Source organism: Nannobrachium achirus (genome assembly GCF_963921795.1).
Source record: "Nannobrachium achirus genome assembly, chromosome: 13".
Lineage (NCBI taxonomy): Eukaryota > Metazoa > Chordata > Actinopteri > Myctophiformes > Myctophidae > Nannobrachium > Nannobrachium achirus.
The window spans coordinates 38,885,991-39,030,169 of record NC_137833.1 but is presented as its reverse complement, the minus strand read 5'-3'; the positions used below and the strand labels follow the sequence as shown (position 1 = coordinate 39,030,169).

The 144,179-nt window shown below is 43.9% G+C and overlaps 3 protein-coding genes across 3 annotated transcripts in view; all 3 read left to right on the top strand.

Moving 5' to 3' along the window:
• LOC308296929 (protein FAM53B-like) overlaps nt 1–37,940 on the top strand; it is a 43,690-nt gene extending 5,750 nt beyond the window's left edge. Inside the window, exons 2-5 of the mRNA XM_080740284.1 lie at nt 10,633–10,928; nt 13,285–13,339; nt 17,116–17,954; nt 36,605–37,940. Of these exons, the coding sequence (XP_080596410.1) occupies nt 10,848–10,928; nt 13,285–13,339; nt 17,116–17,954; nt 36,605–36,943 (1,314 nt within the window). The 5' untranslated portion in view covers nt 10,633–10,847 and the 3' untranslated portion in view covers nt 36,944–37,940. The remainder of the gene's footprint in view (nt 1–10,632; nt 10,929–13,284; nt 13,340–17,115; nt 17,955–36,604) is intronic.
• Nucleotides 37,941–76,565: 38,625 nt separating this feature from the next.
• On the top strand, nt 76,566–100,960 carry LOC308297296 (NK1 transcription factor-related protein 2-like; the record flags this gene model as incomplete). The annotated part of the gene is made up of 5 exons (XM_080740709.1): nt 76,566–76,637; nt 88,361–88,457; nt 98,252–98,331; nt 98,513–98,738; nt 100,323–100,960. 5 exons carry the CDS (start codon nt 76,566–76,568, stop codon nt 100,958–100,960), a joined length of 1,113 nt encoding a protein of 370 aa, XP_080596835.1.
• A 16,899-nt stretch (nt 100,961–117,859) lies between these two features.
• On the top strand, nt 117,860–142,335 carry LOC308297031 (carbohydrate sulfotransferase 15-like). Its single transcript, XM_080740411.1, has 10 exons — nt 117,860–117,891; nt 117,971–118,061; nt 121,962–122,071; nt 129,835–130,507; nt 131,116–131,455; nt 132,405–132,548; nt 134,079–134,235; nt 137,278–137,434; nt 140,408–140,555; nt 142,053–142,335. Exons 4-10 carry the CDS (start codon nt 130,049–130,051, stop codon nt 142,229–142,231), a joined length of 1,584 nt encoding a protein of 527 aa, XP_080596537.1. The 5' UTR covers nt 117,860–117,891; nt 117,971–118,061; nt 121,962–122,071; nt 129,835–130,048; the 3' UTR covers nt 142,232–142,335.
• The last annotated feature ends 1,844 nt before the right edge of the window (nt 142,336–144,179 follow it).

Genomic DNA, 144,179 nt, shown 5'->3' with positions numbered 1-144,179 from the left:
CTTGCAGATCTACAAACTCGCGCTGTGAGCTAGATCTGCTATTTCTTTTAATAGTTAAAGCATAAAATAATGGTTAAAGTGGTTCAAATCTAAAGTGACACAGATTTGCGTTCAGGCAAATGGGTTAAACCAGCCCAATAGTTATACTCCAGTCTCTAATCCTAATTCAGTCCAACAGTTATACTCCAGTCTTTAATCCTAATTCAGTCCAACAGTGGCTGTTGGACTCTAATCTGGATCTGGTCTCTAATCTTAATGTTAATGTTTCTGTGCTGTTCGAACAGAGATATGATTGACAGCCGTTGTTGCCACAGAGGCGTGTTTGTTTCCTGCGTTAGGGAAGAGGAGTTTCCATGAGCAGATGAAGGTGAGGAGTCATATCATTGCTGTCGGGCAGAAACCTTGTATCTCCATTTTTCAACTTTTATGGTTTTATGGTTTTTCGTAAATGAATGCCATACTACAGAAAATAGCCGCTCAAAACGCGCTGCACACGTAGATCGTCTATTTTCACTACTTTACTTTCTTTCTTTTTTTTATATGAAAGGAACGGTTTTTGGACACACAAGGTTTCCACCCGACTGCAAAGAAAGAAAAACAGAACCTGTAACCAGTGTGTGATTCTAACATCACATAAGGGAGTGACCAGACTGCACCCTCAGGGTCTTGGTTTTAAGCTTGGAAAAAAGAGAAAGCATCACTTGCATAGATTTGCTAGTCAAAATAAACCGGCGTACTGACACTGTCTGACTTGTACTGAAGTGATCTCTGTCTGCGTTTCATGCAAAGCTTGGGTGTGGCGTGTGTGTGTGTGTGCGTGCGTGCGTGCGTGCGTGCGTGCGTGCGTGCGTGCGTGCGTGCGTGTGTGTGTGTGTGTGTGAGTGCGTGCGAGTGCGTGTGCGTGTGTGTGTTTGTGTGAATGCACGTCTGTGCTGGAAAGTGCCTTTCAGCACAGTGAGTTCCCCATAGTACTGAGTGACCTCATGTTTTGTCTTTCATTGTGCAGCATCATCCTAAGAATGCTGTTTTGAACAACAATGGTTGGCATTTCTTTTTTTTTATTTTCCTCAGCTGCATTGGCTTGGCTTTCTCCCAGTGATGCATGTTCATGGCAAGACCACATAGCTCCTGTCTGAATCACACAGGATTTGATTGGCTTCTGGGCTGGGCAGCCTAAGAGCTGAGGCGTACTGCACTATTACAGCCCATGCAGTTTAAATCAGCTCAGACTGTCCAAACTACAATATGACGTCATTCAGACAGAGGTTTGTCATAAAGTCGGCTGTTCGGTGCTGCCGAGATGTTGTGAGGCCCTGTATACCGAACTGATTTAAACTGGGCTCTAAAATTGGAGTATCCATACTATAGTATTACACCCCCAGAAAATAAGAGAAATTACAGTTTATGTTGAAATACATGCATGGACAACAGCCAAATGTGCCACATTTACAGAACCTGTTTTCCACATTGTGTCAGAGCCTAAATGGTCATCTATTGGCCTGCCTCACCAAGTTGCACCAATTCTACAGCATGTGCTGATGGCTACACCTCACACACACCTTAGGTTTAATGTGTTGAGTTGGACATAATTCATAATTCTTGAATGCTAGGAGTACAGTGGAGATATGCGTGTCTTGAAAATCCTCTGTGCATGAGGTAACCCTATCATCACAGCAGTGATAATTGTCATACTGTGCCTCGAGGCTCCAGGCCTCTACCTCTAATATAATTACTTCTTTAGAGTCGGGTGTGAATCATTCAACATGTGTTATACACAACGCACCTGCGACAACAGCACCAGGCTGACCAACTGCCTGGATACCGGCGCAGGAATGAATCTCGGCTGCAGATGAAATTATTCAGGGCAAAAAAGAGTGATCTTATGAAAATGTGGAACTACAGGAGGTGAAGCCATTCTCAAGTTCACCCCAAGATCTGCAGTGGTGCAGATCATATACGGCCTACAGACGTATTCAGAATGGATATATAAAATGCATTATGGACCTTAACAGCACTACACTTTATACCGAGAAGTTAAGTTAAAGGGCCCATATGGTGGAAGTATAGTCTCCATGAATTTTATAGCCGTCTGTCTGACACTAAGCCACCCCCCCCCCCCCCACACATACACACACAGACACACACACACACACACACACACACACACCCCACATGCACCTCCACAACAGAGAAATTGTGGTATTATGTAACTGCCTCGGAGGGCAGTGCCACTTGATCCACTGTCTGTAGATTGGTGGTGACAATCCACATACGTCACCTATTTGCACAGTATAGGAGCGGGTCCCCTGATGGAGCTCCGCGAGGGGGATTATGCTGTCCTAGTCTGTTCTGGAGGCTCTCATGTAATGTATCCATGATGGATTAGGGCTCTGGTTAGTGTGCACAGAACAGAACAGGCACTCATGGGGTAATGGGAGAAACCACGGGCGGAAAGGCAAGCAGTGACTGGGGGTGGGGGGTGTAATTAGTGGGGTACCTGATGTATGGAGATTCCTGGCATGCGCGGGTCACCCCAGGGGGCGAGACGAGAGGCCTATCTTGCCTACTTATGCTAGAACTGAAACACCTGATCCAGATCGCGCTCCAGTTGAGTTATTAAGAGTGAGCTGGGCTGAGACTCGGACCATATCCCAGACATGATCTTAAAGTCGTCTCAAAGTGCAGAGAGTGCTGTATTGGCTTTGCAGGCTGTAGCCGTGCAACAGAGCTTGGCAAACAGTCTTTGTTCAGGTGTCCAATGTCTTAACACTAAACACCCAACTGATAAGGAAATGATGAGCTGTCCTGCTGACATTATTCTTTATTGTGGGGTCAGGTCTGCCTCTTTTCCACGTCTAGAAGTGTCAGCTTTGACCTCTGTGTTATGCACAAGGTTAAAGTCTGTCTGACCACGCGTTGAACTCACAGCAAGAATGTAAGCTTAACACCTGTTGTTGTGAAGTCGTTTAGACAAAAGGTGGCCCTGGGAACAGTTGGGAAACCCCATGCTGCCATAATCTATAACTTATTCAAGAATCATGCATTGTTAGGTGCTGTGACTAATACAGCACATTTTATGATCGCAGAGATATCATCTAAAAACCCATCTCATTTAAGAATATACTGTGATATTGTTGGCAAGCCCAAGCACACCTCATATTTGCACTGATATATTGCAGCATACTTGAAAATGTGGATGATAAATTGGGATGGCATTTGTGTTGGCCTAGTTTAGCTTGTTCCACCCTTAAGTGAAATATGGATTTGGCCAGTATCTGATTCTGAAGTAAAGTAGTTTTCACAAGGCCTTGTGCTTGTGGATTTCCTCTGTTTTCTGTGCTCATCATGTGTTTGCTAATGAAATCAGGGTTGTACACTGTAAGATAGAGCAGCAACATGTGACCACAGGGGAAGCACCACCCTATATAGACCCACACCATATGGGGAAGTGTGGATGCGTATATCGTCGTTGTCGGGTGGAAACCTCGTACAGTATGTCCGCAACCGTTCGTTTTGTGTTTTCGTTTAAAAAAAAAGATTTAAAGTAGGGAAAATAGCCGATCTAGATCTTGTTGATCGGCTATTTCCACTAGTTTTGTGCAACAGTCTTGTATGATGAGGCAGAACTTTTACAAATTTGAAACTTGGAGATACAAGGTTTCTGCCCTACAGTAACAGTATACTATAAGTGCATGATATTACTAACAAGGCAAAGGGAGGGGGGGCCGTTATTATTATGAATCACTACAGTGGCTTAAACTTGGTGTGTTCTCTTCAAAGGTGTGTTTGAAGTTCATCCAGTTTTATTTCCTCCTCCTCCCACTTTTCGTGCTGTGCCTGACTGTTGTTGCCATGGGTGACTGCTCACCTTTCAAAGATAAAAAGGGGGTAAAAAAAAGACAGGAGATGATTTTAACCTGCTCATCAAGTCTGGAGATAAAGGACCGGCTGTTATTTGGGCTCGAGGTTCACAGTCACTGTCAGAGCATAACGTTGGACTGAATGAGCCCTTCATTGTTTATGCGCTTCTGAAGCTCCAGTTGCATGATGGGGTGGTGTTGCTTTTTGGACAAAGTATCCTCCCCCCCTCCCTGTCAGCGGCTGCTAGGGTGATGGCCAGAGGGTCTTTTGGTATGCCTTGACCTCCTCAGGACCATTTTTACGACCTCAGGGCTCAGTATATGAGAATGGAGTGGCTGGGTGTTAACCCTTCTTTGACCAAAGCACACCACAGACTTTCAGAAGAATGCTTCTCACTTTATCACACAGGAAGGCCACAAAGCAACATGTGATGATGCTGACAAGGTGAAAAGACCAAGGTGTCAATATGCTTTGTCCTGTGACTTATTCAACCACTTTCAGCCTGGCATCCCAATTTTGGGCATGTCATATAGGCGAAAATGTTCAGAATAAAAGCTAAAGTGTCAGATCTGCTTTCTCATAATGCATTGCGAAGCAACACATTGTTGTGAGCTTGAAGATCGGCTATTTCTTTTTTAAACCCGCACACCCATTCTGCACTGTTGGTTTAATTCTTTGATCCCCGATTGTTTAATTATTTTAAAACGAGGCGTCTCCATTCAATTGAAGCCACTGATCAAAGGCCTGACACCAGACGCGCTCCGCACAAGTATGCTGTAAGCAGAGCCAATTGGTGATGGACACCAAACACCCTGTCACAGCACTTCAGGGGGGCCCAAATAGGCTTGTATTCATCGGCCTCCACAAATCTCTGCCTGGGCATGGAGCCATATTATCTTCACTGCCCTCTCTAATGCCCTCCTGAGTCATTGACTATTGTAAGCCAAGGGGCCTGCTGTCTGCACCCCAGCTTACACAAACCAAGAAAATCTGTTTGGGATTACCATAAGGTATAAGTCCACTATGGAACCGGATCCTGTTTAGTTACTTTCCCTTAACAGCAATTTAAAGGCCCAAATGCAATTATGATCATTGTTTCCACACACTATTTCAGTCTGTGTGGAGGCTGGACATTTGTTTTGCTGCAATGAAATGTGATAATTACAGAATTACTGATGCCAGGTTTTAGGAACTGAATTAGGACAAAGAAAATGGGGGTGTAGCAAACTAAAAAACAAAACAAGCCAATGAACATATTCACATGGCGGACATTTTGCTGTGCGTGTGATGTATGAAGTGTACGAATGTGTGTGATGATCATGTATGAAGTGTACGAAGTGTGTGTTATGTAGAGATCGAATCATGTGCGTCTCGGGAGCCACATGGGAAAGGCATGTCTCCTCCTGTGTGGATCTCAGGCTTCATGTGGGGTAAAAACGTAAGCCTGGCAGTGGCAGCATGCACAATACATTTTGGAGCTTATCGGTCAAGTCGTTTGCAAGATTGACTCCAGAGTAGAAGCCTGACAAAGTTTGAGAACCATAATGATATAGCAACATTTTTAATCAGGATTTAGAAGAAATTAGTAGATAGATATATCAGTGGCTCTCAAACTATGTCATGTCAAGGACCCCCAAAATGATATGTATTTGGCTGCGGACCCCCATCTGAAAATATTTTGTTCCAGGGACCCCCAGAAGCAAATATTTGAGTTAAAAATGTTCACTCTGAAATCTTAAGCTAGATGCAGAATAGATACACGTGTTCCAGACAGACTGACCCTCTTACAGACGGCTATAGCCTCCTGTAGAGCCAGCCATACCATAAAAAAAATCACACTCGTGTGAACTGAGCGGTGGTGTGTGTGTGTTTGTGTGTGTGTGTGTGTGTGTGTGTGTGTGTGTGTGTGTGTGTGTGTGTGTGTGTGTGTGTGTGTGTGTGTGTGTGTGTGTGTGTGTGTGTGTGTGTGTGTGTGTGTGTGCAACAGCGCCCCTCCCTTAACATGTGTGGTCAGAAAAGGTTACTGCAGGGCCAGGCTACGGACACGGAGACATACATACAGACAGACAAACAGACAGACAGACAGACCCACACACACGGCCACGTATAGGAGCGTTGTGACCACCGCTCAAAAAGGGCTGCCTTGTCACTGTGGAATGACCTGATTTTATTTCTCATGTCATTTCTATAGTATAACATGGGGTTAGGCCACACATATGGGAATTCTCCCATATTTCACATATTTAAATCCATAATTACGTCCAATATCAAGATATACCGTAGAAACTATTACTATTTGTATTGTTTCTTTCAACAGTGGGAGGGGAAAAGGATCACCCCATGTCCTTAACCTGTGTTACTGTAGTTACTTCTGTAAATGTAGACAAAACATGGAGGAGACGTATTGTGTAATTGTGAAATTAAGGAACTTTAAGAGAAAATGTGACATATTGCACAACTCTAGGGTAACTAAGAGTAGCCATTAAAGCACACTGTGTGCAACAGAGATTTAGTCAGTGGTCTGACCGACAGAAGCCCTGTTGCTCTCCCCATTAAGCCGTCCATGTCTCCATTGCAAGGAGTTGGTTCGTTAACTAAGCATGGCTCCAGGGTTGAATTCACACTCTGTTTGCCCTCTCCCATGACCCCACTCGCTAGTCGTTGCACACACACAAATGCGGGCCGGCACGCACAATCGCACATATGCGTGTTCTGTTCACTGTACGTACGCACACACTCACGCGCACGTGCACACACACACACACACACACACACACACACACTCGCACGCACGCACACAGACACACACTCGCACGCACACACACACAGGACAACCCAGTGCTGTTCCGGCCTTAACGGAACGCGTCACACTTCCTAACTCCATCAGTCGAAGAATACACTGTAACGATCTTTACACATGACACATGATGACCCCCGGCCCCAACCAACCCTTCTAACACACACACACACACACACACACACACACACACACACACAAACCCCTTTTTGCTACGCTGCCTCGTCCATAACTCAGTGTCACTCCTAATCAGTGAAACAATCTGTGAAACTGATCATGAAGAAAACATTCCCTCCGTCTCCTTAAACCAGCAGTACTACCAGCCCCCCAGGCCCGGCCTGTGGAGGCCCGGCCGGTCGTGCTCCGCTGACTCGCAGGGATAAATGGAGATAATGGGAGTCATATGCTGGCAGTCGGCTTCGGGCTGGGCCCACAGACACGAAGCATTAGGAGGCCTCCGTGTAGTCATGGGGCTGGAGAGGAGAGGAACAGGCACGTGCATCCCATAGACATCAAAGGGGGCTTGAGCCCCTGCCCTTGTATCCATCTGTAAAAAACTCCAGGCCATGAATGCAGTTTTTACTATGGTGAAAGAAATTGATTATACTTAGTTCAGTGTGGTATCAGGCACCGAAAATAGCCGACCTCCAAGCTCACAACGCGTCGCAATTGTGAGCTTGGAGGTCTGCTATTTCCAATATTTTCACCAAAAGGCCCTTTTCGGAATTTCAGCCCCTGCCTCTCTAATATTCTCTGCACGTCCCTGGAGAGGAATGGCGAGGAGACATGGAGATGACATGACATGAGATGAGAATGTGAGGTAACAGCAGTGGTGTAAAGTAACTAAGAACATTTACTTAAGTGCTGCACTTAAGTGTGACCTTGTTGATCTGCTATCTTCAAACATTTTTGCACTTTTACTTTTGGTATTTTGATGCCAACCCTTTCATACTTTTGCTCAAGTACATTTTGAATTTTGGACTTTTACTTGTAAGGGCACGCTCACACCAAACTATACCTATGAGAGTGGATTCCCGATTCCGCCAATGCATTTCAATGAGAATGAAGCGTTTTTTTGCAGAAATCCTCTAATGGCAGGAAACCGCTCCATTCCCATTGAAATACATTGGCGGAATGGGGACTCCACCCTCATAGCTACTTTGGTGTGACCGTACCCTTACAGAGTATTTCTACATTTCTGCATTACTTTTACTTAAGTAAAACATGGGAGTACTTTTTCCATCACTGGGTAACAGGATACACATAGAACTCAGCTTAATACCCACGGCACGCTTGGCCTGTAGGCTTCACCCTTCGGCCTTGCCCTCAACCATATTATATAAACCTTTACAACCATCACTTAACTCCAAATTGCACATTACAAGAGGTTGGAGAGCATAGCAGTTCTGGAAGTCCCATTAGCGCAATGTGTTGCCACGCTGTAGAACGCTGTCATTAGCAAACAGTTGATTGGAGGATCCGAGCCGCGTGGCTATCCTGTAATTGCCCGCTGTGCAATGTGTTTGGTGGTTGTCTAATGAAGGGGCAGACCCCACGGCCAAGGTCGCCTGTTGCTATTCCTGCTCTGCGTGGGCTGAGGATCCAGCCGAATGTAGCCTACACCAGTGGTTCTCAAAGTGGATTCCAGGGACTCTGTGGGTTCCTTTAGGGGGATCTAAATCGACCCATACAAGTCTGTAACTCTGACAGGGTACAAATGGAACCAATGGACACTAACAGGTCCATTTGGTTCCTTTGTACACTGTCAGAGTTAAGGGAAGACCTTGAAATTTGAAAGTTTGAGAAACACTGGCCTATACAATAAAATATTTGGTGTTAAGTTAACTCTGAGAGTGCACAAAACATTTGACCAAATGGTTACATTTGCAGAAAGACTTTTATTTAGGTGCTTGTTTAAAAAAAGAATGACTGAGGTTTCATGACTCTGAGGAAGATGCAGTAGCATCGAAACATCAGTCATTCTTTGTTGTACTAGGACCTAAATAAAAGGCTTTATTTGTCTGCTCCAGTGTCTCTCTCCTCTGCAAACTTCTGTCCCCGCTCCTGTGATATACCGGACTACCGTATATACTGTAGGCTGAGGAGCGCCGTAGAATCCCTTTGTTCTCAGGTTACATTTGAACACTCTGAGAGTTAAATTAACACTGACAATTTAGTTGTCATTTATCTACTGCTTTTCCTGCGTACTAAGCATACTTGTCTTGTTGTGACTGTGTACAACCAACATCTGCAGGTGCAGACGTTAAGAATTATTTTTGTTGCTAGTATATGGGGAACCATGTATTGTTTATGTTCGCTTCTAGTCCACCATCTGTATTTGCAGTCAACCAGTCAGCCAGTGATGAAACCTCAGCTCTCCTGCATCTTGTTTTTCTGTTTGTTGGCCGTCTGTCATCATGTGACTCTATGGTCCATTTCACTGTGTTTGGATCTCCGGCTGTTCTGAGAGTTGTTGTTGTTGGACATTTCAATTGTCCGTGTATGCATATAGCAGCTTGGGCCGAAATTAAGGAAATTGTTGGTAGTAGTAGTCGAGGATATTCTAAAATGTACTAAAACTAGTGAAGTCAAACGTTTCTTTCTGTGTAAAACATTATCCGAGACCAGAAGCAGTGGTCGAGAGACAATCATATTTGAACTGGGGACCAAATTTCCTCCCAAATAATCATAGGCTATTTGAACAGGTTTATATATTGTTAGTTTTATATACTATACCTAAACCTGAGCGAGGGCTGGGCTGTGTTTAGACCCGTCTCTCTACTCTCCACACCCTCCAGCCAGACACGCCTACAAGTTGGAATCCTCTTTCCTCCTACACTGGTTGTGCCTGGAGCAATGGTGTGGCGTGATGGAAAAAAAGGTACTTTGGCACCTAATGTCATGTACCACCACCATGATGAGCTAAATAATGTCCTGAATATGAGCTGGCCAAATAAGAAAACACATAGTCACACATTCCATCAACGTGTTCCTTCACTCCCAGCTTCACATCGCAATGGTTCTCAACCTGTGGTTCGGAACCCCCAGGGGGGTCCCCAAATTATTTTGGGGGGTCCCCAGAGGATTAACTTAATGTGCAACATTGTTTTCTCACTCAACAGTAAACAAACCAACATAATGTTTAAGTTTATAGAGGGTATCTGCACATTTCTAAAGTGACAATTTAAGGACTTTTTAACTCATTAAAAGCCAATCCCGCGATGTCGCGGGAAAAGTAATAGAGTATCTATAGTGCCATCCACGCGATGTCGCGGGAAAAGTAATATATTACTGTAACGGCGAGTAAAAATACCTAGTACAATGGCCGACGCTCCGGAGACGAAATCCGCGCTGATTTGTCATCATCACGGCTCCACGAGCACACAATAGTCATCCCATAACATTGAGGTGGACGGCCGATCTCATCTTTAATGTCCATTATCTCAAAACTACACTTTAGAAGCTAGGATGGAGGCAGATGCTCGCTTATTTTACACAGTTATAAAAGCTCCCGGTCGGCCATTACACAACTCCACGTGGACACGCATCGGTTCCGGCGCACGATCCGATGACGTCAGACCGGAAGTACTTCCGGTCTAGACTTCTGGCCTTCAAAATAAGACAGCGGCCGTTAATGGGGCCGGGAGGGGGCACTCTGGACCCCCTAATCCGTTAATGTCCTGGGCTCAGAATGAGTTAATACCTCTAAAACGACAAATTAAACATTGGACAAATTGTCAAATATTAGAGGCAGAAATTGTGAAAATAGCCGATCTACATGCTCACAACGCCTCGCAACGCGAGAACCATGTTATCTTAGTGCTCGTCAGGGTGGGGGGTCCCCAGTTAAAATATGATTATTTTGGGGGTCATGGCCTGAAAAGGTTGAGAACCACTGGGTTAGGGTATACGTTGACGGATGTCTCTATACTTAATCATGTGTCAATCTTCTTATTTTGCCTGTATCAACACAGGGATTGGCTGAAGTGAGACCGAGCCTCCTCCACCAGCTCCACCGCCACCTCTTAACACACGAGGCCTGCTGTATATCTCTACAGACAGATGGGAGGTCGTCCGTCTCTCATCCATTTCCCCCAAATGTGCCGTCTGTCCTCCGCCAACATGTAAATATGGCTTCCCATGGCCTTCTTCTGCACTGCAACAGACTGGAGCTGACCCACATGTTACCATGGTGATCATCCTTTCCAAGACCCTGGAAAAGAAGAAGGGTGTGAGTGATGTAAGGTCCTTGGATGGTGAGAGACTGCTGGTAAGAGAAGCTCCTTTTTTGCCTTTTAGACTTTCCCTCACAGCAAGCCGGCCAGGCATGTGCACACATACAGTAGACATCAAAGGGGGCTTGAGCCCCTGCCCTTTTATCCCTCTGTAAAAAGTGCCCTCTCCAGACCATGAATGTAGTTTTTACTATGGTGAAAGAAATGCAAATGCCCTCTTTCCATGCCATACCTGAAGGCAGCATTCAAGAGAATTGCCTTGTCCAAACTCTCCTGAACTTGAATGCATCATCTTATGTTGAAAGAATTGCCCTCTCTGTGTAGAAATCCATGCCTTTACACCACATCTCCAGTATTGACTTGATTAACTCATTGAGTGCCTATCCCGAACTAGTTCGGCTTTATTATCGCATCCCAGAGTGCCAATCCCGAACTAGTTCGGCTTTTTAATTAAAAAAAAAAAAAAAAATTAAAAGAATTGTTTTTTTTTTGTCCTCTGTTTACAGAGGACGATATTTGCCGATATTTGCTGATATTTACCATCCACTCCAATGCAATCCAGGATCTTTAGAGCTCATTTTCTCTGTTTTTTCTCCCATGCATGAGGTGTGCAAGGTTTAATCATGGCTAAGTTGACGAAAATCTAAATCTAAAATGCTTGGTAGCCAATAGCTAACTTCAAGCTAACTTCATCCTCTTCCTGTACATGCACAAAGGAAAGTGTTCTGGCAAGTCATGGCTCCAGGGCTTGGGCATGCATTACCAGCATATCTCTATTATTCTCTGGTCACTGGGCGCCCTCTAGTGGTGATAGGCTGGCATTAAATGAGTTAAGCTTGTTCAGTGTGGTATCAAGCACCGAAAAAATAGCCGACCTCCAAGCTCACAACGCATCGCGCTGCGACGCGTTGTGAGCTTGGAGGTCTGCTATTTTCGATATTTTCACCAATAAGCCCTTTTAGAAATGTCAGCCCCTGCCTCTCTAACATTCTCTGCACATCCCTGAAGCCGGCTGATAAGTATGGCTGCTGTCAGGGCGACGCGCGGCGTCTCAGATGTTAAACAGTAGTTTACGTAGACTCTGTAATGTGAATAGGTCAGCAGTTACTGCTCATTTCCCACTCGCCACACACTTGCACAATGTGAGTAAGTGCGTCAGACCACAGCCTCGTAGGCAGTGGTAGTTAGGTAGAATCAACGTTACGGAGCCATCATTCAGGCTGGCTGCGGCAGAGATGTCGAATAAACCACACTGGTGCCTCTCGCTCGGCCATCCCTTGTTGTCTTTCCTGAACTCTCCTTCTCACTCCGCGTTGACCTTGAGCGCTTAATTAGACGTGAGTTGTGTCTTGGCAACTTTACAATACAGGCAATTGTGGCTCTTGGCTACAATGGCCTGTATTGTGGCCACACTAGAGCTCCAGCGCAATCAAGGTCTTAACTTTTGTGTGTGGCCTCAATGGACTGCAGGTTCACCTAAGTGGAATAATATTTCCTCTTCACTCAGCAGTCGGTGATATAAGAAGTCTGAGGCTGGCGTGTGCTAATCCTGAGTATCCTCAGTTGAAATCAGTCGCGTTAAATTGTTGTTACATAATCACGAGTCTTCATTTTGGACTCCTATCTTGTCCGGTGCCCAACGCGCCGCTGTGGCGATATATTGGCAGTGACTGAGGGTTAGTTCATGAGATTGTCCCTTTGTCCAGTGTGCAGACAGACAGCCACCACCCATTTGCAAGGAGTGAACTGTGTTCACGAATCAACAACTGCCAGTGGTGGAAAAAGTACTCAAATGTCTTACTTAAGTAAAAGTATCAATACTGCAATATAGAAATACTCTGTTACAAGTACAAATCTGGATTTCAAAATGTACGTCGAGTAAAAGTACGAAAGTATTGGCATCAAAATATACTTAAAGTACCAAAAGTAAAAGTACAAAATGTTTGAAAATAGCAGATCTACAAGCTCGCGTTGTGAGCTTGTAGATCTGCTATTTTCACATAGCCTAGGTATACAATAGGGCTAAAGTGGATTACATTTATATCTGCAAAGTAACTAGCAACTAAAGTTTTCAAAGAAGAGTATTGGAGTAAAAGTACAACATTTGCCTCTGAGGTGTAGTGGAGTAAAAGTATAAGTACTGAAAACTGGAAATACTCAAGTAAAGTACAAATACCTCAATACTGTACTTAAGTACAGTACTTAGAGTAAGTAAATGTACTTAGCTACTTGACACCACTGACACTGCCAGAGGGAAGCACAGACAAAACCCATCAAACATAATAAGTTCTAGTAGGGTGGTGCCGTTGTGCGGCAGAGTAGAATGCATTTCGCTCAACCGTTTGGTTCCTCATTGCATCTTTGTCTGTCCCTCCGTCTGTCCGTCCACAGCGCGAGCTCCACACCATGAGCAGAGGGACAACCCTCTTCTCCTGTGCTACTGTGGGTGAGTGTATGCCTCTCTCCTCTCCTGTTATCCATGGCAGGGGTTTTCAAAGTGGGTGACGGGGCACCCTGGGGTGCCGCGACGGCAGTCCAGTGGTGCCGCGAGATCATTTGATAATATTTGGAATTTATTTGGACACTTGAGAAAATATTTAGTATCATTTTAAACTTGAAGTGCAAAGTTATTTTAGTCAGTTCTAACCAAAATGGCTATTATTATCTCAACGTTTTCCTCGCAACATAATCACTAAAATATCGTCACTGTCGGGCAGAAACCTTGTATTTCCAAGTTTCAAATGTGTACGTCATTTGGTAAAGCAAATGCGAGGCGTTGTGTGCTTGTAGATCTGCTGTTTTCACTAGTTTAGTACACTTTATAGATGATAAATACAAAACGAACGGTTTTGGACACACAAGGTTTCCACCCGACAACGATGATATGCTATAAATTTAAGGTGCTGGGAGTGAAAATTATAATGTAGGGGTGCCTCGGATTAAAACAATATTCATGGGGTGCCCTGAGACAAAAAAGTTTGGGAACCCCTGATCTATGTCTACCCTCTGCCGTCAGGCTCTGTTCTGGTTCAGCACCGATAGTGGCACAGGTCTAAGGGCAGCAAGGTCGGTGGGTCAGTGGTGTTTAAGCCATTCAGGCCTAGAATTATTGAATGCTTTAACTATTGACAAATAGCAGATATACAAGCTCACAGCTTGTAGAACTGCATGCTATTTTTTTTAAAAGCATGAAGATTTGTGCAAATCTTTGAATATTCGTATATATTTTTTAAAGCGAACATTTGTAACTCAAATATTTACTTCTGGGGGGTCCCTGATACAATATTTTGAGATGGGGGTCCATGGCCAAATACATACAGTATCAAATACAAAGTTTGAGCACCGCCGACATAGAAACATATCTTTTTCAAAAAACCTTAAAAGGATTCAGAAGACACTTATAGAATCGGGTCAAAATATTCAAAGAATTGCACACATTTTCACGATTTTTTCAAAAATAGTAGATCTACAAGCTTACAGCGCTGTGAGCTTGTATATCTGCTATTTTCTAATAGCTAAAGCATAAAATGATACGCAATAATGCGTACCCAAGGAGTAGTTCACCCAGTATTGATTACTCACCCCATGGGGACTTGAATGAATGGATATCTTTTTCTTAGTTGTTGTCGCATTCCTAAGCCTTTTTGATTAGTTTGATTTGGTTAGTTTAGGAATGCAACAAAAACTAAAATATCCATGAATCCATGAAGTCTCCATGGGGTGAGTAATCAATAGAAAAAAGTCATTTTGGGGTGAACTATCCCTTTAAGAAGTAGTACAAACCAGGAGTTTAGTGTTGTTTCAAATAACTGTACACAAGACCTGAAGGTTGTGCTGGTTCAGGTGGGAACTCCATTACCTGTGTACTGTTTTTATTCACCATTTGCACAATGTAATCTCACACACAATGCCCTCATGATTTCCTGATAAGCAGAACTAGTATGGTCCTCCCCTTCTATAACGGGCTCTTTGTTTATGCCCTTCTGCCACACTCTCATGTCTCCCTTTATCCCTTATTGTCACTCATCTCTCTGCCGTGTGTAGCGAGCACCTGCCGCCACACAACGTTGCACGCCACCCTCGTGGGAGTCAACTGTAATTGAACGCACTGTTGCCTCTGTCAACAATTTCCCTTTTAGCTCTGTCGGTGTCGCAGTAACTGTGTCCCTCATTGAAAAGACACGCAACTGTAAAGTCAAGTGGCCTGCTATCACACACTGTCATCTTATGCATGGGGGCGGTGACATCACAGGGACAACAAGTCTGTCTTCGCCGTCTCTGTTGTTGGTACTACTGACATTAGCACTGCAGTATGTACAGTAGCATGTCTGTCTTGTTAGTTGAACGAGTGTTAAGTTCTTGTCCTGCTGGCTTCTAAAGCAGGGGTCTTCAATGTTTTCAGACCAAGGACCCCTTAGTTGAGAGAGATGAAGCAGGGAGGGACCCCTGCTTCACCTTTTCATAGATTCCATATAGTTTCATCGTTTTGACAGCACAATCATCAGTGTATTTTGGATTCATGTCAATTTGTGTTTTCAGATATTTAACCACTTGAACCATCAATACTTAATAAACTTGACCTTTCACTCTGTACTTAGTCTGCTTTTTTCCCCCTCTACACCAAACCTCTTTGCCAAAAATAGCCGATCTACAAGCTCACAACGCCTCGCAGCGCGAGGCGTTGTGAGCTTGTAGATCTGCTATTTTTGGCTAAAGTTCTCCAAATATAGATGCTAGGGTTCAAGTGTTTAATAAAAAAAGGAGAAAAAAAAGTTTTATCACACAAAGATGGACCCCCTGTAGTAACTCTGAGGACCCCCTAGGGGTCCCGGACCCCCTGTTGAAGACCCCTGTTCTAAAGGACTGACCTTTGAAAATCCATTCTCTCCTTTGGAAGTTGTTTTCCTAACATTCTTTTTAGGTCATCACTCTAGCCCCCGTACATTGTTTGTTGGCCTGAAACAATGATTTCCACCCACCAGTGTATGAGAGTGGGGGCCATAATTTGAGACAAACATCCCAAAGGATGGGTCTTGGATAGGGAGAAGGTGTTTTTTGCCAAGTGCGTCAATAGCCCTCCGTGTTAACCTGTGTCTGGGCTTGAACAGCTATGGCAACTACGGCACTGCACTGTAGGTGTGTCGTTGCCCACAGACATATGAGAGATTCCTTCCTGGTTATGGTGAGACAGCTTAATTTCTTCCATTCAAATGGAAGGCAAGTCAAGTCACATACTGGTTTACTAGTCTGTACCTAGACTATCGTACTATAGGGAGTGCCTAGCTAACTGTGAAACCAGTAGAGATCAGATCATAAAGCTGCATTCAAACAGGAGTGGAAAGTCTAGGAAAAGTATGGAAATTATCTAGCTTTTAACTGTTCTATTATGGCCTACCTGTTGTTCTACAAGAATTCATTTTCACAAAAGTGTTTTGCAATGAAGCCGGATTTATTCATCACATGAGTTTCACTTCCCTCATGATGTCAGATGTTTGTTTTAAACCTTGCTTCAGTTACAAGGCTAACTACCTTAAATCACCTGTACTGGGTGTTCTATGGTAAATATCCCTCTTCTGTTGTGTCAAGATTATGTTCTCTGTCTTCTCTATCTTCCTCTCCTGCTGACAACCTGTCGTCACATCAATCTACATCTGTGACTCTGCTGCCATTTTCCCTTCTGGCCTTTGTGTGTGTGCCTACACTGTAAAAGCCTGACCCTTATGGAGCCATAAGGGTACATTTGGTTTAATGTGTAGACTTTGCACGGCATTAAATGAACACTCAGACTTTTACTGTGTACACGGTGAACTCTTTCCAGAAGCTATTATTGTTTCTCATGGCTCACACAATGCCGGTTACAGACAGACAAACATTGTAGACCAGTGGTTTTCAAGCTTGTTGTGCCCAAGGCACACTAAAGGGCACGTCGGAATCTCAAGCCACACCTGACCTGTGTTCATATCTGTGCAAAATAAGCGTGAGCGTTAGAGCGTTAGAGCGTGAGTGTGTGAGTGTGTGAGTGAGTGAGTTTGGTGCTTTATCTGATAGATTGCAATAATAATGTGTGGTTGGCATCTTGTGCCTTGGCACACCATTTGGAATTGGGAAACGCTGTTAGACATACTGAAAGTAATGTGGTTTATGTTCCTGTGATAAGAGTGTAATAGGATTGGTTCCTCAGATTGGTTCCTAACATGCTGTGTTCATTCATGGCTGTTGCAGAGGCAGATAGGTGGCTGGACCTGCGGCGTGGACCTTCTTGCCAGTCTGGTCCTAGTCTGGAGAGCCTGTGGGACGTCCTGCCCGAGCCGTGCCACCAGAACAGCCACGACTGGGGCAGAGAGGCTGGCAGCGCCATCTCTAGCCTGATCCAAGACCTCACCCTCGGGGACGGCAAGCAGGGCGGCACCCTTTCCCGCGACGCAAATGCCAACCCCACGCCTGCGGCGCCTCCCAGCAAGCGCCAGTGTCGGTCTCTGTCGTTCTCCGATGAGTTTGGCGGTTGTCGCCCGTGGAGGCCCCAGGGGTCCCGCGTGTGGACAACGGTGGAGAAAAGGAGGTGCCACAGCGGGGGGAGCGTCCGAGCAGGAGGGGGCATGGGGTTTTCGGGTGGCCATTTCCCGGCTATGCAGCGTAGCTCCAGCTTCAGCCTGCCCTCGCGCTCCAGCAACCCTGCGGATGGAGCCCTGGAGCTGCCGTGCTTCACCCAGTGTCTGCCATCGCATCCCCTGTTCACCGCCTCCACCGTCTCGCCCACCTCGCCTCCCGCACTCCACTTCCACCACCAGCAGCACCACCATTCCCTTCGATCTCTCTCCCTCTCCCACGAGCAAATCAGCCTGCTGGAGCTCCACAGAGAGGAGGCGTCCGAGGCCAGCTCCCCGGACTCCACTCCGGAGCTGGGGAGGCGAGCAGGGCAGACCGCCGTCGGCACTGGGGGTCTGTCCCGAAGCCAGTCACAGCCCTGCGTGTTGAATGACAAGAAGATCGGCATGAAGCGCAGGAGACCGGAGGACGCCCAAGAGCAACGGCCTTCCCTGGACCTCGCTAAGATGACTCAGGTTAGTTTGGAAATACAGACACAAAGCACACGCAGTTGAGTTCCTAAGCACGAGGGACGATTGGACATGATCTTGATTTCAGGGGGCAAATCATTAAGGTTGAATGGACTTTATTGACAAGAATGGAAGCATACAATATAGCAGGCAGCAGAGACATATGAGCAATATATATATAGCAATACGGTAGCATCCTATAGCCTAAGCAGCAGCATCCTATAGCCTAAGCAGCAGCATGAATATGTAGCGTAACCAGACTACATGCGGATGGATTGGCGATGGATTCGGCTAACGGATCATGTGCCGCGTCCACGATAAATGATTAAGCTATAATCATCTATACGTGACTGAAGCTCTCCGCGTCACATGATCCGAGACCCCCAGCAAGGGGATAGCCTAATCCTGAGGTGGAGTTGGGGAAGGAGGTGGGGCGCTGAGTTTAGCAACTGAAGCACTGTAGGGTTAGTACCCTAGATATACTCTGAGTGGGGGGCGGAATATAATACTCCGCCCACCTGGGGGCGCGCCGCCAACCTCTTAGATCTCCCCCCTGAACTGGCTACGTCATTCTTCCTGCGCCTAATTTCAGGGGGCAAATCATTAAGGTTGAATGGACTTTATTGACAAGAATGGAAGCATACAATATAGCAGGCAGCAGAGACATATGAGCAATATATATATAGCAATACGGTAGCATCCTATAGCCTAAGCAGCAGCATCCTATAGCCTAAGCAGCAGCATGAATATGTAGCGTAACCAGACTACATGCGGATGGATTGGCGATGGATTCGGCTAACGGATCATGTGCCGCGTCCACGATAAATGATTAAGCTATAATCATCTATACGTGACTGAAGCTCTCCGCGTCACATGATCCGAGACCCCCAAAGAAGGAAGGACGGCGTCCTGCCAGGACGGCGTCCTAACCCCCCAAAACACGCAATGCTTCCGAATCCATGATCAATCCTAAACAATTACAGCAGCATAGGACATGAGCCGCAGGCAGCATAATAAAATGAGCAGCACGCATGGATAAATGCAGCATAATCTATACTACAAGCGGAACCTAAGAGTGGCTTATGGATTCTAAAAGGAAGGACCCACGCGGGTCCCCCCCCAACACACGCAACGCTTAGAATCCATAGACTCCTAATCACCGGTGAGGATGATTTGTTTCCGCGGACCTAACAGCTTGGACACTGCTGTGACCAGAAGCGCGAAATAACTAAACTGACACTATAGCGTACATTTACTATGCCCCCATACTCAGAATACAGCACCTTTAATTACCTGAATTATGCAGCAACCTATACATTTTATTAAACTCTCCCCCTTCCCAACACACCTTGCTTTTGCAGAAGAGAACACCATTATACGAAGGGCTCCGTCCCTCCGCGTGACGTTCTTTCTTTTAGCGGTTACTGCTGAGCTGAAGCAATTAAAATATCTACTGCTAACTCCAGAACTCTAGAGCGCTATTGAATACTAGAATGAGCAGGCAAGGAATACTCGTTAGTACCAAAGTATTAGATATTAGCAGCTTGCCTAAAGCCAACCAATGATAAGAAAGGTAGCTCTAGTGTACTTTTGGCAATGCTGTAGTGGGCATGAGCAACTAGATATAACACTAATTAAAGACCTGTGAAGTGCAGCAGAGGCAGCACGTAAAAACCCACAAATATAAGGTATACGCTGCACATAACAGTAACTATACTGTTATAACCTTAAAGACACCCTGCCTTGTATATAAATACATGTGAGGGGCAGCAATAAACACACAGCCGCAACAGAACCTCATAATGCGGCCTTCTGAACCTGAGCGTCCTCCACGGGACGCGTGACTGATTGCGTGCCTCGGCCCCATCAGTCCATTAACCACGGGCTGCTTCACATCGTTCCCACGCCGCTTGACTGCTCCTCCGCCGCTGCATACGGAGGAACCCAGCCTGCTGCATCCGATGCAGCGGACGCCTGCTGCTGACGACCAGCTGAGGCCCGAGGGCGCCCGGAGCGCCGCCGCTGCTCCATGCCAGGAACGCCGTCGCCGAAGCTGCTCCGCGCCGGGGGCGCCGCTGCTGAAGGTGCTCCTCGCCAGAGAGCCGCCGCCGAAGCTGCTCCGCGCCAGGAGTGCTGCCGCCGAGTTGCTCCGCGCCAGGAGTGCTGCCGCCGAGCTGCTCCGCGCCAGGGGCGCCACTGCCGAAACTACTCCGCGCCGCAGGGAATGTGGCGTGTAGAGGGATGGCGCGACGCCTTCACTCTGGCCCTGCTCCCTCAGTCTCGCGGCGAACCAGCGTGCGTCATGGAACAGAGGGTCGTTGGGGCAGACATCGGGCGGGCAGCCAGGTGTTTCGGCATGGAGACACAGAATGGAAAAGTGCGTTAGTTCTGCTGCAGAGTCTGCTGACGCACATATAAGAAACTCTACAACCCAGCTCTTGACTTTTGAAGTCAAGCAATGCCAAAACATGGCCCAACCGATATGCGTAAAGTCCCCAGCTTAGAGCGACTGCGCCCTGACGGAACCGAACAAGCAAATGCGCTGCTATTTACCTGCTAGAGTCTGGCTCCGCTGTGCTTCCGGGGCAGCCGTCGCTGGCGAGAGAACTGGCTCCCGCCGCTGGCGCTAGAACTGGCGTTCCTTTGCTCCTTCGCGGCATGACGGCGGTGTCGGTGTGCCGCTCCCCCGGAAGCTGAGCCTGAGCCCTACACGCCTCCGTCGTGGGCTCGCGGGTCGCCGGGAAGTCAGGAAGGCTGGAGGGCCGGCTGGCCCAAGGCAGCAGCGGAAGCAGCTGCGCCGTCGCAACAATAGCCTCCGCGTTGCCGACGGACTCCCAGCCGCACACAGCAGTCGACTAAGCTAGGAACATAACCTTCATGACATGATTAGTGGGACCCGCAGCCAAAGCTGCCATGATAACCTGCTGTCATAGCCGTGGGCCTGCAGCCGCTCCGGCCTGAAACTGAAATAAACAGGATGAATAGCAACCAGTATGTATTAGCTTAGCATGAGCTGAAGGAAAACAGAACTGTAGCCAGTGCAGCGGCCACGGAAACACTGCTAGGACATACGGTGTGCTGTGTGACCCGGTACTATAGCCTTAGTTTGAAACAAATATTTGAGTTAAATCCCTTTAACTTCTGAAGCACTGGTAGCAGCTTAACAAGCAGTTGAAACACCCCGCAGCTGCCGTGCGACGCTGCAATGACGACCTGCTGTAGCTGTCGCTATGCGTCGGCTTTAGCCCGAAGCTGAAAGATAAACCTCATGTTTAGGAAACCTGAAAAATAAACATAATGTTAGGGTTAGGAACCTGAAAAATACAACGTAGACCTGGTGTTAGCCGCGCCCTTATAGCCGCCGCAGCGAGACGCTGTTAAGAAAAGTGATTTAGCTGAGCCTGTGCCACTTTAGCCTGGAGCTGCCATACTGGAGCAGTAATGACAACATGTTAGCAGAAACACTCAAACCCTGGTAACAGCTTGACATGCAGTAGAAACAATAACTTGCTGAAATAATAGACAGAATGTTAGCAACCAACAAGTATTAGCTTTAGCATGAGCTGAAAGAAAACATGATACAGCATTTTTACAAGCATCAGCCTTAGCTGTAATTATTAGCAGTTATGCTAGCACGCCGCCGCAGGTTGAGTGGAGCTACCAAGCATTTAGAGAAGACTACGATTCCCTGCATGCATTAGCGAGTCAACTGGTGACGTCAAGACAGACAGCACGCCTAGCGTTAGCGAACGCAAAACATTGTTTGCACGTAAACTGTGGCACCCATGAGCTTGCGGGTTTTCCTCCTTCCAGGAGCCCGCGCAAACATACAAGCGACAGGAACCATTTAGAAGCTGCTAAGGTATAGCAACCGGAGCCCTAGAATAGAGAGTTGCGTCACTCCCGTTCACTTCATGGGCCAGGTCTTCTACGCACACATCTATTGGCGTATAGTGACAAACGGCGAACCGGAAGTTTACAAAATGCATTGAAGTCTATGAGGTGTAAAGTGACAATGAACCACGTGACCAGCGCTGTTTCTGACCCCGCGGTGACACCACTCTCTGATTATACTGCTCTGATAGCAACTAGCACCTCATAAGCAGCAGCTGTTTATAGAGCAACGTTTTCAGACGGGGCCATACTTGCGCCTAGAACATGGCTAGCAAGCTGTTTTACCAACTAGCAGCTATCCTTACATTAGTTAAAGCTAGCCGGCTAACAAGCAAAGCTAGCCCCTGGCTGACTGCAAGGAAGGAACGCTGCTCAACAGTAGCATATACGGCTGACAAAATACACCAATACGCCACTGATCCCGACAAATACACCACTGTTCCCGATAAGCACAAGCAACTGAGTTAACCTAGCGAACGGTCGCAAGCAAGCCAAGCACAAAGAAGTTATTTTAGCGTTAGCCAGGAGCCGCAACTGCTCCCGTCTCGATCTGTAGTATGCAAACTCAGCTGGAAAGAGCACCATTACCTTGATGAAGCAGTAGTTAGAAGTAGACCTCGGCCGTGTTTACCACAACAGCTAACCCAACCTTTATGCCATAATCCTTGCCTTGAACCCAGCCTGGACAGCCGCTAATCTTTAGCAACGTTAGCGAAACCCATAAGCACCTAAAATTAGCATTAGCAACAAACGACTGCCACATTAGACTGTAGCACGGAATCCGGCTGGGCTTGACATGCTAGCGAACTACATATCCCATCCCCAGCGTTTAGTATGCGCTGACGACGTCATGCCGTAAACCACCGCTTGACATGAACTCGGCTAGCTCGGATGCTAGGTGAATGCTGCCGATACCTACAACAGCCTACAAACTGAATCCTCCTGGCGTGTTTCATACTTGCTACGGGGCCACGTTATCGCGAGGGGCCGCCGCTCTATGCATTGACATGGCTAGCACGTTGTTTTACCAGCCAACAGCATCTTTACCGGAGTAGCCGGCTAGCAATAGCCACCGGCTAGCTCCTGGCTGACTATACATTGAACCTGTTGCTCCATGCTAGCCGATACGGCCCGCGCAGTCGCAAAACCACTGTGGCTATCATCGACAAACCCAACGACTGAGATTACCTTAACTCATGGTAGCCCAGTAAAGGCCCACCGGGGCACAATAAGTTAGCATTTAGCCCGTAGCCACAGCCCACTTTCTATGATCCTCCTTAGTATACATTTAGCCATGTTAGCAAGCCCGTAGCACCTTTAGATTAGCTTTAGCAACATGACTGAAGTACAGAATTCAGCTGGGGCACCAGCAACTTTAGCAAGACAATATGGACCTTGAAACTTTAGAATCAGCGATTACCCGAATAACAATCTCAAAACTACCCATGCGACTTGGCCAAGAACACAACTTCTAGCATTCAGTGATTACCAGAATAACAACCTCAACCTTCCCATACAACCTGGCCAGAACACAGCTTCTTAACTAGGTTAGTTTGGCAGCTAAGAACATGAAATAAGCAATAGTAGATAGCAGAAACAGCCAGAAATACTCAGCCAAGTTAGGCACCCTCTCGGAGCGGTGCATGGGCAGCAGTACGCTTCCAGCAGCAACAGGTGTGGCACCTGTGTGTGTCCTGCAGCGCTGAGTTTAGCAACTGAAGCACTGTAGGGTTAGTACCCTAGATATACTCTGAGTGGGGGGCGGAATATAATACTCCGCCCACCTGGGGGCGCGCCGCCAACCTCTTAGATCTCCCCCCTGAACTGGCTACGTCATTCTTCCTGCGCCTAATGTGTGGTGACTCATCCGGTTTTGTGGAGTTTGGTATCATTTTCTTGCGTTGATTAAATGTAAATCAGCCATCAGCTTAGCTCTAATACCCATATAATGCCTCAGAGTCTACTCCGACGCATTAGGCAGCTCGGGCCAAAGCACAATTACCGGGACAAATACCTCTCTGTTCTTAGTCGCAGGGGAAAGTTCAAGAGCTCTTCAAACACAACTTGTCCCCCCACCCCCATTCACTCAGCATCTGATCAGGGATCAGGATTAAATCAAGCTGAATTAGGTTTTCTGGGTCGTCAGGTCTGAGGCTTCGTCGCTAAGTGTTGTCGGACCTCGCTCTCGACTCCGGGTTTGCAAAGTGGCACTTGCTAAAGGAGCATTCCTCGTGGTCGGTCACGCTGCTTTGCTCCACGCTCTAGCAGGCCCAGCTCCGGTTATCATTTCATTTACTCTGTTGGGTAAACAGGGCCATCCAAAGGTTGAAGCCCTTGCTGGTCACTTTGCCTATACTCCAAGTCACTGCTAGACCGTCACTAGACACTCTAGCCATTAAGACATCAAGTTTCTGTAACAACATATAGTTCTACTGGCCAGGCCCCAAATCCCATCAGGATTTTATCTGTTGCGTGTCTTCAGTCCAACTCAGCCTTTCCTCACAATGGAGTAAAGGTGCTCAAAGAGCGGAGGATTTCCCTTCTCTATTAAAACGTACCATCAATTTCTCCCTCTCCCCTCCCTTCCTTTTCCAAAAGAATTGTGTTCCCAGTCGGTCACCATCAGGTTCTAGCCAGGGTTGGATCAACAAGGTTGGTAATGGAGCCTAGCAAGCATGTTTCCTCTATCCTTGCCAGCCAGTAAGCAGGCAAAAGCAAGCATGTTGATCACAAACACACGCACGTACGCACACACACACGTGCACACACACACACACACTCACACAAGTGTGACCACTGAATACAAGCACATTTACTATAAAAATATGCATGCGCAATTGTGCATGCGTTTCACAAACACACACTAAGTAAGTTCTGCCTTTCTCTTGAGCATGCCTCTCCAGCAGCGTGTAGGCGTGTATTATTATGGCTTCGAGAGGTATCTGGTCTCAGTAATAAACATATAAGTCATTTTTTATTTACTGTTATGAGTCTTGTACGGGGCACGGGTTGCTCGATTGTGTGTGGCGTTGCCGGAGGGCATCAGGCGGTGCAGGTTGGATCAGTTGTTGTAAACCACTTCACACGGGCGAAACCAGATACACATCTAACAGCGCTTTTACATGCTCACTGTCTTGCACATGATGAACGATGAACAAAAAACTTTGCTCAGTAGATCATCACGCTTTGTCTTAAGGGATGGGACGATATGAACATTTCATATCACGATTATTGTGACAAAATAAATCGCAATACTATATTATCGCGATAATCAAAATCCATTATCCTGGGGCGGAACATTTGCCAATAAATAGCAGATCTACAAGCTCACAACGCGTCACAACGCAAGCTTGTAGATCGGCTATTTTTTGGGAAACGACATTTGATAGCGAGTGGGAAAAAAGACTGTATATAGTACGTATATTATAAGTACCTTTTACCAGTTCTAGAGGGTTAAAGTGGTACCGATATGCAGCTCGGCAAATAAAAGGTGAATTGAACCCAGTGCATGACGGTGGGCGATAATTAAATCTCCACGATACGATTACCGCAAGTGTTTTTTATCACGATAAACGATAATATTGCGTATCGTCCCATCCCTAACACACGCACGCACGCACAAAACACACACACACACACACACACACACACACACACACACACACACACACACACACACACACACACACACACACACACACACACACACACACACATTTTCCATTTTACCTGGCTATAACTATTTTATCTTACTGATTACCATGCCAGATCATAGTCCAGAGAGAGGAAATGAATCACCACCAACGTTACCAGTGGTACAGCGTGTGTCTGAACAAGCAGGGTCATGCTACACCACCCTGAAAAACAAAGTACGGTGGCCAGTATTTATACACACACACACACACACACACACACACACACACACACACACACACACACACACACACACACACACACACACACACACACACACAATAGAAGTAAGTGCCTGTGCAAGATTCCAGTTGTTGTCTTGTACGTTGACGAACAACATAGTGGTTGTTCGGGCAGTACCATTCAGAACGCTAGTTGTAGCTGGCTGAGTGTGTGGAAATAAAAGCGATAATGTGGAAACGTGGGGCTGGTTACAACCTGCGCCTGTCCGAGTGCAGACAGCGCACAAGAATTACAGTCAAGCTTGGGAGCAGATGAGATTTTACTGCTGCCTCTTGTGGGAATTCTGAATTGTGGGGGGAGTTTTTTCGTGCCACCCCCCATCCCCTCACGTTTCTGGTGTTCAACATTGTTTAACTTAACCATCTTGCTCAAATCATGGGGACTGATTTAATAAACATGATGATATGTTTGAGACAGTATGTTATTGAATCTAGACTGTATATTCAAAGGTTATTATGGCTTTTTCAATGTGAGAAACTGAGAATTGACATGCTGACACACTGGGCTAAATTAAGACAGTCATGTTATCACTACACAGCTCTTTCTTCTATCCAAAAAGTTACACACAATTTCAGAGTTAGACTAAGGATTTGACTATGTATTATATAAGCTATAGCACTGGTTCCCAAACATTTTAGCTCGAGACCCAAAACTTGTAGATCAGCTATTTTCAGTACTTCTTAAACATTTGTGTTCTTAGACCTTTCTTTGATTTCTTCATGAAATTATGAAAAAGATCATTGATTTATGTTTATAAAAGCTTTTTTGGGAATGTTTTTGAAAGATATTAATGAACTAAATGTAGGAAACAAAAAAACAAAGGGACCCATCATACAAATCTGTCTGCGACCCACAAATGGGTCCTGGCTCCTGACCCAGTGTTTGGGAACCAGTGGACTATTACAGTACGTCGACAGCTCTGGGTGTGGGCAGGTCACTGGTGTAAACAGTCAGTGGAACATCATGTAGTTTGGCCCTTAATCTTGTTCAGCCACACCACTGAGGCCGGGTGTGAATTGTGAGGATGCATGCCATGCTAATGGACCATAGCGTAGCTACCGTAGGGATTTGAGAGTGCCTGGCCCTAGAATTCTTAAAATATCCTCCCCGCCAGTCAAGTTAATCTCCCCGCTCCTCTTTCCATCCCTACTCATTAACAGTGGTGTAAAGTAACTAAGTACATTTACTTTAGTACAATGTTGAAGTATTTGTACTTTACTTAAGTATTTCCAATTTCCAATACTATTACTTCTACTCTCGGATCCAAATATTGTACTTTTACTCCACTACATTTATTTGGAAACTTTAGCTACTAGTTACTTTGTAGATTGATTATTATTACAAAAACTTACATTAAACACTTCAACCAAGCTCACAATGTGTTTTATCACGACGCATTGTGAGCTTGTAGATCTGCTATTTTCAAAAGTTTTGTATACTTTTGAAAACGTGGAAATGGGACATTCTACATAATGAGTAATTACATTTTGATGCCAGCACTTTCATACATGTACTAAAGTACATTTTGAATTCCGGACTTTTACTTGTAACAGAGTATTTCTATATATTCAGTATTGATACTTTTACTTAAAGGAGTAGTTCACCACTTTTCAACCTGTCTTAACTCTTTGAGTGCCAGCGCCCTCTAGGGGCCAAAGAATGCCAGCGCATCTCTCATAGGCGAGCGCTTTAGCTTCCAGGACTTCAGCTTCCAGGACCTCACGTGCTCACGTTCATGCACGGCATGGAAATGTCCCGGATGAAGATGCTAACAGAATGGCTATTCCCATTTTGTCATCTAAAAGATCATTTTTGGGCGATTTCGCCGTAAATAAACCTCGCGCCGCTTTCCTAAAACACAAAAAAGAGATATAAGCCTTTAAAGATGCGGTCTTTCATTGGATTAGGCGGAGATTGGCGATTGCGTTCGCAAATTACGGCCGGCCGGGACGTTGTTAGCTTTCGGCTAGTAGCTACAAAAATCAGGCCAGGCTTCAGAAGGCCTCTTATCATTTTATTCATTTAATTAAATAAAGCCGAACTACTTCGGGATCGGCACACTCGTGTACTCATCGGAAGCGGCGCCGAACATCAGGTGAACATTGGGGAGCTCAAAAATGTATTTTAAACCATTTTTAATGGAATATATCGTCGGACAGAGTAGAACGGCTAGCTGGCTAGCGGCTAGCGAGCCAGGACCACCCACGACTCTACAAGCAGCTCGGGGTAAGTGAATTAATAAAAAAAAGATTGTATTGGATTGAAATAAAGCCGAACTAGTTCGGGATCGGCACCAGATGAGTTAATAGGTCCTCACTAATGTTCATGATAAAATATCACAATTTTTTTCTACTCAGTCCAAGTCTCCTAGGAGAGCTGTGGGAAGTTCAGAATCCATCGCCTTGTGACATCATCATTTTCCCAAAAAAAAAAAATCAATATTTTTGAAAAAAATATTTAGATTTTTATTATCGCGAGAACAATGGCTTCCACTTTAAAATTGCAACTTTTCAGGAATAGAAAGCCTGCAGTTTCTATAAGCTGGATTGGCAATCGATGATGTCACAAGACAATGGGTTTCTGACCTGCCCACAGCCCTCCTCTGAGAAAAAAAAAAAAAGAAAAGAAAGAAAAGCAATTTTTGAGTGAGGACCAATTATATGAACATAGGTTGAAAAGTGGTGGAGTGCCCCTTTAAGGTAAAATATGTGAGTACTTTTTCCAACACTGACTGCCATGTATTTGGCTAGCGTCCTGACTCGGCCCTTGTCTTTTTGTCTTGAAATAGTAGGTCTGTCATCTGTGGAATGTAATCTTTCACAGTCTGACTCTGGGCCAGCAGCTAAATCGGGGGTGTCAAACTCATTTTAGGTTGTGGGCCCGCATTGGGAAAAACGTGACATTGTGTGGGTCGGATCATCCTGTCTGTGTGTGCTTTTGTTCGTTCACCCAAAACTGAAAGGCTTTAATACCGTCTTACACATATCAAATTTGTTGTTGTTTCTCCCTAATTTTGTTGTTATGCCAATCCCCACACACATTGCTGTGTGTTGTCACTGCTGTTGTATCCTACTGGCTCACCTGCCAGTGAGGAGCCCCCACCGGGAGGACATAGAAGCTTGTGACCTTACTCCTCCCACCCAACATTCCCTGCTGACAGGTGCCGACCTCAGCCCGGAGGGATTACGTGTAGTGACAAATATCACCCATCCCTGGCTTCCCTCCCCCAAACACTGACTACTCACTCGATAAAACCGTCGCACCGCGTTGCATTCAAGCCACCAGACTCCGCAGTGGTGGACATTTTTACCACTGCACCACCAGAATCGCCTCATTCAAGTTTAAATGCTTTTGTTCCCAACGCGGACGCACAAAACCTGATGGGTAACATTCTTGGGACTGAGGTCAGGTCTAAGGTTTTAGGCTACTACTTATTTATTTCGCGTTTCATACTTTGGGAGAGTGTTTTCTGCTGGTGTTTCAGTCCGAGTATATCAAAGGGTGCGTTCGGAAATGCGCACCGGGTGTGTGCTCAGTGTAGTGAGTGCCTAAACCTAACCCTAATCCTAACCCTAACCTCAGTAATAACCCTTTGATACACTCGGACTGAAACACCAGCAGAAAACACTGTCCCTTCATACTTTGTCAGGTGTGTATGGGAGCTTTCTGCCTGCAGTGTCCAAGCATGCAACAGCCTTTCATGGGGCCTGTGGTGCACCGTGTGTTCTATGACGCAGCGAGTGCAATCATTTAGCCTCCAAATGATAGTCTGCAGATTAACCGCCTTCAACCCGGCATCCCTATCTTGATTTGTAGATTGGTTATTCCTGGGAAAGAGATTTGGTGTAGTGTGAAGTGAACTCTGTGAACTCAGGTTCTCTTTTACAAAGTATAGAACAGGGGTCTTCAACAGGGGGTCCTCAGAGTCACTATAGGGACTCCTCCAAATGTTTGTGTGATAGAAACCTTTTTTTCCTCCTTTTTTATATAAACCACTTGAACCCTAGTGTCCTTATTCTGAGAACTTTTGCCAAAAAAATAGCAGCTCAACAACGCCTCGCAGCGCGAGGCGTTGTGAGCTTGTAGATCGGCTATTATCGGTAAAGAGGTTTGGTGTAGAGGGGAAAAAGAGCAGACCAAGTACAGAGTGAAAGGTCAAGTTTATTAAGTAGTGACAGTTCCAGTGGTTAAATATCTGAAAACACAAATTGACATGAATCCAAAATATACTGATGATTGTGCTGTCAAAAGATGAAACTACGTGGAATCTAGTGGGGCTAAGAAGAGGCGAATTAGACAGATGAAAAGGGGGGTATTATTCTGTGTGTGTGGGGTGGCTGGGTGGGAGGCTGGCACACAGACCTGTCTATTAATATCTATTTGTTGGCCACCGTTCAAACTCGTACAAATTGACTTCCCTCCCTTCCTCCCTCTCTCCTCTGCTACACACCGTTCGTCTGTCTGACTCTCTGATCTCCATCTCATTCCATTCCTGGGATGGCAGACATGGTGATCATAGCTGAGCGACAAGGAACACCTACTATGTGGGTGCTGTTGAGACATGCCACGGATTGAGTACACACACTCGCGCACGCCCGCCCGCCCGCGCACGCACGCACACACACACACACACACACACACACACACACACACACACACACACACACACACACACACACACACACACACACACACACACACACACACACACACACACACACACACACACACACACACACAGACACACACACACACACACACACACACACACACACACACACACACACTCTATCTAGCAGCTTTCAGTAATAGAATTGAAAAGTGAATGTAACTTTGTATAGTTACGTTTTTTTAGTGTCCTATAATACTGTGAGTACGGGATGGGTCTTGGGACAACATGAAAACAAATGTATTGATTGTATGAATGATTGCCTGATTCTGTGAATGAATGAATGAATGAATGAATGAACTCACTCACACACACACACACACACACACACACACACACACACACACACACACACATAAATGTGACACGTGCGAGCATAGACAGTCACATATCTATCTGTGTCGGCATTCTTGCTGGAGTAGACAGGTCAGGATTATTGCAACACAGATATAGACACATAGCCATGCATACAGTATACAAAGAGCAGGAGATTTACGCACTCATGGATAATGAAGGGGGAGTCAGTCTGGGAACTGTGTAGGTGTTATTGCCTCTGCCTTGCTGTGTTGGTTCTACTCTCCCCTTCCCCTTTTCTGTCCCCTGGTTCCCAAACCATTTAGTCATAATCGTCATAATCGTTTCCATGTTGAAAATCTTTCATATATTTTCAAACATTTAAACAATTGTGGAAATAGACGATCTACAAGCTCACAATGCGTCGCATCTATCAATGTTCTTTTTAAGTATAAAGTTGTCAAATATGTCAGTAATTTCTTTGTATATTTAGGTCATGTGTCAAATCTGTGTGTGTGTACAACACACACAGATTGCTGTTGTACAAAATGTACAACAGCAATTATTTGAATGACAATTATTCGTCATGTAAAATGTCATAATCGTGACAGCCCTACTCACAGTAAATGAACAGTGGGGATTTTGCCATGCAGCGGGGCTGATCCCACTATTTGGCCTTGTCCTCCATTATCAAGGGGACATTTCCTCTAATCTCTTCATGGCCTTCAGTGGCCCTGTTTGTCTGCACCTCGCCAGTGGCTCCATCTGTCCAATCTAACACAGCAGTGCTTTTCACTGGAAAATGTATTTATTTGTATGCTTATTTGACTGGTACAATACAAAAAAACAATTTATAAAGTTGTAAAAAACCATGAATATTGCATTGTACAGTATATGGGGTTCATAGCCGAGACTAATTTGCAACGCAGGCGAAGTCCCTGATTCAATCCAAATTGGAACAAAATATTCCTCTATTAAAGTTGTTCTTTGTTCCCAGCTTCAGAGTTGGTGCGTAATCCGAATGATTCGATTAAGTATTTGTTCCCGATAATTAATAATCTGAAATGGATTACATCTACTAAATAGCCAACTCAACCCACCCGGGGGTTGGCCTGAACAGCATGGAACCTGCGTGTGCGTGTGTGTGTGTGTGTGTGTGTGTGTGTGTGTGTGTGTGTGTGTGTGTGTGTGTGTGTGTGTGTGTGTGTGTGTGTGTGTGTGTGTGTACGTACGTACGTACGTGCGTGTATGTGTTGGGACTGGGTGGGGGTATGCTCAAATAAACAAAAGAAAGGCAAAGCTGCAGTGAACTAAAACACTAAAACCCCTCCCCAATCCCGGTCTCAGCCCTAGAGAATTTAATAGGAAGCATATTGTGGAGAAGCCGCCTCTTCCTCTTTTCCCCCCTCTCTCTCTCTCTCTCTCTCTCTCTCTCTCTCTCTCATTCCTCTGGTCTCCTTCTCCTGTGATAATTAGTAGTGAGGTACTACAGAGGATTGAAAGAAAGAGAGAGTGAGAGAGAGAGAGAAAGGCCTAAAGAAATCCTCTTTTCCACTCCAGTGGGGTAACTACAGTGAAGCCTCCATCATGGCTCCCAGCTGTCACACCGTGCCCTCAAGTAGTTGCACACAGGGACGCGCAGAGAATGTTATACAGAGGCAGGGGCTGGAGTTTCCAAAAGGGCCTTTTGGTGGAAGCACCGAAAATAGCAGACCTCCAAGCTCGCAGCGCGACACCAACGCGTCGCAGCGCGACACGTTGTGAGCTTGGAGGTCGGCTATTTTCGGTGTGTGAAACCACACTGAACTAAGCATAACCAAGTCAATACTGGAGATGTGGCGTAACAGCCGGGATTTCTACACAGAGAGGAAAATTCTTTCAACATGAGATGCTGCATTCAAGTTCAGGAGAGTTTTGACAAGGCAATTCGCTCTTGAATGCTGTCTTCAGGTATGGCATGGAAAGAGGGCATTTGGATTTCTTTCACCATAGTAAAAACTGCATTCATGGTCTGGAAAGGGCAGTTTTTACAGACAGGGGCTCAAGCCCCCTTTGATATCTATGGTTGCACCAGTGGAGCCGGACTCGAGATGAGACCTTTCTGTGGTTCCGTCCGCTTCCCTCCCCCCTGTATCAATCAGCTTAGTACACTTAAAAAGAATCCAGCCAAAGCGAGCAAACCTATAGCTCAGGGGGGGAAATACACGTATTGTCTCTTTCAAGCAGCAGACAAGCACGAGAATCTGGTGCAGAAAAGAAAAGAAAAGCTGTAAACAGGACACCATGGAATCGGAGACTCCCTGTGCGCTGTAACAGGAAAAGCGATGGTCTGCTAACGCGGCCGCGGGGTGACACGCTGTGAACTTCACCACCCACTCTAAAAGATCAGTGGTTCCCAAACATTTTAGCTCAGGACCCGAAAGAGAAATTAGACACAAACTAGTGAAAATAGCAGATCTACAAGCTCACTGATCTGCTATTTTCACTACTTTTGTGTTTTATTTTATTCATGAACATTTTTGGAATTGTTTATAATTGATGAAAAGTTGAGAGACCCTTTAGGATTTGTTTTTATCTTAATAAGTTAATATATATATTTTTTCCTTTTTTTTTAGATAAAAAAAACCCCGAAAAAGTCCCAACTTTTCATCAATTAAAAACAATTCCAACATTGTATATATACATAGTATATAATTTATGTAGGAAATGAAAAACGTATATTTACTCGGACAACAGTGTTGGTAGATCAGCTATTTTCAGTGCTCAACAGCACCGTAGCGATAATAATCAGGCTTCACGGAGCACCAGAGCTGTCTGTCACATTGAGTTTGGGCTTCCATTGATAGGAGCAGGGGCGTCACAAGGGGGGGGAAAGTGGGACTGAGTTACTAGGGCCCAAGGTGGAGGGGCCTGGAATTATTTTATACTTTAGCTATTGAAAAATAGCAGATCTACAAGCTCACAGCGCGGCACCGAGTGCCGCGCTGCAAGCTTGTAGATCTGCTATTTTTGAAAAGTCGTGAGAATGTGTGCAAATCTTTGAATATATGTATTTTTTTAAGCGAACATTTGTAACTCAAATTTTGTTTCTGGGGGGGTCCTTGGAACTAAATATTTTGAGATGGGGGTCCGTGGCCAAATACATAATCATTTTGGGGGTCCTTCACATGAAAAGGTTTGACCACCACTGACATAGAAACATATAGGCTTTTCAAAAAACCTTAGAAGGATTTGAAATATTCAAAGACTTGCAAAAAATGTTCACGATTTTAAAAAAATAGCAGATCTACAAGCTCGCAGCGCGGCACTCGGTGCCGCGCTGTGAGCTTGTATATCTGCTATTTTTCAATAGTTAAAGCAGCCAGGCCAGGGCACAGAATTTGGTGCGACACCCCTGGATGGGAGCTCATCTTTATTCGCCTCCATGCCTCCAACATCTGCTCCCTCCCTCCCTCCCTCCCTCCCTCCCGGGGATCATTAACCCCTTCACTCCCCCCACGGGGAGGAGGAACTCCAGGGAAACAATGACTAAACAATGACATTGCAAACGGCGGAGGAAAGAAAGCGCATGTTCAGTGTGTTTGAGCGTTGTGGTCGAGAGTTGTTGTTTTAGCGACGTATAAGGTAGAGTGGGTGGTGAAGTTGTGTTTTGTGTGTTTTTCTTTTTTTACTGGCTGTTTGTGTCTGGGGTGGAGGGGTTAGTGGGGTCAAGGTCAAGTGTTAATAACCAAGCACACACACACATGCACGCACGCACGCACACGCGCGCGCACACACACACACACACACACACACAAGCCATTTCAATGACTATTCACACCTTCTCTAATTTACACGTTGAAATGTGAGCACACTTTTTTACGTTCCATAGCGTAACCCACACACACACACACACGCACGCACGCACACACACACACACACACGCACACACACGCACACACACACACACACACACACACACACACACACACACACACACACACACACAGGTTTGCAATTGCTACTTTGTGGGGACATTACACATAGTCTACTATCTTTGTGGGGACATTCCATTCATTTTAACCCTAACCCTAACCCTAACCCTTAACCTAACCCCTAAAGACCTTGTGGGGACGTATTAATTTGTCCCCACACGTTTTTTTCCCTGGATTGTACTATCTTTGTGGGGACATGAGGTCCCCACAAAGATAGCTTTGCAAGCCCCCACACACACACACACACACACACACACACACACACACACACACACACACACACACACACACACACACACACACACACACACACACACACACACACACACACACACACACACAGAGTTTGCACACTGAGTAAACCTAGAGATGAAAAGTATCACGGTAGCAGCAGTGAATAACAATGACTTGAGCCAAAAATACTTCCTACAAGGTTGGGTTCTATCTGAAACCATGTGTGTTATAGAATCTTTCCCTTGGGTGTTCGGCGACACAGAAAGAAAGGAATAGGTAGTAGAGAGGAACAGGATACCTTTGTAGTTTTGTAACTGACCTCAGTCTGTATAGTGTATCTCCACAAGTTCTGCCTCTCGCATAATGTGCATTTACACGTGTTTCTGTGGCTATTGGGGTTTTGTGTGTGTGTTTGTGCGCATGCGCGTCAGTGCCTACTACACTCCCTACTCACTACAGTGGAGGGAGAACTTGGTTACGCACAGCGAAACACAAGCCCACGGTCCCACATACCGCAAGACCCCAACGAGGTCAGGTTTCTTCCAAAAGCTGTCATAGCTCAGCCTCCGTCTTCATTAAGCCCGATTTATACTCGATGTTGCTCGCTGAAAATAGCCCATCTACAATCCATGATCAGGGACGTGCAGAGAATGTTAACTTTTTTGGTGCCATGATTTTTGAGCGGTGGTCACACCGTCTCCATAGCGTGGCCGTGTGTGTAGGAATGTTAGTTTGTATGTGGGTGGGTCTGTATGTAGCCTCAAGCCTGTGTAGTACCTTTTCTGACCACACATGTTAAGGGAGGGGCGCTGTTGTCCAGGCCCCACACACACACACACACACACACACACACACACACACACACACACACACACACACACACACACACGGGGGGGGGGGGGGGGGGGGGAGAACCACCGCTCAGTTCACACGGGTGTGATTTTTTCTCTTCAATGTCCCACGATGCCATGGTCTCCATAGACTTCCATGTAATTTATAGTGCACGGATCGTGCACGCCCATGCCTAGATGATGCACCACGTGTGTGCCCACTGTTCACAGCTTTCAAACAAAAAAATCCGCTTGGAAATCCGTTCAGGCATTCATGATTTATCAGCCATTATGTTTTCTTCAGATGTAAACAAACATGGCTGCCATGTTTGAAAGAATGGGTTGGTATGGGGGTTAAACATGCAATTTCGCGATCGCGATCATGCCTAACACATTTCTGGAGGTCCAAAAAACATTTCTTCAAAAACGGCCTAAACTCGGGAAACTCGGGGTTGGCACCATATGTGTTAAGAGAGGCAGGGGCTGAAATTTCTAAAGGGCCTTTTGGTGGAAATATCGAAAATAGCAGACCTCCAGACCACCGCACTGTGAGCTTGGAGGACGGCTATTTTCGGTGCGTGACACCACACTGAACAAAGCCTAATCAAGTGAATACTGGAGATGTGGCGTAACTGCATGGATTTCTACACAGAGAGGGCAATTCTGTCAACGTAAGACGCTGCATTCAAGTTCAGGAGAGTTTGAACTTCCTGAACTTGAACGATCACCGTGATCGTGAACGAAACGATTCGTTCACTGAAATGAACGGGATTGCCCATCACTAACCATTACTATCATTGCTGTGTTTCTTCTTCTCCCAAACAGAAACTTCAGACCTTTCAGAGCCTCAGCTGCCAATCAAGACTGCCTCCTCCCTCCCTCTGGAGCACCGGCCAATCAGATTCAGACTTCACCTCCGTGTCCGACCTGCGATTGGATCCCCGGCAGGAGACCAAGCGGAAGGAGGAGGAGGAGGAGGAGGATTCCTCCTTTGAGGAGCTGGACAGCGACTCTGCATGCAGCATGGACTCCAGGCCCGGGTCCCCTGCGGCGGGCGTAGCGGACGCCCACAAGCGCACCCTCTGGAAGGGTGACTGTGGGACGCAGAGGGACATTTTCCAGCTGGGCGGAGAGCTGGACCTCGACCAGATCGAGAGGAATTGAACCGTTCATATGTTGGGGACTAAAAAAGGGGACTAAAAAAGGGACATGAGAATGTTTTCAGGAAACGGAGGTACATCACGACAGGAGTGTCTCAAAACAACAACTGTTTGTGTGTTTGTGTGCGTGTGTATGTGTGTGTGCGTGCGTGTTGGGGGGGGTATGACCAAAAGCATGGAAACACAGACTGAAGGAAGGAGAAAATGTTATGGAAACGTTGAAAGGGACCGTTGTTGGGAATGACAACAAGGAAAGTGACGTACCGGATGAGTTAAGGACAAAGTATGTTGGACGTTGGACTGGGATGTGTAAACCTCTTTGGATTATGTCTTAATGACACACAGTTGCCTTGAACAGTCTCGTTGTTTGTCTGAATCAAAGAGCGCGAGGGCTTCGCTAGCTTTCATTTTGGATAGTTGGCTTAACTCAGGAGAGGGGAAAGCAAGGGATATAGTCTTAAGAGAACCTCAAAACCCCCCCTCTCTCTTTTCAACCTGAGGACCTTTCCAAAGTCAACTAACCTTTGGGTCATAGTACTGTAGCAGTAGCTGTAGCTGGGCAGTTCTATATTTGGCCCATAAGTTTTTGTTTTTGTTTCTTAGTTTGCTTTTTGTTTATGTGAAAGAGAGGACATGAAGGACACGGAGAGACAGAGGGGTAAGCGATAGTAAAGAGTCATAGAGCGTTCTCACAGAGCACACCCCCTTGACCCTGGTATTCATGTTGTGTACAAGCGAGAAGAGATGCCGACACTGCGTTGCTGAATTTAAATAAGCTTTAAGATTTTGGATAATGACCCACAATGCCTTCTGTTGGACAACTTGGCTCTCTTACTTCACCTCAGAAAATCTAGCCTGAACCGAAGCCAACTTTTTCTCTAGTTTCTTAATATGCAAACAAAATGTATATTTTGAATAAACACTGAATCTCAAGTTTTCAGTTCTAATATCAATGTATATTTTTCTAAGTGTTTTTTTATTACCTTTTTGTGAAGGAGCAAGAAAACAAGGCCTTTCTGTCAACAGAATAGACATGAAATAAATGCAAACTCCAGACGCTTGTCTTGTTTTGTTTTAGCACGGCTAATTAACATTTGGCAGTCCTCTTGAAAGTTTTTATGCCTTTAATCACAACACAATGATGGCAGCAGAAAATACATGACACATCAAAAGCGTGAATAAGAGAAGTTTCCAGATGCTCTTGGGCTGTTTCGCAATACACGCTCAGTCCAGTCACATTAGAGAGGCAATTCACAGGAGCTCACTCGTTCAACGGTCAATTGTGTCCAATAGCCCCTAGATGTTTTTGTTATGTGCCTTGACTGTTTACTAAACTGGAAATTGGCATTTCACTTCAAGAGTTGCTATGCAATCTATTTATTTCTCTCTATGGATGCAGCCAGTTAGGTAAACATCCCAGTGCTCCGTGATACTTTTACATCTCCCAACGGCACCAAACTAAATAGCAGGAAGTCTAGTGGTGGAATATCCCCAGCCCATAGCCATGATGACCTTCTAGTGAGTCTAAAAGGATGTGATGTCAGGAGTATTTTGTCCTGGATCCTGGACAACAGCAGGCAGACAGACGGACACATCCCCTCTATTCCTCTCGGGGATTTCCTATCATGTGTCTGTCCAAGTCGCTGTGACATACTAGTACTAGTACTGTTCTGTAACCATCTGCAGTTGCCAGACAACCAACCAATAAGGATTTTTCGATGACTTGACATTGAGTTTGCATAATTAATTGATAAACAGTTAAAATTTGACATTTTAAAGTACAGTACGGTATTGTCTTTTCCCAGTATAGCAAGTTCTTACAAGCAGACTTAAAGACTATTAGTAGCAGACTGCTATAGACTCTTGGCTAAGGGCTTGATTGTGAGCTTGTAGTTAGGCTATTTTCGATGTGAGACATCGGCACACCACTAAGTATAAATCCGGCTTTATAGTCCACATTGTCATGATTACTTGCCTCAGAGGAAGCTGACTGCTGAAATGAAGTGATAGAACAGACTGTTTTTCCATCACGGGGAGAAGCGTGTTTACCTCCAAAACAGGATGTTCCAACCAGCCGCGGCCTTTCCTTCAATCGTATAGCCTTGAAGGAAGGTGATATCTCAACCCTGAGGTGTTAGCTTACACATGGGAACACATAAGACACAAGTTTACTCTCGTTTAAAGGCCTTGAAATTGACACTGACTGTGCCATATTGGTATAAACACAAAACCAGGCCTGGAAATACCCGTATTTTTGTCTGCCTCTCTCCTTGCCCTTTCCAACGAGAGGGGGTCTCTGTCTTGTTCTAGGTGTCAGAATAAGAGCGTGTTGGAGTTGGAACCTCCATGTCCTGCCACTTCAGTGCCGTTAAAGACTGGAATGCTCACCCGGATAGATGCCAAAATCTGAGAGTCAAACGGAAGTAATTTACCTGCATTGCTGCACTTTTCTTTCTCTCTCTTCCTATTATTGTTGTGTCTATGAATGACAACAACCAAAACAAACAGATCTAGTTTGATCAATAAAAAGGGAATGAAAGGGACAAGGAGAAAAGGGAGAAACCGCTGAACACTGACCACAGATAGAAAGGCTCAGACCGTCTGTTAACAGCTCTCTTCTCTAACTCGGGGGTTTTCAACAGGGGGTCCGGGACCCCTTGGTGGTCCTCAGAGTTACTAAAGGGGGTCCTCCAAATCCTTGTGTGATAGAAACCTTTTTTCTCCTTTTTTATATTAACCACTTGAACCCTAGTGTCCTTATTCTGAGAACTTTAGCCAAAAATAGCAGATCTACAAGCTCACAACGCCTCGCAACGCTGAAAACGTTGAAGACCCCAGCTCTAACTGGACACAAAAAGCTCGGAACAACATCATGTTTCCCACTACACGCAGAGGTCAGTGAACCATGCACACACACACACACACACACACACACACACACACACACACACACACACACACACACACACACACACACACACACACACACACAAGCTTCCTCTCTGGCAGGAAGTGGCAGACTGAGTGGGAACGAGAGTTAAAAATCTAAGGTAAATCAAACACTCCTACTCAAAACGGGTGCCCCTGCACTATAAATAGGTTGGCATTGTAGTCGAGACTGCCGAAAGCAGAGATTGGCGTGATGGAGTGAGGAGGAAGGGACGCACTGCAAAACACACCACAGCATCCTCACTGTGTGGCCTCGATTACACGCGAGCGAGAGAGAGAGAGAGGCTCCTGTTCCACTGAACGTAGGGATTTTACGCAGTCAGCAAAAGACTTGAGCTCCTTTTTAAGAGCATCGGAGCAGCTGTATACCGTCTGTGACATTTTTATACGCCTTTTAATGAGCCCTGTAACGGGCGTCAGATTACAGATAGTCGTTTTGCTACTGAACGCTAGCTTGAGTGGGAATCATTGATTTTTTTGCTTTGGTTTGGACCAGAGCTGTGGGGGGGAAAGGACCAAATGTCAACCACGCCATATGTCATTAACGTGGGCTCTGATTCACTGAGAGTATAATTGTGTTTTGTCATGTTGCTTTTACATTACAGTGTGTGTGTGTGTGTGTGTGTGTGTGTGTGTGTGTGTGTGTGTGTGTGTGTGTGTGTGTGTGTGTGTGTGTGTGTGTGTGTGTGTGTGCGTGCGCGTGCGTGTGTTGTGTGTGCGCTAGCAGACACCTATCTCAGTTGGGCAGGTGGCTGCAGTGTCACATGTCACTGATTGACTAGCTGTTCACTCAAAGGTCAATGGGATCGACCGGTGACGCTCTGCACTCTGTCGCCGTGGTTTCTGCTAATCTCTCCACCTCTCAGCTTAATTGACCATATTCACACAGTAGCCATTTTGCTCAGACAACGCACAGGAAGAGGGGAAACCTCACCCACCACATAATGTGATGTCATAGGCCTAGAATTATTGACTGCATTAACTGTTGAAAAATAGCAGATATACAAGCTCACAGCGCGGCACCGAGTGCCGCGCTGCGAGCTTGTAGATCTGCTATTTTTGAAAAAAAAGTCGTGAAAATGTGTGCAAATCTTTGAATATATGTATTTTTAGAGCGAAGGTTTGTAACTCAAATTTTGCTTCTGGGTGGTCCCTGGAACTAGATATTTTGAGGTCCTTGGCCAAATAAATATCAGTTTGGGGGTCCTTCACATGAAAAGGTTTGAGAACCACTGACATAATAGTCTCTCAAGAACAGACTAACTGAGCTCCAGTTAAGTGAAAAGGACCTTTTCTTTGACGATGGCTGGCCAGATTGCTGACATAGAAACTTTTCAAAAAGTAGAAGGATTCAAAAGACACTTATAGAATCGGGTCAAAATTCAAATTTTCACGATTTTTCAAAAATAGCAGATCTACAGGCTCGCAGCGCGGCACTCGGTGCCGCGCTGTGAGCTTGTATATCTGCTATTTTTCAATAGTTAAAGCATAAAATAATGATACACAAAATGTGTACCCGTTCTAAATGGGTTAATGATGTGCTATGGATGGACTCAGTGGGTTTTGTTATATGAATTATCAGTCGCAAAGCATTTATCTACACTACAGTACGAGCTCAGAATGTATTGTCTTCACTTAATACGTACGCAAAGAGCAGCTGAGGTGAACTTTTCAGGAATCAAGAAAAATGGGCTTCTATTCATTGATGACTATCTATTGAAATTGCACAAAGGGTTTTGACCTAGTTCAATGAATTCTAGCGCCATCATACTTAACTCATTTGCTGCCATTTAACAATACCTTCGTACTCTCATATGCCCCTGTCTCCATAGACTTCCATGTAATTCATAGTGCACGGATCATGCACACCCATGCCTAGATAATGCACCACGTGTGTCCACATTGCTCAAGGCTTTCAAACAAAAAAATCCGAATGGAAATCCGTTCAGGCATTCATGAGATAGCAGCCATTATGTTTTCCTAAAATGTAAACAAAGATGGCTGCCATGTTTGAAAGATGGGGTTGATATGGGGGTTAAACATGCAATTTCGCGATTGCTATCATGCCTACTACATTTTTGGGGATTTTTTCTTATTTTTTATTTTTTTCAAAAACAGGAAATTCTCGGGTTCCTCGGGCATGGCAGGGCCGTACAGCGGGATTTTTTCGGGCTCCTCGGCCATAGCAGCAAATGAGTTAAGATAGATAATTATCTGAAAAAAAACAATAAAGACCAAATTTGGAATGAGGAGGTTTTCACTCAATGGCAGCAAATTAGGCCACACTTTAAACATTACTTCCCAATTTTCTCTCCTCCATCAACGGTAGAACACTGACAGACACTCAAGGTTCTTGTTTCTCAAATGCGGTTCACATCATTACTCTGCGTAAACACTTGGAAGTGTTCGTTAGTGTGGGGACATGGACCAGGTGACATTTGTGTGTCAACATCATTAATTAGTGCACTCTTGGTGCTAAATGGGAAAGCACATTTAAACGGCGACTGTCTCATCTCATCTCACGTTTGTAGCTGTCAGCCAGGATCAGAGAGAGGCGAGGAGAAGGGAGAGGGGTGGAGGAGGAGGGTGAGAAAGTGATGCTGGGAGATAAGCAGCAGTTGAGCGGTACGGTTTGTTGATTCAACCGAGATAAACGCCTGCAAATCTAGACTTCATGTTCTGTTCTACCAGCGGTAATAAATCATACTCTGTGAGTTTTTTACGAGGAGCAGATGGAGACGTTGTCTGGCATTAATGATCTCCACGGTGTGCACGTACGGCAGCTCGGTGGAATCAAGTGTTTCTCAAAGTGTCAATTGCCGCTGGCCATGCGGCTCATTTACACCTAGCAACAAGGTTATATGACAAAGTATAAATTAGGCTTTAATAAGGGGTTCTTCAATTACACTGAGAAGACAAGAGTCATGTAAGAAGTATTTGACAAAAGAACTTCTGCTGCCAGGCATTTACAACATTAAGGCCACCCAGACACATCATTCGGTGCACATCTGTGGGAACTGGCATCAGTGTGTGTGTGTGTGTGTGTGTGTGTGTGTGTGTGTGTGTGTGTGTGTGTGTGTGTGTGTGTGTGTGTGTGTGTGTGTGTGTGTGTGTGTGTGTGTGTGTGTGTGTGTGTGTGTGTGTGCGTGCATTAGAGGAACAAGGGGAGAGTAGAGCATCTCACAGTTAGTGGAAGGACACGTGCTGAGAGAGAGAGAGAGGAAACACATGCCCTGTGTGTTTTTCCCATAAATCCTCTTTCTTCGGTGCACAAAGGGGAACACGCACAGCAGACTGGCTGTTCATTTGCTACATACACACAGTGATGACTGAGAGGCAAACAATGGTGGACGGAAATAGACATGTTCTGGCAGTCCGCTGGTCCACGTCCATCCATCACACATTAGTCACATCTGGGTCGACTGGTGCTCTTTCTGGTCCCAATCCAGCGTGACTGCTCTCTCGTGAATCACAACAACACACTGGCAGCCTTGTGTTGGAAATCCAAGTCAAAGAGACTGCAGAACACAGAGAGAGTAAGCAGTTTAAGAAGGCTAGATGAATCTGCTGTTTCACAACAAATTGGGTCGACTTGACAGCTGCAGCGTCAATATCAGTATCAGTTTGTAACAAACTGAAAAGAGGTGTTGTTGCCTGTCTCTGTAGGACATAGCAGTGGGAATATTTAATAGGCTCTATGCATATACGCCATTTTGTTCTACTTCCGGGTGTCTTTCGGCTTCCTTCACAGGTGTTAGTGATGATACTAATTAAGGTTTGATTTATTGTACAGTGGTTCTTTAATTTCAAGGACCCCCATAACTGTACAAATGGAATCAACAAATGGAATCAAATGGACCCTTACGGGTCCATTTGCTTCCATTTGTACACTGTCAGAGTTACACACCTGTATGGGGACATTTAGAACCCACTCAAGGACACTTTGAGACCCACTGGTGTAGCAGAGTGTTTCCAGTGAGCCAACATGCACAATATCAGCACCCTGACTCTGTTTGACCAGAACAGACCGTAACAGACCCCCTTCATTAGTATCATCGGTAACACCTGTGAAGGAAGTCGAAAGATACCCGGAAGTAGAACAAAATGGCGTATATGCATAGAGCCTATTATGATATACTAGTAAGACGCCTCAGGGCGACAAGCGACCTCGCCCGGCCATCTGGCCAGTGATATATATCGGACCAGTTACCCATATATGGAGATATGCTGGTGAGAGCCCAAACATGCTTACTCAGTTATTCGTTATGTGAAAGTCCTATGATGTCTATGACATCTGACATCATACCCTTTTATGCCCATACATGGAGATCCCTGTCTGTAGAACCAGCCACAAAGATATGAGCTGTATTGGCCATCTGTCTTACTCTTTCCCATAAATGGATTCTGTTAGTGTGGTATGTGGCCTCCATATATGGACATTCCCATAAGAAGTCCTGTTAGATATGGGCTTATTATTGATGACATCAGAGAACTCCATATATGGGCATAAAAGGGATTATGTTAGTGTGATATCACAGTGAAGCAAGAGCGTGATGTCAGAGCGGCAATCCTATGCTGTTAGAGTGGTTCCCTTGGCATCACAGTGATGTCAGAGCATGATGTCAGAGCGGCAAACCCATAGACCGTGAAAATGTACACGTCCGTCCGGACGGACGGACGGACATCTACGGACAAGCTGTGACAGTTCTGATAGTAAACTGCGACCTATGGTCGCAACTACATTTAATACGTTTTATGGACATGATTAACCAGGCTCCTGGATGGCTTGATTCTAGGCTGATTCTCAATTCTAAAACAATTGATATAAACAATTTTGCAAATATCTATGGGAAAAAGGAATGGACTTTTTTTTGGTGGCACCAGAAAACCACACCCACTTATGTTCCCTATTACAGTACATTGCATGTGAGTTCTGAAACACCATTGCAATGGACTGGATTGTTCCATGACATGAGCTCTTCCTCTGGCCCGTCTCCACAACGAAATGCCTTCCCAATTGCACTCAGACAACAGCTTAATATTTGTAATGGACCCATCGCGTGTTCATTGTATGTGGGTCAGTGACGTGACGCCCCAAAAAATGTGTTTTTAAAAAAACTTTAAATTGCAGGCATAAAAGTTATTTACTTTTGTTCTACTCACTCTCAACCTTATGGAAATACATTTTGTTTTTAGATATTTTATTGGAATCAGACTTTATTCAGCAGTTTGTTGTACTTGTGCCTAAAATCGTCATATGGTGTGACATGAAAATAATTGTTCATAAAATGAAAATGGAGTACATCTTTCTTAAGTTACTCACTTTATCAAAGTCCTTTATCATAACTAACCAGTGATCCACTATAGTTTTTTGAAAATTAATTATATCTGTATGTTTTTTTCATAATCGACACTCTGTGTGAGGCCCATGTTCATGATCTTACAACATATTTTAAATGTATTCTGTCAAAACTTTCTCTAAAATTACACAAATATTTGTGACTCTTCCTGATAATATTCTCTATGTAATGCATAAACATTTTTTTGGTTTAATCATTAATAAAGGTATGATTTTTCACTATTTGGAATGTCACACCAAATGATTTAGTGTCACACCGTATGATCATATCTTCATGTGTCAAAGCAAACTGTGTTTAACCTACCTATTAGTGAGTACTGAACTTTACTGATTGATTAAACAATTACCCAGGATAACATGGCCTTAATATTTCTGAACAGGATATTATTGTAGGGCTTTAACATGGGATAAGAAAGAATTGTAGTAGTAGATGGATGATGAGGATGTGCACAGGAATGCTACACACACCTAAGTCTTCTGCCGGCCCACGGCAGAAGGATCCTAAAGAGACAATAAGGCGCATAGCCACACTTGGAGCCAAGGCAACATTTTATTAACACCAATTAGTGGAAACAGAACTCAGCATTCAGGTAAATTGCTTTTTTCCGAAGTCTCCTGAACTTGAACACAGCATTTTGTGTTGAACAAATGTAATTAGGAATCATGACATTACACCACATCTCCACAACTCCAAAAATAGCTGATCTACAAGCTCTCGCAGCACAACGTGTTGAGAGCTTGTAGATCAGCTATTTTCGCTAGTTTTGTCTCGGGTCCTACCTTAACACTGTCCACTGTCCAGTCCAGTGAGTGAAAGTACAAAAGTATTAGATCAGATTAGATTATACATTTAGACCAGGGGTCTTCAACAGGGGGTCCGCGACCCCTAGGGGGTCCGCAGAGGTACTGCAGGGGCTCCGCGAAATTATTGCTTAAAAAAAAAAAAAAGAAAGAGATTTCAATAAATGTTTTATTTTTTATTTTTTCACATTTATGTTAAAAAATAAATCATGATTCTATCCATTTTGAATAGCTTGAATACATGATTACTATGCAATTGACAGATTGTTGATATTATTGACATTGGTTCTCAGTTAATAAGTAGCCTAGTATGTTTAGAAATGGTAGTGGTACGGCCCACCCTGCTCGCTGTAACTTGTACATGTTTAAAATAAAAAATATGTCGTAGCCCCGACCCCCCACCCTACGAGGTGGTAGGGGGTCCCTGCTCCATCTCCCCATCAGTTTGGGGGTCCCCGGCCTGAAAACGTTGAAGACCCCTGATTTAGACTGTATTGTACATCAGCCAGTCATATTTGGTGAGGGTAGCAAACCGGCTGCCTTGTTGTGGTTCTGCTATGCCACAGACAACCTCCTGCTCTTCTTAGAAAATGCAGTCTCGCCCCTTTGGCTCCTCTCTCCTTGCTGGGTCATTGTTTAGTTTCTCCCTGTACTTTCTCGTTCTCTCAGCACTTGTCATTTTCCAGCTGACAAAAGAAAATGGAATGTATAGTTTAAGACAAAGAGAAAATATTGTTTAGATTGAAACAATATGTTAAGGTTTCTGTGAAGGGGTTTCTGCTCTGTCTGATGAATTTGAAGTATCACTGAATGAAGCTAAATTACATTTTATGTAAAAATGTTTAAAACAAATGTTTAAATGTACAAAAGAAACATGGAACTTTGTTATTTATTGTTATATCTGTAGTTAAATACAGTATAAATCATATGGTGTGACAATCAAGTCATATGGCGTGACAAGCAAACATGTCACACCATATGATTAAGTGTCACACCATATTACTGTTTTCTCCATTTAGGTTTACCTTGAGGCTACTATGTACACATTAGCATGCTAACAGCATGCTAGCTATAACAAAGCAGCCTAGATCTACATGGAAATATGACCAAAACTTCAAATAACTTAAGCTTTTTTTAAAGAAAAGGTGTCACACCAAAAGACATCCAGAATGGTGAGTTTGTCAACGTTTCAACAAGATGGCATTTCATGAAAATGTTAAAATCATAACTCACCTCAGACACCTGTCTTGCAGTTGTGCTGGGAGTGCTGAATAGCCTTACAGAAGAAGGACCTCTCTAGCCAATAGGTGTCCAAATAATTGCCTGTTTAATTTTTCCAAACTAGTGTCACACCAAATGATTTTGGGTTGGGGGACAAAATGTTTTTGATCAGAAATGACTGAAAACATTATGCTTTGACTTTGAAAAGATATAGGCTCAAAATAGACATTTTTTTTAGCCTAAATTCATTTTCAAATGATTTTTAGCAATTATTTTTCTTAGTTTTATTCAAGTTCCCACTTTGAGAAACAAGGTCAGGACAGTCACACCATATGAGTTTTGCCATGTTTGGTTGAAGATTCTGAAGAAATGAGGAATGAAATGTTTTAATCTTGAGTAAGTTCACATAAAGCTTAATGTCCTGCACAATATTCAGAAGGTTTTTGACAAATATATTTTTTATTTATACATGTTTGACACCGAGGACAGCGAAAACGTTACGTCACGTCACCCACCCATATGTGGCTGCATAAGTGAACCCTATCCGTATGATCGCAATACACATACGGTAATGCATAGAGCTAAACACCCCAGCTTGTGTAAATATAAGGAATGGGTGCAGTACAGGCTGCAGAGGCCCATGTTTACCTTATCAGTTTAGGTCACCGTTGTTTGTCTCATGAGTTATTTAAATTGTGTTATAGGTTGGATGAGGACGCGTGTACTGTATTCAAACTGAATGCAGTCACCCAGTCTACGCCTCAGCCTCATATGGGAAGAAACAACATGCTTGTCCACAACAGCCAGCTGCTACCTGGCTGAATACTTCTGACCTTCAAGGGTCTCCTGTCAGGATTCTAAGGCCAGGGGTGTCGCACCAAATTCTGGGCCCTGGGTACAAGGATTCACTGTTTGGAACCCCATGAATTTTCTTCATTGGGGGAGGGGGTTTAACCCATTTAGACTGGGAACGTATTATTTTGTGCTTTAACTATTGAAAAATAGCAGATATACAAGCTCACAGCGAGCTTGTAGATCTGCTATTTTTGAAAAATCGTGAAAATGTACGTCTTTGAATATTTCAAATCCTTCAAAGGTTTTATGAAAAACCTATGTTTCTATGTCAGTGGTGCTCACACTTTTTCATGTGAAGGACCCCCAAAATGAAATGTATTTCGCCACAGACCCCATCTCAAAATATTTAGTTCCAGAGACCCCCCAGAAGCAAAACTTTAGTTACAAAAGTTCGCTTAAAAAATACATTATATTATTCAAAGATTTACTCACATTGCGCTTGTAGATCTGCTATTTTTCAATAGCTAAAATATCAAATAATGAAGGCCCCTCCACCTTGGGCCCTAATAACTCAGTCCCACTCCCCCCCCTTGTGACGCCCCTGGTCATGGCTAATGAAGGGCAAGAAGTTTGCTACTGCTACCCAGGATGAACATGGATGGATGTGGTTGATTCACAGTATTGCTCCACCCACCGGACAAAATATATATATTTATTATATTTAAGTCAAACATGAATTTCTAGAACATACATTTTCAAGGATGTTGTGTTATTATTTCATTAGGTCTATTTCATTAGGGACACTGTGTCATGTCCTTGTCAGAACTTATTTTGTTGTGGTGTGGTCACCCCTGACTGTAAGGTCGCTTACAACGGGAAATAGAGCAGTTCTGACTCTCCACATGCTTAGGTAACTCTGAAGTCATCACAGTTTGTGGAAACTGGAAATGACCATGTCTCTTATGCTGACAGGTTACATGGAGGAGTCCGCACAACTGGAAAATGCTGCACTGTTCCACTTCAAAGACTTTTCCACCTTAGCAAATGCTTAGAGGCCAACAACAGGTTAGACCCCTGCACATTATCACCTTTTAAAATCTGACTCCTGACCAAGACCACAGAGCAACTGCAACATTTCACGTTTGACACGTATTATGATCTGCACCTGTTGGTGAACTAACCTGACCCGACTGAGTTACACACTCATCTGTATAACATCTACAAACGTTGCGTCCGGAAATCACAAATCATTGCAAGGAAACAACTTGTGAATGGAACAAATTAATACCACAGGGCCTAAACACACTTATGGGATCATTGGTATGGGAGGGGAGGGTAGGTGTGCACCCGTTGTTTTTTCAAATTTAGAAACGGGAGAAACAATCTAGACACTAAAACAAAAGTGTGTAAACATTGTAGTCATTAATATGAATGACACTAACAGATGAACCCATAAGGCTCTGTGTCCACCAAAGTGTTTTTCCCAGCTGAAAATGCGAGGCGCGCGCTAGGCCCCTAAGAATTTTGACTGATTTATCTGTTAAGATTAGAAGCCTATCAACAGAACCTAGCAGCACATTCACACTTGGCATATGACATACATGGGATAAACATGCAAGGAATGGCCTAACATAACACCAGATTTATCAGGAGGGGGAAATGTGGGACCCCCCCAATGGCCTAACCCAGTGGTTCACAACCTTTACTTAGTAAAGGTTGTGAACAACTGGGTTAGGCTATTGGGCCCTGTTCTAGTAAAGTTTACTAGAACAGGGCCCACTTGAAAATGGCAAAAATGTTCGCGGCCCACCGATCTGACCATTTAACTCGGCTTACAGTTTCTCCCATGAAGGCAAGTTGGCAGATGCTCGGACGCTGGTTGGTTATGTGTACACATGCCTGTTTGTGTTAGATGCTGGTTTGGCAGTCAGCATTCTCAGACATTTTCTGTTTGGCCATGTGTCTTTCAGTATGAACTCCTCCATGGAGATAGCACGGCCCAATCCCTCATCTTCAGAAAGACTTCAAAGAGAGCACATGACCTCCGACACAACCATTTCCTTTTCCTCCAAGGGTCGATATACAGTATGGAACATGTCACAGAATGTGCCCATGTGGAGATAACATTAATGTGAGGTAACCAGGGCACCAGGAAACCAGGGATCTTTTGGGAGAGTTACATTGTGCTCTGAGTGAAGGCAGATGCTCCGCACTGCAGAGTATACGCGTCGTTTAGCGCTGGAGGGAATCGGGCGGGAAGATTCAGGCAGTTTTCAGCGGCCACTGCAATCGTTCCCCATCTATGTGGCCCCTCAGCAAATCCCCTCGTGGAGACAGTGATGTAAGTCCTTGCCCAAATGGATTTCCCAGTTCATCAGTATGTCTCCGGAGTATGCTGTCTCAGCTTTCACACATACACCCCTTGTGTAAGTGAATGACCTATAGGATAGGCTTTGGTCCTAACCCTTCCTTTTATTGTTCAGGAGGAACAACATCAGCACAAGTACCGACAACAACTGATCTGACATAGATATCATGTAATATCTCTGATGGGCCAGTTTTAATAAGGCCAAGAACAGGACAGGGTACAGTATGTATTACGTATCCTGTGCTGTATGTCTGTCCTCTCAAATGTAGACCAATCACAGGTCATCCCACTATGTGCATGACATCATGAAACAGAACCACCACAGGCTATGAAATTTTTAGGAGAAATAAATATGACAGTGACATCACGAAGAACATCAAAGTGGGATGACAAAATCTACATAATATCTATGTACAGTATGCATGTAAAAAAAAGGAAATCTTGCTTGCAGCAACATTGTTCTTGTGAACCACTTTTGTTTATGAAGATCGATATTTCTGCTTGAACAAATGAGTTGTAGACTGTCACCACACATTCACACAAGCACAATGTAGTCTGATTGTGATGTTTGTGGCTTCATTCACAAACTGCACACATGACTTACTATCAGTACCTTAAGATTGTACAGGGAGGCACGGCCGTTATTAGGCTCTATTATGTTTTTTATTATATACTGTATATTGTTTTTTAATTGACACAATTCTTTTTCTTCTAACCAGCCAACCAATCATTTAGCTACACAGCCTTTTACGTCTATCCTTCAATAAAGCCTCCAGTGGCTTGCTTTGGGCAGACACAGGAAAGGGTGCGAGCGTGCCATGCACTCACACATCTGTAAACACGGGCAGACGAGTGGGCAGCAGTTGCCGATGTTATCACCAAGAACATTAGCCCCTGGGCAGATCACAAGGCAGGAGGAAAAAGGTAATTGCATGTGAATTGAGTCTGTGGCTAGGCCGGGTTGAAGAGCTGTCTAGACATATGGACAGCTAAATGCATTGCCACTTCGGATTCTGTGCTTCATAATACACCACAATGATCCTCCAATATTTATCAAACATAAAAAATAAAACATGGCACCTGAGGACCCCTGTCAGGCCTAATCCCTTTAAATATCCATTCATTTTGCCCCTGCTCAGCTACCCTAGCTACACAACACTGGAGAGGTATGCATAGGGGAGACTAGTGGCTCAGGAGGAAGAGCAGCTGTGTAGGTGTCCCGCCTCCTACTTTGACACGTGTCGAAGTGTCCTTGAGCAAGACAGTTAAACCCTAAAACGCTCCTGATGAGCTGGTTGGTATGGATGCCTGTATGTCGTCAGTGTGTGAATGCATGTAACGCACATTGTAAAGGTCTCTCGAAAAGGGAACAATAAAAATGCATGACTAAAGGTCTTTGCACACTGCTGCGTTTTTCGGGCCGAATATCGGAGTGATTTTCGGAGTGCGTGAATAAAAAAATCAACCTCACGTTATGTCAATCACGTTTGCACACTGCCGCCGGTTTCGTATTTATTTTCGGACCAGGTTTGATTTTTTCCGATTTTCGCAGCTGTTGCACTGAGTCCCTTGCTCTCTCTCCCTTTCCTCTCTCTCTCCCTGGCCTACAGCTTTCGGATTTCCAAAACGCAACGAAAACACGCAGTGCAGTGTGCAACCAGCTTAAGCCCTTTGCACACAGGACAGTTGCGTTTATTTCGTTTGCTGCATGAATAAAACGTATTGGATTTGGTGTGCAATGCTGTGTGGAATCGGCGCTGCGGATCCCAAAAGGAGTCATAAAAGGAGTGATGACTTTTTTACCGCATGCGACAAGACGCACGAATCGAACTGAGTTCGATAGAGAAAAAAACGCACGGCCGCAGCCACTCGTCGCACGGCTAATTCGGATCCGGTGTGCATGAGGTCGTAGAGAATCATTGTTTTCTTTTTAAAAAATGAAATTGTCCGTTTTATCCGTGTGGATAAGCACGCCTGTGTGCAAAGGGCTTTAAATACAGACTATTTCACACATTTCTTTTTACTTAGTTAATTTCAGATACAGCTAGTCAGTGTTTGGGAAGTTACTTTTCAAAGTAGCTAATTATTAACTGCACTGACTGTACTGTCTATGGTTAGCAACTAACAAATCTTAAAAATCTTGTCTTGTATTAGACCGTAACATTGTCTATTAAGGATATTAAGAGAGCCAAAGGTACAGTTGAGTATTAGGTTATTGACTGGTTGATTAATGCTTTGACATTCCCAATACAATATAATGTGAAGCATTTGTGGTGATTGGGAGCCGGGAATGTTTGAAACACGGGAACAGTTCCGCATTGACCTGATTCATGGAGACATGGAAGTGTCTACAGATACAACTAGAAGCAGTGCTCTTCCGAGCACAGGTCTCCACCAGGCCGTGCGTACTGGTGGTGTTACTGTATAATAGGCCAATGTAAAAAGGGTGGCATATGTTCCTCACCTTAGATCTTTCATGGCAATCGGACGCTGCATGCATGATTTGAAGCATTGTGTTCCAAAAATGTGTTTTGCTAAAGTTTACCTAATGGTGGCGCTATAACAGGCCAATGTGAAAAAGGTAGCATTTGTTCCTTGACCTAGTGGGAATATGTGTGGCAAATTTCACGGTAATCGCAAGCTGCGTTGATGATTTGAGGCATTTTGTTCAAAAGCGGAGCAATCCTGCAAAATTTGGAAGCTAATATTAGCCAATCAGGATGGAATATGAAATATCAGACTGATCGGACTTGATCACATGACTATAGAGATACTGTGTACCGATTTGCGTGATTTTTGCATAAAATCTCAAGGAGTAATATCCAAAAATGTGTTTTACATATGTCGGCCCAAAGGTGGCGCTATAAAAGGCTGATGTGAAAAATGCAGGGCAAAGGTTTATCCTTAGCCTCTAGGGAGTGCGCTTACAAAGTTTGAAACTGATCGGTGGAGTTATAGGTAAAACCACAAATCGGGCTGTTATAGCGCCACCATGAGGCTGATTAAAAAAAAATTAAGTGGCATTTCTTCCTCGGCCTAGTGGGAACGTGTGTGCGCGATTTCATGATAATTGCACTTTGCGTTTGTGATTTGAGGCATTTTGTTCAAAACGGCTCAATCCCACAAACTTTGGAAGCCAATCTTAGCCAATCAGGATGGAATATGCAAAATCGGACAGATCTGTGTCGAATACATGACTGTCGAGATATTGCCTACCGATTTGTAGGATTTTTGGACAAAATCTGTAAGAGTAGTGCACAGAAATGTGTTTAGCGAACATCGGCCACTAGTTGGCGCTAGAAAAGGCCCATTTGAAAAATTTAGGGCAGAGGTTCTAGATTGGCATCCAGGGAATGTGTGTGCTCACTTTGGCAGCGACCGGGCCAACGGCGACTGAGATTTGGCGCTCACAAACTGCGAGGACGCACGGACGCACGGACGGACGCACGGACGGACGCACGGACGGACGGACGCACGGACGGACACACGGACGGAGGGGAAAACATACTCTCCCTCAGCCTTCGGCTGGTGGAGACAATAATAGCAGATGGTAGTTGTGTTGTACACAGGGGAACGCACCACTAGAGCTAGCCTTGGAAGAGACTGACAGAGATTATTTTATCGATTTTGACCTTTGTATTATTTATCTCCAATGGACACCTGTGTTTAATGGTCCTACTTCTCCATATATTTACTTTTTGGAGCTGTGTGGAGCTCCCTATACGTGGCCGTGTGTGTGGCCGTGTCTGTGTGTCTGTCTGTCTGTAGCCTACAGTACCTTTTGTGACCACACGAGGGCGCTGTTGTTCAGGCCAGGCCAGACACACACACACACACACACACACACACACACACACACACACACACACACACACACACACACACAGCTCCACTTCGAACAGAGGTTCGATTTTTTTTCATATAAAGTGCTTAACTTCAAGCCATGGCTATTTCCCAGCAATCTCTATGTATGCGTGTAAAAAAAGCAAATCTTACTTACAGTACAGCAACATTGTTCTTGTAAACCATTTTGTTTATGAGGATCGCTATTTCTGTTGCAGTTGAAAGCCAGTATTGCCTACTCTCGAGGGATACAGAATATGGGAGCGCTTCGCTGTTACTACGTGTCATCTTTTCGACACCCAAACCTAACCTTACCCTAACCTCCGTGGGGTGAGTCGCTAACCCTCCCGACGCTCCGTTGTCGAAATGATGACACGAACACAATCGGTCCGATTCACTGGGTAACTTCTGCTAGAAGTTAGGCGGTTTATATTTCAAATGTTTATATGTACAGTATGAGAAGGACAATTAAACCCGTAGCGAATAGCGATAAGTGACACCGGGGTGGTCGATCGAGACTTACAGAGGTAATAAAAATGTCTCCGTCAGTCTGGTCCAAGGCTACAGCAAGCAGTGCAGCTGCTGGATTAGCCTATATTGCATATGATTCCAGTAATCCCATCCACTGCATAGGAATTACGCAGCCAAAGTACTCTCACACCAGACGGAACAAACAGGGCCGCGGAATGCCAACTGAATCTGGGTGGGAGAGGAGGTTCCTGACTAGGCTTGCGTAGACATTCCCGGTTTCCCACCCCTGCTGATAGATGGCTAATCTATCTGAGCCGTTGTTGTTGCTTTGGCGCGGGTCTCTGTCAAGGATAGGCGCAGATAGGCCCGTTTGATCTAACTGGGAGGAAGGAAAATTAGAGTGCTCCGAAAGTCCTCGCTAAAGTACCCACGGCGCGTCCTAGTATTAAGTTGTACAGGGTGTGTTGTTGGGAATGAAGGCTCATTGTGCTAAGACCTTACGTGAACCTGAAATGTGTGAAAGATTCAGAGATAGGACCGCAAGGTTAATATAAAAAGCGTGCTCTTAGGGCTCTATGAGTCTGTCGAGCCGGCAGAAAGAGTGCGATGCGGAGAGAGAGAAGGTATACGCTTGTGTTTGTACTTGTCTGTCTGCAGTTCTCTTTGTGGAACGGCTTGGCTGAGTTGGCTTTCTGTGCAAAAGCCCCACTGTTGTGTCTGCCTTCTCATGCTTTAACCTCCCTATATGTCCTCTACATTGAATCACACATGCGTACGTGCTCACACACGTACGTCGTACACACACACACACACACACACACACACACACACACACACACACACACACACACACACACACACACACACACACACACACACACACACACACACACACACACACACACACACACACACTTCATGAGATAAGTCGGCTTTGCTTGATCTTTATGGTGCTTGACTACTTCACAGTCGTGTGCCATCATAGAGATATAGTAAGATGGGAAAGTTTACGGGATGGTGGTTTTCCATCATGAGCGGTCAACACTATGTGTGTGTGTGTGTGTGTGTGTGTGTGTGTGTGTGTGTGTGTGTGTGTGTGTGTGTGTGTGTGTGTGTGTGTGTAGGTTTGCAAGCTTGTGAGAGAAAACTCACTAGAGAAAGGCCTCGATTCATGTTTGCACTGCGTGTGCATTTCAAGCTTGTACCCTTAACCCTTCTCCTACTGCACAATATGTGTTTCAATGATCAAACAAGTTAAGAGTCGGGCTGCATGTACTGTCTGCCAACTGAATTTGGCAGACGCTCTTTGCGCCTGTCTGAGATTTGGACGCACCCGTGGTTTCTGTCTTTTCGCTGTTCCTCCCTTCCTTTGATACACTTCTCCTTATCAGCACTGCTAGGATGAAGGGATGAGAGGAAGGCCAGGGGCAGGCCGGGGGGCTAGCAGAGATGCGGAGGTCTCGCCTCTCCTCTCGCCATCGCTTGTGATGTCCTGTCGCCCTCCGCTCAGCAGCGCACGGAGGATCTTTCCCAGGGTTAAGGAGTGAAGTCCGTTCCGAGGGGAGGAAGTCAAACTGTCACCCCTGCTCCGATTTATCAGCTTCCCTTTAAGAGTTACGGTCCTATCTGGACCCACTCCTCTGCACAGGAATCCACAGGGTGCATGTGGAGATGGAGTCACACCAGGGACATGCTGGGCCCCTGATTCAGCCCAGGAAAAAGAGTTGGAGAGGCCCTCATTGCGCGCTATAGAGAGAGATCTCTCTCTATAGCGCCGCTGCTACTCAAAGATTTGCCATTTCAGATCATGACAAGTCACACTGACAAGCCAGTGGGCCAATTACTGTACATGAGTTATATTTCGTCGTTGTCGGGTGGAAACCTTGTATGTCCAAAACCGTTTGTTTTGTATTCATCATTTTAAAAATGATTTAGTGCGAGGCGTTGTGTGCTTGTAGATCTGCTGTTTTCACTACTTTTGTGCAATGGCCTTGTATGATGAAGCAGGGCTTTGCGAAAAAATGTATCAATTTGAAACTTGGAGATACGAGGTTTCTTCCCGCCAGTGGCGATTTACTTTGTTGGCCGGCCGGGAATTAAACGGCCGTTCGGGAGTTGTCTCGCTTTTCCCAATGGCCAGCACGTCCCTGAGTCACACACAAACTTGCACATGATGTGCATTCGTGCACGTACACACCGACGCATTTTTCTGTCAGGAAAGGGAAGCAGTGAAGACAAGTTGTGAAATTGTGCGTGTGTGGATGGGTGGGGAAGAATGCAAACACGTCAATTAAATATCTACACCACTTTAGAGAGATTTTCACCAAACATCTGTGTGAAAAAGCTTTCGGTGATTGGCGAGCTATAATATACAACCTTCTTCATCCATCACATGTATGTAGACAATCCAGTGTGTTTTATTTCAGCCAGGGGCAAACATGGGTGATTTCTGCTCAATAAATTTCACACAAGGCCTTTTAAGGAGTGAGGGTTTTGGAAAGCCCCCATGGCACGGTACTCATTTTCCCCTCTCCGTGCTCTCCAGCAAACTCCACCCGCCTATTATGGCAGGGGTGCTCTCCAGGGACACCCCCCTCAGAAAGACATACATTGGTTTGGAAACCCCACATCTACGCGCCTTCGTTTCAACAAATAAAGGAGAGGAAAGGAGTAAGAAAAAGAGCAAGCTACACTGTTCCCGACTCCATCTCTGTGGGCCGGGAGTTTTCCGTCCTCTGCAAGCGTAAACAAACAAAGACTGGAGAGGGCAAAACACGGGGACGACGGAGCGGAGGGCAGGAGAAAAAAAGAGAGGGAAGAGGAGGAAAAGAACACAAACCGGCCAGCAGGCAACAGCAATACTTGGCAAGAGGCGTGAGACTCAAGCCATATGCTCAATTATGTGTACATGGACAGACAAAAGACGAGTTAATACAAAATACATGCAACACTGGCTGTAGGCAACAATGGCTGACTTCTAGACTCACTGGCAGGATTAGACCAGGGTCTTAACATGGAGCAGACACCCAATTTAAAGTACATAAGAGCAGCTGCAGTTCTCAAACTGTTCTTGCCGTGAAACCAACAACTTATGACTTGCCCGTGGCGGCTTGTGTGTCGAAAGGGCTTTATTACATCTTCCATAACTTGTGGGCTTATTCGTCTGGGTGGAAGTGACAGTACATACAAACATTGCCATTGGTAGACATCACACTTTTTAGGCTGCAATGCAATGCACACCCACAAAATAGAAATTGCATTTGGAAAATCCCTTTCTTTGTCAGTGCAGCTTCTACAGTATATACTGTACAGCAGGCCTTTATGGATTCGAAAACTGAAATCACTCCATATTATGAGACAGGCTAACTCAAACATTTCAACGTATTGTGTCAGCTGATTAACTGATGGATGATTGATAGATGGATCATTTGTTCTACGGAACCATGACGAAGAAAAAGGGAAATCTATACGACAGAGCACCTGTCAAAACAACCTGACGGTTTATGACAATCTCTCAGTCTCACTGTTGTAACAACCTGGCTGTTGCATAACACCCCCACCCAGGGGCGTCACAAGGGGGAGGAAAGTGGGACTGAGTTACTAGGGCCCAAGGTGGAGGGGCCCTAGTATAGCTAATGAAAAATAGCAGATATACGTGCCGCGCTGCGAGCTTGTAGATCTGCTATTTTTTGAAAAGTCGTGAAAATGTGTGCAAATCTTTGAATATATGTATTTTTTAAGCGGACATTTGTAACTCAAATTTTGCTTTTGGGGGTCCCTGGAACTAAATATTTTGAGATGGGGGTCCGTGGCCAAATACATATTATCTTGGGGGTCCTTTGACATGAAAAAGTTTGAGCACCACTGACATGGAAACAGGTTTCTCTTCACATTTTCAAAAAATTTCAAGCTCTATTTTTCAATAGTTAACATTCATGGGGGGCCCGCAGTGAATCCTTGTACCCAGGGCCCAGAATTTGGTGTGACCCCCCCCCCCCCCCCCCCCTGCTGAACAAAACGGTACCATGTGAAAGGCTCTGTGTCCGTGTGCACATGGATCTCTACGACTAATGGCTGTAGTGGGAGAGAGAGATTGATTGGGTGTCAGGAGAGAGAGAGAGAGAGAGAGGAGGAAGGAGCTCTGCGGGGTTGAAACCGGTCTCTGTTTTCAACATTTATTCGCTCACACGCCCTCTACTCTATCTCTCTCTCTCCCCCTCGCCCGATGTTTCCCTCTGTGCGTCTGCCTCGCCGTTATCCTCCGCCTTCTCCTTTCTCTCTCATCACGGGTCTATTAATAAAACCCAGGAAGTGCTCATGTGTGGGGAGGAAATTGAGTAAAATCTGATGTGGTAATGTGTTCACGCGGGAGCGCGGCACCTACAAAAATAAACCCCTCCCCCCCATCTCAAAGGGACCTCTGTTTATTTCCAAAATATCTTCGGCTGTCACGCAAAAACGTGCCATAATTGGGGTTTTCCTCCCTTGCCGCCACCAGCTCGGATTTCACACATGACCTCTGAGGAGTGAGATTATTAGATTCTGCGTCCCTGTTGTGTAATATCCTGTGCTAGTGGTGGCAACCATACCCCCAGGATGGAACTGGCTTGTGTAACGGAAGTGATCCGAACCTCCCCACCCGGCTTCGAACCCGGGTCTCCCGCGTGAAAGTCCAATATCTTAATCATTACTCCAAAGGGATATCCCTATGGAACGAGGGCAGATAGATACTAGACTTTTGAGGCTTCAGGCTGGGGCTGCGACTCTCTCCGCCACACTCACCCCCCTTTGACCTCCTCCTACGGGTAAGCCCGGATCCGGGTCACGGCACCAATGTAACGGAGGTGATCCGAACCTCCCCACCCGGCTTCGAACCCATGAAAGTCCAATATCTTAACCATTACTCCAAAGGAATATCCCTATGGACGAGGGCAGATACTAGACTTTTGAGGCTTCAGGCTGGGGCTGCGACTCTCTCCGCCACACTTGAAGATAGGTAGGCTACAACAGTGGTTCTCAAACCTTTTCATGTCAAGGACCCCTTAAATTAATGTGTATTTGGTCGCGGAACACCATCTGAAAAGGTTTTGAGCCAAGGACCTCATACAAGATTTATGGCGTTGCCATGCCATTGTTTGAAAATGGCTGATCTATCTAGGGTTGTGCGGGTCCGCGGACCCCAATAGGCTCTATGCATATACGCCATTTTGTTCTACTTCCGGGTGTCTTTCGACTTCCTTCACAGGTGTTACTGATGATACTAATCAAGGCTCTGTTTGATTTATTGCACAGTGGGTCTTGTAGCAGAGTGTTTCCAGTGAGCCAACATGCACAATATCAGCACCTTGACTCTGTTTGACCAGAATGGAACAGACCCTTCATTAGTATCATCGGTAACACCTGTGAAGGAAGTCGAAAGACACCCGGAAGTAGAACAAAATGGCGTATATGCATAGAGCCTATTTGAGAACTCCTGCATTAGACCGTGGACCACCATAACCATAACGTACAAATGAAACTAAACGGAGCAACTGCAGCAACATAAGAGTCCATTTCGTTCTTAACTATCCATCATTTAGCTGGTTACCCCCTGGAACCCTCTCAAGGACCCCTGGGGGTCCCCGCATCCCACTTTGAGAACCACCGGGCTACAGCACGGAGGGGTTCGCGAAGCCCCACTGCAAGAACTCGAGGCAAATTTCTTCCTTTTCTTTAATTTTATCTCCCCCTGGTGCATCCTGTGGGAGCCATAGTGGTCTTTCCAGCTGCCAAAGCCACCCACAGAATGCTTTCAAATCTATGTCATATGGCCTGTCTGTGCTCCTCACTCCCCTTTGGCCTCAACAACAACAGAAAGGGGAAAAGATCTGTCGGCCAGACAGACAAAAAGGCAGAACCTATACTGGATGTTCAACAACACAAAGAGTGCATTCTTTTGTTACTTTAGAATAGATGGACTGACGTGTAAACACAGCCAGAGCTGCCTTGTGATCTTCATGTACAGTATCTTTAATTCAGTCATATCTAAATATTTACTGCCGGCTTCCTTCTATTCAGACGACAGAGAGGACCCCGTGTTCAGGATGCGAGGCAAGAATCTCACCTCTGCATTGACGAAATCCTGGAGCTTGGCCATTCATTGAAACTGTTGTTTTGGCAGGTGATCCTGTTAGGCCGTGAGCTGTCAGCTTTGAGAGGGCTGACGCACAGATCCAGGGAGCGAAAATAAACAGCTCTTACTGTGCCTTTGTGTCTGTAGTACAGGTTGGTGCAACTCTTCTGGAAACTATCACTTATGTATAGAATAGCTCTCTACGTCGTCCTCAGACAAGCCCTCCATTGGCCTTTCCAGGCATAAATATAACCAGTAGAATAATGCATTTATACGCACAGAATAAACCTACAGTCTACAGATATGCGTTACAATATCAATTGCCCCTATGGAGGCATTGGTATTCTATGGATGACTTTTATGAATGTTTATTTTATTTGACACATTCACACATTTTGTTTTAGTTTTTGAAGCGGTGAAAGTTGAAGCGGTGAAAGCCGCTTCCTTGGAGTGGCTTTGTGTGTCCCGTACATGTCCATATATGGTCATTCCAGTCCAGAATGAACAGGCTTTGTCTGTCCCGTACATGTCCCGTGCGTGCAGAATTGAGGATTGGTCAAGCTTCACATGACAATTTGGCCCTCCAGATAAAATCATTAATTCATTCAGAATTCATAAAAATATAGAACTAAAGCACATAGAAAGTATAGATCTAGAACACAGAATGTTCACCGCTTCACTTCGAACCGAGGTTTGACTTTTTTTGTGATTTATGTGTTTTTCTTGCATAATAAACTAAATAAAGCTGAGGATGATGATATGATAAACCAGATGACCAGTCGGTCGATGGCTGCAGCTGGTCAAAGATAAGTGATAGCTTAGAGCAGCAGAAACATGAAGTATCCCATTCTATTTATGTGTCCGTCTCTTTCGGTCTCCCTCCCTCCCTCGCCTCTCGCCTGCATGGCTGACTTCCAGGCTTGCTTGCAACATGGCCCAGTTTTGCTCTGGGACGTTGCTTCCCCTGCAGGGCTGTAGAGCCTGCCACATGTTTTGCTTGGCTTCACCTGAACATCACTGGCACAGCAACAGCCCGGGAATCAGTGGCGTCAGTTCAGCAAAAGCTAGGGTATGGCAAAGATGGGAGTCCTCGTGGAAAAGAGGCTTTACATTTTGTATAACACGGTTCTATTGTGAAAATAGCAGATCTACATGCTCACAACGCCTCGCGCTGCGAGGCGTTGTGAGCATGTAGATCGGCTATTTTCACAATGTCTGAAAAAAACTAGTTTTGTCAGTTTTTTTTACACAGGTTTCTACGGTTTCTTGGGCTGGATATGGCAGCCTGGAACGGTTGTTCAAGTGCAGCTAAACTTAGCATTTTTAATAGTGAACGTGCCACAATTAACAATAATGCATTGCACCTGTGCAGCTGACCTGCGGAACCTGGGAATATACCATCTTGTCAAGATGGGGAGAATACAAGTGTGGAGAATATAATTATAATACCTTGTTAAAGTGACCATTTTGTTACATTTTTCATTTGTAGTTATTTTACTGTAATTTAACAACACAATAACCAGCACAGATAGACAAAGAGACATCCATGGATTTATATTTAAAAGTAACTTTTATTTTCCCCCCTGGACCCAGGGTATGGCAGCTGCATACCCCTGGACAAATCTCCTAGTCGGTACAAAACCGTCTGGAGATGACGCGCTCTCTGCGAGAGTAATAAAGTCTTTTAGTTTACTGGGTGCAGGATTCAAGTAAGTAACAGGAAAAAAGGGAATATCCGCACTCTCTGGAGTAGTTTCTTGTAGATTTATTAAATCATTATTTCACAGCAACTCACCGAATAGACGGACCGGTTTCGGCCGTGTGGCCTTCCTCAGCGTCTCTAAACTGAACTTCCCTGGGCGGAAGTGACATATCAAGCTGCATACCCCTGCCATACCCAATTGACGCCCCTGCCTGGAATACCGAGTGCGTTTGTCAGAGTGTGTCGGTAAGGGGAGCGCGTTCGTACACTGTTGACACTGGAAAAAAATGCACGATGGGAGTGATCTGATGTGAGATCCACGCTACACAAACACACACTCTTCCTTGTTTTGTGTCGGAGGGAAGATTCCCCTCATGACCGAGGTCTCATAAATGAGTCAAGGAGTTTATAGATGCCATTAAAGTCAATCGCGGTGCACTCAATCTGCACTTATCACATGAGACTATACAGGGAGTGAGCGGCTTGGGCGCACAGGAAAAGAGGTGCCTGAAAGATGGATCCTCTCAACTTCTGTAGGTCACGATAATCAAAATAATTTGAGTGATATCGACCAGACAATATAATCTCACATGCTTCTATCATGTGGCCCACGCTGACCTCTGTATCCAGAGGTCGGTGTACTGTTTCTGCACGCCATCTGTTAAAGTACAGTAGATGCCCTCTGCCTGATACTTTTATCTCAAAATTTGATTGGAGGATGAACCCCTTGTGATGCATCATCTCGTTTATCGAGGGGGTCCTCAGGCACAACGCACAACATACTTGGTTGTGTGTTGTGCCGTGCACCAAAAATAGCAGTTCTGCAAAAGCTGACTTGCTTGGGGCTCCCACTGGCGTCAGTCTACTGTCCAATCAATAAAGGCATAAAAGCCCCAAAAACACATCTTAAAAAAAAAGCTGATTCGCTAAATCCAGAAACTACAATCTTATAGATCTGCTTCCTTCTGACCTAGGCATACTCACAGAGTTTGTAGATCAGCAGTGTTTGGTGTATTGATGTACAACTTTGTATAATCTTTCCTTGTACCCTGTCTCGTCGTATTCCACTTGTGGCAGGGTAAAAACAAACAACATGCCTAATTCCTCCCAAAATAGCAATGTATTGGTAACAGAAATGGTAAATGGTGTATGTACTTTCACATGCTCCACTGTACTAGCATGTTGTATCCACGTGCACCGTTCCAGTCATGTTACAAGCTGAGGTCAAAGGTCAAAAGCGGCACAGTAGAGGTGAGACAGTGGGGACCACTGACCCGGAGCTACGTTCCCCCGATGGGACGGGGGTCCCGATCCCGAACACTGGAACATTTCGGGCCCCCTCCCCTGCCCTCTGGGGGCCTTATATAAAAGGATGTTGAGTGATGACAGCCAGGGAGGAAACCTTGTATGTCCAAAACTGTCCGTTTTGTATTTATCATTTTAAAAATTATTTAAACTAGTGAAAATGCGAGGCGGTGTGTGCCAGTCTTGTATGATGAAGCAGGGCTTTACTTTACGAAAACAACGTACACAATACACATTTGAAACTTGGAGATACAAGGTTTCTGCCCGACAGCGGCGATACACTAGCGGCCACTGCTCTGTGTTTTCACTTAGGGAAGCTCACCTTCCGTCCCCTCTGGATCATGAGACCTGTGCTTGGGCACACACGTACAAAAACAGGGCCGTGTGGCGCATGACTCCCAAGTGGTTATCACTCAGCAGGAAGCGCAGAGTACGTGAAGAAGGAAGCCTTGTCAGGAGATAAACGCACCACGCCTCGTAGTGTCTTGTCCTGTCGGATCCTGCCTGACCCTCCCCTCACTGCGGCTTCTGGGTCAAAGGATGCGACTGCTGCATAGTGGCTCGCTTTAAACACGGTGGACCCAGTGTTTTGGCTTTCCTCCACGTTGCATTCGCAAGGGAATTTTATCTTAGACGAAATGATGGGTATATTATAGGAGTCAAACTCGCCGTGCTCATTCCACACAATTATCACAGGAGGGCGAGGCTACAGGGAGGGAGCAGCTTGCGCACACAGGAAAAAGATGCCTCAACAGGGTCATGAAAGATCACTTTACGTTTGACATTCCTTGGCTGCACTCACGCCCAGGAATATATTATGTCATAATTCTTTGAATGGCTGTACCTTGGCACACACACACACACACACACACACACACACACACACACACACACACACACACACACACACACACACACACACACACACACACACACACACACACACACACACACACACACACACACACACACACACACACACACACACAAACCTATACTTATGTACATGCACATATAAGATACAGAGAGATGAGCACAGCAAGAGAAAGAGAGAGTCACAGAAAGTGCCAGAGTGAGATGTGTTTACTTTATCTGCGTGCTGCGGTGCGGGCTGAACAAAAGGCCCTGTTTTGGGCTGTACAATGCCCTTCATAGGTTATTTCTGGTGCCTCGCCACTGGAGAAGGACGAAGGACCGGCAACAAAGGAAAGAATGCAGTTCCTGTTGTGGTCTAGGAGGGGGATCACAGGCTGGTGGATGTGGGGGTAGGGTGTCTGCCTTTTCACATTGGGTGGCCCCTGAGGGGGATGCGTGAGTCAAGGTCTCCATTGGCTGGGAAGGTGGGGTGAATAAGGCATGCTATAGACCCAGAGATGAAGGAGTCAGTGGATGAGTTATAAACATGAGAACATGGCCATACAAAGGGTGACAGGTCAGCATAACCGGACCAAAGCCTTGAATTCCGTGACAGAACGGCCTTATCCTCGACACTTGATTTGCAAGCGAACGCTGAATGAGCCGACGATGTTCTGTTCAAAGGTGACGTAAAACGATGAACGATTCCATTGTGTGTAATGTCTATGGTCTCCTTTTTCACGTTTTGCCCCGGAACAATGGGTCATAAGGGCATGGCACAGTTTTCCTATCGCTGACTCACATTCACACCGACAGATTCCTGGGAGGCAACCCTTCACCTTCTGTAACAACATCTCACTTAGTATGTAGATGGGAGATAAGACACAGGACATATAGTACATATCCCTGAACTGCCAGTGGTAACAGAATATGAGGTATATGTGTGTAGGGGGGATGTGTATGTACAAGTGTACGCATGTTAATGTGTCCCTTTGAGTACTTGTACGTTATTTATGCAAACATGTTTAATACTTGTGCAAACATTCCGCTATCATAGTATACGTGTCGTACTCCTCCGTGACAGTTTGTCTTTGCATGCTTAAACAGTGACCTACTACCTGCACAAAACGAACTACAAACACAGAATCTAGTTCTGCCACTGTCTGGCTGCCACTGCCCCAGGCAGGGGCGTCACAAGGGGTAGGAAAGTGGGACTGAGTTACTGGGGTGGAGGGGCCCTAATAACTTTATCTATTGAAAAATAGATAAAGTTATTAGCACTCGGTGCCGCGCTGTGAGCTTGTATATCTGCTATTTTTGAAAAGTTGTGAAAACGTGTGAAAATCTTTGAATATATGTATTTTTTAAGCGAACATGTCTAACTCAAATTTTGCTTCTGGGGGTCCCTGGAACGAAATATTTTGAGATCGGGGTCCGTGGCCAAATACATATCATCTTGGGGGTCCTTGACATAGGTTTCTTGCACACATTTTCACGATTTTTCAAAAATAGCAGATATACAAGCTCGCAGCGCGGCACTCGGTGCCGCGCTGTGAGCTTGTATATCTGCTATTTTTCAATAGTTAACATTCATGGGGGGCCCACAGTGAATCCTTGTACCCAGGGCCCAGAATTTGGTGTGACGCCCCTGGCCCCAGGTACATTGCTCCCTGCAGCCACAGGATGTTTTCAACTGCCAGGACAAAAGCGTTGTCATAATAGACGCCTGATGAGTACATGATGACTGCTTGGCAGCAAACGCAGGAACCTTTTGTTTTATTATTGACACAGCGATGTTGCTCTGATTACTGTGTGAAAGCTCCCGGCAAGGCATTTAATCACGCCAGACAATGCAGGGGAGTAATAGAAAGACGGAGAAATCAACCTCTTGAATGATGGATGCATAATTGTTTTTCCCCCCGCAAGTAAGACGAGTTTCACTGCCTTTGGAGGCTATTTTGTCTGCCCGCTTTCCCTTGGTGTTTTAGCTGGGGTTGAACTAACTGACCTATGACTGGGAAGACAAATGAGGGCACTTTTGTGAGGATTTCAATGTGGAGGAGGTTGAAGTTGAGTGCAAAAACATCTATGTTTTCAGTTTATGAATCATCCCGCGAGCTTTCTCTCTGGTCGCATGTTTGTGCGCAGTGGGACTGCAAGTTTATCTGGAACCCAAGCAACCAGTGGTGGAAAAAGTACTCACATTTTTACCGAAGTAAAAGTATCAATACTGCATACAAGTAAAAGTCTGGAATTCAAATCAAATTCAGATCGTCTATTTTCAGTAGTATGTACTTTTTTCAAACTAGGTATGTACAGTATATGTGTGTTTTGTAAAATTATAATTTATATCTGCAAAGTAACTAGTAACTAAAGTTTTCAAATAATTGTAGTGGAGTAAAAATATAATATTTGGATTTGAGGTGGAGTAGAAGTAAAAGTATTGGAAATTGGAAACACTCAAGTAGAGTACAAATACCTCATAACTGTACTTGAGAATAGTACCTGAGTAAATGTACTTAGTTAAGTTTACAATACTGAATGCAACTGCAGAGCACACACACATCCGAAATTGCCAGTGCTAATTTAACTAGTGTAAAAATGGACCAAGATCTACTTATGGGTCTGATTGGGTACATTCTCACAGTTCAAATAGCTCTGAAGATTTAACTGTGGAGGACGCCAGCACTTATCTTGCGGGAGGAGAAGCACTGTAGCTTACAAGAACTGAGGCATTATGTGGAACTGTGCTGGGTTTCCCACAAAAGTCTCAGAAGATCTTAGCCAATGGTGAATGCCGAACAAGGTGGCATTCTGGAAACCAGACTCTGGCAGAACCAGAGGATGATTGGAGGATTGACTGTTGCAGGGACGTGCAGAGAATGTTCGCGAGGCAGGGGCTGACATTTCTAAAAGGGCCTTTTGGTGAAAACTTGCTTGATTTCTACACAGAGAGGGCGATTCTTTCAACATAAGATGCTGCATTCAAGTTCAGGAGAGTTTGGACAAGGTTTGAATGAAGAGTTCAGGTATGACATGGAAAGAGGGGCATTTGCATTTCTTTCACCACAGTGAAAACTGCATTCATGGTCTGGAGAGGGCACTTTTTACAGACATAATAAAAGGGCAGGGGCTCAAGCCCCCTTTTATGGCTGTGTGTACGTGTCTGGACTGTTGACTTACTGATGGGGGCTGTGTCTCATTACCGACTGTGTGTGTGTGTGATGTGGCTTTGCCTGGCAGTAACAATAAAGAGGCTTTGCTGCTCTATGCGTCTAATTGTGCTTTAATTGTGATTTAAATGGGATGGGATGGACACCAATGGATGAAGATGAAGCGAGACATCGATCCTCCAGGGGCACCAGAACATAAAGACATACAGTAAATAAATAACATATGAAGAAAATATCTCAGCTCTGAGCTGTCTCCCCCTCCTGTAAAATGTGCACAAAGCTGTCTGTTGATTGAAACACACGTGTATCACGCACACATACGCACGCACGCACGCACGCACGCACGCACGCACACACACACACACACACACACACACACACACACACACACACACACACACACACACACACACACACACACACACACACACACACACACACACACACACACACACACACACACACACACACACACACACACACACACACACACAGCCTACGTCATGTCTGTGTTTGCAGACTGCAATCAGCATTCTGACAGGAAGTCTGAGGTCCTGTGGTCTTGACTGGGGTCAAATACCAGCTGATCACCACTGCCTTTGGTCAGTATACTGCCCTCTCACCATGTCTCTCCACCCCCTCCCCTCAGCTCCCATCCCCCCCCCCCCCCTCAGCTCCCATCCCCCCCCCCCAGTCTGGCTCTGTAGTCACTCTCTGGATGAGAATGCATTGCCCTTCGCATTCAGCAGTGGTGTAAAGTAACTATTTACTTAAAGCTATACTGTGTAAGTTCAACTAGTGGTCAGTAGCGGTATTGCTTTTTTCGGCCGTTTTTCGGCCGGAGTCGTCGCGGACCACCGCCGCGGACCACCGGAGCGGCGCCGCAAACCACCGCGACGACCGATAGTAATCCGTGGAGGGGTAGAACGCATGGTAGAACGTAATTTTCTGGCCAGGATTTGTGGATTAAGAGGTTAAAATCCTTCACCATGGTAAACACTGTAGCCAAGCGGAGGCGCTTCCTGGAGACTAGAGCAGATAAGCTGTGATTGGCCGGTAGTGTACCATGTGTGCATGATCGGCGATGTGATTGGGCAACGTATACACAACGTATACAGATGATGCAGATTATGTCATTTTGGCGCGAAATCCGGTCCACGGCCAGGATCATAGAAAACATATAAAGAGAAGGCTTCAGAAGCTGAAAATAACGGAGTGGGTGTTCTAAAACTTTAGCGATTTAACAGTTAGGACAATTTTAAGATTTGTTTTATAAAAAAAGTTACATGGTACAACTTTAAAGGAGTAGTTCACCCCCAAAATGACTTTTTTCTATTGATTAGTCACACCATGAAGACTTGAGTTCAATAATATTTATCTGTATTCGTCGCATTCCTAAGACAAAAACAATGATTATAGTAAATTTACCCCCATTGATTCTGGAAGGGGACCCAAATGCATGGGCCTGGATGGGGACCCAAATAAGGCCTTGGATGGGGACCCAAATGCATTTGGGTCAGAATCAATGGGGGTAAATTTAGGGTCAAGGGTCAAGTAAATTAAAGTGTTGGGGTGAACTACTCCTTTAAGTACTGTTTTGAGGTATTCGTACTTTACTTGAGTATGTCCAGTTTTCAGCACTTTTACTTCTACTCCACTACATCTGAGAGGCAGATATCGTACTTTTACTTCACTACAATTATTTGATAACATTAGTTACTAGTTGCTTTGCAGGTATAAATGATTATATTATAAAACATACATAAACCACTTTAGCCCTATTTTATACCTAGGCTATTTGAAAATAGCTGATCTACAAGCTCATATGAGCTTGTAGATCTGCTTTTTCAAACATTTTGTACTTTTACTTTTGGTACTTTAAGTATGTTTTGATGCCAATACATTCGTACTTTTACTCAAGTACATTTTGAATTCCAGACTTTTACTTGTAACGGAGTATTTCTATATTGCAGTACTTATACTTTTACTTAAGTAAAACATCTGAGTACCTTTTCCACCACTGGCATTCAGTGTTGCTTCCCCCTTCTGCCTTGGAAGGAATTGTACCCTTTCTCGAGCTCTCTTAACGTCTATTTAAAGATGATGAGTCTAACTAAATATACTAAATACTGCAGCAACATGCAAGTCTTGTTTTTGATCATTCCATTTAGAGATATAAATAAAGTGGTTAGAGTGGAAAGCTCTTTGTGTTCCCAAGCAGAAAGCCAACACTCCCAACTCCGTTTTCCCCCCTAATCAGTTGATGAAACTAAAAACACCCAAGCACGCACACTACAGTGGATTACCGATGTTGAAATGACATGTAGGAATGGAGATATGTAGATTCACTTACATATGATTTATTGGACCTCACATTGCACAGTTATAATAATATAATAGTAGCTATTAGTCCTTATATGCTTCTAGGAAGGTGCCTAGCCACGTTATGTTCCTAGGGCTTGAGTTGTGAGGTCTTTATCTGTAGGCCATGCATGACTTTAACAACGCCTGATAAGTGTCCCAGAGGAATGCACGTCTATACATCCAAATTTGACTCGCACATTAGTTGAAATGAATGACGCTGGTGAGCACGCCATCTTGACAGTGAATCAGTGATGTAAAGTAACTAAGTACATGTACTCAAGTATTAAGTACAATTTAAAGGTTACTTACTTGTGTGCAAGTACACTGCAAAAAAATGCCCTGATCTAATTAAGAAGAAAAGAAATCTAGCCTAAATTGTCTCATATCAAGGAAATAAATCTGCCAATGGGGTAAGCATTATTTCTTGCTTAAAACTAGTAGCCAATTCCTTCAAATGAGAACTGAGAAGACCAAAATAAGACTAATATGCTACAAACGGTATAGGCGCTCCATTCTATCTGTGACCAGGTGTATCCCAGGAGATGGATCGGGCACACATGAGCAGGGACGTGCTGGCCATTGGGAAAAGCGGGACAACTCCCGAACGGCCGGTTCATTCCCGGCCGGTCCAGGCCGGCCATTAGGAAAAAACTAAAACTAAAATGTCAGCCTTCGTTCCATTTTTAGGGGCTGGGCGGCCAACAAAGTAAATCGTCACTGTCGGGCAGAAACCTCGTATCTCCCAAGTTTCAAATGTATACATTTTTTCGCAAAGCAAAGCCCTGCTTCATCATACAAGGCCGTTGCACAAAAGTAGCGTTGTGTGCTTGTAGATCGGCTGTTTTCACTAGTTTAAATCATTTTTAAAATGATAAATACAAAACAAACGGTTTTGGACAAGGTTTCCACCCGACAATGACGAAATATAACTCATGTACAGTAATTGGCCCACTGGCTTGTCACTTGTCATGATCTGAAATGGCAAATCTTTGAGTAGCAGCTTTGAGTAGCAGCGCAATGAGGGCCTCTCCAACTATTTTTCCCGGGCTTAATCAGGGGCCCAGCACGTCCCTGCACATGAGCCTGTGTCAAACACCACCAGACAGGCTCTGACCTGGAACCCTCAAGGAAAGAGAAACAGAGGCTGGCCAAAGAATACCTAGCAGCGATATCTCCAGGGAGTCTAGGCAGAAAAAGATTTACTTTTTACAAATATGGTACTTTTTACTCCCAATACATTTATTTGACAGCTGTAGTAACTAGTTACTGAATAAATCTTTTTTTTATCAAACATCAGCTGATCTTCCAGCCCACAATGCATCACTACACACAGTGCTGAGCTTGTAGGGCACTGACTTTAAGCTATTAATGATCAATGATTATAGTCCATTAACATTACTGTATGATTTTGAAATGGACATTCTGCATAATGAAGGAGTACTTTTACTTTTGCTACTTTAAGTATATTTTGATGCTAATACTTTTGTACTGGGTAAAGATTGAATGAAGGACTTTTACTTAAGGTATTTTAACACTTTTGGTGTTGCTACTTTCACATCCAGTACTTCTTCCACCACTGCATCTTGTTTGGCACTCCCCGTGGCGCTCTGAACAGCTTGATGAATATGGGCTGCAGACAGGGGTGTCGCACCAAATTCTAGGCCCTGAGTAATTTAACTATTGAAAAATAGCAGATATACAAGTTCGGTGCTGCGCTGTGAGCTTGTAGATCTGCTATTTTTGAAAAATCGCAAAAGTTTGTGGAAGTCTTTGAATATTTCAAATCCTTCTGTTTTTTTTAAAAACCTAGGTTTCTATGTCAGTGGTGCTGAAACTTTTTCACGTGAAGGACCCCCAAAATGATATGTATTTGGCCACAGAACCCCATCTCAAAATATTTAGTTCCAGGGACCTCCCAGAAGCAGAATTCGAGTTACAAAGGTTTGTTTAAAAAAGACATATTATTAAAAGATTTGCACACATTTTCACGACTTTTCAAAAATAGCAGATCAGCAAGCTCGGTCTCGGTGCCGAGCTGTGAGCTTGTAGATCTGCTATTTTTCAATAGCTAAATTATCAAATAATTCCAGGCCCCTACACCTTGGGCCCTAGTAACTCAGTCCCACTTCCCCCCCCCTTGTGACGCCCCTGGCTGCAGATGAGCTGGTCTGGGATAAGAATATCTGTGGGTTTGCTGTGTCTGTACAATCTCTTGTAGGTGAATCTGGAAAACATCTCAACACAGACTGATTCTTTTTTAATGTACTTGTGAACAATGAAACATAAAACGTATAATACTAATAGAGAAACCAGGTTCCTTCATGGTCTGTCCCCCCTCCTCCACGCACGCACGCAAGCAAGCTCGCACTCAGCTCCAGGGGAAAAACGTTCTCGCGGCTACACCGACCTTAGCTAGCCCAATGAATATATTCGGGTTCGCTATGCTTGCTATGATGTTAACTATCAGATAGTATCGTAACGAATAGCTATTTATGCTAGGTATATATTGTTGTTTTTCTAACATTAAAATTCATTGAAATAAATAAATAAAACCCACAGCGACTGGTGCGTTCGGCAGAGGCGAGCTCCCGTGCTCCAGGAACTGTACAAGACGCGGTGTGTCTAGTCAAAGTGCAACATCAAGGACAAGCACCACCCCAGCCACAAACTGTCCCAAACCCTACAAGTGCTGCAGCCCCGGCAAGGAGGCCTATCAAGGGCAAGACCACCAGGTTCATGGACAGCTTCCACAGCTACCGTCAAAGGGTTCAGCAGTCTGCCGGTAGCCGGGTGGCAGCCCCATGTTCACCACCTGTCGTCAGGCTGACTTTTGCTCTTCATCTTGCAAAAAAACGAATTTCAGCCACTGTTTTACACCTGTTCTTGATTCTGAAGAACATTTTACTTCACTTGACAACAAGGCAGGTGTGCTGACAACAAGGCAAGACACATCATGTGCACCCGAGCAAGCCGCTAGGCGGGCGAGTGGCCTGCACTGCCTGCGCCAAGCAGTCAATGGCTTTGTGTGTCAAAAAGACGCCGTCGTGCAGCAATGTGCTATTTTTGCCTTGTACTGCATCTGAGGACGATGTAGAGAGAGACAGTGGGAAAGAACATTTACTGGTATAATTGAATACGGTATATGTAGGAGTTCCAATAGCTTTCTGAAATGTCACGGTAGGGAGTTTGCTTTTGAATTGCCAGATTTAATAGGGTAACGTTGACTGCAGCCTGCTCATTCTCACATAGTTAATATTCACACAGACATGGGTGTGGGGGTTGGAGAGTACAGACCTGAGCTGGAACATACAGCAGAGACTGAACAGCATGGGTTGAAGCATCAGATAACTGTTTATGCCGTGATCGGGCTTGTGTGCATCTGCCCTCGTACAAATAAACAACGCATTACCAAGTGCACCCAAGTGCAACATTAACGTACACAGAAACACAATATTTACAACCAGTGTAATCTCCGCTGCCAAACATTAAGGCTCTGCTAGGCAGGGCTTCAGCTAAAACCTGCTACTTGGCCCTTCTGGACCACAATGGGAAATGTGAGAGGCCATAACAGAACCAAGAGACAGAGGCAGCTGTTTGGGACGCGTAGTCAAACAGTAACATTCCCATGTCTTTGAACCGGAGCTCTTGGTGGGAGTAGATTAGAGAAGTTTAGGCCAACTTGACCTCACCGTGGCATCTGTGTGCGCGCGCGTGTGTGTGTGTGTGTGTGTGTGTGTGTGTGTGTAAGTGTGCGTGCGTGCGTGCGTGCGTGCGTGCATGTGCGTGTGTGTGTCACCTGGATATTACTCTACCAATTATCACAACTTCCCTTCAACTATCACCTGAAATGACCCATTACGACACTGGCTGCTAATGTTTAACATGCACAGGTGAAAGGGAGCCTATGTGTATGTATACAGTAGGCCTATATCCACCTGTTTCCGCCAGAATTTACTGTAGAATTATTTGTGAGACACATCCGGTCAACAGCAGACATACAAGCTCACGCCTTCTGCGCAATGCACGATGGGACGTTGGAAACAGCATGTGTTTGTGTCCTTTCCTAAATCGTTCTGACCTCTCTATCACTCCCTGGTCTACTAATAGTCCTCGTTTATGTTCAGTGTGCCAGCCATCATTTCACAGTGTTGCACAACATCTACAGAGGAACAAGCTGTGCTGCCAGTGATGCTTAATGAAGGCATCCAGCATGCATGCACACACTTGTGCAAGTGCATGTATGTACTATGTACTGTATGTAGCACACCACATGTTTTCTCAATTCTGGTTTTGGTGGTGGTGAGCCCTACCTTTATTTTAGAGTGAATCCCTCTCTCTCCCACGTTACAGCTAAAATAAGCAAGTAAAGTAAATCCATAAAGCAAAGCCCATAGTGATAGTATATGATGTCATTTGGGATGTGGAGGTTTTCTGGGAAAGCACTTTGGGTTATTTTATGGCTAGGAGCTGCCATAAGTACTAAGTAGTCATGAATGGCCCAAGTAGCCACAAGATGGCACCAGATCACTTTCAAATTTGGCCCCCAAAATGACTCCAGTTGCAAGTCTGCTAAAATACTCACAATGCTTAAAATACTACAGACTCGCAAACCGCAAACATTTATTTTAAATCATTGAGACTTTTTGTACTGTATAAGATATACAGTAATAGCTTGTGCATACAATGATAGCCTGCTTCCGTTCATTACGCATACGCATACCTATATTGCTTATGCTTTTACTGCTTTTGACTTTTTATACTGCTATGTATAATGTCTTTCTATGTGTCTGAGAGCAATGCACCAAGTCATATTCCTTGTAGCCTATATGGATATGGGCTACTTGGGCTACTATGGCTACTTATAATAAATAGATTATTTAAATTAACATACAGGTATGGTACATGAGGTGTCTAGCCTTTCTTTATTATCGATGGCGATTCCTTCATTTGTATTCTTAGGCTATCTCTGTATACCTTGCTTTTTCATTTGTTGCATAATGATGTCTGAGCTGTTGTGTTTTTTGTGCTGTGTTTGTTTTTAAAGGGCCTACACCATGCTTTTAAAACTATATTTTTTGTATAAATATATGCTCAAAATTGAGTCTTAGACAGGTTTTAACCCTCAACAAACACTCTGACCATTCTTTTTGTTTGTTCTAGCTCTACTATAATGAGGCTCTCCAGCTGCAATACCAAAACGGCCTCTGTTTGCTCAGGGGCGCATCTAGTGGGGTTTTTCCAGAAAAAAAAGAAGTTTTTTGAAAAAAAATAAGTTTTTTGAAAAAAAAGAAGTTTTTGAAAAAAAAAGTTTTTTGAGTGTTTTGGAAAAAAAAAAGTTTTTGAAAAAAAAAGTTTTTTGAAAAAAAGTGTTTTGAAAAAAAAAAAGTTTTTGAAAAAAAGTTTTTTGAAAAAAAAAGTTTTTGAAAAAAAAAGTTTTTTGAAAAAATAGTTTTTGAAAAAAAAAGTTTTTTGAAAAAAAAAATTGAAAAAAAAGTTTTGAAAAAAAAGTTGACTTTTTGACAGGTTTTGAAAAAAAAAACTTTGAAAAAAAAATTTTTGAACATTTTTTTTTTTGGAAATTTTTTTTTTTTACTCTGAAAAAAAACGGGAAACGCGTGTGACGTCACATGCGTCAACTCTCAGAACAGCACTGTTCTGAGAACCTGTGGAAAGCTTTTCATCTCTGTCTTCCCAAAACCAGAGAAAGACACAATGTACAGAAATAGGACTTTGTGAGGATAGAAGGTGCCAGTGGGACCCCAAAAAAAGGTTTTAAAATAGAAAAAGTGAAAATTCATGGTGTAGGTCCTTTAAGTATAGGCTATATTCTGTATGTGTATTAAAATCAATAGAAAAATTTTGCAAAAGAAAAAAATAATTGTATTGCACTGGTGTATATGGAAAAAAATCTTAAAGACAATACAGTTTACACAACACGTTTCTGATTGTTGTTTATGTCAGAGCACATCATTATTTGGAGAAAAGCATCCATGTTGAGATCTCTGACATTACAGCACCCTCTTCTGACAAAAAGAACTCACTGTAGCTCATTCCACAAGAGGCCATAATGGTTCAAGCCAGGCACTGTTTCACTCTATGGTCCCAGACAATAATGAAAAACGCTGGTTGGTGGAGTGTTTCCTTGTGGATCGGAGGATTGTTTTCCCAGAAAGTGGTTCTCAATTGGCTAAATGATGGTAGGCCTACATGGTTTTGTTATAAAGATATGTCGGTGTAGCTAGGTTTTTAATTTGATTAGTCTAGTCTTAGTTGACTAAATATCAAAATCTAGTCTATCGCTAGCATCAATGGAGGCAGAAGGTGGCAGGAAGGGGTACAAGAAGGGAAGTGCAGGGGAGGATGAGGTGGTGTCTGAAGAGGTGAGTCTTCAGAATCAGATTACTATACAGAAAATGTTGAGTGAGTCTGCATTTCTGACTGCAATGGAAAGTTTGTTCCACAGCTTGCAAGCCAGGAGGGAGAAGAGAGTGGGATGTGTGGAGCATTGTCCCAGGTGTTTAGGGAAGGTTCTTCAGACAGCTTCCCTGTGTTCGCTGATTTGAGTGGGAGGGGTTGAAGGGTTGGATCAGGCTTGGCGGCGTCGATGCCATGCCTATGGTTGCCTTGTAGGCCAACATCAGTGTTTCGTACTCGGTGCAGGCAGCAACCGGGAGCCAATGAGGGAGTGACAAAGGGGGGAGTCGTGAACATTTTGGCTGGCTGAAGATCATGGATCATGGCGTCATTCTGGATCGTTGATGAGGTACCTCAAACCTCAAACAGCGCAAAACATTTCCACAGAATGTACCAGGCAAATTATGTAGATGTTTGAATTCCTCCCAGGCTCACTGGGCTGCAAATGCAAAGGACAAGTGCCTCTGTGAAAACTATAGAATTGGTACATCTGACAAAACATGGTTCCCCAATTTACCTCCCAATCACTGAGCTCTCAACTTGGGTTATTACATCTCTCTACTAGTTGTCAAAACAATGTCGTAGACTGTATGTACGCGTAGCACGTAGGTGTTAGAGCAGACATCTCTCCTTCATTGGAAGTTAATAAAGATGCCCTGCCATCACCAGAGATAATTGAACAGGAGCCGACATCACTGAAGAAAGTAATCTCAAGAAGTAATCTCAAAAAGCAATTAAGTAGTGTGATCCTCTGATCAACCGGAATTTTCATAAGCTTCTCAATTAGCCTGAACTCTTACAGTCTGATAGTGGCAGAGTGTGCCGCCAGGCAGGAAACACTGAGTGTGCAGATTCAGTAGGAAACACTCCCTCATAAACACTCCCTCATTCACACCTTTTTTATAAATGACTCGGAGAGAAAAGGAAATGACAACGGCTGTCCTTTCTTTTTCTCGATTAGATTGCGATTAGATTGTACATTTTTAATAGGTGTTTCTCTAGGATACGATTGAATAATTATGTTTTTTTTATAAAGTACTCCAGATTTAACATCAAGTAGTCAACAGTCAAGTCAAATTTTAAATGGAGTAATGTGAATAACAGGGTTTCTGTTAGAGTCTGTGCTATTGTACTATTTTTTCCATTCACTGGACAAGAGTGGCTGAACCTAGCCCTAGAATGTCTTTGATCTTATACATATAACACTTGGACAGATAATCTACTTGTGTACTCACACAATAATGAATTCCTTTCACTTGTAGCCAGACATTGTCCTCTAGTTTTTGCATATCCCTTTGAAAATTCTGGCAGAAAACGTGTGTTTAGTCAAATATCTCCACTCTTCCACAAGCTTCACGCAGACAACGTTCAGTCTGGGGTGAGGGGCCCGGAATGAGTGCAGGACTGAATATATCAAATGTATGGGGCTCACAATTGGCAGGTACCCCACACCAATCGCAAAGCACCTGTCAATTGTGTGCCCAATACGTTTGTGCTTCCCAAACACACGTGTGTTCTCAAAGGAAGTTTTCAAATGTTCTGTCCAGCAGTCATTTCAGGTCCGGCCCTGTCGCTGACAGAGAATGTTGTGAAGTTTGTGGAAAAGTGGAGATATTTGATTAAACACACATTTTCTGCCATAACTTTCAAAGGGATATGAAACTAGAGGACAATGTCTGACTCCAAGTCTTAGGAATTAATTATTGGGTGAGTACACAAGGACTGATCTATGGCTGTGTATTTGGAATATGTATTTGTTATATGTAAGATCACAGACATTCTAGGGCTAGGCTGAACCCAATGCCTTGACAAATAATCAATAGTCTGATTAACCAATTGAATGATCAATTTCATTGAGAGATGTTTAATACTGTTGCTCCCATATTACTCTCCACCTGCAGGTTACTGAAGTCTCACAAATAGTACCAAGTGCAGCTCTTGATCTGGCACATTACGTCCAATACTGTTCCATTACCACGGATTGCCATGGTAGCAATAATTACACAAATAGATTAGATAAATTACGACTGCATAATGAGATCCTAACATCCTCATTATTACTCCTTGAGCTCCTTAGAGAAGGAGGAAGAATTGTTATTGCAAGACCCAATCCAAAGAACCCTTTGAAGAAACGTGTCATATTATACAACTATAAAACTAATCGCTATGATGGACCCATGCCTCCAGACTCACATAGGCCCTTGGCATGGTCTGTTTCCCTTGCTTTCTTACCGACCATTTACATAAAGAACGGTCATTAAGTATTGTATATAGCAGTAGTTTTCAACCTTTTTCATATCACGGTCATTATTTATTCAGCATTTTAGTCACAGACCACCATTTCATAAGATTTAGCTCCTTGAAACTTTGAATATTTTGTTATCTTTGCATAAGATTTTGTCCACAATTCCATGCTGTATTGATGTTGGTACAACAGGCAACAGGCAAACGTTGATCAAAAAAAATAAAATCTTCTACTTTCTAAATTTTACACTCTCAAGAGTTAAAGATCTATAAGGGTCCATTTGGTTACCAACTTTCCATCATTTAGCTGGGGAACACCCGGAATTCCTTCAAGGACCACTGGTTGAAAACCACAGGTATCTAAGATCCATTGTGAAATTCTGGACGTTGATTTAACTCTGAATACTCTGAAAGTATGGGTCACTTTTTGACACTCTCAGAGGCAAACAATGAACACTCAGGATTTTGCTGTGGTATGGTTCCCTCCTCTGGTGACTAGGAGTAAGCTTTCCCTCCCTGTGCTTGGTTGGTTCCTCCGTGGGGACTCAGGCGAGGTCCCAGGGGTCGTGTCAGATGCCCTGCTTGTTCCGTTCCTGCCCCGTCCACTGACGAGTGTCACCTGGCCAGATAGATAGAGGTCTAATAGAGAGGTCCGCTCCGTTAAGTGATTGAGCTGTAAATACAGATTGACCTGAACTAAGACTCTCATCATCTCTGAACTCATTCAACACTCCTTGTCCTCTCCCTTGACATCTGGCTCCAGAGGCATTGTAATCACTCAACTAAGAGCACACGAGAGAGAGAGAGGGAGAGAGAGAGAAAGAGAGAGAGGGAGAGAGAGAGAGAGGGGGGAGAGAGAGAGAAAGAAAGAGAGAGAGGGAGAGAGAGAGAGAGAGAGAGAGGGGGGCACTCTCTCAGATCATGACAAAACTGTGTGGGCTTGCATGCCAATGTGTGTGTGTGTGTGTGTGTGTGTGTGTGTGTGTGTGTGTGTGTGTGTGCGTGCGTGCGTGCGTGCGTGCGTGCGTGCGTGCGTGCGTGCGTGCGTGCGTGCGTGCGTGCGTGCGTGCGTGCGTGCGTGTGTGTGTGAGAGAGAGAGAGAGAAAGAAAGAGAGAAAGAGCACCAGAGCGTCAAACAGCAGCACCAACATCATCTCTCCATCAGCCACAGAGAGCTGCCATTGTCCCAGGCAATGGCAGACAGTATTTATGGACACGGCCGTAAAACGTGAAGACTTTGGTAATGGGATATGTCGATAACACCTGCAGCGGCACAATGTATGGCAGTTTACTGAGGAGATGAGTGGTCCGCCTGTTAGACAACTCAAATCTCATTTTCTCAATAAAGGCCTTTGAGTAAACGAGCCTAAAGCTGTACATAAATCACAAAACAGAATACAAAACCCCAAGGGCATATTAATCAAAATAGTATTTATTATAGAGTGGCACGGAGCATTTATGATGGCAATTCTATAATTGTGTGAGCTGTTATGACATAATTAACTTTATGTCCTCCCTTTAAAAGACAAAGGTAACTTGTGACATGCATCATCTCACACAGAACGGTAAACACGTTTTTCCTGGGATTTCTGCTTAATTCTTGATTGTGACTGAAAGACAGACAGGAAATGTGGATTAGAGAGGGGGGGATGACATGGAGCAAAGAAACCCTAGCCTTATTTATGTGGTATGCGCTTTTACCAGGCAAGCCACTACCCCTATTGGTCACAGGGAAGGCGTGTAAAGCAGGGGTCTTTAACGTTTTCAGGCCAAGGACCCCTTAGTTGAGAGAGAGATGAAGCGGGGACCCCCACAACCTTTTCATAGATTCCATACAGTTTCATCGTTTGACAGCACAATCATCAGTGTATTTTGGATTCATGTCAAATAGTGTTTTCAGATATTTAACCATTTGATACTTAAAGGTATATTCAGTGATTGTATTTCATTCAAATAAAAATATAATTGGTACATTTTCCATTCATTCTCCTCACTAGAACGTGTGCTGACCATATAAGGACTTCCACTATGGCCCGTGTTACGAGCATAGCTAGATTCAGTTTTCAGAGGTGGCCAGCCAGTCCTCGACCAATCAGGCCAATCAATATGGTCGTAGTTATGTTATGATGTTTAGTTATGATGGTCAAAATAAGTTTTGAGAACCATAGTCGCTCTGAATTAAGAACGTCTGCTAAATGCCTAGATTGTAAACTACTGAACTCATAAAATGCCACAGTCTCGTAGTAAATCAGTATCATACATATCCTGAAGCTGGAGACATAGGCCTACCGATATTAAGTGATTGGGTCTAATGATCAAAACGAGAACATTATAATGGTGTAAAAAATCTATAAAAAAAAAGAAACATTTCCATGCTGTAAGGCCAGTAAGGGACAAGATGATCCCAGGCCACTTTCATTATCACTGAATACACCTTTAAAAACTCGACCTTTTAATAAACTTGACCTTTCACTCTGTACTTAGTCTGCTCTTTTTTCCCCTCTACACCAAACCTCGTTGCCGAAAATAGCAGATCTACAAGCTCACAACGCCTCGCAGCGCGAGGCGTTGTGAGCTTGTAGATCTGCTAAAGTTTTCCGAATATGGACCCACATAGGGTTCAAGTGGTGAATATAAGGGAAAAAAGCTTCTATCACACAAAGATTTGGAGGACCCCCTGTAGTAATTCTAAGGACCCCCTAGGGGTCCCGGACCCCCTGTTGAAGACCCCTGGTGTAAAGGAACATGCTATCCATCCCGGTTGCTCTCCCTGCTGAATGGGCGTCCCAACGACCTGTAGGAGTCGCTAATGCAGTAACAGAATGCGGTCCCCTGCCAACTTCCCACCCACAAATACAGACATTTGGATTGCCCACCAATGCCCGGCCAAGCTGAGGACACAACTTTAACTATGTTGTTGCTATAATGTTAAGTATATATTAGCAATACATTTAAATAAATAAAAACACACCCGTGTGAACTGAGCGGTGGTCGTGGAGGCTGCGCAACAGCAAAACAAATATATATATACCTGTATATATATATAATAAAAAATATTAAAACAATATTAAACAAAATATTAATAATAAAATGCATGTCACTCAGGCCGCCACTGGTATCCATCCAGTGTGTGTGTGTGTGTGTGTGTGTGTGTGTGTGTGTGTGTGTGTGTGTGTGTGTGTGGTCTGGCCTGAACAACAGCGCCCCTCCCTTAACATGTGTGGTCAAAAAAGGTACTGTAGGCTACATACAGACAGACAGACACAGAGACAGACAGACATACCCACACACACGGCCACGTATAGGAGCGTTGTGACCACCGCTCAAAAATATATTGAATACATACTTGAAGTTATTCAGAACAGTATTTATAAGGCGTTTTTAGAATCGGCCTCAGGTCTAAATGGGTTAAACACAGGAACACTAAGGCAATGGCACTGGTTAATCTGTAGGTGGTTGCAGAGAAGAAGATCAAGCACTTTCAGCCGAATCCACCCATTCATCCATCCATCCATCCATCTATAAATGGTAAATGGTGCATAGATTGTGTGCTACATTCACCCATTCACACACATTCATACACTGATGGCAGGTAAAACCATGCAAGGCACCATCCAGCACATCGGGGTTCAGCGTCTTGGACACTTCAACACAAACTTTTGGGGGGAATGGGATTGAACTGGGAACCTTGCGGTTCTCCATCCGGCCGCTCCACCGGCCACCCTACCCCTGAGCCACTGCCGCCCCATCTGTCTGTCTGTCTAACCAACAAGGACTTCAATAAGGGAGCCAATAAATAAGAACACATCTTGCTTTACCAAAGTATATGGAGCTTAGTGGCACAGGATGTAGAACATTTGCCTGGGATTCGGAAGGTTCCACCGCGTGAAAGATACTGGACACCCAACTGCTCCCTGGGTGCTGTTTAGTAGCTGCCCACTGCTCCAAATAGTTAGGATGGGTTAAATGCAGAGGACAAATTCTGGGTATGTGCAAATGTACTTGGCCACCAGATCAAATTTCTGCCTCCCTGTAGAGGGAAGGACCCCAACAGGCATTAAGGAGAATGAATTGCAGTGCCGTAAAAACAGTTTCATGCCATAAATCCACCGTCATTGTCACAAACTCGTACTATTTTCCCCCAGAAATGATTCCCCATTTCACCGCCCAGAGAATACCACAGCGCTAGAGTAGACCCAGTGGCTGCTGCTGCTGTCTGGTGGTGGTAGGAGGTGCTCCACATGGGCAGTGATGCCTGCACAGAGGCAACCAGCCGTCCAGAGCCAGGGGACGCATATGGAACCAAGTGGCCCTCCTCCCCCAAGGGAAAAGAGAGGACCCACACTGATTTACTAGCAGTGAAGGACAATAATCGCTAAAGGACAACATTTATGCCCCAATCATTTCCGGGTCTTTGTCAGAGTCATGGGCCAAAAGGTCTGAGGATTAAGGTTAGACGAGGGGGAGTAAAAATAAATACCCTGTCCATGGACCAAAATATTATTGGCTTTGACAACTTATTTCATTAGCAACGCTGAAGAAATCTGGAGTTATCTAAAATTAGGTTTTAGATTAACCAAATGTCGTGTTTCTTAAAAAAGTAAATAACTAACAAACAAAACAAAAAACTGGAAAAGGAACATATATGTGATTCAAAGTAACAATCTAGCAAACAAGCTGAAATCTCATTCAGAATTCATGCCCTGATTTCTCCTCTTCTCTTTTTTTTTTCTTTTTTTTTAAGATTTGTTTTTGGGCTTTTATGACTTTATTTGATAGGACAGTAGACTGACAGGAATGGGGGGAGAGATGGGGAGTGACATGCGGAAAAGGTCATCCGGATCGGGAATCGTACCGACGACGACGCCAGGCGTCAATGCCTATGTGGCAACGCCTATGTGGTATGCACCTGGACCAATGGCCAACAATGGACAACAGCGTTGTGTGCTTGTAGATCTGCTGTTTTCACTAGTTTAGTACATTTTATAGATGATAAATGCAAAACGAACGGTTTTAGACATACAAGGTTTCCACCCGACAACGACGATATGCTATAAATATAAGGTGCTGGGAGTGAAAATTATAATGTAGGGGTGCCTCGGATTAAAAACACTAGAATTTCGGGCCCCCTTCGGGGGCCCTCAAATCTAGAGCTCGGGCCCCCTCCGGGGGCCCTCACGGTATACCAGCAATCAAATGGATTTGTAATGGGCAATGGGTAGTTCTTTTTTTGAGAAAAAATATTTTTTTGAGAAAAAATATTTTTTTGAGAAAAAATATTTTTTTGAGAAAAGAATATTTTTTTGAGAAAAAAGAATATTTTTTGGAGAAAAAAAAAATTTTTTTGAAAAGAAAGTTTTTTGAAAAAAAAAGTTTTTTGAAAAAAAAAAGTTTTGTGAAAAAAAAAAAAGTTTTGGCCTAATTGTGTTATTATTATTACTATAATAGGCCTGCCAATGTTTTATTTTCATTATTTCAATGTTTTCATTTTAGCAACACACACACACACACACACCCCCCTACACACACACACACACACACACACACACACACACACACACACACACACACACACACACAGACAGTATGTTGCTGTGAAGAGGTGAGTGGGCCGAACTCTAGATGTGAGTGGCCCGAAGGGCCGCCAACTTCTTGTAAGATACAGGCTCTCGGCTAGCTAGGCTCTCGCTGCGCCCGTCACTGCTGAAGCAAACTGTAACCTGATACTTTGGTGACGAAAATTGCGTAGGAGACACTCTGGGGAAAGATTTGCATAGCAAACCCACACATTACTTTTCTACAAAGTGTACATCGTGCGAATACAATAGCTTCAGGAGAAGCTGATAGGAACATTGGGGTAAAAATGCGCGATTTTTGTGCAAAAGGTGGAGTCTTTAGATGCAGTGTAAATGTGATTCTATCGCGCAGGATGCTTAAAAATATTTAAAGAGCGTCGCTGTGGGTTATGGCTGCTGAGATATTTATGGGGTGCCCTGAGACAAAAATGTTTGGGAACCCCTGCTATACATGAAATGAACTCACACTTGTATCTCCTATGTCTACATTCTGTCTCTTATGAATGGGTGCTCACTGCTTCCGCTGAAAGCGTTGCAGTCTCAGATTGAGTCAGTGGCCATGGTCGGGGGGTCAGAGGTGAAACCGCTCTGGGGGAGTTTAGAGCCTGGATCAACAGTAATCCTCCTACCATGGAGGTCACAGTCAAGTTGGGGAGGAAAGGATTCCCTCAGCTGTTTGCTGCACAACTTCCATTAAGCAATCTGCTGCCGCTACCACAGTCCATTGAGAGGGAGGATTGAAACTCCAAGCTTCAGGGAACACACACACAAACACACACACAGGCGGCCGCTTACGGCGCAGACCTTGTTTGATGAAAAAGAGCAATTAGGGGAGAAATGAGGGAGAATCATCAGGGGAAATGGCTGATGAAGACTTTATTGATTAAAGCAGCTCCACTGATCCAACGCTCACTGTAGCAATTACCACTGGCTGCCTGCCGTCGATGGGGGGCCCTCACGGCGCAGGGCGGCCCAGGGCCCCCCACTCTGGTAGACCACACAGGCAAAAGGCATTAGCAGGGATTGGGACGATGCATTTCTGGATTATAGTTGATGGCATTTCCCAAATTATGTTAGGCCATGCCAGATTTGATATTAAATTGCAAGGACAACGTGTGTGGCTATATGGCTTCCAAAACCACAATAAATCAAATTGATTACTTATGGCAATAGATTACATATAATGACACCGTCGTTGTATTGAATATTCATGGGATTTATATAATATAGCAATTACTTACCGCCCACCAATTATGGTATAATTAGAAGAAGAAAAAGCAGAGGAGAAAAGAGAGTGGACATACGTAGATAATAAAGAGTAAAGCCCCTTTTCGACTGCAGATTTAGCACCACACTACATGACACTACACCGCACCACACTCGGTAAGAAACAAATTGACCCTTTTAACTCTGATTATAATACAATATAAATTTGTATTACAACTATCGTAAATTATAATACACTAAAATGGATTATAACTGTGATTATAATACACTATAAAGTATTAATGTATTTACTATGATAATTATAATACACTATACTAGATTATAATAGTGGTTATAACACAATTACAACTATATCCTGGTGGTCTAAATGAAAAGTCAGTGAGTGATCACGTTTAGGACCGCTTTCACACCACTCTACCCAGGTCCTTGTTGTGGAAAACCTGGCACAAGTGGGCGGTGTGGAGTGGAGTGGTCTTGGGCCATGTCAGTGGAAAATGGGCTTAGGGGATGAGAATTATAATAAATGGCCTCAGGGAAAGGAGCATTTGATTAGACAGCTTTGGGGCAGTTATGCTGGCCTGCTGAGTGGATGGGGCAGGGGTGGGGGTGGGGGGGGGGGGGGGTGTCTGCATGTGTAGGGGCTGCTCTTCGTTCCCATGAATAGTTTATCTTTCCCTGTCCCTGGCTTTTAACGCAACCACTGACCTCTGGCCTTGTGTATGTTAAACACACGTATGGGAGAGTATAGGCTCAGCTCAAAGCATGACTAAAGCATGAATGAAGCTTCCCGTCTGTCTGTTTCTCTGTCTGTCTGTCTGTCTGTCTGTCTGTCTGTCCGTCCCCCCCCCCCCCCCCCAGCCCCAGCGATTAATTAAAATTCCTCTTGAATAAAGCAATAAATGTCTCGTTGCGGTGCATCTGAGTCAACATGCCTACATACAGGAGAGGCAAGTCTGATCTTTTCAATTAGTTTGTTTGCTCAGCTAAGATGGCATGGTATTTGTATTCAAATCAGACTCCTGCCTTCTCTAAGGACAATGGGGACCTCCTGGCAATGGATGTCTACATTGACTTACCAATGCAGCTGTGTATGTTGTGGTATCTTCCCTTTGCATGGAGGTGGGTTATCTCTGGTGGTTCACCTTTACCCTTACATGGCGACAACTCATTACATAAGTAATCAATCTTCCCCGGAAACCCACAGCCAGACTTCGCCTAACCTCGCGTCACCAGACTTTCCACCTCGGAGGAAAGCCTGGTATTTCGTTCTATATCCGTGTGATAACAGGAAGAAGAAGCGGTGTCGCTTTGTTTTGGTTACCCCTGCTTGTTTCCCAATCCCTATTTAAATGCTTGAGAAGTGTAGTCTTGCCAGTCGCTAGGAGTTGGACTAAAAGATCGATATACCAATTATGGACAATATACAGGACATGGAGCAGTTAACGTTCAAACTGAAGATAAAAGAAGACCTTTTTAATAAAAGATGTGAAAAAATGGTTGATGTATAGATTGTATAGATAGGTGAGCTGCTGATATGAAGGAGACAAAAATGTAAACCCTAATATTATTAATTTTTTTCTGTCTTTGGGCTCTATTTTGATCCATGCCTTATGCCTAAACTTCTTTGCCTTTTTTTTACTATTTTGAAAAACATTTTTAAACATTGCTGATCTGCAAGCTCACAACGTGCAGATGTAGATCAGCATTTGAAGTATTTAAAAATGTTTTTCAAAATAGTAAAAAAAAAGGCAAAGATGTTTAGGCATAAGGCATAAGGCATGGATCAAAATAGAGCACTGAGTGTGTGTTTTGTATGTGTTTGTATGTGTCTTTAATAAAGACAAAGTAAAAAAATATATATTCATGGATATACCAAACAAAGGGGTCAAGGTGTTTATTGGGTAGGCCCTAAAATTATGCCCTTGAGTGTGGGGAATTATATTGGGTTAAAACTGGTAGTTCCGGCCAAAGTGTAAAGTCTGTCTGATGACTACAACATGACGTAGGTTGTTTCCTCTCCAGTCAGAATCACAAACCCGAAAGTGCTACTGATCCCAGCTAGGCTAGACTTGGCCCACAGTCATCGGGTGGAAGGGGACGGGACACATTTCAACGTGCCACAAATAAATTGCCATCCTCAATTGAAATGACAAGCTTGGTGGCTATCGGATTAGCAGCGACGTGCAGAGAATGTTAGAGAGGCATGGGCTGAAATTTCTAAAGGGGCCTTTTGGTGGAATATCAAAAATAGCAGACCTCCAAGCTCACAACACGTCGCACTGCGACGCGTTGCGTGAGCTTGGAGGTCGGCTATTTTTGGAGCATGATACCACACTTAACTAAGCATTATCAAGTCAATACTTGAGATATGGCATACAGCATGGATTTCTTTCTACACATAGAGGGCTACACATAGAGGGCAGTTCTTTCAACATAAGATGCTGCATTCAAGTTCAGGAGAGTTTGTACAAGGCAATTCTCTTTATTAGGGTATGACATGGAAAGAGGGCATTTGCATTTCTTTTGACATAGTAAAAACTGCATTCGTGGTCTGGAGACTTTTCACTTTTTACAGACGGAAAAAAAAAGTCAGGGGCCCAAGCCCTCTTTGATGTCTATGTGTGTATGTGCCTGCGGATTAGGACCGGCTTTCTACAGTAGTTCCCCTTGGCCGAGACATGAATTTCAAAGGTCAGACCAGCCTGACCAGGTGGACCTGGGAGCAAGAGCAAATTGGAGGTGAGGGGCAGAGATCTAATTAGAACTCTGACCCGGCACATGACAGATGATGGTGTTTGAGGAGAACATCTTTCCTTCATTGGCCATTAAACTGTGGATCACACTGACTGACCTGCAAGCACCTCTGAAGGTCTTTGACAGCATCATTCTTAGAACAGTGGTTCTCAACCTTTTCAGGCCGCAAACCCCAAAATAATCATATTTTAACTGGGGACCCCCCCCCCCTCCTCCCACCCTGACAAGCACTAAGAGTTGAGGCATTTTGTATAGCACAGTTCTATTGTGAAACTAGCAGATCTACATGTTCACAACGCCTTGTGTTGCGAGGCGTTGTGAGCATGTAGATCGGCTATTTTCGCAATTTCTGCCTCTAATATTTGACAATTTGACGAATGTTTAATTTGTCATTTCAGAGGTATTAAAAAGTCCTTAAATTGTCACTTTATAAATGTGCAGATCCCCTCTATACACTTAAAATTATGTTGGTTTGTTTACTGTTGAGTGAGAAAACAATGTTGCACATTAAGTTAATCATTTGGGGACCCCCCCAGGGGGTCCCGACCCACAGGTTGAGAACCACTGTCTTAGAATCGAGAGGAAGTCCATGAAGCTCCCTGGGGAGATTTCACTGTAGCCTGCATTCACAGCACAATGAGTTGTTTTAAGCTCACACTTCAGGGGGTATTTCACTTTAAAACACTTCTGTGGTTATTGCGACCGTAGGTCGCATTTACTACCAAAACCTCCACGGGCTGTCTGTGAGTGAGTGAGTGAGTCAGTGAGTCCGTCACACTTTTGCCCTGCTCATATCTCCACAACCGTTGCCCCCATCCATGCCAAATTTTGCACACACACTCCTTACCTGCCAAACTACAACCTCCAAGGACCCCCGGAGCTCCAGGGACCCCCAGGTCCCTGGGGGACCCCCAGGTGTAAAAAAATGTCCGTCCGTGAGTCATACGTCACACTTTTGCCCTGCTCATATCTCCACAACCGTTGCCCCCATCCATGCCAACTTTTGCACACACACTCCTTACCTGCCAAACTACTACCTCCAAGGACCCCCGGAGCTCCAGGGACCCCCAGGTACCTGGGGGACCCCCAGGTGTAAAAAATGACCAAATGTGCAAAAATGACCAAATGACCACCCCCACGGAGCTGCTCACGGGGAATTCCTGGGGACCACCCACTCCTGGTGCTCCAGAACGGATGCAAAAGTGGTGGCGCCCCCAGTGGAGGACCCCCTCCACTGCAGCTCACATAAAATGCCCTAACTCGGCCTAGGAGCGTCCGGGAGAGCCGGGGCCGGTACGTATTCGTCCACCTACGGTCGCTTATCTCCCGATTAGGGAGTCTTACTGGTTTTAACTGTGTTCACCCCAGACAGTTTTATTATTAAGTTGCTTGATTCAAATTATTTGATATTTGACATCATTTTGTCAGACACACTCCTTCCCATTGTACTCTTCAATCAAATTCCTTTTTAACAAAGTTAGATTCGTTGAAAACACTTTGGTACTGGTGACTGATATTGTCCTTTTTTCATTTTTTATTATATACTGTATATATTTAATTAAAAACACTGTCCCCTCATGTATTTGAAGTACAATATCAGTCACCAGATGTCTTTCAATAAGAAAAACCTAATATCAAAATTATTATATTATTATATTATATTAATATAAAATATCAAAATATTGAATCAAGCAACACAAACCAAAGTAGATTTTAAAATGACCTAAGAAGTGTTTTAAAGTGAAATAACCTTTTAACCACAAAATCGCAATGTTTGTAGATCTGCTATTTTCACTATTTGTTTCCCTTTTTGTATTGTCACATTAGCAATACTGGTTTGAATATCTGGCGGTGTCAAAGACCTATTGGTGCCCCAGCAATGTATACTGCAGCATTGTGCTCAGCTCCACTGCAGTTACCGCATCGCCACTGTCCGACAACCTGGTGGCCTATTTGGCAAGGACACAGAAACAAAAAAGAGATAATCGTCAATTGAGAAATATAAAGGGACAAACACAATCTGTTTCTGCGCTAGATGGAGACAAATGGTGCATAAGCCATTGCCTTCCATTGCACCTACCCAGCCTGCACCACGGCTGCACTGTGCACCGCCACAATGATGATTAATCTCGTCCCCACTATTTATATTTCCTAATTGTAATTAGTACGAATTATCAATTATGCTTAGTGCCTAATTGCCCTTCATAAAGACAGCTCCCCAGGTTTAAACGGGTCCATTTAAATAATGTAACTAATAGCTCTTGCCTTTACGTCGTGGATACATCTTCATTGTTCCACGGGCGGAGCGCGATGGTTGCTCGTAATTTAGAGGGGCAATCGAGTGAAGGAGTGCAGGTGGCAATGTGGGAGTAATTATTGTTAATGAATTATGATGTGACCTTCTCAGAACAATGGCTAATCAATGCTCGCGTTGAGTGACAGTACACCGGCTGCAGATGCCAGCCAACGCACAGTAATTACGGGCAGGCCTCGGCTCTATGAGAGATGGCAGCACTCTTCCTCTCTCTCTTTCCCTCTCTCTCTCGCTCTCACACACACACACGCACACGCACACACACACACACACACACACACACACACACACACACACACACACACACACACACACACACACACACAGTATCTGCACTCAAAGAGCAATCCTAACTACATTATAGTGCTCTCCATAGCAGCTGTGTGTGTGTGTGTGTGTGTGTGTGTGTGTGTGTGTGTGTGTGTGTGTGTGTGTGTGTGTGTGGAGTGGAGTGGAGTGGACATGCAAGCCAAGGTACCAGCATCAATTAATTTACAGACAGAACAAGAGCTGAAGTTGTAAGCGGCCCTATAAGTGGCTTTGTACACATGCTGTGTACTAACTGGACACGGTCGGGCTTTGTGTCTGAAGTCTCCTTGGGGGCCAAACTGGTGGAGTGAGTGCAAGATAAAACTTTCATCTTTTGCTTTTTATTTCATCTTTTTATCATAACTGAGCCATTTCCTTGTTCATCATGCCATGGACAATCTGCCACCATGAGAAATGACCACAGAATGTCCACAACGAAAGTACAGTATACAATACAACCAGTAAGACTCCCTAATCGGGAGATAAGCGACCGTAGGTCACATGTACACATAGCCCCATATAGAACCTCACCCGTCGCTGCGTCCTATTGTGCTCCGAGATGAGGTCCTAGAAACATGGCCACCGGAATCTTGCGACAGCCTCCACATCACAGTTGGAAAACACACAAAACGAAATTTTGTCCAAAAAGTAACGGCAGTTCCGAGCTCCCAGGTTGTGAAAACCTAACAGCGGTACATAAAACTTGAACCGCGGCATGAAACAACCCCTTAAAATCGCTAGTTTTGTCAGCCGGTAATGTTTACAAGCCTGGAAGTTGCAGCCGGAATGGCAGCATTAGCGCCCTCTCTGGTCGAACGTAGCCCCAACCGTCGCTGCATTCGAACAGACATTCGACCAGAGAGGGCGCTAATGCTGCCATTCCGGCTGCAACTTCCAGGCTTGTAAACATTACCGGCTGACAAAACTAGCGATTTTAAGGGGTTGTTTCATGCCGCGGTTCAAGTTTTATGTACCGCTGTTAGGTTTTCACAACCTGGGAGCTCGGAACTGCCGTTACTTTTTGGACAAAATTTCGTTTTGTGTGTTTTCCAACTGTGATGTGGAGGCTGTCGCAAGATTCCGGTGGCCATGTTTCTAGGACCTCATCTCGGAGCACAACAGGACGCAGCGACGGGTGAGGTTCTATATGGGGCTAATGTACACACAAAGAGGGCTGTAACTGCCATTGGTTCCTAGTTGTGTGGGCAATGTGTAGACATACTGTGTACCGATGTGCGTGATTTTAGGGCAAAATCTGTAGGAGCAGTGTCCAAAAATGTGTTTTGCAAGAATCGGCCTCATGGTGGCGCTAGAAGAGGGCCATGTGAGAAATGAGGGGTGGGGTCTCCGCGTTGCCTTGGCGGACGAATAGGTACCGGCCCCGGCTCTCCCGGACGCTCCTAGCCCGAGTTACGGCATTTTATGTGAGCTGCAGTGGAGGGGGTCCTCCACTGGGGGCGCCACCACTTTGGCATCCGTTCTGGAGCACCAGGAGTCGGTGGTCCCCGGGAATTCCCCGTGAGCAGCCATGTTGGAGTGGTCATTTGGTCATTTTTGCACATTTGGTCTTTTTTTACATCTGGGGGTCCCCCAGGGACCTGGGGGTCCCTGGAGCTCCGGGGGTCCTTGGAGGTTGTAGTTTGGCAGCCAAGGAGCGTGTGTGCAAAATTTGGCATGGATCGGGGGAACGGTTGCGGAGATATGAGCAGGGCAATAGTGTGACGTGTGAGGTGTGACAGACAGACGGACAGACAGACTGACTGACTGACGGACTGACGGACTGACTCACAGTTTGTGCAGGTTTTGATAGTAAGTGCGACCTACGGTCGCAATAAACTCTGGCTTTTATACAGCTGACATTTATGATTCTCATAGATTTCCGATGCCGTGCTGCAGACCTGCGGTGATGTGGGGGCACAAGCGCCTACGGAAATCCATGTGTGTTCTGGATGAGACAGAACTCAATACAAATCACTGTCTTCCTACTGATTTAGTCCCTTCTCAGCTGTGGCAAATTAGGATCACAAAGCAATGGGAACTCTAAACCTCTTTTCACTTTTCATTTTGTCCTAGATTCTACAAACACAAACTGGAACAATCCCGGCCAAACCAGGACGTCTGGTAATTGTCACCCCCCTTCCTGATGAAAATACCAGGTGAAAATTCCAATTGAAATGAAGAAAGACATTGTCAAAAGGAGTGAAAATAGCAGATCTACAAGTTAGACAAGTCTGGCACAATTCTGCTCTCTTCAGGATGGTCTAAAGTTAACCAATGTTTCCCAAACAGTGGGTCGGGACCTATTTATGAGTCGGACTAATTATTATGGGCCATGACCCGAGTAAAAATCCCTAATTTTTCCTACATTTAAAAATATAATATATATTTAAAAAGATTTTTTGTGCGTGTGCGCGTGCGCGTGCGTGCGTGCGTGCGTGCGTGCGTGCGTGTGTGTGTGTGTGTGTGTTAAAAAAAAGCAAACAACAAACAAATAAGAAATTCCATAAATATATTTTTAGGAAGTTGTGAAAAATAGCCGATCTACAAGCGCACAACGTGACGTGTTGTGAGCTTGTAGATCTGCTATTTTAACTAGTTTGGGTCCTGGGCAAACGACTAATCTCTCTTTTGGGTCTCGACCTGAAAAGTTTGAGAGTTACTGGCCTAAACAGGAGGAATAGGATTCCACATGGTTTCTTCCTATTTAGGCCTGTAGAAGAAATAAATTCAAATCTGATCCTTAGTGTAAGTGCCTGTGTAGTGTGTACAGCACATTCGGCCATAACAAGGGACAAAATGGCTTGGAGCCAGGCTTAAAGTGGGGTCTTACAACAATGGGTCACCCGACTCCTGCAGTAGTCCTGGTATCTGGTCTTGCAGCAGAAATAACGTTGCACACCAAACCTTGAACTGAAGCACTGCTGCTACTGTATGGAGTTTTAAAGTTGAAGAGATTAGAGTGGAGAGTTTTCAATGTCTGTGTCCACATGGCCTTCTGTATGAGGATGTTAGCCATCAACAGCAGCAGCAGAGTTTGAACTGACCTTTACCTCGTGGTGACAGGGACGCCATGCGACTGACAGTGTCCCTCGGCATAATTTACCCCTCCCCCCCCCCCCCTCTCACCCCCACCCCGCCACCGCGTCGCCCTCCATCCCCTCCATCCACGACGGAGTCGACCCTTTTACAAATCACCCCCAACTTTACACATCTGCTGCCTGTCAGCATCTGCCAGATGCACTCACCCGTCCCGCCCGTAATGAAAAACTCTCATTACTCGCCCCCACCCAACAGGTACAACGGGCCGTTAGGACAATTACTGGGCAATGCCACTGACCTTGTTGTTGGAGAGAGTCAAACAAACACGGAGGTCTCAGTGAGAACAGGGGCCGTCGGCAGCTAGCGGTGCCCGCCGGCACACACACTGTGGAGACAGGAGAACTGGCAAAGGAGTGATGCTTTCTCTCTCTTTTTTTTGTCTGCTAAGGAAGATTGCGCTGCATCGATCTGGACACATCGATGCCAACTGAATCTGACTCACATTGCAGGTAGCTTGGCAAGCTACCAGCAGATTGTGAGGCAGCACTGATGGACAACTGAGAGAGCGCCATACCTGAATGGTTGCATCACAACAACTAAAATGTAGAAACTGTATGTGGCTATTTTTATGCATGCACTATGTTTTTCTGTGGAAGCATAATAATGACATTTCTCCTTTGTCTGAAATGCCGTTCAAATAAAGTTCGACTCGTCCTGATGATAGTAATATGTAAACCAGTATCATACAAAGGAATGCACTTAACAGTTGGTCCTGCTCAGCAGCGTTTCCCATTAAAGTTTAACGACAAATATATAACAATTACAAGGTTTAGGAATGCGGGACAGAAGGGCTAACCTCCGCCTCTAATGGTTGACAACACTCACTGATCCTTTGTCTCGGTCTCACTTTACAGGAGAGCCGGGGCGACAGTAGACGGCCGCAGACACAATAGACACCGCATGCGAATAAAGAAGCCTGGGCTCATAATGGCACTCCTGCCATTAGACAAATTATCTGACGTTTAGCAGACTCGGGGCAGCCTCCCTGGTGATGTGATGACTTTATTGACCCCAGAGGGGGGTCTTGTATGGAAGTGTGTCTCCTTGGCTCCCTGTGGTCTTCCAACGGGGACCTCTCCTCTGAACTGCAGCTCTGGCTGTTCCCAGGGGCGTCGCACCAAATTCTGGGCCCCGGGTTACAAGGATTCACTGCGGGCCCCCCGTGAATGTTCTTCATAGGGGGAACTGGGAACGCATTATTACGCATTATTTTGTGCTTTAACTACTGAAAAATAGCAGATATACAAGCGTGTCTGCTATTTTTGAAAAATTGTGAAAATATGTGCAAGTCTTTGAATATTTCAGATCCCTCTAAGGTTTTTTGGAGAAAAAAAACATGTTTCTATGTCAGTGGTGCTCAAACTTTTTCATGTTAAGGACCCCCAAAATGATACGTATTTGGCCACGGACCCCCCATCTCAAAATATTTCGTTCCAGGGACCCCCCAGAAGCAAAATTTAAGTTACAAATAAAATACACATATTCAAAGATTTGCACACATTTTCACGACTTTTCAAAAATAGCAGATCTACAAGCTCGCAGCGCGGCACTCTGTGCCGCGCTGTGAGCTTGTATATCTGCTATTTTTCAATAGCTAAAGTATAAAATAATGAAGGCCCCTCCACCTTGGGCCCTAGTAACTCAGTCCCACTTTCCCCCCCTCTTGTGACGCCCCTGGTGGTCTCCAACGGGGACCCCTCTCCTCTGAACTGCAGCTCATGGCTGTTCCAAACTCAGAACGGGGCCAGATGCCGTCCCTGTCCTCTGGGGTCTACCTGGGGGCCTCTCTGTCCCCCTAGGGGTCCTCCTCATTGTCCCCCAGCCCCATACAAACAGATGTCTGACCACTGAGTCTCCCTCATAGGAAGTTATAAACCTCCAGCGTGCAGCCGGCTCCATTCATATGGAGGGCTTACATTAATGGCAGTACAAGTGCCATACATATGCTAACGTGGACACACAGACACCCTGTAGGAACGGCTTTTAACAAATGTTTGACTATGTAACTACCACAGAAACATACCATATCACCAGGCTGCGCCGGGCCAAGGAACGAGAAAAAGCCATGTAAAAGGAACAATCAACCTCGTGCCATATAAGTTACACAGGAAGCAGTGTATTGGGGAGGTATTGACAGACTGGTTAAACAGTGTGTAAATTGATCGGATCACCCTCGTCACAAGCACGGACAGGAACTAGGGCCTAAAGAAATATACTAGACAAAGTTGTAGACAGAGTGATGGCAATTCTGTCTCCCTTTTGCCCCGACAATTTAGGTAAGGGTTAGACCTCACAGGTCTGTATGTGGTAAAACATGCTAATGCTTATACAGAAGCAAGGGCATATTACCACTTAGCAGCACATTACCACCTGGCAGCTGGGAAAAGCAAACTTGTAAGATATTTGTAATGTGTGGTAGGGATGGATGCAGTATTAATTATTTCATATATCATGAAGAACAACTATTGCAGGGGTCTTCAATGTTTTCAGGCCAAGGACCCCTTAGCTGAGAGTGATAAAGCAGGGACCCCCACTACATATTGTATAAAATTGTGTTGGAGATCTAAAAATGTTCATAGATTTCTTAGACAGAGTAGACTCGTTTGACAGCACTGTCTATCATCAGTGTAGGTTGTTGGTCTAATGTGTATTTTTAGACATTTACCCACTTGAACCATCAATACTTATTGTTTCCCTACACCAAACCTCTTTGCCAAGAATAGCAGTTGTGAGCTTGTAAATCGGCTATTCTTGTAGATTGGTTATTCTTGGCTAATGTTCCACACATAATCGGGATACAAGGGTTAAAGTGGTAATGTAGAAAAAAAAGTTCTTATCACACAAAGATTTGGAGGACCCTAACTCGGACCCCCTGTTGAAGACCCCTGAACTATTGTAATTTCTCATACCGGGCGGAAAATGCTAATACTGATGATCAATAATTGGATAGGCATTTCTTCCCTTGTGGTGTTACGGCCACTGGTTTATCCTTCCAGTAGGTTATCCAAAATGACAGTCAGGGGCCAGCCACTTTTATCAGTATTGGACACCCGCTAAGAATATTGATCCTATGCACACAGATTCAGCCTACAGTTTAGCCATCTTCAGCCATCAGGTTTTAAACAGCCCTACTGTGTGTCACTTTTTTTTTATTGAATCCTAATAAGTCTCAAGTGTGCATTGATTTATTGCAAACAGCTATCACCAAAACTAAAGTGAGAAAACAATCAGTCTTATAAAGTTAATCCTTAGTACAGATTTCCATTAACTTAATGTTGTGAATGTTATTCCAATGGTTGGGTTTAAGGATCTTGCCAGATATGATTAACATGCATCGATATTAAGGTTAACTGAGATATGGGAAGCAAATAGCATTGTTTATTGGTAACATACAAGTTAAAAGGACAAAAGACCATAACAAATATTCATATCATTTTCTATTTTGTAAATTATAAACCTATTTTGCATGCACAGTAAAAGCCTCAGTGTGACTTGACTATATCAAGAGTGTGTAAAAATGTACAATGTACAATGTAACCAATGGACGGTCCATTTGGTTGGATTTGCACACTCTCAGAGTTAAATTCTCTATTGTTGTGTTGTATTAGTGCAAGACATTTTGGAATAGGAATTATTTTCAAATCAATTCAAAAACACATTCTATACTTTATGTGTGTAGACTGTTCTCTGGGATTCTGGGCATGCCTAGACTGAAAGACAAAAGGTGAGAACATCATCAAGTCTATTGGATGCCGCATTATGCAAAATGAAAATAAAAATCCTTTATCACAAATCTATTCAAATAAGAGAAAGTTTGTCTGTGGCTACTAGCTCAAGGGAACGCTCCCAATGAGCAGTATGACCGTTAACTGCCAAAGAGTGAGGCAATTTAGGGAGACAGGGTAATCTCCGATATGGATCAAGTGCCATCTGTGCCCAATTTACTTTCAGGTCGTGTATTATTGAATTTAATGATATGGGTGATTATCGACGAATCCTTTGAGCCCATTAACAGGTCGTGTGAAACGCTAATAGTGTTTGTGTCACGTGGTGCTAGGGGCCGCGTCCCCGCGAGTCGCCAGAGGGGGACTGGAGCGCTTTAAAGACGGCGCTTTCATTCACCTAGCATCATGCTGTGTAGACTGACACAGCCGGCTGACAGACAGGAGCGGATCAAACAGACCAGACACCGAGGGATAACCACTTAATGTGCTTTCATCAACCTAAAAGAAGCCAATAATTAAAACTATGAGAAGTTCCTCTCCACACGCGTAATTGTGCACGTGAAATTGCGTGTCCATCTTCGTTCCAACTGCAGAGCATTGCGGTTAAGAAAAGAGAAAGAATGCTGGATTCCAAAGACTCTGGAGTAATAATGACTTCCAGTCATAGGATTTCATTTTCTATCATTGATATTCTGGATCCAAAGAAGTTTAACAGCAAAAGAATCAACGAGCACTCCGTCGCCAAGTTCCCCGCGTCTAACGTGGAAGGAGAAAGTTTGGACGCCAGCACAGACAACAGAGTTGAGCGCACGAAAGCAGGTAGGAATTGGAAAGTTACAGACACGATTAAAAATGTAATTCAATTTTTTAAAAAGCCCATTGGTGTGTAATATTATGTTATTTATTTCCTATACTATATCCTTATGATTCATCAAATTCTCACACGTTTTTATACAGGGCAATCTCAAATGCACATGCTGCAGCTATAGATGTAAATATTAAATTGGACAGTTCTGATTTTATTTATTTAGCTATAGGCCTATATTACTTTTAAGCTTCAGATCCGAAATCAGAAACTAAACTGTCCAATGGCCAGCTAGAATGGGTCGCTGTTTTATATCATATTTATTGTCATCTCTGTATGACCTTCCCTTAATTTCCAAGGCTACGTTTCCTTTCAAGAAAGCCACAAAAGGCTTGCTCCCAGAGCCCCAGCGTGTGATTGGCATTGGGACAGGCCGGCTAGATAATTGTTTAAATCGTCCCATTGAGGATGCCCCCGTGCGCTTTGATCGATATCCCATTACTGCATCCTGCATATCTCCCTCCAGCACCTTGCAGGTACAAACTTCACACCCCATCCATGTCTGATCCTAAATACCGTTCGATTAAAACTTCCCTTTAAATAGATGACATTTATCGATCCACCGACAAATATGAAACTCCATTAGCACGTCATGGCTGAGACGGTGCAGCTGGATTTAAACTGGATTTCTTTCCGCAACATGACATTTGAGGCGATGTGCGGTTTATAAATTATTTAAGGATTAGTGACCAAGCCACCCTTTAGCCCCCCTATGAACCCTACAGCTTCGTTCCACTTGCACAACCTCAGGATCCTAATCAAACATTTGACAGCCCATTTCTTGCCTCAACAACAACTCTAGGATTTAAAACAGTCCACTCTATAGGTTATTAGTGCTCTGGCGCTGTCCTTTCAGCACCACTGCCGCAAGTAGTTTCTTGAGCTGCTAATTGAAGGAAATATATTTGGCTTCTAAACCAGCACTTAAACCCTTTATTAGTGTGGTTGCCATAGCAACACACTATAGTTGGCTACTTGTTCAACTTTATTCTTTGTTAACCCCAAAAGTTTTCCGGACTATTCCTCCCACAGTTTTGGCTGCACAGTGCACACACTCGAGTCATATATCTCAAATCGACCGGCTCAATCACAAATCGTGTGCTTGCATTTTGCCAAATTAATAAATACATTTCCCCTTTGACTTGAATGGGAAAGTGCAAATACGGCAACCACACTTGCAATTTCCCAGTTGTACTTTTGGACCTCTTTTTTTCTGTATAGCCGATCTTTAAGCACACAATGTTGTATTGTGTTGTGAGCTTGTAGTTCTGCTATTTTATTGCTAATGTTTTGGCTAATATGGATCATGCTGAGGTTCAAGAGTACAGGTCAGCAGGCCTATAGCCTACCCATAATCTGCAATTAAGGGGTCTTTCACACCCAAAGTCCGCTTAGAAGGTCCGGATCAGGGACCAAATGTCTACATTGTTGCATTTTGAATTTGGTCCAGTTAGCGTTCACATGGGACTTTTGTTAAAAGAGCCAAATATGTAAACTGATCCTCATATTTAATGAAATGCCTTTTCTATGTCTTATAGGTGGAGACATAGGAGCAGCACAGTCTGGAGTTGCAAAGCACCGTGTCGACGTTGCCGAGCCGCTTCTGCTGCCCTCGCCGACAGAACCAGACTCCTGTTTCACCGGGGAGCAGGAGGAGGATGATGGGGACGATGAGCGCTGCAGCAGCGGTGCTGCCACGACCCGTGACCCGTCACCGCACAAGCGGCGGCGCTCAGACCAGGCCTGCGCCAAGCCACGACGTGCCAGGACGGCGTTCACCTACGAGCAACTCGTGGCCCTGGAGAATAAGTTCCGCGCGACGCGCTATCTCTCTGTCTGCGAGCGACTTAACTTAGCATTGTCGTTATCTCTCACTGAGACCCAGGTAAAGATCTGGTTCCAGAACAGAAGAACCAAGTGGAAAAAGCAAAACCCCGGCGCGGACAGCACGCTGCAGCCCGGCTCAAACTCTCTCGTGAACGTCAGTCCCTGTCCGTCCACGTGTGTCTCGAGTTCTGCGAGTTACCACCAAACTTTCCCCACCTTCAGCTCTGGGAATATGATCTTCCACACGGCTGGTGCTGTTCCTCTTTCAGCCACTGGAGGGCTCTTGCACCCTTTCTTGTCCAATGGCTTTGTCCAGCCACCATATTTCACCCACACCCCACATTTATGAGCAAAAACTTTTATCCAACACCTGATGACATTTGAGGCCAATCTTGATATTGATCAAAGTAACTTTTTGACATTCACTGCCCCAAGTACTGCCCAAAGACCTCTGAACTATTGTGCCATGTCCCATTCTATGAATTCAAGAGAAAAAAACACATTTGTCTTGTGGTTGACTATAGGTCAACAGGAACTGGAGAATTGGAATTTCAGCTACATCAATCACTGAATGCCTTTTCAACTTCCTCCTCAATGTGTCATATGTTCAGCAAAGGACGTTTTGAAGAACTTTTACGAATGGATAATGATAAAGAAAGAAAGAAAAACAGACCTGCTGAGTGCTTAGCTGTTTTGCTTATGAAATACAGATGCTCTATGTATCATTACATTTTCTAAAGCAGGGGTCTTCAACAGGGGGTCCGGGACCCCTAGGGGGTCCTCAAAGTTACTACAGGGGGTCCTCCAAATCTTTGTGTGATAAGAACTTTTTTTTTCTACACGACCACTTGAACCCTTGTATCCCTATGTATGTGTGGAACATTAGCCAAGAATAACAAATCTACAATAATAGCCGATCTACAAGCTCACAACGCCTCTTGGCAAAGAGGTTTGGTGTAGAGGGAAACAAGAGCAGTCAGACTAAGTATTGATGGTTCAAGTGGTTAAATGTCTAAAAGCACACATTAGACCAACAACCTACACTGATGATAGTGCTGTCAAACAAGTCTACTCTGTCTAAGAAATCTATTTTATACAATATGTTGTGGGGGTTCCTGCTTTATCACTCTCTCAGCTAAGGGGTCCTTGGCCTGAAAACTTTGAAGACCCCCTAAAGCACTGGGCCTCTGCCTATAGCACCATGCTGTGTTTGTACATCTCAAAGGCTCGCACATGGCACGTCTGTTACCACTTAAAAATACATTATCAGTGTAAATTGAAGATAATGGAGCACACCTTTGTGGTTTATTTATTAAAACACCTTTGCGGTTTTGCTAATTAAAAATAAATGCATTTTGAATGAGAATAGATTTGACTAAGGACGATGTCTAATTGCGCCGTGTTGTCATGACTACAAAAAAAAGTGTTGCTTGTGAAAGTGCATTATGTCTCAGTATCATTGTTGTTGAGAGGTCATTTGGAGCACATGTTTAAATGAGGTCCAGTTGACTCAATAAAAAGACTGGTATGGTGCCATCTCCTGGGAAATAAGCATGATGGCACACCAGAAAGCATACATTTTATTGATCAGAGTGAGTTATTCAGTATTACCTGGAAAATGGCATGTGGACACAAGGCCTATATGAACTATAGGGTTTGATTAACAGAATTGCTTGAGTCTAATCATCACTTACATGTTACAACCACACAGTGGCGCCCTTTCATCATGCTTCCCCACAGTCTGTGGCTCAGAAACGTGAACTAGCCTATCTGAGGGGGACCTGCAATTTACAAAAAAGCAATTAAAAAAAAAGATAGGCCTACATAAATCTGTCATTTATTAGTTTTTTATTATTGTCTCCACCAGCCGAAGGCTGAGGGAGAGTATGTTTTCCCCTCCGTCCGTCCGTGCGTCCGTCCGTGCGTCCTCGCAGTTTGTGAGCAGCTAATCTCCGGCGCCGTTGGCCCGGTCGCTGCCAAAATTAGCACACACACTCCCTGGATGCCAATTCAGAACCTCTGCCCCACATTTTTCAAATCAGCCTCATGGTGGCGCTATAACAGGCCGATTTGTGTGGCCTGGTTGTTACCAGCTAATCTCCGGCGCCGTTGGCCCGATCGCTGCCAAACTGAGCACACACACTCCCTGGATGCCAAATCAGAACCTCTGCCCCACATTTTTCAAATCAGCCTCATGGTGGCGCTATAACAGGCCGATTTGTGTGGCCTGGTTGAGGGAGAGTATGTTTTCCCCTCCGTCCGTGTGTCCGTCCGTCCGTCCGTGCGTGCGTCCGTCCGTCCGTCCGTGCGTCCGTGCGTCCTCGCAGTTTGTGAGCACCTAATCTCAGTCGCCGTTGGCCCGGACGCTGCCAAAGTGAGCACACACACTCCCTGGATGCCAATCTAGAACCTCTGCCCTAAATTTTTCAAATGGGCCTTTTCTAGCGCCACCTAGTGGCCGATGTTCGCAAAACACATTTTGGTGCACTAGTCTTACAGATTTTGGCCAAAAATCCTGCAAATCGGTAGGCAGTATCTCCACAGTCATGTGATCGACACGGATCTGTCCGATTTTGCATATTCCATCCTGATTGGCTAAGATTGGCTTCCAAAGTTTGTAGGATTGAGCCGTTTGGAACAAAATGCCTCAAATCCCAAACGCAAAGTGCAATCATCATGAAATCGCGCACACACGTTCCCACTAGGTCGAAGAAGAAACGCCACTTAAAATTTTTGAAATCAGCCTCATGGTGGCGCTATAACAGGCCGATTTGTGGTTTTACCTATAACTCCACCGATCAATTTCAAACTTTGCAAGCGCACTCCCTAGAAGCTAACGATAAACCTTTGCCCTGCATTTTTCACATAAGCCTTTTATAGCGCCACCTTTGGGCCGACTTATGTAAAACACATTTTTGGATATTACTCCTTGAGATTTTATCCAAAAATCACGCAAATCGGTACACAGTATCTCTATAGTCATGTGATCAAGTCCGATCCGTCTGATATTTCATATGCCATCCTGATTGGCTAATATTAGCTTCCAAAGTTTGCAGGATTGCACCACCAGGACGCACAGCCTGGTGGAGACCTGTGCTCGGAAGAGCACTGCTTCTAGTTGGATTTAATATTACATAGATTAATTTATTCCTAAAAGTACATTGTTATCCTATATTAAAATTGCCTCATTGGAGTTGACCGCCGGATAACGTTCATGTCATGACTCAGCCATAACCATATAAGGAGTTCCCAATCCAGCAACACCCAAATATGGAGTCGGTTGTCTAACCTCAATGTGTCATCATGGCAAACACATCAGTCACATGGGCACAAAAAGGGGCAGGCCCATATATTATATGGGCATCAGGGATCTCCAAATATGGGCTTAAAAGGAATGAAGGACGCATGCAGACATCTCCATGTAAGGGCATATCAGTGGGATTGGTGGATGGTGGATGGTGGTGCCATGAAACGACAGTAAGTAGCTACTATCATTATCTGAACAGAAACCTTGACGATGCTTATTATATGTTTACCCAGCTGGCCAGCTTCATATAATACTTCACAACCAAGATTTTATTATCATACAATAATAAAGCAATTATAAAAATATCTAATTTGATTAACTTTCTGTCAGTGAATTAATCGATTAGGTTATCATTTGAAAACATTATTGGGAATTTCTGAAGGTCAGTTATGAAGTGGCAACATGTCAATCTATCATAATCTGACAACTTTAACTTGTGCATGTGTGCATGCGCGCGTGCGTGCGTGCGTGTGCGTGTGTGTCACTCAAACTGCTTTGATCTAAACTAAAGAATATTGGGATTGAAGGAGAGGAAAGTGTTTCAGACGGGTGTGACGCTAAAGAGAGTGTGTGTATAGGTGTGTATGGGGGGGGTTAGGGCAATTTTCTCTTGATGGGTTAAGGTTTGATGTGTCAAACCGTCAAAAACCTGTCGCTGGGGTGCTGCTCTCATTGTGGCTTCATTCTCTGTCCCCTTCCCTCCACAGTCTCTCTCTCTCTCTCTCTCTCTCTCTCTCTCTCTCTCTCTCTCCCCCCCTCTCTTTCTCTCCCCCTCTCTCTCTCTCTCTCTCTCTCTCTCTCTCTCTCTCTCTCTCTCTCTCTCTCTCTCTCTCTCTCTCTCTCTCTCTCTCTCTCTCTCTCTCTCTCTCTCTCTCTCTCTCTCACACATACACATATAGTAGGGGTGTAACGATATAGTAACTGCATCAAAATATTGTTTTTAACTTAAAAAATCGAAGTATATCGAAAATGAAAACAGCTAAAATCAAATCGTATCGTTTGAATTTGTTTATGTTTATGTTAAAATTGATGATAAAGTTATGCAGCCAATAGCCTCCTCTGGTCGCATTTCAATCCATGATGGCGACACCCATGCCAAGGACCCAAAATACTTCAGTTGCGCTGCATAGAAACCAATGGCTTCGCACTGTCCATATATTTTACGGTCTATTGTTGCAACCAACATTGCAGCAAACGAGGAAAAGCAGTACATTTGGTAAAAACAATTTCTATTGAAAGATACGGACTAATACATTAAACAAGGCTTCCAACTTAGTCGCAAACAGTTTGCAGAACTACTACGGTTTCCTATATTTCGCATTTTGCATGTGTAGAGCCGCAATTCCAGTTTTGCCGACCATCCCCCCGAACTGTCTGACAAGTCGGTAAGATGATCCTGCCGTCGCCCCAACATCACAAAGCGGAAGTCTCGGCAGGAGTGTCTTAATGTAAAGATTGGTAAATACTGAAAGTAAAAATACTGTGACAATGCTTTGGATGATCTTGTAAATGTATCTTCAGCCGGAGTCATTTATGTCTGGGAGAAGATGGGTCATGTTTAAAATTCATGCCAGAGCATTCTCCGGGGCAAGGTCAGACGTTAATAACATGAGCACCTTCACATGCCTACACGTGTACGTGTGTGTACTGTATGTATACATACAGTAGTCTATAATAAGCGTGTACTAGTGTATGTTTAGGGCTATGGTATGGGAGAAAATTCCATCTACAGCCCCTGCTGGCTTTGCTTATCTTTTGCACTGTGTAAAAAGGGGGAGGGTTGAATAAATAAAATGGACCCAATGATTGTGTGTGTGTGTGTGTGTGTGTGTGTGTGTGTGTGTGTGTGTGTGTATGTGTGCGTGCGTGCGTGCGTGCGTGCGTGCGTGCGTGCGTGCGTGCGTGCGTGCGTGTGTGCACAGGCGGCTAATGCGGTCCACAGGGACAAGAATCCTTTCCACTGAGGTTCACAGGTCAGGTGACAGGAGAGAAAGAAGGAGAGAGGCAGAGAAGGACAGAGAGAGAGAGAGAGAGAGAGAGAGACACAGACAGAGATTGAGGGACGGAGAGGGAGGAAGGGGGAATGTGGTTTCTAAACAGAATATTTTTCATTTCATAGTGCAAGGCACTGTTGACGTTTGAACAATGCAGCAGATGCCACGTTATAAACTATTTGACGTGAAGAGACCAGACTGTTGAACGTTCCTCTCTACTTATTTGAACTCTCTCAGTCTGGATAACAACATCAAGACGTGAATAACAAGACACTGGACTAGAATTTCAAATTCCGTTTTGTGTTAAATGATCACAGCTTACAAAAAAAAAGAGGTCTGATTTACATCATGCACACGAAAAGCCACAGCATCTTAAACTCAGCCCATAACATGCATTCTTAAATACTGTATGCACTGGGAAGCTGCCCTGATTTCAGAACACTCTGGTTTCAACAGATAATAATGTTTCTCCCATGGGTGAACATTATTAGTACCAGTTTTGTTACACGTAGATCTATGCATGTTGAATACTAGACCCTAGAGCAGGGGTGGGCCTTACTGACTACGATAAAGTAAGTGAAGGGCCACACATTGTACAATTGAATTGAAACTTGAAACACATAACACATAAGAATGATGTTAAAACTGCATAAATTAGACAATTTAGACATGCCAGACTACTTTACAATGAGGTCCTTTCACAACGAGACAGCTGTACTGTACTCTGGCCTACAATAAAGATATTATAGTTTATTAGTTTACATAAAATAATCTGCGTCAATGCCATATCATCTTTTAAATGAGCCTATACTTTTATACTGTATCTTATCTGACATGCACCACTCCATAGGTCACTGATAAAACACATTAGATTATGTTATAAATAGGAACTCAATGTTGGAGTCAAGTTAAATCAATTTTTTAGAATGAATGTTTATTTATTTTTATTTTTTGTATGACTTTGAGGGCCGGATTGAGATGGTCAAAGGGCCGGTCCAGCCCCCGGGCCTGATGTTGCCCATGTGTGAGTTCGAACCTCACTAACCTTCTTTTCACTACTTTCGACGGCCGTTAACGGCTAAATATAGCCGACTTTTAGCTGTCTAATAGTTGTCTAGTTTAAATATAGCCGACAAAAAAACGTTCAATTCTAGACCGTTAAAAGTCAATTTCTAGACGGGTGGTGCAGGTGTCATTTAGCCGGATATTAGTCGACTAATAAACGTAAAAATGCTCGGTGGGGAGAATAGAAGGCATTAGAATCGCCCTCAGTTACTGAGTTAAAGCGTAATACTTATTGGCATCTGTGTGCGATGGCCTTTTATGCAGCAGTGAGTCAAATCAATCAAGCAGAAGTGTTTACATGCCTGCCACAGCAGTAACAGTTCCTGATACGTGCACGCGCCCACGCACCCCACTGCTAGCAACAAGTCTCTGTCTTCACTGAACTCCATGTAGCCTGATTTATACTTAGTCTTACGACAGAGCTTAAATTAGGCATACAGTATCTGGAAAATATTCAGACGACACACAGCTTAAAAAAAAGAAAACACTTAGGCTAAGTGATTGATGTGGTTTCCAGAACACTGAATAGGCAAAGTATGTTGTAGTAACAGACAGGCGCTGGTATAATTTCTGGATCAAATCTCTCAAAGTTTGAACCGTGTGTCCGTCTTCTCTTCTCGGAGAAGACGGCCACTGTGTCACCTCATTTCAACATAATTTCCTGCAACGTCTCCCCTGCCATATAAGTCTTGACCATGAATGTTTAACGCCTGCACTTCAGGGACCAGACTTGTGTAAATCATATTCTGTTGCAATAACCATACGGAAATGCTCTTCAGAGCTAGCAATGTCTAATTTCAGCTCGATGGCGTCGCTTACTGACATTTAAACTTTGATATTTGAATTCCCATGGCATTACACCTACACATAGGTGTTGTCAACATATCATCGTTGTCGGGTGGAAACCTTGTATCTCCAAGTTTCAAATTTGTATGTTCTTTCGCAAAGTAAAGCCCTGCTTCATCGTTCAAGGCCGTTGCACAAAAGTAGTGAAAACAGCCGATCTAAGCAGATCGGCTGTTTGTAGATCGGCTGTTTTCACTAGTTTAGTTCATTTTTTAAATGATAAATACAAAACGAACGCTTTTGGACATACAAGGTTTCCACCCGACAATGACGATGTTATAATTAACTGTGACCCAGGATTAGGAGAATGGCAAACTGCAAAAAGGAACAGAGTTGTAGTTGGCCTTACTAACATACTGTATGTTGCACTGTTTTGAGTTTTGCCATAACATCTCCGTTAGATCATTCGTATTTTAATCGCCTTTTCCAGAACGGCAGGGACCCTCGTCAAAGCAGGGGAAGATCAAGCTGATTTCCTCCTGTACAGACTAGGTTCAGGCCAAGAAAGTGCAAAGAAGGACCAACTCTTAATGGTCTTTTCATCAACCCAGGGAAGTGAAAGTCAGTTTGAGGTTGAGAGAGAGAGAGAGAGAGAGAGAGAGAGAGAGAGAGAGAGAGAGAGAGAGAGAGAGAGAGAGAGAGAGAGAGGTGGGGGTGGGGGGGGGGGGGTGATTCCTCAGGGGTTTCAGATGTCACTGTTTGAGAATTCAGAGGGAAGCCACACTGTATCTTGCACCTAATCCCTGTCAGTGCAGTGGCGATTGCTGTGCAGTACTGTACTCCGGCACAGTGGAAGTCACCGAAATGGTAAGGCAACGCCGCCAATTACAAGACACGCTGAACATCTTTCTACGCGTTGTGTTATTATGGTCTGTTCTGAATATTTACATTATGATTGCAGTAGCAGCTGCATCCTTACACAAAGCCCTCAACACACTGAGCTGAACCACAAATTAGCCAGGCCTTGGACAGCTACTATGCAGGAGCTCACAGATAGAATGCCAAATGCACGAGAGTCCAAATGCTCCACTCTGTTTGCCCGCAGTCTGTCATCCTTTTAGTTGCCTTGCACAGCTGTTTCCAGCCATAGAAAGGAAATTTAATTTGAAAATCTCCTGCTATCATAAATGAGTAAGCTGTTTTCTGTGCTCATAATTAAATCAGTGCTTCATTTGGCGTAAGCAAGTGCTTCTGTTTCCTATGATTTTTGACAATGGACTTCAGAGTCTTCAGAGTAAAAGGTACTCCAATACAATTCATATTTTGTCTCTTTCAGATTATGTTTAATGCAGCTGTAATTGATCTGTTCCTTCTTCCTACTCTGAACAATGTAGTCTTGCTAAAGCAATTTGTTTGAATGGAAAAGTACCTTGCACCAGCAAAAGGCAGCACTATAAACATTGCCAAAACAATTAAAGTAACCCGATAGCACTTACGCAGGAGTGAATATGATTTAGAATGGGACTTAAATCTAAATCTGACTTTAGGGCAAATATTTGGATGGCTTCCCAGTCCAGGGTCCCGCTCAACTCCAGTTTACAAGACAGTTACGAAAATGACATGTCAGCATGTGAATGATGGCGGGAGTAAGTCTCGAATAAATCTCTAGCAGGCAATGGCAATACTAACCCCCTCCCCCATGTTTGGAACTCCCCTCTCTCACTAACCTTTGAACTCCATGTGTCATAATCCTTGTACTCATGCCAATTTGGAGGACATTGATGTGGTTGCAAGGCCATTGGCCCCGAGTCAAGGAGTTCATGGACATTTTTCAAGACATTTTCCATGAAGAAGGTTCTGTGGATGGGGGAATGACCGCGCGCGATGTGATCAGGGGCGTCACAAGGGGGGAAAAAAGTGGGAGTGCCACCGCTGCGAGCTTGTAGATCTGCTATTTTTGAAAAGTCAAGAGAATGTGTGAACATTTTTTAATATATCGTCGTTGTCGGGTGGAAACCTTGTTTGTCCAAAATCGTTCGTTTAGCATTTATCATTTTAAAAATGATTTAAACTAGTGAAAACAGCCGATCTACAAGCACACAACGCCTCGCGGTGGATCTGCTGTTTTCACTACTTTTGTGCGACGGCCTTGTATGATGAAGCAGGGCTTTGCTTTGCGGGAAAAAACGTACAAATTGGAAACTACGAGGTTTCTGCCCGACAGCAACGATATGTATATGTTTGAGATATTTTGGGGGTCCTTCACATGAAAATGTTGGAGCACCACTGACATGGAAAAATTCAAAAAACCTTTGAAATATTCAAAGACTTTTCACGATTAAAAAAAAATAGCAGTGCCGCACTGTGAGCTTGTATATTTGCTATTTTTCAATAGTTAAAGCACAAAATAATGTGTAATAATGCGTTCCCAGTCTAAATGGGTTAAACCCCCTCACCCTATGAAGAACATTCATGGGGGGCCCGCAGTGAATCCTTACACCACTGGATGTGATCTAAGGGTTAAAGAAAATGCAAGGAGATTATGTATCCCCGAATCAACCCGAACTCTGGCCCAAACCAGTGCAAATCCGTCTGGTTCCCATCATCACCCCCGAGAAGAGAGTGTGCCAGATACTTATTATACAACAGCGAGGGACATTAGTATAAAAACATAGCGTACTACTGTCTGGTAGTAGCTTCAGCCACCCGAAACCATTAGCTAAGTCCTCTGGCATGTGCGGTGGATAGACAAGGAGTTCTGCAGATTTCCGTCCCCTGTATTGCATATTGATGACATTTGTATGGCAAAAAACACACTAAGAGAGGTAGGAGTTCAAAGTATCTGTGCGCTAATAACCCAATGCAACGACAGTGACAGTGACAGTACCAAGTACTGATTAGACTTGCGCATACCAACATCCTGTTTTGTACTCTCCTATTGAGATGAGCACCTCGAATCCGACATGCATACCTGGTTGTCCAGGGACAACTTACGGAGGAGTCATTTTCACAGGAGACTGCTCTCTTTGCAGGCGCAAAGAAACTCTCTTTACAAACTCTTTTCTCTCAAATGACCACAACTGTGCCTGTCATTGGCGCTATTGAACACCCTTTATTTCTGTGCGTGCGTTTTACAAATATTGAACCAAAGAAGAATATTCAAAAGCGCAAGCCACCTGAAAATGTGTTTTCTGAGCTGGAGAGAACGGGAGATCCTTTACTGAACAAACACTCTATAGCAGGGGTCTTCAACGTTTTCAGGCCAAGGACCCCTTCGTTGAGAAAGAGATGAAGCAGGGACCCCCACAACCTTTTCATAGATTCCATATAGTTTCATCGTTTGACAGCACAATCATCGCGTATTTTGGATTTGTGTCAATTTGTGTTTTCAGATATTTAACCACTTGAACCGTCAATACTTAATAAACTTGACCTTTCACTCTGTACTTAGTCTGCTCTTTTTCCCCTCTACACCGAACCTCTTTGCCGAAAATAGCTGATCTACAAGCTGCTATTTTTGGCTAAAGTTCTCAGGATGCTCGGGTTCAAGTGGTTAATATAAAAAAGGAGAAAAAAGTTTCTATCACACAAAGATTTGGAGGACCCCCTGTAGTAACTCTGAGGACCCTGTAGGGGTCCCGGACCCCCTGTTGAAGACCCCTGCTCTACAGCAATGGTTACAATCAGAATATACATAGTGCTTTAACCTTTTAAAAATACTTTTTTACACATCTACAGTATGTTCACATACATACATACTTACTAATGAGAGCGCATCCCACGTTATCCCAGTATACATGTCAACATCTACCCCCACAGTGATCTTCTCCCTTGCCAGATTTCTGATTCCACGCACGCTTCTTGTTCCAGTGCAAAGATCAGCTGTGCTAATAACGCAGAAGAGAACTGAACATTCTTAATTATTGTTCTGTCTCAAGGTCCAAGACCACGTACAGCAGTGCTGGACGAGTGTGCAGTGCATCCCTGGCACAAGCCTCGGACATAAGCTGAGAGAGACATAACAAAGAGAACTCAGATCTGTGCTTTTGACATTGTGTTGGCTGATTTCACAGCTGAATGCTCAAAGAACCTGGGTTTGTGGCAGTAGCTGAACCCAACACAGAGGTTCAACAAAAGTCTCTTTCTCTCCCTCTCTCCCTCTCTCTCGGCATTCATTTATTTATGGGCCAGGGTGCTCCTACACATCACTGTCTATGTCGTTATCTATAGGAAATCCCATACATTTTCTCAGACTTCACATACAGTACCCACCTCTTTCTTATACAGCCTTTTGGTAGAAAATGGAGCAAAATATAAGTTCACTGTCAAGAATGGTTGAGAAAGTTTGTATGGGTTCACATTGGGTGTAATTGGAGAGGTTTCACAACCTGTGAAATTGAGAATAGTGCTCTGAAATGCAGCTTCTCGGGTAGGCTATATTGCATTTTTTCCACCGCATTGGTTCATAGTACTTGACTGCTCGGAAAATGAGCCGTGTTTGTGTGTGTATGTGCATGTGTGTGTATGTGTACGAGAGAGAGGGGGAGAGAGAGAGAGAGAGAGAGAGAGAGAGAGAGAGAGAGAGAGAGATGAGTGGGCTACACACCTCAGATCTATTTTATATAATCAAAACTAATTATCAGACTCAGGTGAGTGCAGTGAAGGCTGATCTGTTAAAAAACCCATTGATATGCAGTTTCTGCTTCACTGTAAGAAGTATATAAATCGCTATCACTTAAGCTGGGGAATTAGCAGCAATTAGGCACAGGGTCTCATGCATATGGATGCTCTCTGGAGGGGATGCAATTCATTCAAATGAGACTTTATCACTATGCACAGCATTGTCAACTTCCCGTGGCTGGCTCTTTCACTTGTCAGGGATGAGCCATCTCACTGCTTTAATGCCACAACTGCTGGGAGTTCAAAAGATGAACACCGTGGCAGACCTCTCTACATTTCCTTTTCGTTGCTTTCTATTTCCTCCCCTGTTTATTCCTAAGAAACAGATGTCATGATGAATGGCATGAGAGCTGGCACTCGACAACAGAATCAATTTCCTTCCTGTGTGGAGGAGGAAAGCGTACAGCAAGCGTGCTAAAAATGCAATTTTTCCTAGAGGGATTCTTCTTTCTTTTCTTTTCTTTTACCTCTATCAAAAGGATGTTGTCAAAGCCTAGGCTATACGTCTTGAGATAATGAACATGCCCAATACACACACGTTTCGGGAGAGTAGAAATACTGTAAGCTCATTTCCAGTATAGGCCTACAGAATAAGATCTCACAACAGTATGATATTACATATTTGACAACATGACCCAGTCAAAACAAAAAGTAATAACCAGAAATCAAGTAAAGGAAGGAAGTCGAACCAGGTGGAGCCCACTTCCTTTCAGCCTGTTATTTACGGTACAACCCCACTGGAAACCAACTGAGTCATTGATAGAAATTGTACTCTTTGGAGGCAATGTACAGCAACGTAACGTCTGGGATGAATGAAAGCCTTCTTATTGTGATGCCGTCTTCCAAGTCTGACTTTTGTCTCTAGTGACTGGCCAATTACAAAAGCTCTGGGTACGAGATTGGGCCTAATATCACTGAACATCAGCAGTCATTCGTGAAGAATGGTCAAAGACATATACAAGGAGCAGTAGGAACGAAGGTACCATTTATAGAAGATACAGAACCCTGAAGTGGGAAAAGGTTCATTTTAGCAGGAGTTTTGTCCCCTCAGCCACTGTGGCATTCAACAAAGTGCCCCGTCGATAGGATGGTTTTCTGTGTACAGTGGGGACCTCATGTTTTGTCTGTAATTGTGTTATTGCGACCGTAAGTCGCATCTTGTATGAAAACCTGCAGATCATGTCCGTCCGTCCATTTGTGCGTGCGTCACGCCTCATGTCACACTCCATATACTGTATGGCCAAGACATCTCCATATATGGAGCTGACCAATACCTCTACATCTGACCTCATGGACTCCAGATATGGATATAGCTGACCTGTTCTGACATCACAATGATGACTTGACCAGCCCGATTAAAAGCTTAATTGTTGTTGCGACCGAAGGCCGCATTATACCCTGAGAAACCTTGTAGCTTGTCTGAATGTCTGTACAGGAAGTAATGTCAGTGTGATGTCAGTGAGTCACAGTGATGTGGTACAGAATGACTCATATATGGGCATAAAAAGGATGTCACGTGACATCACTTCCTGTACTGACAGTCAGACAAGCTACGAGATTTCTCAGGGTATAAAAGCCCATATATGGTCATTCCTAGAAATCAGCGCCCACACCCAGGTGGGGTTGGCGATAGGGCCTTTCTGTGTGGAGTTTGCATGTTCTCCCCGTGTCTCATAGTGTTGATACCCTCACAAAAACATGAAAAACTCCCCCCAGAATGACAACAACTAGAATCGTCAGAGAAACGCTGTGGTTGGCCAGATGGCCAAGCATGTAACACTGAGGTCGCAAGTCACCCTGAGGTGTCTTACTAGTTAACTCCTGCTTCTTAAACTGTGCCCAGAGCCCTCTATTGGAGAGTCACGTCATCATGTTCACTTCATGGGGCCAGGTCTTACATCTATTGGCGTCACATCTATTGGCGAATAGTGACAAAGCGCTGAACCTGAAGTTTATGAAATGCATTGGATTCTTAGGGAGTCTTACTGGTATGGTTATGTATTGCTTATGTTGTTGTTTTAGAACAGACTTGTGATGATAAATATCCCTTCGAGGACAATAAACATTATTATTATATTATTATTATTAATGGCCAAACTGACTTACAGAGAATAATTAGATCACCAAGGAGCCATGCAGATGGCTGAGCTCAGCGGGGAGCTATTGGGTTAAGTGGCTCAGAGACACTTCAACTCGTAGCCAAGGTTCGAACCAGTGACCTGATTACCAGGTGACCTCTCTACCCACTAAGCTACAGCCACCCTGGTTCACACACTCAAAAACATGGGTGTCAAACTGTAAATGAAGCATAGTGTTAGTTTATGCAGGACACGTGAGTCATTACATCACAGTGTCATACTCCAATCAGAGCTCACGCTCCTTTAAATACAGCTTGCATTCACTATAGCTCTGCTTGTCTTGCTGCCTGCTTCGCATCTGCTGCTGCTTAACTGCCTCCGCCACCCCAGCATCCACCTTTTGATCAGAGTCTGGCATACAGTGTAGGCTCAAATACTTGTGATTATATGTCTGCTGATTCAAGCTAATATGGAAATGTATTGCTATTGTACTACTATTGTATCCCTATGGGCAGGGACGTGCTGGGCCCCTGATTCAGTCCGGGAAAAAGAGTTGTAGAGGCCCTCATTGCGCACTATAGAGAGATATCTCTCTCTATAGCGCTGCTGCTACTCAAAGATTTGCCATTTCAGATCATGACAAGTGACAAGCCAGTGGGCTAATTAGATGAGTTATATTTCGTCGTTGTCGGGTGGAAACCTTATATGTCCATAACCGTTTGTTTTGTATTTATCATTTTAAAAATGATTTAAACTAGTGAAAACAGCCGATCTACAAGCGAGGCGTTGTGTGCTTGTAGTTCTGCTGTTTTCACTACTTTTGTGCAACGGCCTTGTATGATGAAGCAGGGCTTTGCTTTGCGAAAAAAATTATAAATGTGAAACTTGGAGATACAAGGTTTCTGCCCGACAGTGACGATTTACTTTGTTGGCTGCCCAGCACCCAAAACGGAACGAAGGCCAACATTTTCCGGCCGGGAATGAACCGGCCGTTCGGGAGTTGTCCCACTTTTCCCAATGACCAGCACGTCCCTGCCTATGGGTGATTTTGCTTAACGTTCTCTGATTTTGCTATAGCAAGCAGCGACAAAATTCAAGGAACATCTCTGAAAGTGCATGGCACCTTTAACGCCAAGTTTAACAGTATTCCATTTGTTGCAATAAATGGTTAAATCTTTGACATGACGTGTGTTCCTGACTAAATTGGTACAATTCTAGCCATACACAATGTAAACACTAAACAGCAGGTCAGAGTTAACAGAACCCACTCAGATATCATGCAGTAAAATCCCCAGTGGCGAAGTCAGTGAGTACTAGTGTAGGCCTACTAATGTAACTAAAATACATTACACAGTACATATTAGCACAGGAAGAACCATCATGTGAGTTCTCTAGTTCTTTTGTCGGCATATAAGACTGACTGTTATGACTACACATGCAGCAACACATGCATGATCAAATTCTCTGGTGACAGACATTCTTGGGCTATTGAATATATGGACACGTTCATACTGTGGTGTGACACTACAAACAAAAGGCAGGGGTGCCCGCTAGCCTATAGCGGTCCAGGTGCATACCACATAGGCTCTGATGCCTGACAGTGTGTCACGGCTGCAGGTTCAAGTCCCGTTCCCCCTTGGGTACAATAAAGCAGGGGTCTTCAACAGGGGGTCCTCAGAGTTACTGCAGGGGGTCCTCCAAATCTTTGTGTGATAGAAACCTTTTTTCTCCTTTTTTATATTAACCACTTGAACCCTAACGTCCATATTCAGAGAACTTTAGCCAAAAATAGCAGCTCTACAAGCTCACAACGCCTCGCAGTGAGCTTGTAGATCGGCTATTTTCGGCAAAAAGATTTGGTGTAGAGGGGGAAAAAGAGCAGACTAAGTACAGAGTGAAAGGTCAAGTTTATTAAGTATTGATGGTTCAAGTGGTTAAATATCTGGAAACACAAATTGACACAATGGATCCAAAATACACTGATGATTGTGCTGTCAAACGATGAAACTATATGGAATCTATGAACAGGTTGTGGGGGTCCCTGCTTCATCTCTCTCTCAACTAAGGGGTCCTTGGCCTGAAAACATTGAAGAACCCTGCAATAAAGGTTTACCTTACTTTACACAATTTCCACCATAAATGCAGCGTGTCTCTCCCCATCTCTCTCTCCCTCTTTCCTGTCATTCTTCACTTGAGGCAGAAAAGCAAGAAAAAGAAAAAAATCCAAAAAGAAAAGAAGGGCAGAGGAAATATTCGACCCCGACCGTGAGCTAGTCTGATTACAGACTGCTCATATGATATAGTGGTGTCGTCTGTCGTGTTTAACTACAGGATTATGATCTCCTCAGTCTATAGGAACAGACCCTCAGGCTATCTGGCTATAGCCTATTATCCCCAGCTCAGGTCTATTAGAGCAGTGGTTCTAAAACCTTTTCAGGCTGTGACCCCCCCAAAATAATCATATTTGAACTGGGGACCCCCCACCCTAATAAGCACTTGGAATGTAGGAGTTGAGGCATTACATTTTTGGTTCCACAGATAAATATTGTGAAAACAGCAGATCTACAAGCTAACAACGCCTTGTTGCAGATCTGCTATTTTCACAATTCTTGCCTCTTTCTTATATTATTTGACCAGTTTTTATAGCATAGTCTGATGATTTTTATGCAGTAATGATCTTTTTTTAGGTATTAAAAATTTCTAAAAAGTTATTACATTGTCACTTCACTATCATCTGGGGAGTAAAGAAAACTTTCCAACTAATTTGTCACTGTAAAAGTAGCATTCTCCAGAGACTAGAAAAGTATGCAACTACATGGCTCTAATAAGTACAAGATGTACACTGCAGTGTGGAAGAAATACTAAGTGTTTCATAAAATTTTCAATGCCACAATAAATGCAGTGTATTCAAAATAATGTAGGCTACTTGAGTAAGAAAAAAGTATTGAGATAAAAAAGTACTTACTGTAGGCTATAAAAGTAAGAGAGAGAGAGAGAGAGAGAGAGAGAGAGAGAGAGAGAGAGAGAGAGAAGGGGGGGCTACTTAACTAAAAACATTACTTATAGGCCTAGTAGGCTCCAATTGCTTTTTCAACCACTGTAGACATAATGTCTTGTGGCTGTGGCGTGATCATTACGACATTTTCAAACAAAATCAATACATTCATTTCCAATTTGAAGCCAGTCGATTAGAGAAGATTGGTTATTTTACTGTGGTGCTTGCATGCACTAAAGCCACATCAAGCTCCCTCCCTCCCTCCCTCCCTTCTCTCCCAAGTCTGAAGTCTCTAGCCTACCAGAGAATCACTCAAACGCGCCGAGATGGAGAAGCCGCCACACATACTCCGGCAGCAATATCCACAAACTGCAGGTCAGGATAACATAATTCAACGATGAAATGTGTTGTTTAATCACATGCGTTTCATGAGGACCTCACGTCACTTTAATAGGCTACTCGAATTGATCTTCACCTAAGAACAGCCTACTGGACACCTCGATTTAGGATGCGCGTGGACTGAACTGGAGCGACTGAAGTTCAACGTGAGTAGTCTAATCTTGACTGATGAGCAAAAAGTTAATTTAGAAAAACAGTGATGGAGAATGCATTTTGCTACATTGTGATTGCACGGATCTTGTTTTGGCGCACTGCATTTGCGTTTGTTTTTCCTTTTTTGTATAAAACCTATAATGAACCAACCTAGTTTAACCTATTTTATATCATCAACAATTTTACAATTGCCACTTATTTTCTCAAAAAGGAGCAGACGGCGTCCTCACGGGCCAATCATTTATTCTATGGTTATAAAGCTTCAAAGAACTAGATCATCAAACGAACTTAACGAAGATAGGCTAGACTTCAAGAGCATGCCAAAACATTTACTCTAATAGGCTATAACACATTAGGCTACTCGTTAAGTTATCATCATTATCGAAGGACATCAGCTCCTGATTAATCTGTATTAACTGCTTTCTCAGTCAGCCCCCATAACAAATGGTGTACAGTGCCAGTGGTCGGTGTTAACCGTGTGAACCGCACTAAAAATAGCCAGAACTTCAGGTCGCGGATTTCAAAATAAAACCCACGTTTAGCCTACTAATTAGGAGAAAAATAGGTTTGATCCAAAAATTAAAATCAGCATAGGCCTAATTTCAATCGGAATATATGGTTAAATAAATAAGTAAGAATTGTTGCTTCTTTTGAAAATGGCATATTAACAACACTTTATGGAAATTTGTAGAAGGCTGACAGACAGGTTGCATTAGCCTTATAGTGCTTGGATATAAACATTTTAACTACTATATGTTTGTTTAAAAAAAAGAGCATGCACAAGCTCCATCATTTTGTTGTTTTTTCAGAAAGGGAGAAGAAAAAGGAGGTGGGCACTGGGTGGGAGATCGGGAGGGCAGGGAGAAAAAAAATACCTTTACAGGTAAAAATCTAAAAATCAACATGGCAGGTAAGTAAAGTCCGCATGGAGGAACAGATCCTCGACGGGATGAAAAACTGTCAGTTTCAACTTAAAGAAAGTGTTCCTGTTCATAGGTCAGCTTGGGGCCAGGTGGTGATCAGGCCTTGTTCAGCAGCAGAATAAAAAGTGAGGGGGAACTACGACATAGGACTGACATAACTAATTGTCACCAAATATTGACATTTGAAGGATTTGTGGGTGTACAGTATGTGAATACGCTTTTGGTTCTGTGTTGTTTAGAGACCCCTCAATGTGTGATTCAAATTTGGAGATCGAATCCTGCGTTCATGATTTGATGAATTTGTGTGTGTGTGTGTGTGTGTGTGTGTGTGTGTGTGTGTGTGTGTGTGTGTGTGTGTGTGTGTGTGTGAGTGTGTGTGTGTGTGTGAGGGGGGTGCTAGGTTGATAGTTGAAAATGTAAAGTGTTCTTGTATAGCGCCACCATGAAGCAGATTTTGGAACATTCGGAGTGGAGTGTCATTCCCTTGCTTACTGGAGGTGTTGCATGCAAACGTAGATACCCATCAGTCCAGCGGTGTCCGAGATTACCTGAGCACAGACATGGACGTGCACACAGGAGCGAAAACTTAATTCACCTGGCTGGGCGAAGACAGTGAATTAAAATAAATGTATCTACCTCCTGTCAATGTGTGGCCAGCTGTGGTCACTTTGACGAGGCTTTGTGAACCAACCTTGTAGCAATAAGACATTTCTCCCTGGCTGGACAGCTGCAGAATATCTCAGTGTCGTTCCCTCGGGGGGGTAACAGACACTTTCTTGGCCCGCCACCAGAGATGGAACCACAATCAGGATCTGTTTTATGTAGCGAAGATAAAGTCCACTATAAACATTTACAAACGAGCCAGGAATGATGTTTATTATTCCGCTTTATTGTGATATTATTAGCCTCACAAAGCGGTCTACATTCCGTCAGTTGGTGTTATGTTATTTCTGATTATACAGGACTAATACAATAATAATTCTGCTTGCCAGTTCTCTCCCCCTCTTTCCCCCCCAACTCAGCATCAGGTGGTTCGGACTGAATTCAGGGCTGATACGTTTCAACGTCAGGGACGTGCAGAGAATGTTAGGGGCTGAAATTTCTAAAAGGGCCTTTTGGTGAAAATATCGAAAATAGCAGACCTCCAAGCTCGCGCGACGCGCTGTGAGCTTGGAGGTCGGCTATTTTCGGTGCTTGATTCCACACTGAACTAAGAAAATTCAAGTCAGTTTCTACACAGAGAGGGTAATTCTTTCAACGTAAGTAAATAGTTAATAAGTTTGGACAAGGCAATTCTCTTGAATGCTGCCTTCAGGTATGGCATGGAAAGAGGGCGTTTGCATTTATTTCACCATAGTAAAAACTGCTTTCATGGTCTGGAGAGGGCACTTTTTACAGACCAATAAAAGGGCAGGGGCTCAAGCCCCCTTTGATGTCTATGTGTGCCAGGTGGACCTGGTACTGCTCCCGTGTTTCCGCTTGACATTTCCTTCCTGTGCGTCTCCTTACCCCTCCTCCCTCCCCAACCCACTGACTGGCTTGTTTAGGGGGGCCCTTGTACTGATGGGAGATCTTTACTCTTGACAGGTATAGAGATGACCTTTGGATCAACCCATCCCCTGTGGACTTGCACTGGCCAGCCTCTGCAGCAACTCTTGACATTAGAGCAATCCAAATAACCGGCGCTGCGGCATTGGATGGAGCGTGGGATGTTTATGTTTATTGTGTATATAGGAGGCGAAAGCCAAGGGAGAGAGCTAAGACAGAGGAGCAAAGACTCTGATTGACCATATTCTTACGTCATAACCCCCCCGAGGGCGACCAGCTGCTGTGTGAATATGGCCACGTTCAGGGGCGTCACAAGGGGGGGGGAGTGGGACTGAGTTACTAGGGCCCAAGGTGGAGGGGCCTTAATTATTTTATACTTTAGCTATTGAAAAATAGCAGATATACAAGCTCACAGCGCGGCACTCGGTGCCGCGCTGCAAGCTTGTAGCTATTTTTGAAAAGTCGTGAAAATATGTGCAAATCTTTGAATATATGTATTTTTTTAAGTGAACATTTGTAACTCAAATTTTGCTTCTGGGGGGTCCCTGGAATTAAATATTTTGAGATGGGGGTCCGTGGCCAAATGTGCGTCATTTTGGGGGTCCTTCACATGAAAAAGTTTGAGCACCACTGACAAAGAAATCACGATCTTTCAAAATAGCAGATCTACACAGCGCACCGAGTGCCGCGCTGTGAGCTTGTAAATCTGCTATTTTTCAATAGTTAAAGCACAAAATAATGCGTAATAATGCGTTCCCAGTCTAAATGGGTCCCCCCCCCCCCCAGGAAGAACATTCATGGGGAATCATTGTACCCAGGGCCCAGAATTTGGTGCGACACCCCTGACCACGGTGTGCCACTTTTAATGTGTAGGTGTTTGCTTGGGAGATGTAAGTTGTGGGAACCCATCCCTACTCCCGAACCTTGTCCACACCCAGACCCGACCTCAAGCGAGCCTGCACCCAGCCCTGGAGATTTTCCTGGCAGACAGGAAGTGGGTTTTAGGTTGCCCCCGAGTTTGCTGAACAAATGTCTGGAGCTGCTTAGACGCCAAAGCTGTGCTTCTCTTGGCATTACGTTAGGCGGCTTAGGTAATGTTAAAAGTATGAGAGGGAGAGAGGGAGAGAGAGGGAGAGAGAGAGAGAGAGAGAGAGAGAGAGAGATGAAGAGGGAGAGAGTGAGTTGGAGTCGGGGTGGGGGGAGAGTGTGAGAGAGAGAGAGAGAGAGAGAGAGAGAGAGAGAGAGAGAGAGAGAGAGAGAGAGAGAGAGTTATGCTGTATCAGATTGTTTAGACTTGACTCTGGGGGTCCACCGCTACAGGAAGAAAGGGATTCTGTAACAGAGACCAGTTGGGACGTGGGAGGAGAGGACAGAACGATGCTAATTTGTTTTGGTAACAGCTCTTTGTTTCTATTGCAACAGATACGGGGAGGCAAGTACGGTCAACCTGCCTGGGATGATGACAAATCGCGGAATCTTCACTCCAAATTGACACAGTTTATACAATGAAGACCAGACCGCCGATGTACAATGTGAGTCATAGTGCATTCATAAATCATAATAACACTCCAAAATGTCATCATGTGTCATCTAGTACCATTACTCATAGGCCTAATACTTTAGTAACTGCTGCCTAATAAAACTTAACGACGGTTCAGTTTTATGGTGAATTTAATTTGTAAACACATAACTAATGTTAGCCAAAAATAATAATAAAAAGTCACAGAAAGCATCACAATGGCATCTTATCTAACATCTTTCAGGCGTCAAATTTATTTTTCAATTGTTTTTCATTTGTTACATTTAACCATCTTCAACCTGGTGTCCACATTTTGGGCATGTCATTATGGGTGAAAACTTTAAAAATGTTCAAATGCGGCTCATTGTAAGTTTGTAGATTGGCTATTTTCATACAACAAAGTATATAGGGCTTAAGTGGTTAATTTATGATAATTTAACCATGTGTGTTTAACCATGTGATAGATTATAAATCAGTAAGCTCGCTTCCCTGTTCTCATGTTTTCAGCTCTTTCCATCAATAATGTCTTTAAACTGGCAAGTCCCTTTCATAACATACCTGGCAATGATCACTTTTGATTTGCTTCGTGGGCATGTTTATGTGAACCTGTGCCCTCAGGAAAAGCTGGGGTGTGCTACATCCTGGTGAAGTGCATTAAGCTGTGCTCAACGTAAAGGGAAAATAGGATTACTATTGGTATGCCTGACATCACCTGTATTTATAGTTATAATCACAAAGCTGTGACTTACCCTAAAAACTCTCACCACAAATGCACCCTAAAATAACGACATTTAGCCTTTATAATCCCATTAACAGTTGTTGGTGACTTCATTGCAGGTTTTGATTCCTTTTAAACGCATATCACTCATGTGAACCACTCCTGGTATTCATGAGTAAACAGAAATAGCAAGCCAGTAGCTACATGCATAGTGACTTTGTGTGCAAACAAGCTTCACAGTTCATCACATAGTATATCAAATAAGCTGCGCTGACACATTGTGTCTCCAAGCGTTTAACATAATCCACAGCCAAACACACTGCTTTCAGTTCAAGAAACTACATGTTTCAGACACACCAATAAGAGGGTAGAACCAAGCTGTTGTTACCAACCAAAGCTCTGTTGTAGCCCTCTGTGTATTGGAGCCATCGATTAGCTTAATCGATAGGCAGCAAGTGATCAGGCAGAAAGACTCCCCTGCTCAGATTGAATTGACTGTTCCTAAAAAATGATTTATTTTCTCTTCTAGCAATAGGAACGAGTCAGTCATTCAGTATTATTGCCATTTTAGGTCATACCAAAAGGCTTACTCACTATCTACTGGTATGTACTATAGCTAAATCTGAGCGATATTTTCTGTTGCATTAATTTGCCAACTGAGAGCCAGCGTATAGAGTCAAACGGAGTAAACACATATTCTTTTTAATCCTTTGTTTGAGTTGGTCTTACCCTTGCTGTTCAAAGGTATTTGGTCAGAATTTGATGCACACTGCTCAACCATACCATTTAAGGTGATTGTTTAAAAAACCCTGTATACAGTATACAGTAGTGCACTGTCAAGAGCCAGAGATGTTATTATTATTAACAGTATCAATAATAACAGTCCTCACAACAAGTCTATCCTCCAAGCTAATTTCCACACTGTAAAATCATAAGTGTTAATTGAACTGGATGTTACTGTGCAACCACTCCGCCCCCTCCCAGTCACGACAAGAGAAGACATGTTTCTTCTATCTATAGGACTGTAATGAATGGTACAGCATATTGTACACATAATATCTTTAAATACCTTGTTCACCACACCATTATTTTATCATTGTGCCCCTGTGGCCGCTGCCCACCCATGTTGCACCCGGACCCCGCCCCCACCACCACCTTTCGTCTTGGCTCAACGTTCAACTGTTAAACAGAAGCGGAACGTTTCACCTTCAGTCTGCTTGTTATGGTGGTTTTAAAGCACTGACATGACCCTTGACAGAAACAGCATGCAAAGTTGCAAAACATACACACAGAGACACACGTAGGCATGCACACGCTTAATGCGCACAGCAAGACTGCATGCACGCACGCAGGCAAGCACACACGCACACACACAGTTCAGTTGAGGAGCACATCTGCTCCCCATATGCTCCCCAAGGTGGACTGTGGTGACCTGATGAAGGCAGACTTCACCGTTGGAAATCACTCTGTCAGAAGAGACTGAACGCGTCGAGCATAATATTCTGATTTGTTCCAACTGTCAGGATCGCTCCAGTAGGGCGACTGCTGCGCGGACTCGGGAATCAGGTTCCGATGTAGTCATACATCATTCCCTTCTGACAGACTCAGGAAAGCTCAACCGATCCCAGGGCTCGTCCTCTGTCTCGGCGAAGGGGACAAAACGAAATGCAAGCGGATGGAATGGAAATCAGGTCCAGCAGCGTTGATGAGATGGATGAAACCTGCTTCCTGGGAACTTTGTGTTCTCGGGGAGCATTAGCATTTCCTGCCAAGAATTCATTAAAAAAATGCCTTCTGTGAAAAGGACTGTAACGAGGGAGAAGCCCTCAGGCCGAATACCTTCCCATGTAATAGTAAATGGTTGTTGAGTGTTGTCCTTCAGATTACTTATGATCTTCTCACTCCCCTGTTGAGAAACGTTCTGCTGGTTAGTGTCTCTTCACATGACGTCGCTTGTCTCATCTCATGCACTTGGGATTCTGGGATTCTGCCAAGAGCTGTTCACAGCATGTACTGTACAGTACAGGGTCATGATATGTGTATGAAGACATCAATATGAAGATGTGATTAAAACTTGTTTTAGGGCTGAGTGGTATACAGTGTGTGAATGTGTGTGCGTGCATGTGTGTGTACCGTACATGTGCTTGAAGACATGAGAGGATAATGTAATGACCATTACATCATATCGTCACTGTCGGGCATAAACCTCATATCTCCAATTTTTAAATTTGTATGCTTTTTCGTGAAGTAAAGCCCTGCTTCATCAGACAAGGCTGTCTCACAAAAGTAGTGAAAACAGCAGAGCACATATCGTCACTGCCGGGCATAAACCTCATACCTGTATCTCCAAGTTTCAAATTTGTACGTTTTTTCGTGAAGTAAAGCCCTGCTTCATCAGACAAGGCTGTCTCACAAAAGTAGTGAAAACAGCAGATCTACAAGCACACAATGCCTCGCGGTGCGAGGCGTTGGTGCGAGGTGTTGTGTGCTTGTAGATCGGCTGTTTTCACTAGTTTAGTTCATTTTTTAAATGATAAAAACGAACAGTTTTGGACATACAAGGATTCCACCCGACAACGACGATATCCTCTGCTACTATTGCAGTCAGAAACGTTATGCTATTTTCGCTGAATGTCCACCCCAGAAATGCTAGTTTGTCCTTTTTTTAAAGTATGACATAAGGCATAAAGTGAGTAAAACCAGGAGAAGACAACACTTTTGCCAAATCACACAATGCAAAATCCCAGATGATATCTAATCACCTATCACACTATCGATATCAATATCCTATTCCCAAGCCCCAGGCGATATGTTGTAATGTCCATTACAACATATCCGCTACTATCGCAGTCTGTTCCAGACAGAAAGACAGACAGACAATCAAAATGCAGTCCTGTTTCTCTTCTCCCCATTATTCATTAGTGTTTCCTCTCTTCTACGTGTCCTCTGAAGACGTTCTCCACATTTTGTGGAACCAATTTCACGCTCAGGTTTCACAGCTGATGGGTCTCGGCATTAGACAGAGGTCTGAATCCCCAGTGAGAGCATGTTTTGCATATGGAAGGAGAATGGAAGAGCTCTACGGGGATGCACACTTGAGGCGTGTATCACTCACCATTGTAGCAGATATAGAGATTATCATTGTGGCAGTGTGTTGTGTACTGTGTGCATGTCAGAGAGAGGCAAAGACAAAGCGAATATGACAGCGAAAGGCAGTGTGTGTGTGTGTGTGTGTGTGTGTGTGTGTGTGTGTGTGTGTGTGTGTGTGTGTGTGTGTGTGTGTGTGTGTGTGTGTGTGTGTGTGTGTGACTGTGCGTGCGTGTACATGCTTCAGTGCGTAGCTACGTGTGTGTCAGAGAGAGACCGAGATAGAGAGAGAATGTTTGTGTCAATGGGGGTGTGTGTTTACATAGCATGTAATTGCGTAACATGCACCCAATTTAACAGCACAAACACAACTTTAATGAATAATTCAAGTGGCTGCGAGGAAGCCCTTTTGAGATGCACAGTTTCACATTAATTGCGACATCCTTTACATAGCCTAGTGTACAACGTGCAAAAATGGCCTTTGAAACCACTGAAAATGCGTGTAATATGACAAAATAAATCTGTGAATAAAGGCATGCATACAGTATGTACGAGCTACGTGAATATCGTTGCTGTTGGCTTGTTAGAAACCTTGTATATTTCATCGTTCGTCAATGAACGGCCTATAGTTTGTTGTACAAGATTGTCACACAAAACTAGCAAAAATAGCCGATCTAAGTTTGAAAATGTTAGAAGGTTAGGTTTTGTAAGTGAAAGTAGTTAAAGTTGTCTGTGTGCTTTATAAATACATATTATAGAAATGAAAAGTATTAAGAAGCGTGTGTATCGAACCAATAATGGATCCATTGGAACATGTGGTTCTTCATTCCCTGAAAAGCAACGGTTTTGAACATACAAGGTTTCTACCCGACAGCGACGACATGTTGCAAGTGCATTGCCTCTGTGATGAATGCGTACGCACGTAACCAAGGAAATACGGCAGATTGTTTGCAAGGTCCCCCAGTGAGATTCCTCTGGGCCTACACAGAGAAAATGGGGATTTCCATTCCACGTGCTTCACCAGTTTACATAACCTCTCCGTGCACTAACATCCTCCTACACACTGATTCATGCTCCCAATACGTTTAAAAGAGCAACAAAATCTTTCAACCACTTAAGCCCTATGTCGCCGCTGTCGGGTGGAAACCTTGTATGTAACCTTGTGTGACATATAGTTGGTGGAGGGGTCTTAATTATTTTATACTTTAGCAATTGAAAAATAGCAGATGTACTATACTAGGTACGTTCCTGTTTTTTTGCCCCAAAATAGGGATGCCACTGTACTGTTTTTCTATGATTAACTAGAAAAGTACCCTCCTCAGAACCCAGGCTGGATTGTCTACCCATGCCCAATTTGGAGGGCAGTCATAGCCAATTGGAATGGATTTGTGTTAGTTTGGGATAAAATCTGAGTAGACGAGTAGTAGCAATGGAAATGGAAAATGGCATTGGCACTGGTTCATGATTTGTGGCATTTATTGCAAAACGGGCCACTCCCGCAAATGTTTTATTGATAAGATACAGTGTAGTAGAGAGACTGGAAACATTGAGAGAGAGCTGGGGAGTGACATGCAGCAAAAGGTCCACCCAGCCAGGAATCAAACCAGGGACTCGCTGTTTTCCATGAGAGCCCAAGTGGCACGCACCCCAACCAGTCGGCCATTGGGCACCCCTGAAGTCAGCGATCGTTTAAACAATTCTTTCCTAACTCATTTGAAAAACAACCCTGGGTGAAACTGAAAAGATGTATGAGCAGCATATCAGATCACTGTAATACAACAACAGCTCAGCAATACCAGCAACAATAATTATACTGTATATTGAGCCACGTTTTTAGTTGGAACGTGATTCTGCTGCGTCAATCTGACGTGCCTTTTGCTTCCTCATACTGTACCACCAATCAGTCATAGACCAAGAAGGTCCTCTAAAGTGACTTTCTCTCACCCTATTTTCTCATCTTTTCTATCTTTCTGCTCCTTTCTTATTACTTTACCCTTGGCTCACACAGTCTGTCCTCTCCCATCGCTCACTGTTGTCTCCCACAATTGGGGATTTTGGTCTTGATAATGGGTCTTTCTAATGGGTAGAGATAGCAGTTCCAGAAGCCAGAGACTGGTAGCCTACTGTAGGAATATATGTCAGTATCTGTATATACTAGGGCATTCACCAAATATTCTAATATTCGAAATATCAAGTCACTATTCGACGTTGTTCACCGAAGTCGAATATTCGCTTATGTTTTTTACATTGTTTTCTCTTTAAAAAATATATAGTTTATAAAACTTGGCTAGATAGGAAGTCATAATAATGAGTTGTCAATGCCCCTGGTGGATGAATTTGTTAAAGGGTTCTCAAACCTTTTTAGGCCGTGACCCCCAAAATAAACATATTTGAACTGGGGACCCCCACCCTGACAAGCACTTGGAATTGTAGGTATTACATTTAATGTGACTCGGTTCCGCAGATAAATATTGTGAAAATAGCAGATCTACATGCTCACAATTGAGCATGTAGATCGGCTATTTTCACAATGTTCGCCTCTTGCTTACCTAATATTTGACAGTTTGGCCAGTCCTGTAGAATATTCGACTATTCGAATACATTGAGGTCGAATAATTTGAATACTAAAAATCACTATTCGTGAATGCCCTAGTATATACATACTAGACCCCCGTCTAATACTCGGGTCATGCTTGTCGTGAACGATGCAATTCGGGATTACATGGTGATCATATGTATGTCCAGTATAAGTCTCTGAGCACATGTCCCCTGCAGGGACAAAGACAGACAGATACAAAAATCGCCATATGAGGGAATAATAATAGGGACTCTCAGACAAACAGACAGGTACTCTGACAACATGTACAACAGGCATTGTGGGGCATGCATTGTTCCCGACTTGCTTGCATGGTCCCCGGGTAGATCTGGTATAAACTGACTTTTGGGTGGGCATCACAAAAGTAACATGCTTACTGTATATACTGGAGGCACACATATGGGGATCTAGATTTTCGTATGGCAGCGAAGAGGTCTTTATTTTTCATTTCAAAAGAGAGAAGTCATTATTATTATACAGTCTTATTGATACATTTTAAGGGACCCTGACTCTACACACTGCTACGGAACTTCATTTGTCTTGAATAGTAAACAGGTTACCACATTTCTCTACACTGGTTATACATTGTAAAAAGTATACGTAATAATTCAATGAACTAAATTATCTTGTGGCTTCAATTTAACAGGCCCCATTGGTACATATCACAGCAATTGAGTTTCATTTCAGGGTCCAGTGGGATTGTTAATTCTTTGAACAAGCTTTGAAAAAAAAAGATGCGAAAGAGAAATATGATACCAGTTGAGGAAGTGTGTGGAAAGTGCCGTAAAGATATTTTACAGTTCAGTGTCTGGAATTCGTCAGTGCACAGCTCTAGAAATAATCATCTCTGGTTTAGTATCCACGTGGTGGGGAGGGGGGAAAATACATCCACTTGCCATACTGCTCGTCCACCTGTATCAATACATACTTGGCACAGAGTGGATACCCTTCATCTGGAAAATGTATATTTTCAGGTAAAAGAAAATACAACCCTCTGTGGGGCTTTAGCTCACCAAGAGTGACTGTGTGTTTTTAGTTTTGAATTACAGACTAACTATTATGCTGTCCTTGAAAGACTCTCAGCAGAGCTCGTCTTTATGTGTGCTATATAACCTTCACGGCAAAGCAAGGGATTTCCATGAAGCACTTTGTGGCTCATACATGTATGAAGTGACCCTTGCACACTTTCTGGTTATTCACTCTCCATTGCCTCACAAGTGGAACAAAGTGGCCTTAAATACCCTCGTCTAAGAATAACAAACCAACGTGAGACTCACCTCAAAGCAATCTCACAGATAGCACAAAATAAAAGGCCACCCCTTGTGCTTTAACAACTGTTTGTAATGCCACTTGATATATGTATTTGGTTTCACAGGAAGGCCCGCTGAAAACCCGGGACCACAAGATGACAGCGGTGGAGATAAACTACAGCGTGCATATTATGACATCTGGACGCTACAAGGGCTTTAGTATTTTCCCACGTGTGACACACGTCTTCTGTAGATGAGCCTTGATCTGCTTCCTGAGACCGACTCCACGCCGAGTTTCCCTTTCCATCTTCTACATGTCTACCCTGACCCCATGTCAGTATGCCAGTATCAGACTATAAGTATGGCGGCTGTCTCCAAACGGACAGCAAGTATGGCCTCCGTTGCTCGTCGGGGGCCGAGTACTACAGGACGAATCCCGCCCTGGCCTGTGTTGACTACGTCCGCACGAACCTTTCCGCAGCCCCCGAGGTTAAGCGGCTCCCTGTGTGGTCACTGGATAATCTGAAGAACGTAACCAAGGTCAAAGTGGTCAGCTTTCTGTTAGGTTTGACCCTGACCTTCCTAATCATGGCTTCCTATATCTTGACCTGGGAGAGGAAGGGACTGCTGCTCCCACCTTCACCCATGGTCGTCCCGACAAGCACTGCAGGGTCTGAACTCCCCTCTGAAAAGAATTATCTAGACGTGAGACTGCTGGCAAAGATCATTGATTCCAAACTTGAATATATGCCCAGGAGGGTGCCTGATGAGAGGGAGGTAATTGCATCCGACTCCCAAGTAAGTCTGTGGTAAATGGTATGATTCCTGTTTGCCTCCTTGATAAATACTCAGTCATCATGCATGAAATATATTCATTTGTAAGAAATCATTATTTTAAAGCAGGGGTCTTCAACGTTTTCAGGCCAGGGACCCCTTAGCTGAGAGAAAGATAAAGCAGGGACCCCCACTACATATCGTATAAAATTGTGTTGCAGATTGTATACATGGATTATTTTGGCCTATTTTGTTTAGACTTGACAGCACTATCATCTGTGTAGGTTGGATTAATGTGTATTTTCATATATTTAACCACTTACCTACTAGTCTGCTCTTCTTTTCCCTCTACACCAAACCTCTGTGCCCAAAAAAGGCAGATCTACAAGCTCACTGCACCTCGCAGTGAGAGGCGTTGTGAGCTTGTAGATGTGCTATTTGTTGGCTAAGAATAAGGATGCTAGGGTTCAAGTGATCAAATATGATCACACAAAGATTTGGAGGACCCCCTGTAGTAACTCTGAGGACCGCCTAGGGGTCGCGGAGCCCCTGTTTTAAAGTGTTATATAGTGTCATACACATACTCAAAAGTTCCATGACAAGTACCTGTTGCCTATCTTTCCACTTCACAGTTGTTCTCGGCGATACCGCGCCGGTTTCTGCCCAACATCAAGAGCCCTTGCTGGCTGGAGGAATTCTCTGGGGATGTGAATGTGGATCCATACAGGCGGAACCGCTTCACTCTGCGCTCCAAGAGCTTCAAGGCGGTCTGTGACCATCTCAGAACTAACTTCCAGGGACACTTGTACCACAGAGATGGCAAACAGTATCGTCTGCGTTGCCTGCCGTACTTCTATATTATCGGCCAGCCCAAATGCCGCACAACCGATGTGTTTCACAGACTGCAGCTGCATCCAGAGGTCAAGTTTACTACGATGAAAGAACCTCACTGGTGGACCCGGAAACGGTTTGGTTAGCCATTTTTCCCCTCATATCTCTCTAACATCTTTGTTGACTCAGTTTATGGAGAAAATTGTATCTGAGGAACAACATTCTGTCATAATGCTTTTGGTTTACCATAGAAAAGTCAAAAGGTATCCAGCAAAAATATCAGATAAAAGATCTGAACCAAGTTGATCCCTCATGAGCATTTGCTGTAGGCAGGAGTACACAGGACAGCTATACAAACACATCTCCATATAGTTTTATAAAACAACATTTATGGACAGAAATATCTTGGTAGTAATACAGAAATATTATATAATGAGCACTCCTGTATCGTGATAATCAAGTCTGCCAAAATACTGAACTCTGTGGATATATTCTTAAGCCTGCAAGTGGTTAAGAATGTTGGTAGGCTGCGTGGGTGGTGGAGAGAACCAAGACCTCTTGTACTTAGTGCCATGATTCAACAAATTTATTGTTTTTCAGAGCCAGTGCTTTTGTCAGTTCCTTTTCCCACCGACACATATGGCACCAAAGTAGCAGGCGGTAAACACGTAGATATGCGCAACAGCACAAAGTACCTGATAAAATTATTGTTCATGTGTTTCTTTGTTATTGCCAGGCCAAATATTTTTATTCAGGTTTTTTTTTTTTAAACGTTAAGAGCGGGGTCGTGCAGAGAATGTTAGAGAGGCAGGGGCTGAAATTTCTAAAAGGGCCTTTTGGTGGAAATATCGACAATGGCAGAACTCCAAGGTTGCGCTGCGATGGGTAAAAGGGCAGGGGCTCAAGCCCCCTTTGATGTCTATCTATGTGTGCACGACTACACGTGCCTGGTTAAGAGGGAGGCTCATCAATGTACAATTTGGAACTTTGAGTTTTTCTTCAGTTTTTTTTATGAGGTCAAATTGTGAATGATTGAAGCAGAAGGTAATTTAGGGGGTGATTTTTTGCTTTCCTTGTCTTTGTGATTTAGGGTATATCCGTTTTAAAGATGGCTTCCAGGAGCGTTTTCCTGTGGAAGATTACCTGGACTTATTTGACTTGGCGGCCTATCACATAGAGGAAGGCATGGTAGGAAACTCATCTGGAGACCATAGCAAGCTTCAGCTCATCACAGGTAAACACAAGTGAAGGACAACCGTACTGACACAGCTGTCTCTGTTGTTTTTATTGTCTCCACCAGCCGAAGGCTGAGGGAGAGTATGTTTTCCCCTCCGTCCGTCCGTGTGTCCGTCCGTCCGTGCGTCCGTGCGTGCGTGCGTGTGTCCTCGCAGTTTGTGTGCAGCTAATCTCAGTCGCCGTTGGCCCGATCGCTGCCAAACTGAGCACACACACTCCCTGGATGCCAATCTAGAACCTCTGCCCCACATTTTTCAAATCAGCCTCATGGTGGCGCTATAACAGGCCGATTTGTGTGGCCTGGTGGAGACCTGTGCTCGGAAGAGCACTGCTTCTAGTTTGGTATGCGCTGACAGTGGAGGGCCTTTGTGCAGCCAGAGAGAGAGAGAGAGGAGCCTGACCCGTATTTTTAGTTTTACCGTATTGTCAGTCCACGCACAGTTCCTCATTGGATTTCCAGCTAATTGGCCACCAAGCTATGCTGCACAGTTTAGATGACTAAAGGGGGATTTCATTTGGTTTAAAAGTTTGTGTTATTCTCATTATTTGGTCTTGGAAGACAGTCCAATTAGTGTGTGTGTGTGTGTGTGTGTGTGTGTGTGTGTGTGTGTGTGTGTGTGTGTGTGTGTGTGTGTGTGTGTGTGTGTGTGTGTGTCATACCATCAAAAACCTGTCACTCCTACTTTATCTGCACACTTTGGGCTCAGACAACAGCTGTCACAACCTCTGCATTAAAATAGGCTTTCAGAGCTTTAAGTTTATAACTAGAAAACCATAATAACCCATAATATCCAGAAGAAGAACTTCCATACCATCACAGTCACTTTTTCTTCATTGTTATTGTCAGCAGCACCTCAGTTGGTCAGATATTTTAAACAAACTGATATTCCTCCCCTCTTTTTGAAGACACTCTAGATTGTACAATTATTTGAGTGTCCTATAACTGTTATAGTATAACACATATTAATTGTTATTATTAAGTATTACCGTATTCATCTTAAGAATAGCATTGAAATGAATCGTGAAATGATTTAGCTCAGATGAAAATGAGCAATAATGTTGTGGTTTTGTTTAAAGTGTTCAGATTGTCATTATATAGTGTGTATAGATGCTACACAAATTATGTAGTTAAACTGGAATAAAAAGTTTCATATAGAGTTATAAGCATGTATTATTCTCAATGTCAAAGGCAATTCTGTGTCTGACACAGTGTCTGAAACAGTATGTCTTTAAAACCAGTGGTTCTCAAAGTGGATTTCATGGACTCTCTAGGTTCCTTTATGGGGGTCTAAATCGACCCTTACAAGTTTGTAACTTTGACAGAGTACACTGTCAAAGTTAAGGGGAGACCTCCAATTTCAAAGTTTGAAAACCACGGTGGATATATCATCGCCGATCTGCATCTAAGCTTTTTTAACATTACTGCTGATTGCTACGCATGTGGCTCTATCCCGTTGTAACTGTATATTTCCAAACCGACTGGTTGCTGCTGCCCAAGGTAACTCCACATTTGACACTTGATTGGCAGGTGAAGCTAGCGCATCCACTATGTGGGACAATCAAGCCTGGAGTTATCTCCACCAAGACGAGCAGGGAACAGAGCCATCTCTGTTGGCCCAGGACTTCATCCACGCAGTCCAGCCCAATGCCAAAATCATCGTCATGCTCAGAGATCCAGTGGAGAGGTAGAGAATTCTGTCTGTATTGCTATAGATCAGGGGTTCTCAAACCTTTTTAGGCTGCGACCCCCAAAATAATCATATTTGAACTGGGGACCCCCCAACCCTGACGAGCACTGAGAGTTGAGGCATTACATTTTGTATAACACGGTTCTGTTGTTTGCGAGGCGTTGTGAGCATGTAGATCGGCTATTTTCAAAATGTCTGCCTCTAATATTTGACAATTTGGCCAATGTTTAATTTTACATTTTAGAGGTATTAAAAGGTCCTTGAATTGTTACTTTAGAAACGTGCATATACAATCTATACAGTTAAACTTTATGTTGGTTTGTTTACTGTTGAGTGAGGAAACAATGTTGCACATTAAGTTAATCATCTGGGGAACCCTCAACATAATTTGGGGACCCCCCTGGGGGTCCCGACCCCCAGGTTGAGAACCACTGCTATAGAGCACCAAAGTCTGGCATAATTTATGCATTCTAGCTGGGTCACATATTTTTTCCTCCCCATACTGAATTCCTATAGACGTGTTTAATATCGCATCATATAAGAACTGAGTTCCAAAAACATAAACAAATGAGCACGTCGGTTTGACTCATATGGATATGAAGCATCCACTGACGGCAAGAAAACACTAATGTTACCACCGCCAATTTAATACGATTTAGCCAGAAACAGACTGACTATCGTAAACCATCCAGAGCCACCTCCCTGACAATAGCGCCGGGACAATTTGTTTATTTTTGGAGCACAATTCTTATGAGACGATTTTAAGATGACCCAATGTGATTCTCCATCGAGAAATTACTACCGTGACCCAGGGGATGAACGAGTGACGCCAGTACTTCGGGACTCCATTAGGCTAAATGGAAAATTGGATTGTCTCAATCTCAAGTATTGTTCTATTGCATTACAAGTTCTGCTTTAAACTGAATCTGTAAAGACAAGCTCAGTTAAGTCAGTTAAAGGACCATACTGGTGTCAACACGTTATTGTCTATTCATAGCTTCAGGCATACTATATCGCATATCGTACTGATCATTTCCCCGTTATCAGGGCAGGAAGCCCTGCCCTGATGAAGACCTCAGGTCGAAACATGTTGGCATTTTAATGAATAAAGCCAGTTTTCCTCTTTGAAATTTCTGAGTGCCCGGATCATCTGTTTTGTATCCCACTGGATCCAGGGTCACCACAGACACAAAAGTGTGACACTTTTACATTATTATAAATTATATTATATACCTTTACTAGACCTTACCCGTTCGAAGATATGTGCTCCAAAATATGTGCAGAGTGTGGGTTGTGGGGAAAGTTACTGTAACTGGTGCGTGCGTGAGAATATGTGGGAGCATATGTGGGAGCATCATAATGTAAGGCATAATGTATAGAGAGAGAGAGAGAGCACATTCCTAACTGTGAGAGAGAGGGGTGTGTGTGTGGGGCTACAGATCCCATGGCCTGGAGGAACGGACCGTAACCCTGACAACAGACTAAGAAAACGCTAATAAACAGCTTTAATTTGGGAGAAATGAAATTCGGGCTCCGTCAGCGTTGGTATAATGCTAATGGCCAATACCATGTGAACTTTGGGATCAGTTGCTGAAGCGAGTGAATAGATAAACGTAGATAAGCATGAGCGTTAGAGCGTTAGAGCGTGAGTGAGTTTGGAAAATTATATGTTTGATATCAATTATTTCTCTAAGTAAGCACCTGGTCATTCTGCACTTTCCAAATCAGTCAGCGGTTCAAAATGATGACATTTAAAATGTTGGATTTGACTTGTAGTCAATGGACTACAAGTCAAAAATCCCATTCAGAACGGGTACACATTAAGTGTATCATTATTTTATGCTTTAACTATTGAAAAATAGCAGATATACAAGCTCACAGCGCTGCACCGAGTGCCGCGCTGCGAGCTTGTAGAATTTTGACCCGATTCTATAAGTGTCTTTTGAATCCTTCTAAGATTTTTTGAAAAACCTATGTTTCTATGTCAGCAATCTGGCTATAGCCATCGTCAAAGAAAAGGTCCTTTTCACTTAACTGGAGCTCAGTTAGTCTGTTCCAAAATGATATGTATTTGGCCACGGACCTGCATCTCAAAATATTTAGTTCCAGGGACCACCCAGAAGCAAAATTTGAGTTACAATCGTTCGCTTTGAAAATACATATATGCAAAGATTTGCACACATTTTCACGACTTTTTCAAAAATAGCAGATCTACAAGCTCACGCTTGTATATCTGCTATTTTTCATTGGTTAAAGCATTCAATAATTCTAGGCCTTAATGGGCATGGCAGACTATCAGTTTGGTCCTTGAACCTCTTCACCGTACCGTATGTAAACTGGTTAGGGGTGAAAAAGTTGAGGTGGTTGCGTGAGCAGGGAAAAGACAAACTTGCCAGGGGGTCTGGGGTATGTCCCGTTTCTCGGTAGAAGAATGCACTGTATGTCGTTATGGCACCATAAACCTTTTTGCAATGTGCCAGCAATGCATGGCTGTGCTTGTTTTCATAGTTTATGTCTTTGTGGCAGAGAATGCACAAGCCTTTTTTATGGATTTGCTTGAAAACATCCCACACACATCACACACGACTCTTTCACTTTGAGTAGGCATGCATGCATCACAATTTTTCTTTAAGTAGGCATACGTCAGTCTTTCGCTTTGAATGGCCATACATGTATCACTCCTTCGCTTTGAGTAGCCATACTTTACTCTTTCACTTTGCGTAGTCATACTTTATTCTTTCACTTTAAGTAGACATGCATGCATCACTCTTTCACTGAGAGAATGATGAACTTGAGTTGGCAGTGGCACACATAGCTCTTTTACTCTAAGTGGGCATGCATCAGTCTTTCGCAGATGCATGCTTGCCTGTACAACCACAAACATTTTCTAAATAGACATCAAATCATTCTTTTAACCCACCCTTATCTTATTTAAAGTGGTTATGTGTCTCTTCTAATGTGTTAACTTACAAACAACCCTATAGTGATCCTGTAACCTCCGACCCGTCAATATAACACTTTATAACTCTGTGCTCACAGGCTGTATTCTGACTACCTGTACTTTAAGATGACCAACAAGTCAGTGGAGGACTTCCACCTGAAAGTAACAGAGTCTGTACGCTCATTTCAGTCCTGTGTGTCTGAGAGCTCTCTACACTTCTGTGTCTACAACACCACGCTCTCCAACTCCATGCCGGTCAGTTCAAATGAAGGCTTTTGTTCTCACTTATTTTCGTATCTTTTTCAAATACACTGAAAGGTCATTCCATCAATTTTTATTTATTTATTTTATTTTTTAACACAAACAGGCTAAACACCATCAACAGTTGAATATGGCAGTAGACATTACTCAGTAAACTAGAGAAAGAGAATCTCAGAATCCTAAACATTATTATGCGTTTATATACCAAACACACGGAAATGTACATAATGCATAATGATGAGAATGCATGTAGCATATGTTTACATCACATGTATAGGGATGCAAACAATGCTATCATGAAAACCACCCTTTAAGTTTAAGGTATCAAAAAGGTCTGAGTGTTAAGTGCTAACGAAAGCTACAGTATAGCATGAGACAATAATATAGCCATATTATGGCTACAGTTTCAGCAACATTGACCTTGGCTGTAGATCTTTGTAGAAGACAACTATCATATAACATTGCAGCTCATACTCTGTTCAGAACAATACCAGTTTTATATATTTCTTTCTCTCTAAAGATTTGCTTCTTTGTATTATAAGATAATACAGTATACTAAATAAACAGAGGTGGTAAGCAAGATGTTTAGTAAGGATGTTTGCTAGTGCTTTGCCAATGTGCTCATTGCTCAATGTGCTCCACACAGTGCCAAAACATATTTTGGCATAAAGTTACATGTCTATATCTGTGCACATTGACAATTTATCTTTAAATACGTTTTCTATACATTTTCTGGGTGAACTACTCCTTTAAGTGCCCCTTTTATGCTTACATAATGTCTCGCATTTATATCTCTGTTGCCACATAAAAAACAAGGGAACTGGTGTGCGCAACTCAAATGTTTGATGGGTGACGACTGCCGAGCCGAAAGGCACAAAAATAGCAAATGAAGTCGTCAGCACTCGCAAATGTCTAACACTTTTAATAATGCACACCAGAGCAGCAGAAGGAAACAGCCCTCAGACTTTCATCAGCATTTCTGAGACATGGGTGTGAAGTCTGACTTTAGGACATGGCAAGAACATCTATCTCATGCACCTCACGCCCCAAAAGTGTGAACTTGCTTGGTTCGGTTGCAAGGCGTATTAATCTGTCAAAGTTCTTATCTATTAATCATTATCATCCATATTTTTTTTTTTATAATTAAAGATATAATTAAAAGTATATATGCACACTGTGTCGCGATGCGACACATTGTGAGCTTGTACGATCTGCTATTTCAAAAGATGTTTATGCATTTGAAAACTTAACATTCTGCATAATGAGTACTTTTACTTTTGGTACTTTAAGTACATTTAGAATTTTGATACTAATACTATTGCACTTTCACTCAAGTAAATTCAGAATTCTGGACTTTCACTTGTAACAGAGTATTTCTACATTGCAGTATTGGTACTTTTACTTAGCATCAGTGAGCGCTTCCCGTGTCAGTTCATGCACTCATCTCAGTCTCTCTCAAATCTGGGCGAAGTAATCCAGCCCTGTCTCTGTGTGTGCGCCTCCTGCAGCTTATGAAAGGCCCTGTGGCGTGTCTCATCCCAAGGGAACGGCTGTCCCTTAGCGTGTGTGTCAGCTGGTGTAAGGGGCTGCCAATCGCTGCAGAGTCCCACATGAGCAGTGACATGAACCAGGCCCGGGAAGCTGCTACAATGTTCTGGGTGACTGGCCAGTCTCTTACTGCAGTGACTTTGGCTGCCCCCCCCCCCCACACACACACACACTGCGTGACAGAGGACCAGTGTCTTACAGTTTAAGGCCTCTCTGGTAAATAGCCTCAAACTGTTGATTTTGTTGATTAAAACTATATGATGAAAAATGTTCGTCGACTACCTTATCTAGATTAAATAAAACTATGCTATGACGACTAAAACTAAGACTACTGTAAATATATTGACAATTTCATCAACAAATAAAAACTAAAATAAAGTGTCGGAGGGACTAGCGGAGAAGAGATCGATCCAGTGGAACTAAGAGACAAGTAATTTTTATGCTTGGTTGTGGGCAGGTGTCACTCTCTGTAAATGGCCGATCGCAGCGCGACAAGTTGTGAGCTTGCATTTCAACGCCATCACGGCCCACCAAAACACATTTTAGTTGACTAAATCAACTAAATCAACTGTAGACTAAACTTATGGTAGGCCTATTGAGTAGACTAAAACTAGACTAAAAGTAAAACCTTTCAGATGACTAAAATATGACAAAAACTAAATGGAATTTTATTCAAAAGACTGACTAAAACTAAATCAAAACGTTCTGTCATAATCAACATACTACTTCCTTTGTACATTTTTGAGAAGTGGGCTGGGGTGTTTGAATCAGCGGCTCTGACATTGAAAACATTCTGTATGTAGAATGTATCTTTACCATAGTCTTTCACTTTCACCAGGTCCGTACCCTTGTATTATAGCACCCTCTATAGGTACCACTATATCAGTGCAGGTTGCAAATGCTGTAGCCTACTCTGTATTTGTTTATTTGTTAGTAGTTTATTTCAGTGGTTCTCAACCTGTGGGTCCGGACCCCCAGGGGGTCCCCACATGATTTTGGGGGGAGTCTTCAGATGACAGTGAAGTGACAATGTAAGGACTTTTAAGACCTTTTCAATAACTAACAAAAAAGAAAAGAAAAAGAACATTACTTCATCAGAAGTAATCAATAAACTAATTGGCCAAAAATTGGCCAAATTGTCAAATATTATAAGAAAAGAGGCACAAATTGTGAAAATAGACAATCTACAAGCTCACACCGCCTTGCAACGCTTGTAGATCTGCTATTTTCACAATATTTATCTGTGGAACGAAGTCAAACTAAATGTAATTCCTCAACTCCTACAGTATATTCCAAGTGCTTATAAGGGTGGGGGTCCCCAGTTCAAATATGATTATTATTTGGGGGGTCACAGCCTGGAGTGGAACCACTGTTTTTTCTTTTTATATTGAAGCCATGTTTTTTGAATTGTCTCCACAGGTAAGACTGAGCCTGGGTATGTACATTGTCTTCCTATTGGACTGGCTGACAGTCTTCCACAGGGAGCAGATTCTAGTTCTTCGTCTTGAGGACTATGCAGCCAACCATAGACTGACAATGAAGACGGTCTTTGACTTCCTGGGAGTTGGTATGTTGTTCACACAAAATGACTGGGCTATAAAAATCAGCGAGGGCAAAACATTCAAAATTGCGTTTTATTTGAACCACACCACATCACACTCAAGTGCTTTCTATGAGTTGAAAACCAAGTGGATACGGCTTGAAATATGATATCTTCATTGCAATATAAAGCAGTGGTTCTCAACGTTTTCAGGCCGCGACCCCCAAAATAACCATATTTTAACTGGGGACCCCCCCACACACACACACCCCACCCCACAACGCCTCGCGTTGTGAGTCGTTGTGAGCATGTAGATCGGCTATTTTCACAATGTCTGCCTCTAATTTGGCCAATGTTGGTTACCGTAAATTCTCTTATAGGAACCCGGGCTATTATTTGTCTCAAGAGTAGCGGGCACGAGGCTCTTGTTGGAAGCAGGACAGTATAAGAGACAAGGCTTTTATTCCTATTTCTCAAAAATATCAGAATGATTCAGATCAGATTTTTTTATTAGATACCGTATTTTTGGAAAAAAATATAAATATTATATATTATATATTAGGTTATTTATAAAGAAAAGCGTTTTTATTGGAAAATCATCATAGAAAGGCTCATACAGAGATAACATTCTGCTGTATTGTATTGCATTAACCAATTCATACTGAAAATCAGCTCCTCATAATGTGTATCAGAATAGAATACAGTCCACACAGCATACTGCTGGGGAATAAAAAACACTACATTTCCCATCAAGCTCAGCGGCTCGTTTCGTCATTCAGATGCGACTCTCCCTGGTAAACAGGAACCACAGGATACTAGCATGGATACTAGTATAGCCGCATTAGCTTCATTTAGCTTCATTTACTGTTTGGATTAAACTTCCACGCTAAAGATCTCATGTGCGGCCGTCATCCACGCCGATGTTCGCGAGGACTACGCACACGCACGCGCCCCGGTAAGTTGCCAAAGTCATCCGTCTTTGCCAAACAGAACGTGAAATGAGCGGCGTCCAAATATCGCTGCGCAGTTTGTAGACAGTGTACGGTAAATCACCGTAACAGCTGGCTTGGGATGTGAGTGACAGTCAGACAGAGTGGAGAAAGGTACTCCTGAATGATACGTAACGTAAAAAAAAGAGGAAAAAGGAGGCTCTTATTGGAGCGTCGGCTCTTAATTACTTAATTCAATTGCGCACCCGGAAATTAAAGCAGGTCCGGTTCTTTATTAAATATAGGATATTATTAGAGCATTTACGGTAATTTGTCATTTTAGAGGTATTAAAAAGTCCTTAAATTGTCACTTTAGAAATGTGCAGATATCCTCTATACACTCAAACTTTATGTTGGTTTGTTTACTGTTGAGTGAGAAAAGAATGTTGCACATTAAGTTAATCATCTGGGGACCCCCCAAATTAATTTGGGCCCCCCTGGGGGTCCTGACCCACAGGCTGAGCCTGTACATAAAGTATGTATGCATTTCATGTCAGCGTCTTCCTTTCTCCTCTTCTCGTCTCTCCGCCATCAGGGCAAGCAGAGGCAGCTTTGACCAAAAGGCCCATTTCCAACACGCGGCGAGCGGCAGACAGGAGCCTGGGTCCCATGCTCCCCGCCACCAGAGAGCTGCTCAGGGACTTCCACCAGCCCTTCAACCTCAAACTGGCCAGCGTGCTGGACAACAGCGCCTTCCTCTGGACGGACACCTGAGCGGAACGTGTACGAGAATCTACTACAGTGCAGGAGAAACGTCTTACGGACAGATGGGGGCAGCTGCAAGAACTGCTGCAAAAAGTCTGACAAACCAGGTCTGGACAAAGAATAAGCTACAGATGGAGAACTCGTAGATGAGTAACGGGGTTCAGAATGTGTGGCGTCCTGCAAAGTTTATTCAACTCTGAGAGGAGTGCAAATGGAACCAAATGGACCCACACAGGTCCATTTGGTTCCATTTGCACTGGCGCAGAGTTTAAATAACACTGAGGACTTTGCTCGGTAGGGAGTCTGATCGGACTTTAGTTTTGCGATATTTATTTGCCTTTAAAAGAACAAGAGCGACTCAAATGAATGTTAGTCTGAATTACTGTGGCTGTTGGTGAGCATGTTTACCATAAGATGAAGAAAACACACTCCGAACATCTGACAAGCTATTGGATGGACAGTAAGGAGAAGAGAATGACCCACTGCCAACTCATGCTACAAGTCTGAAAGAAAGTAATTAAACTACTGGGGGAAAAAATAATATATATATATATACTGTATGGTGTATCCCCTGATGAACACTGTGTAGCTGCCGACACACGCTGGGTTTGCCATAAATGGTACAGCTAAATTAATAAAGGCCTTTAAACCACTTTAAAACCAATATATTTTGCTGACCGGGGTCCCCCAGGGGTCTATACTTGGCCCCCAGGTTTTTCCCCCAACACCTGCTCAGTGGCCTTGTGGTTAGAGAACCCACTAGGATGAACCCACATTCGATAGGGCAAAGTCGGGTTTGGGTCATTGATCCGTGGGTTGACCTACACGTCCAAACCCACAATAATTGCGACTGAAGCTCACCTTGAGATTGGGAGGTCGGGTGTTCAATCCCCAGCTCAGTCATTTCAAAGAAGACTATACAAATGGCCTCCCTGCTTGGCACTCAGCATTAAGGATTGGATTGGTGGTACTTTTTGGTATTTCTTTCTCACATGGATACAAACCCCACCTCTCAATGAGCACCTTTCCTTTTTAAAGGATGTTCATTTCATTACAGTTTTACATATTACATACTTATATTATTATATAAGTCATTGGCTTTTCGTATTTTAAAGATGCTCATATGATATTGTTCAGCTTTGTCACTACTGCAGAATGAATGCTGTTTGATGACCACAAGTCAATGAATGAGCGAAATAAATAATGATTTGACACAGAGTATATTGCATATATGTGATGTTGTCAAGTTAATTTCATACCAAGGTAAGCTCAATGTGCTTCAAAAAAAAAAGGAACTATAAAGAACTATGAATAATTATGCCCAAACAGAGACCCAAAGTACATCCACCTGCACACAAAAATGCATTTGTAAAACCCTACCCGTCCACAAATCCTCTTTTGTGGTTGTTGTCCATTCTGAGATTCTTGGTTCATCCACAAGAGGGCAGCTTAACCAAAGAACATGAAGGACTCTAGTATGTAACAGTACTGTCTTATACACTCTAGAGTTACAGACCCATAAGGGTCCATTTGTACACTGTCTCTGTCTTGTCAATATGTAGACACCTGTGTCTTTCTTGTCATGTAGACACCAGTGTAAGTCCCCATTTTTAAACCAATCCAGTATCCTTGATTTGTGCAGGGCTGATCAGATTGTAAATACCAATACATCCTTAAGTCTTAAATTCAATTAATTATTTCAACTAGCCCTTACCCGTTCTCAAAGATATGAACTCTGAAATGATGTGCAGTGTGTGGGTTATGGGGTGTGCACTGTGCACACAGTATATGAGGGATGGAAAGTAACTTTAACTGGTGCTTACATGATAATATGTAGGAGCTTCAATGTAAGAAATACCCATTTCGTTAATGGCTACAGATCTGTGTACCGATCTGCATGATTTTTGGACAACATCTGTAACAGTCCCTGACAATGTTATGTTAGGTGTGTTCATAT

What these genes read in the sequence shown, in the direction of transcription:
- LOC308297031 (XM_080740411.1), top strand. Translation starts at nt 130,049, where the DNA reads ATGCCAGTATCAGACTATAAGTATGGCGGCTGTCTCCAAACGGACAGC. An exon ending in GTGGACCCGGAAACGGTTTG is followed by an intron (nt 131,456 to 132,404) that starts GTTAGCCATTTT and finishes TTTGTGATTTAG; the next exon opens with GGTATATCCGTTTTAAAGAT. An exon ending in CGCTCTCCAACTCCATGCCG is followed by an intron (nt 137,435 to 140,407) that starts GTCAGTTCAAAT and finishes TTGTCTCCACAG; the next exon opens with GTAAGACTGAGCCTGGGTAT.